The following is a 144179-nucleotide window of genomic DNA, read 5'->3' as shown; positions in this document are numbered from 1 at the left end:
GGGGGTGAGAAAGTTAATGACACCCCTATTGGACATGATATTATGATACAAAGGGCTTTGGCTGATAGGTTTGGGTGGATAACAGTGTGTTTTTCACAATTATATAGTAGAAGTATAGCTCACAATTGCACAGATAGAATGTTTAGTAAATGCAGTTTGGACATTAGTTGTAATGTGTTAAAATGTTGGTAGTATCCCACATTTTGGAGCATTGGAAGCTGGACTTTCCCAGTGGTGTGTTGGTTAGTCTGGGCATATGCCCTGGAGAACCATCGAGCTCATAAGAGGCTTCACAGTATCAAACTGCACCTCTACGTAGACCAGTATTATAGAACACACGTCAGAGGAGGGCGGCACAGTGAGATAGCAGATTAAGATCCAAAGGTGGGTGCAGGCTCGAAGGGTCTGATTCAGGGACCCTAAAGGTTTCAGAGGAAAAGGCAGGCGGGCAGCACTCCGTGGAAAAAGGTTTCTTTATTTCACAAGTGGATACAGAGACGTTTCGGCTGACTCTATGCAGCCATGCCAGCATGCTTGAGAATGACTGCATAGAGTCAGCCGAAACGTCGCTGTATCCACTTGTGAAATAAAGAAACCTTAGACCAGTATTATACATAACACGTGAAAGGTGGGGGGGGGGGGGGGGTCCTGATGGTGCATTAAGGGAACCCAGGAGCTTCAAGTTAATTATCTGCATATGGTTCCCCTCATTAACCTGCAATATCAGGGTTTCAAGCACCACCACTAACACAAAGCTTGTCCAAAACCAAGATGTTTAACCCCTTACATATTGCAGCCATCATCTAGCCCAGTGATGGGCAACCTTTTGAGCTTGGTGTGTCAAAATTCGCCCAAAAAACGAGCATAACTCGGGTGGTGTGTCACCTTGACAAAAAAACATAATTTTGTGATATTTATAGTTTAAATAACAAATATGTATAATTATTTAACTTCTAGGGTACTTTAACCGTAGGTTGTCTGATTGATCTTACCATGTACTGCCATACTACATTATGGCAGTATATGGGGATTTTCCACATCATCTATTACTATGTGCAAATCGCACATTGTAATAGATCGGTTACAATCAGACAGGTGTGGAAATGCTTAGTAACCTGTGAACTTTCAGTCATGAAAGTTCACAGGATATAGGGAGGGCACAGGCGCCGCTGTCTGCATCTCCCTCATGCCCTCTTGGCATGGAGAAGGTGTGAGGAGCAAAATAATCGCAATGTCTGGCGATTTGCAAGGCGTTGCGATTATTTCAGGGCTTGTACATCACAAAACTGACACACAAGCCCTGATGACTGTCTTCTGTCATACAGTGCACTGACCTTACTCACTGTATGATGGGAGTGGTTGTCCTCCCTTGCCCCTGCTGTGGAGATGGTCAGTGTAGAGGTGGCTGGGACATCACACAAGGCAGTAGCGATGTGACCTCTGACTGTGCTGCCATCTTCCCCCCACCACAACTATCAGGAGCTGCAGAGGAGCCTCCTGGGTGTATGGCCGGGTCACCTCTCCTGCTGTGCCCTGTGCTGATACCTGTGCTGACTGGAGACACTAGGCACAGCTCACACATGGGGAGGGGCCGGCACAGGGGAGGAGGAGGAGGGGGGAGTGCTGGAAGCTCAGTGCAATCTCTCAGCCTCCCGGCTACTGCACCTGGTCATGTAGGATGAAACTTAACTCTCAGGAGGTCGTGTGTCAGAGAAAATGGCTACACGTGTCATAGGTTAGCCATCACTGATCTAGCCAGTGCATCTAAGTGGTAAATCAGGGAGGGGGCTCCATCTATTACCCAATCCTAAGGCACCCAATCCTAAGGTGCTGATGACCTCACACAGCAGCCGGTGGATCATTTTATGACCCAAGGGCAGTCTTTAGCATATGCCAAAATGAAAAAGTTACAAAAAACAAGGATCCAGAACAGTCCAATAAGGGGTTACACTTGTGACCAAAAATTTTAGGATCTTCAAGCAATGAAAGATGGTCATAGGGGACAGTCGTCAACAAGCTACAGTAGGGGAGGCCTCTGCATATTCAAAGGGGAGTACCCCTTTAATTAAAATGTAACAGTCAATGACTTCTTAAAGGGATATGTCCCTCTCTAAATATATGAGCTGCAATGTTTTCCCCTGCCCCGGTGTTGAACTGTATAACATACCAGACTCCATCACCGCTGAGATTTTGGTACTTTCATCCACTTATGCAAATTGATTGAATGTAGCACAACACCATTAAGTGGTCTGCCGGGGACAGAGGTCGGAGGGCGACGCAGATTCTAAAAATAGCAGGAAGTACATTGTTGCCTAAATTGTTTCTTCTCTAAACATCCCCATCCTCAGCATCTGATTGCGAATTCCTCCGCGAAAAGATCGCCCTTCGGTTGAACAGGTCGGCCACATGCAAACAAATCTAATTTTAAGGAGGTTTTCTCCCGGACTTTGCTAAATATATCTGTATGCAAAAACAACATACAAAAAAAATAAATAAAAATAACAAAATAACAAAAACAAAAAAATCTCACGGAAAAGAGGAAATGGTTAAAATCGACGGCCCTCTGCAGATAAGCTCAGCGCAGGAAACAGTGGTCAGAATGAAGAAAAGTGGGTAATAAATTGCCGATTAAACTGACGTTGACCCGAACGAAAGGCAAAACACCGAGATAAACACGACATCAAAACAAATCTGTAAACACACACACAAAAAAAATAATAAAATAAATCCGGTGACGCAAGAATCTGGGATGGGAAAATAGAATGAAGCCAAGGATGTTAAAGGTGAAGTCCAAAGTAGTGACAAAGGGCTACAGGAGGGCGCATCTCATGGGCTCAGATCACTGCATAGTTATTAACCCTTAGAGGTCCATGAGACACTAGTACTCAATATGGCACATGGTAGCATATAGGCCCTTCTACAAACCCGGCCCAGGAACTGCAAGTTATTCCTCTAAGGTGTTTGACAGCGGAGGTGTGTATTATGAGGTTCTGCAGCAGCTGAGGTGTATATTATAATTTTCTGCACCAGCTGAGGTGTGTATTATGATGTTCTGCAGCAGCTGAGGTGTGTATTAGGATGTACTACTGCAGCTGGGGTGCATATTATAATTTTCTGCAGCGGCTGAGGTGTGTATTATGAGGTTCAGCAGCTGACAATGTGTGTATTATGATGAGGTGCATATTATAAGGTTCTGCAGCAGCTGAGGTGTGTTTTAGGATGTTCTGCAGGAGCTGAGGTGTGTATTAGGATGTTCTGAACCAGCAGAGGTGTGTATTATGATGTTCTACTTCAGCTGAGGTGTATATTATAATTCTCTGCACCAGCTGAGGTGTGTATTATGAGGTTCTGCAGCAGCTGAGGTGTGTATTAGGATGTTCTGCGGCAACTATGGTGCGTATTAGGATGTTTTGCTGCAGCTGAGGTGTGTATTATGAGGTTCTGCAGCAGCTGAGGTGTGTATTGTGATGTTCTGCTGCAGCTGAGGTGTGTATTAGGATGTTCTGCTGCAGCTGAGGGGTGTATTATGATGTTCTGCAGCAGCTGAGGTGTGTATTAGGATGTTCTGCTGCAGCTGAGGTGTGTATTAGGATGTACTACTGCAGCTGGGGTGCATATTATAATTTTCTGCAGCGGCTGAGGTGTGTATTATGAGGTTCAGCAGCTGACGATGTGTGTATTATGATGAGGTGCATATCATAAGGTTTTGCAGCAGCTGAGGTATGTATTATGATGTTTTGCAGCAGCTGAGATATGTGTTAGGATATTCTGCCGCAGCTGATGAGTGTATTATGATGTTCTGCAGCAGCTTAGGTTTGTATCATGATGCTCTGCAGCAGCTGGGGTAGGTATAACAAGGTTCTGCAGCAGCTGCGGTGTGTATGATGAGATGAGACAATGGATTTGTATCATATACAGAATATTACACCGATGTGATACCAGTCCCCCGAGCCGCTGTTTATTCAGGTGCCAGGAGCCTCCTCTTCACACTGATAACTTTACAGCTGCAAATATTGAGCGACTTTCCATTCCCTGAGACCCATTCACACCCCTGGATTTATTCCAGCGCAGGTTTACAGGACGTCTCACTTCTTTTTGTTCCCGTCTGTGATAAATCTGGACAATACAATGAAGACCAGCTGTAAAATGCAGCAAAATATTTGCTCTGCGGGGGGCTGAAGACATGACTGAGCCGGGGCAATAAACGAGGCTGAATAGACGTGAGCCCTGGACACCAGCGATGATGGCAGATAAGTGACCGCGCTCATTATTAGCAGCTCCGTTCCCATCAGTACAATGTATCCTGGAAAACACGTAACAGCACCTCAAGACGCGGCTGGAGGAGACAGGACATGAGTTATGGAGCGGTAACATGGAGAAAGGAGGCCAAACATAACCTATCCCTCAGATACACGGCGCTGAGAATGCTATACGTTCCCATTTCATACTTCCGATTATTATTTCCAATTACGTACAATGTATCATGATATCAATGGGAAATACGTGTTTGCTATCATCAGCCGATCGTTCTGATATGTTACACGACCTATACAGGATGATTTGGTCTGACACAATCATAGAAATGGGGGGGGGCGGGTTTAATGTATTAATTATATTTTATAATATTTCGGTTTTCAGCCTTTATCCACATAATATTTTTTTCCCAGAAAACCCCATCAATATCTTAAAACCTCATCCATCTTCAAAGGTTCTGTCATCTCCAGTGGACATTTCAAATACAGACGGTCCCCTACTTAAGGATACCCGACTTACAGACGACCCCTAGTTACAGACGGACCCCCTCTGCCCACTGTGACCTCTGGTGACCTCTCTGGATGCTATTACTATAGTCCCAGACTGCAATGATCAGCTGTAAGGAGTCTGTAAGCTTTATTGATAATCCTTGGTCCCATTACAGCAAAAAATTTGGAAACTCCAATTGTCACTGGGGCAAAAAAATATTTTGTCTGGATCTACAATTATAAAATATACATACAAATTCAACTTAAGTACAAACCCAAGGAACCTATCTTGTACGTAACCCGGGGACTTTCTGTACCTTAGAAATCTACAGCAGTTTTAGCTCCACCCCTTCATGGTCACGTGACCTAACAAACGAGCTCCCACAATGCACTGCTCTCAAACTGCTCAGTGAAATGAAGAGTAAACATGGAATTTTTTCTTGCAAAATCTATAAGAAATAAATATATCTGTACAAGTGTCCTCATTCCATACGGACGGGGATGGGATTACAGCTCTTGGAGCGGGGTCAGTTCTTATACATTCATATGTTCATGACGTCTTTATTTTTTGGTATTAAGTTATGCGGTCAATAAAAAGGGGATTAGAGGATGATCTACACATGTACATTAAATCCCTTCACAATGCGGGATCTCAGGAAGTGCAATCGGCCAAATCAACGCGGACATTTTAATAGCTAAAAATAAATTTATGGGTTGGACGAGCGTCAAGTTCAGCAACTAAATTGTGATATTTAAAGGAATACTCCACTAACTATTCCCTAACACTGTGTTTCTCTTTCTGATCTTCATCTTCTAAGAAATTAAACTTTCTTACTTTGTAAATTGTGAAAAATGTGTGGCTCCAGCTCTTAGGCAGAACTATTAGTCTCTATGGTAACAGACTACAAACAACCCCTATGTAGTCGGAATCTGTAGTTATTCTTCCTTCTTTTCTCCTTGGATTTCTAGGGCTAGTTTGAGACAAGGATGATGGACTTTTTTTAAGCCCTAACCATAAACAAATCTATCGATCTATTCCTGATCATCCTGACAGGTTCCCTTTACAGCTTCCTTTGCATGTTCTAGGATAGTTTCTACATTGCTATACATTGTGCTCCCCTAGTGGTAGCGGCAGGAACTTTTATCCTGGCAGTTTGCTGAAACGAGTCAGTGCTGGTAAAATGTGAGGGTAAAATTTGGACTGGACACTGATGTCTGGAGTACAAACTATTCATCTTTTATAGGGTTGAAACAGCCTTGTATCCGGAATGTTGAAATCATAGGGAAAAGGGTGCACCAGGACTTATGGCAGCAGATGCCCCAGACACAGTACTGCTACTACTCCTATCCTGTATATATAGGCACAGCACAGTACTACTACTCCTATCCTGTATATATGTGGACAGCACAGTACTACTACTCCTATATATATGGGGACAGCACAGTACTACTACTCCTATCCTGTATATATGGGGACAGCACAGTACTACTACTCCTCTCCTGTATATATGGGCACAGCACAGTACTACTACTCCTATCCTGTATATATGAGCACAGCACAGTACTACTCCTCCTATCCTGTATATATGGGCACAGCACAGTACTACTACTCCTATCCTGTATATATGGGCACAGCACAGTACTACTACTCCTATCATGTATATATGGGCACAGCACAGTACTACTACTCCTATCCTGTATATATGGGCACAGCACAGTAGTACTACTCCTATCCTGTATATATAGGCACAGCACAGAGTCCTACTACTCCTATCCTGTATATATAGGCACAGCACAGTACTACTACTCCTATCCTGTATATATGGACACAGCACAGTACTACTGCTCCTATCCTGTATATATGGGCACAGCACAGTACTACTACTCCTATCATGTATATATGGGCACAGCACAGTACTACTACTCCTATCCTGTATATATGGGCACAGCACAGTAGTACTACTCCTATCCTGTATATATAGGGACAGCACAGAGTCCTACTACTCCTATCCTGTATATATAGGCACAGCACAGTACTACTACTCCTATCCTGTATATATGGACACAGCACAGTACTACTGCTCCTATCCTGTATATATGGGCACAGCACAGTACTACTACTCCTATCCTGTATATATGGGCACAGCACAGTACTACTACTCCTATCCTGTATATATGGGCACAGCACAGTACTACTACTCCTATCCTGTATATATAGGCACAGCACAGAGTCCTACTACTCCTATCCTGTATATATAGGCACAGCACAGTACTACTACTCCTATCCTGTATATATAGGCACAGCACAGTACTACTACTCCTATCCTGTATATATAGGCACAGCACAGTACTACTACTCCTATCCTGTATATATAGGCACAGCACAGTACTACTACTCCTATCCTGTATATATAGGCACAGCACAGTACTACTACTCCTATCCTGTATATATAGGCACAGCACAGAGTCCTACTACTCCTATCCTGTATATATAGGCACAGCACAGTACTACTACTCCTATCCTGTATATATAGGCACAGCACAGTACTACTACTCCTATCCTGTATATATAGGCACAGCACAGTACTACTACTCCTATCCTGTATATATAGGCACAGCACAGTACTACTACTCCTATCCTGTATATATAGGCACAGCACAGTACTACTACTCCTATCCTGTATATATAGGCACAGCACAGTACTACTACTCCTATCCTGTATATATAGGCACAGCACAGTACTACTACTCCTATCCTGTATATATAGGCACAGCACAGTACTGCTACTCCCATCCTGCACATACAGACACATCAGTAAAAAAATCTGATGGACCTTGCAAAATCCATGTAAGATCCAGAGTTTCAGAAGAGACAAGCGCAGATGTTAGGAGAATAATCTCAAAAGGAAATCGGAAAATATAAACAAGAAACATCCAGGAAATATCTGTTACCCGTGCGGGGAGAAAAAACTATAAAAAATGACTTACATCTGCCTGGAGACAGGGGGATGCGAAATCAAATGTGAATGTAAAATGGGGGAAATCAGCGGAGGATTGAAATATTGGAATTTGTAGAGAATGTTATAAAATTCCCCAGTTATTTTGTCAGCATTTCTGATAATTAGATGAAATGGAACAGTTCTGGCAGAGGCGGCGCCGAGCTGCTGGGAGTATAAGATTCAGCCGCCGCAGCCATCCGCATACTTGTCATTGTTTCAGCAAATTACAGGCAAAATACATGTCAGATGATTAGGTTTCCTCTTCACCTCCAGCGCCGATTCACACCAGACGTCCCAGAGGTTCCGAGAGGTGCGGCAATTACACAACCCTGCCACACGGGGGTCACTGGGAGGATGATAGAGGGGGAGTGCGGACAGGTAGGAAGGAGGTCACAGTACAGGGATAATACACACAGTGATGTCACAGTACAGGGATAATACACACAGTGATGTCACAGTATAGGGATAATACACACAGTGATGTCACAGTACAGGGATAATACACACAGTGATGTCACAGTACAAGGATAATACACACAGTGATGTCACAGTACAGGGATAATACACACAGTGATGTCACAGTATAGGGATAATACACACAGTGATGTCACAGTACAGGGATAATACACACAGTGATGTCACAGTACAAGGATAATACACACAGCGATGTCACAGTACAGAGATAATACACACAGTGATGTCACAGTACAGGGGTAATGCACACAGTGATGTCACAGTACAGAGATAATACACACAGTGATGTCACAGTACAGGGATAATACACACAGTGATGTCACAGTACAGGGATAATACACACAGTGATGTCACAGTATAGGGATAATACACACAGTGATGTCACAGTATAGGGATAATACACACAGTGATGTCACAGTACAGGGATAATACACACAGTGATGTCACAGTACAAGGATAATACACACAGCGATGTCACAGTACAAGGATAATACACACAGCGATGTCACAGTACAAGGATAATACACACAGTGATGTCACAGTACAGGGATAATACACACAGTGATGTCACAGTATAGGGATAATACACACAGTGATGTCACAGTACAGGGATAATACACACAGTGATGTCACAGTACAAGGATAATACACACAGCGATGTCACAGTACAAGGATAATACACACAGCGATGTCACAGTACAGGGATAATACACACAGTGATGTCACAGTACAGAGGTAATACACACAGTGATGTCACAGTACAGGGATAATACACACAGTGATGTCACAGTACGGGGATAATACACACAGTGATGTCACAGTACAGAGATAATACACACAGTGATGTCACAGTACAGGGATAACACACACAGTGATGTCACAGTACAGGGATAATACACACAGTGATATCACAGTACAGGGATAATACACACAGTGATGTCACAGTACAGAGATAATATACACAGTGATGTCACAGTACAGGGATAATACACAGTGATGTCACAGTACGGGGATAATACACACAGTGATGTCACAGTACAGAGATAATACACACAGTGATGTCACAGTACAGGGATAATACACACAGTGATGTCACAGTACAGGGATAATACACACAGTGATATCACAGTACAGGGATAATACACACAGTGATGTCACAGTACAGAGATAATATACACAGTGATGTCACAGTACAGGGATAATACACACATTGATGTCACAGTACAGGGATAATACACACAGTGATGTCACAGTACAGAGATAATACACACAGTGATGTCACAGTACAGGGAAAATACACACAGTGATGTCACAGTACAGAGACAATACACACAGTAATGTCACAGTACAGGGATAATACACACAGTGATGTCACAGTATAGGAATAATACACACAGTGATGTCACAGTACAGAGATAATATACACAGCGATGTCACAGTACAGGGATAATACACACAGTGATGTCACAGTACAGGGATAATACACACAGTGATGTCACAGTACAGGGATAATACACACAGTGATGTCACAGTACAGAGATAATACACACAGTGATGTCACAGTACAGAGATAATACACACAGTGATGTCACAGTACAGGGATAATACACACAGTGATGTCACAGTACAGGGATAATACACCCAGTAATGTCACAGTACAGAGATAATACACAGTGATGTCACAGTACAGAGATAATACACAGTGATGTCACAATACAGGGATAATACACACAGTGATGTCACAGTACAGAGATAATACACACAGTGATGTCACACTACAGAGATAATACACACAGTGATGTCACAGTACAGAGATAATACTCACAGTGATGTCACAGTACAGAGATAATACACAGTGATGTCACAGTACAGAGATAATACACAGTGATGTCACAGTACAGGGATAATACACACAGTGATGTCACAGTACAGGGATAATACACACAGTGATGTCACACTACAGAGATAATACACACAGTGATGTCACAGTACAGAGATAATACTCACAGTGATGTCACAGTACAGAGATAATACACACAGTGATGTCACAGTACAGGGATAATACACACAGTGATGTCACACTACAGAGATAATACACACAGTGATGTAACAGTACAGAGATAATACACACAGTGATGTCACAGTACAGGGATAATACACACAGTGATGTCACAGTACAGGGATAATACACACATTGATGTCACAGTACAGAGATAATACACACATTGATGTCACAGTACAGAGATAATATACACAGTGATGTCACAGTACAGGGATAATACACACAGTGATGTCACAGTACAGGGATAATACACCCAGTAATGTCACAGTACAGAGATAATACACAGCGATGTCACAGTACAGAGATAATACACAGTGATGTCACAGTACAGGGATAATACACACAGTGATGTCACAGTACAGAGATAATACACCCAGTAATGTCACAGTACAGAGATAATACACAGCGATGTCACAGTACAGAGATAATACACACAGTGATGTCACAGTACAGAGATAATACACCCAGTAATGTCACAGTACAGAGATAATACACAGCGATGTCACAGTACAGAGATAATACACACAGTGATGTCACAGTACAGGGATAATACACACATTGATGTCACAGTACAGAGATAATACACACATTGATGTCACAGTACAGAGATAATATACACAGTGATGTCACAGTACAGGGATAATACACACAGTGATGTCACAGTACAGGGATAATACACACAGTGATGTCACAGTACAGAGATAATACACACAGTGATGTCACACTACAGAGATAATACACACAGTGATGTCACAGTACAGAGTTAATACTCACAGTGATGTCACAGTACAGAGATAATACACAGTGATGTCACAGTACAGGGATAATACACACAGTGATGTCACAGTACAGGGATAATACACACAGTGATGTCACACTACAGAGATAATACACACAGTGATGTCACAGTAATAGGGATAATACACACAGCGATGTCACAGTACAGGGATAATACACACAGTGATGTCACAGTACAGAGATAATACACACAGTGATGTCACAGTACAGAGATAATACACACAGTGATGTCACAGTACAGGGATAATACACACTGTGATGTCACAGTACAGGGATAATACACACAGTGATGTCACAGTACAGAGATAATACTCACAGTGATGTCACAGTACAGAGATAATACACACAGTGATGTCACAGTACAGGGATAACACACACAGTGATGTCACAGTACAGAGATAATACACACAGTGATATCACAGTACAGAGATAATACACACAGTGATGTCACAGTACAGGGATATACACACAGTGATGTCACAGTACAGGCATAATACACACAGTGATATCACAGTACAGAGATAATACACACAGTGATGTCACAGTAATAGGGATAATACACACAGTGATGTCACAGTACAGGGATAATACACACAGTGATGTCACAGTACAGAGATAATACACACAGTGATGTCACAGTACAGGGATAATACACACAGTGATGTCACAGTACAGGCATAATACACACAGTGATATCACAGTACAGAGATAATACACACAGTGATGTCACAGTACAGAGATAATACTCACAGTGATGTCACAGTACAGAGATAATACACACAGTGATGTCACAGTACAGAGATAATACACACAGTGATGTCACAGTACAGAGATAATACACACAGTGATTAGGTCATTATTGGGGCAGATTTATCAAGCTGTCTGAAAGTCAGAATTTTTCTAGTTGCCCATGGCAACCAATCATAGCTCCCCTTTAAAATATTCATGAGCACTGGTAAAATGAAAGCTGAGCTGTGATTGGTTGCCATGGGCAACTAGAAATATTCCGACTTTCAGACAGCTTGATAAATCTGCCCCATTATCTCTGAATTAATACACTATTCTCCACATAAAACATTGTTGATGGTTTGGGTGGCCATGGACTCCCTAGAAGGCTTGGGCCCTCTGAACCACCTGCATTACAATCCACTACTAGCCAGAAAAGTTGTGGGGGTGTCACAGGCTGTTACACTGTCTAGCCCTGATGTCCCCCCTTTTATCTCTTCACATGACTCATTACAGGCAAAAAGTGACTCTTGTCAGGTTGTTTGCATACGGCTTTGGAGGTGAAGATTTTTTTTCTTTTTGGAAGAAATAGTGGTTTTTAAACATAAAAGAGTTTGTGGTAAAAAGGCAATTTCATCCAAAACGTCAGGGAGCTGGTAGTTTACTGAGGAAAATGCTGAACACATGATCCCTTCAGGCCGTGGTCAAACGTTCAAGCGATCAGGCCGAGGCCCGTGAGACGTGTGACCTCGGCCTTACGGTTGTAGTTGAGGGTTATGTGCGGTCCTCTGTCTGTATGGAGGTTGGAGGACGCTACTCTAGATATTGGGGCTCATTTACTTACCCGGTCCAGTCGTGATCCCGCGATGCGTTGTCCAACGAGGATTCGGGTTCTGCCGGGATTCACTAAGATTGTGCGCCCGATATCCTGCATGTGTCAATTCCCCGCTCAGGTCCGCCGGAGTTCACCTTCTTCTTCCTGGTGCATGTGAGTGCTTGATCTTGCGACACAATTTGCTTTTTAAATTCCGCTGTTTTTCCGAATCCGTCGGGTTGTCCGATGGCCACGCCCCCCCCATTTCTGTCGCGTGAAAGCCGGCGCCGATACGCCACGATCCAACCGCGTGCGACGAAATCTCAGGGCAATTCAGGGCAAATCGGAAATATACAGGAAACCCACGAAAGTGCGGCGTTCAGACCCTTAGTAAATGAGCCCCAGTATCTGTGTGTTTCCCGTGCGGCGGAGCCTCCTGGTGCCTCATTCCGGTGATTCCTGCCTCCTCTGCTTCTCTCTTCATAAGGCCACACGATGGAAACCAGAGACGCAGGCGCCTGAGAGCGCAGCGAGGGCCAGACATCCTTGTAAGATGAAGTTATGCCGGACACATGGCTGCCGCCGCTCGCGTCTATCTTTGCCCTGTGAGGTGTTTTCTGACATCTAAGCTCTTGTCTCCAGGCTCAGGTTGGTGGCAGCTCATGAAGAAGACATCTCTAGACTCCACGACCTTGAGATCTGGTTTCAGGCAGCCGGTCATATGCTACAGATTCCTCAGACGCTGCCGCAAGCTACTGCGGATTGTTAGGAAGATGCTGAGATGTGCAGGGAGATGACTTAAAGGGAATGTCCACCCTATAACACCCTGTACTGATTCATTGCTTAATATATATGTATATAGAGGTCACAGCAACATCTATTCATGGAGCTCTGTTTCACTATATGAAATATGCTCATGAGCTCCCCCTGGTGGTGGCAGCAGGCACATCATTTTTTAAATTATCATTTAATTCTTTGGCTGTATGGAGGAATCTGTGTCAGAAATGAGGAGCGACATTGGGAATTCATGTTAGGTGTAGATATATAGAGGTGTGTGTAAGTAAATGTATATGTGTGTATGTGTAGCTATGTGTCTGTATGTGTGTATGCGTGTTAATGTGTATGATTGAGCATGTACGTACGTGTGTGTCTGTGTGTACGTCTATGTGTATAAATGTGTGTATATGTGCATTAATGTGTGTGTTTGTGTATGCATGTGTGTAAGTGTGTACATCTATGTGTATAAATGTGTGTATATGTCTACTAATGTGTGTGTTTGTATATGCATGTATGTGTATACGACTATGTGCATTAATGTGTGTGTTGGGTGTGTGCAGGCATGTGTATATATTTTTTGTATGTATGTACATGTGTGTGTGTATATGTGTATTGATGTGTGTTTGCGTGTACGTGTGTAAGTGTGTACGTCTATGTGTATAAATGTGTGTATATGTTTACTAATGTGTGTGTTTGTGTGTACATGTGTAAGTGTGTATGGCTATGTGTATAAATGTGTGTATATGTCTACTACTGTGTGTGTTTGTGTATGCATGTATGTGTGTGTGTGCAACTATGTGTATTAATGTGTGTGTTTGTGTGTGTGTAGGCGCATGTATATGAGTAGAGGAGTGCATAGGTATGTATGTGTATTAATGTGTGTGTATGTGTATGTATTTGCATGTGTGTATGTATGTTTGTGTATGTGTTCTTATATGTGTGTGGGTGTGTATGTGTATTAATATATGTATGCAGGCATGTCAATGTTTGGCATGTGGAGGTATTTGTCAGAAACTGTATTTCATGTATGCATAAGCTTGTGTGTGACGATGTGTATGTGTGTAGATGTATATGTTTGATGTGTATGTATAGGTGTATATTTTATGTGTAGGTATGTAGACGTGTGTAATTATGGTTGTTTTTTTAGGCTTATGTAAAACTCTTTTATACTAGAATGTTAGTCCCTGTCGCCCGCTGAGCTTATCATCAATGTACTAAATTAAAGAATGAATGTTTATAATGAATTGTGGCCGACAGAGATTTGGAAAGTTGTGAGAAACTGATATAGAAATGTAATATTTTTCGACTTATCATTAAACATAGGATTAGCTAGACTTACAAACATGGAATTCCCCTTTAACTTATTGATTATTATGCTCAAGGTAAACAGTATAAATCCATGTGCACATAGCTCCCCCTAGTGGGTGCTGCAAAAGTAAAGATGTGGAGCTCTGTATGAGGAAATCCCATCTCTAGCCTGTTCAGTGAATATATAAATTATTTTTATACATAGAGTGCTTCTGTTGTGTAAGTTTATAATACCAATATACACTTTATAGTGACTCCTGTACCTGCAAAAATCGCCATTTTCAGTTTTGGGGAAAATCTAACACATTTAGGTAATAATTAAATGTTATTATTTAACCTACAATCTTGCTTTGTACAACAGCGCCACCTAGTGTGCAGATTATAACACTGCAAAGTACATTACCACAAGCAAGGGTTTAGATTTTTTTTTGTTGCTTTTTATGTTTATTTTGGTTATTGAACATATGGCCGAAGTTATCCAACTATTAACAATAGAGGGACGTCTTCCATCGCTCATGTGCATTAGTCTGTCTGTCATTGCTATGGTTATTTCTGATGAGGTGCAGATTAAGAATAGACAATAATATTATGATTCTCCTATATATTTTAATGGGTTATTTATTTTTTTTGGACATTCATCTGAAAAAACTGCCTTAACAGCCACATTCAAGAAACAGTCACAATCTCTGCTCTCTGTCCAAGCAAGATCATTTAGGGGTTAAAAATACATACAACCCTAAAACTTCTCACAGCTGATTGTTGCATTGTATCCACATTGTAGACAATACTCTGTGAGCCAACACATCAGCAGATTTACTAGTTGCTCACAGTCAGACTAACCGGATCTGCTTCTATGAAGAGGTGAGAAGATGCCTGGACGGAGGAGCCGCTGTGGATATTGGGGCAGATTTACTTACCCGGTCCATTCGCGATCCAGCGGCGCGTTCTCTGTGGTGGATTCGGATCTTCCGGCGATTCACTAAGGCAGTTCCTCCGTTATGCACCTGGGGGCTATTAATCCACAGGCAAAATATGTCCTTGGGGGAGTAAATCTGGGAGAGTCCCTTGTTGAGAAGGACCTGGGGGTACTAGTAGATCATAAATTGAATAACAGCATGCAATGTCAATCAGCTGCCTCTAGAGCCAGTAGGAACTTGTCATGTATCAGCAGTGGTCTGGACTCTCAGGATAGGGATGTAATATTACCACTGTACAAGGAATTGGTTTGGCCTCACCTGGAATATGCTGTCCAGTTCTGGGCACCGGTCCATAAAAAGGATGCCCTGGAGCTGGAGAGGGTTCAACGTAGAGCCACAAAACTGATAAGGGGTATGGAGGGTCTCAGTTATGAGGAAAGATTAAAACAACTAGATTTATTTAGTCTGGAAAAGAGACGACTAAGGTGAGACATGATTGATATATATAAATGTGTGTGTGTGTGTCTGAAGGGTCTATACAAAAAAATATTGCATAATGTTGTTCCCTACTTTTAGTTAAAGGAACCCTACCATTTAAATTTGATGCATTATGAAGCAAACATACCTTAATACTGCTGTAGCTACACTGATGCAGGATCATATCTTGGTTAATCCCTGAGCTGAGTGGTTTTTCTGAAAAAACAATTATAACATTCAGGATCTTGGGAATCAGCATGGCTTCCTTGATCAACACTGAGCTTGTAATTACAAATGGAGGTTAGTCAAGCAAGACTAATCAACCTCAGCTGGTTCACTCATACACAGCAGTTGGGGGATGGTGCAGCAATTGATTATTCTGTCTGGCAGGGAGAATAGTGATTGCATCATCCTCTACTGCAGAGAAAAACTCACAGGCTAGGAGAAGCGCGGAAGCAAGCACTGAAGGAGTCATATAAGCAACAGCGCTTCATTATCATAATGTTATATCTGTTTTATCAGCAAAACCACTCAGCACAGGGATTAACCAAGATATGATCCTGCATCAGTGTAGCTACAGCAGTCTCAAGTTATGTTTGCTTCATAATGCATCAAATCAAATGGTAGGTTTCCTTTAAAAATTGTTTCTCTATAAAATCAACTTTGTTATCTTACCTGTCATACAGCCGGATCTAGAACAAGTTGGAGGGAGCATTTCCTGCTCGGCCAAGTCCAGTGGCTTCTCCCCTTGCCTTCTCACCCTTCAGCACTTCAGTGACCAGAGTGATGTCATCTAAGTGCCCTTGCCCACTAACATTTGTAAAATCTACCTCATGTATGTATCTGATCATATGAAATCCCAGCATGTTTCTACACCTCCCCATACTCCATGGAGGCTGCTGTGATTTTCATGATATGTACATGGGGTAGTCTGGGGTGCAACTGTGAGACCCTCCGAGACAACTCAGAGACCCTTTCCGTTCTTCACTAGCCCTTCTCCTCTTATCCTCCCCCATCCCTTTGGGTCTTTTGAACTACTGTTTGTGTTGCTGGCCCTACTCAAAAATTTCCCTGAATTTCCCTGAAATAAAAAATAGTGTAATACCTTTCTCCTTCTCCCTCTCATGGCTCTCGGGTTAGTAAAGTGAGTGGCAGTGATGATGTCATGGCATTGATGTTGGGGTTTTGCAGGCTTCCCACAGAAAAAAGCTTTTGCTCACTGACGCTACATGAGAGTTGTCAGTGACTACATAGGAATTGTGATCTAGTACCACACAGGTGACATGTCTTTCCCTTTGAGTCCCCAAGTGCACAACGACTTTACCCTGTTGTGACCATTCATTGCAGAATTTTCTGCCAGATTCCTTTCACTCCTTGCAGCAAATCTCCACACTGTGCCCCTAAAAATAATATAGTCAATTAAAGTATAAAGTCACCCAGATAACCATTATGTCCCACACTGTGCTCCTAAATAATATTTACCATTCAAATCACAACTAACCCCATTGTACCGCAGAATATAAAATATTTTCCACTAAAAAAACTACTTACTTTGCTGTGCTCCTGTCATACTGGCCACTGATATTAATGACTGAGCCCCCAGCACTGGTCTCTGACTACTAGAGCCAAGCAATGTACCCCCCCCCCCCCTCTTTGATGTGAAGCTTGTTACTGGAGATCGTGTACCCTGAGCAGACATTAGCAATCCTAAAAGTGCAGCCGCTGCGCTGCCATCTGCCACAGTCTATAAATTGCGGGCGATAATGTAAGCGTCCAGTTTTGGCGGTGACATTTATTACGCTGATGTTTTGGAACATTTCGTTTTTTGTACTCAGCTGCAGTTTGAAAGTAAAATATTATTCCAGGGTTTTGAATATCGGAGCCTCGCGTGCGCCTGTCATTGGGAAGTCTTCCTCCAGAGTAGACACACAGTCACTAAATTACAGCTGAGGACCACCGCGGCGCCATGACACTGAGTCTAATTTATAGAGAGGCAGATGAGCCAACATCAAAGGCTGCGCCTGTCACTAAGCCCAAAATTACGGTACATCATAAGGTTGGGCTGCGGTATCATTCAGACCCCCTTGGGCATTCGCACCCCCCAGTGATATTATGGTGAATCCAGAGTATCCGGTTGGGATGGGAGACTCATGTGTTAGCGGTTTGGCTGCTGTGCTGTGTTACCGTGTTGTCACTTGCGAGGTATAAAAGGGTCACATAGCTCCAGCTGTCATAACAGAGCGTGACCGGTCCGTGACGTCACTGCGCGCCCTCACGGATTAACCATTCAAACCTCAAAGCAAATAGAACATCTGCTGAGAGGGTGGATTAGTGATTTTTCATCAGAGAGATGTGATCTAGTCTGTATACACAGGGTGAGAGACCCCCACCCACTGCACCAATATTCTACATCTGCTAATGTGACCTCCAATGACCCATGTCACATGGAAGTTGTTGCATCAAGACCAAGTGCTCATTCACAAGGCTGCGTGCTTGCACGGACCGGATCCCGGATGAGAACAGGGCCAGGGTGAGCGCTCTTCACCCCTCCGCCCCCTCTATAGACAGACGTGCGGCCATGATGCAAATCTGCCAAACTATAGGACATGTCCTATATTTTGCGGAGCGGCCGCTATACTCGGTCTCGGTGCTGTGACACACCTTGTGCTCAACGTTCCGTGACCAGGAGCCATAGAAGTCTATAATCTGGTCAGTCATGGCCACCATGACCGTGTGAATGTACCCTTAGGTCGCTAACACACAGTGAAAGGTGTGGGAGGAAGTGTCATGGTTTGGGGAATGTTTTCTGCAGCAGGAACCTTCTTGAACAACAAGCGGTTCCTTCCTTGCGTTCTTTACTCAAGTAACTCAACATTGTTCTCTAATTGTATTCTCCAGTGTACTGAGGCTGATGGAGTTAATAGTAAGCTTCTATTTAACCCCAAGTGCTTTATTCCCATTATTACAGTTTAGTACTTCTCAATAATGTTCTATATGATCCTGCTGAGTAATAGAAGAGAGATAAATGTGTTTGAATGTTAGGGAGCAGATTCTCCTCACCTTTCTATGTGTAGTTTATGGGAGATATCACAGCAGCAAGTCTCCAGCCACAAGCTCTAGAATAACTTGAAATAACACAAAGAGACTGTAGAGGAGAAAACTGCTACTTCAGAATTTAGGTTATATAATGGCCAGATATAATGTTACAGCTTATAAACACATATATTGGGCACTCATACTCTTACACTTTTATCAAATTGTTTACATACTTGAATTTCCCTTAACATATTTTGTGAGTGAGCATGCTGGTGGGTCGACCCAAGTGGTGCCTGTAAATACAGTATGTAGATATCTCCTGAGCTCCCCCTAGTGGTGGTGTATATACAGTATGTAGTAATCTCATGAGCTCCTCCTAGTGGTGGCTGTATATACAGTATGTAGTAATCTCCTGAGTTCCCCCTAGTAGTGGTGGTATATACAGTATGTAGTAATCTCCTGAGCTCCCCCTAGTGGTGGCTGTATATACAGTATTTTGTAAAATCCTAAGCTTCCATTAGTGGTGGCTGTATATACAGTATGTAGTAATCTCCTGAGCTGATCCTAGTGGTGGCTGTATATACAGTATGTAGTAATCTCCTGAGCTCCCCCTAGTGGTGGTGTATATACAGTATGTAGTAATCTCATGAGCTCCTCCTAGTGGTGGCTGTATATACAGTATGTAGTAATCTGCTGAGCTCCTCCTAGTGGTGGCTGTATATACAGTATGTAGTAATCTCCTGAGCTCCCCCTAGTAGTGGCTGTATATACAGTATGTAGTAATCTCCTGAGCTCCCCCTACTGGTGGTGTATATACAGTATGTAGTAATCTCCTGAGCTCCTCCTAGTGGTGGCTGTATATACAGTATGTAGTAATCTCCTGAGCTCCCCCTAGTAGTGGCTGTATATACAGCAAGTAGTAATCTCCTGAGCTCCCCCTAGTAGTGGCTATCTTTACAGTATGTAGTAATCTCCTGAGCTCCCCATATTGGTGGCTGTATATACAGTATTTTGTAAAATCCTAAGCTTACATTAGTGGTGGCTGTATATACAGTATGTAGTAATCTCCTGAGCTGATCCTAGTGGTGGCTGTATATACAGTATGTAGTAATCTCCTGATCTCCCCCTAGTGGTGCTGTATATACAGTATGTAGTAATCTCATGAGCTCCCCCTAGTAGTGGCTGTATATACAGTATGTAGTAATCTCCTGAGCTCCCCCTACTGGTGGTGTATATACAGTATGTAGTAATCTCCTGAGCTCCCCCTAGTGGTGACCTATATACAGTATGTAGTAATCTCCTGAGCTCCTCCTAGTGGTGGCTGTATATACAGTATGTAGTAATCTCCTGAGCTCCCCCTAGTAGTGGCTGTATATACAGTAAGTAGTAATCTCCTGAGCTCCCCCTAGTAGTGGCTGTATATACAGTAAGTAGTAATCTCCTGAGCTCCCCCTAGCATCTTTACAGTATGTAGTAATCTCCTGAGCTCCCCATATTGGTGGCTGTATATACAGTATTTTGTAAAATACTAAGCTTCCATTAGTGGTGGCTGTATATACAGTATGTAGTCATCTCCTGAGCTCCCCCTAGTGGTGGTGTATATACAGTATGTAGTAATCTCCTGAGCTCCCCCTAGTGGTGACCTATATACAGTATGTAGTAATCTCCTGAGCTCCCCCTAGTGGTTGTGTATATACAGTATGTAGTAATCTCCCAAGTTCCACTAATGGTGGCTGCTTATATAGTATGTAGAACTTTCCTAAACAACCACATGTGGTGCCTGTATATACAATATGTAGTAATCTCTTGTGTTAGTGATGCCTGCATATATAGGATGTAGTAATCTCCTGAGCTCCAACAGTGGTAGTATAATCTACTATGTAGTAAATAATTATTTACTATGTAGTAATTATTATTTATGTAGTAATCTCCTGTGTTACTGAGCTCCCTCTAGTGGTGGTTTTATATACAGTTAGCTCCTGAGCTCCCTCTGGTGGGGACTTCAAACATTCTATTATTTGTGTTTTATTTCTATAAAAGGGGTTTGGAGCTCTTTATGAACCATGACAAAGATATATGAAAAAATATTAATCAAATATCAACATTTTTAAATTTATTTCTCAACATTTTAAATGTGGTCCAGTAAAATAGTTTGGATAAAATTTTACCGGAGTCTTGAATCCTCCTTGAAGAGTAGGAGATCAAATAGAATTATTGCCACTACAAAGAAAGCATAAGAAATGAATCATCTTCCTGCATGGAACTCAAAGCGCAGCATGAAGTCATATGAAGCTGAGCCAAAGAAACACACATAATGTGTATCATCACAGATCTTTTTGTGGTCGGAAAGTCCTAGCGATGACAAGGTGACTGTTCCTCCGTCTGACTTCAGAGACCCCCTGCTTACAATGGAAACATTATGTGTATACAGAAGCATTTGTGGTTATTAGTGTTATTTTCTAACAAACTGCCAAATAAAAAGGAGGAGGGAAAAAATTGAATTTAATTAATGAAAATTGTGCTTACACCTTAAAGGGATCTTCTGCTATAGATCCACTAAACAAAAGACTAATGATAGAGGATCATCCAGCTGGGACCATTGGTTATCTGTTAGGAAACTATTCAGTAAGCGTTTCGTTTCCCTGCATCACCCCTAAAGGTGAATTGAAGTATTACACAATGGGGCACATTTACTTACCCGGTCCCTGCGCGATCCCCGATCCGGACTGTCCGACGAGGATGAACTCTGCTGCGATGCATGAAGATCGTGCGTCCAATTTCCTGCATGTGTCGCTTCACCTTCACCTGGTGCATGTAAGTGCTTGACTTAAGACACAATTTTTAAGTTAAATCCCGTGGTTTGTCTGAATCCGTCGGATCGTCCAACAGCTGCCCCCCGATTTGTGTTGCATGAATTACCCCTTTTAGATCCCTATCCCAGCAGCGCAAAACAGAAATCGCCGGGATGTCCGACGAAAGTGCGGTCCGCGGGCCCTTGGTAAATGAGCCCCAATGTCCTTTCATATCAGTGATTTGTCAGTGTGTAATACAGAACATGACAAGTTCTCCAAAGCAAGGGAAGCTCTTACTACACTCACAAAAAGTAGCAGCGGATAGAAAGAAGAAACATGTGACAGCCGAATCTGACTACACAGAGTTGGCTTGTAGTCTCTTACAATGGAGACAAATAGATCTGATTGGCAGCTAGAGATTTTCATTGTTTGCCTTGTTGCTTCTTTTTTATTTTTTTAGATGCATTGGAACAAATAAATTGCAATCCTCATTCCTCCCAATCTCCCCAGATTCAATTAGACATTCTAAATTTTAGGTGTCATCCTACTTTCTCAGGGGGCAGTATACAGTATTGGGGGCCACAGCAAGAGAGTATTATACAGTGGATAGGTAACAATAGAAGAGAATATACATTGTGTGGAAGGTCACAGGAAGTAGGTTATAATGTAGTGTAAAGGAACACAAGGAAGGTTAAATTATAAGGTGTGGAGGGCCACAGAAAGGAGGGCATTAAACAATGTGGAAGGCACAAAAGATTTAGTATCACACTATTTTTTGGTGAGAATACTAGGGAGTTAAATGGGTTTTCCCACGAATACAAGTTAAACCCCTACCACAGGATAGGGACTAACTTGCTTATTGGTGGGGATCTCAGTGATGAAAGCCCCACAGCTCACGAAAACGATGGGTCCCACCGACCTCCGTCGGACCCCTCGTCGCTCCATGAGAGTAATGGATCAGATGGCCACGCATGACCACTCTGCTCCATTCATCTGTATAGAGATCGCCAAGCGCAAACCCCTTTAAGGATGTGGCTTAACATATGCAAATTTGGAGAGGTGAGCTGTATATGCGGATTGTATATACCTATTGGATTGCATTTGTCGAATTGCTAATTGAGCTACAGTCACAGGTCTGCAGATCTAGACACCTGCACAGACCTCTATCTGATAATTTGTATTCTAGGAAAAAATAAATAAAATCTGCCTTCCAATATTACAGAAGTTGTTCTGTGTTGTTATAGGATCGTCTGATGAACATTCACAAAGGGGTTTGGACAAACGGCTAGTGGAACCTATTTACCTATACAATCTACTATTCTCTTGCCCCATCACAGTCCATGAAGGTCTTTCAAAGATAACAATGTATCATTCAAGTTACAAAACTTTAATATAAGTCCCTTCCCAGTCCTTGATCACAAGGTATGTTGGTATGAGCCCCATCAACTCCCTATACCACCAGGGATGTCACTATTGACTCCTTCCCTGCTCCAGACCACTCTGGGAGGAAACGTAAACCCCTTTAATACTTGGACCTCAATTTATGCTAAGTCTTAGATATTGTATTTCCTATCCATAAGAGGGACTGATATTCCCAACTTTCCCTTCTGACAAAAAGTTTTTGCAGCATTTTATCAGCAAATTTTCAAATTTGGAAATAAGTATTTGCTTTCAGCACCCATAATAACCTCAAAGTTATTCTATTTTTATCATTGCCATAAATAGAGAACAGATGTAATAAATATCGACATTGGGTCATAGACTAAACAGTAAATAGCACTCACCTCAGATATATACACAGACAACTTCAAAGACTTTCTAAACATAGGTATATTGCAACAAATGTGTGCCACATTCACTTCAACATCATGTTAATTCATGAGTCTTGGATACAATAGATAGCTTCACTAACTAAGTGAAAATTTTACATAGTAAGCCTTTATAACAGCAATTATGTGTGGTGTAGTATATAGAGGATGTGTCAGCTCTCCTGTGTGGTGTAGTATATAGAGCAGTGGTGGCGAACCTATGGCACGGGTGCCAGAGATGGCACTCTGAGCCCTCTCTGTGGGCACCCAGGCCATCACCCAGCACAAAGGTCACCATTCAGGACTCCTCCTCCTGCAGTCACAGGGAGCCCAGAACGTGCCGTGTTCAGCACTATTTTAAAGTGACTTGAAGTACAGGAGGAGTGGACAGAGCTGGATTATCATTGAAGCCCCTTCTCAGGGACTGTGATTCATCCTGTTAGAGGGACCTTAGAGGGAATCTACAATAATAATCCACATTGCTCCATCTTTGTACTGTATTGGTGTCTTCGGGACGCCAATACGTTCGAGTCTGTGACAGAGCTGGGAGCAATAAGTTACTTTAAATTGGTATTTGGCACTTTGTGAAAAATATGTCGCTTTGGGTTGTAGTTTGGGCACTCAGTCTCCAAAAGGTTCGCCATCACTGATATAGAGGATGTGTCAGCTCTCCTGTGTGGTGTAGTATATAGAGGATGTGTCAGCTCTCCTGTGTGGTGCAGTATACAGAGGATGTGTCTCCTGTGTGGTGTAGTATATAGAGGATGTGTCTCCTGTGTGGTGTAGTATATAGAGGATGTGTCAGCTCTCCTGTGTGGTGCAGTATATAAAGGATGTGTCTCCTGTGTGGTGTAGTATTTTTAGGATGTGTTTCCTGTGTGGTGTAGTATATAGAGGATGTGTCTCCTGTGTGGTGTAGTATATGGAGGCTGTGTCTCCTGTGTGGTGTAGTATATAGAGGATGTGTCTCCTGTGTGGTGTAGTATATAGAGGATGTGTCAGCTCTCCTGTGTGGTGTAGTATATAGAGGATGTGTTAGCTCTCCTCCTGTGTGGTGTAGTATATAGAGGATGTGTCAGCTCTCCTGTGTGGTGTAGTTTATAGAGGATCTGTCAGCTCTCCTGTGTGGTGTAGTATATAGAGGATGTGTCAGCTCTCCTGTGTGGTGTAGTACATAGAGAATGTGTCAGCTCTCCTGTGTGGTGTAGTATATAGAGGATGTGTCAGCTCTCCTGTGTGGTGTAGTATATAGAGAATGTGTCAGCTCTCCTGTGTGGTGTAGTATATAGAGGATGTGTCAGCTCTCCTGTGTGGTGTAGTATATAGAGGAAGTGTTGTCTCTCCTCCTGTGTGGTGTAGTATATAGAGGATGTGTCTCCTGTGTGGTGTAGTATATAGAGGATGTGTCAGCTCTCCTCCTGTGTGGTGTAGTAGATAGAGGATGTGTCAGCTCTCCTGTGTGGTGCAGTATATAGAGGATGTGTCAGCTCTCCTGTGTGGTGTAGTATATAGAGGATGTGTAAGTTCTCCTGTGTGGTGCAGTATATAGAGGATGTGTCAGCTCTCCTGTGTGGTGTAGTATATAGAGGATGTGTCAGCTCTCCTGTGTGGTGCAGTATGTAGAGGATGTGTCAGCTCTCCTGTGTGGTGTAGTATATAGAGGATGTGTCAGCTCTCCTGTGTGGTGTAGTATATAGAGGATGTGTCGGCTCTCCTGTGTGGTGTAGTATACAGAGGATGTGTCGGCTCTCCTGTGTGGTGTAGTATATAGAGGATGTGTCTCCTGTGTGGTGTGGTATATAGAGGATGTGTCAGCTCTCCTGTGTGGTGTAGTATATAGAGGATGTGTCAGCTTTCCTGTGTGGTGTAGTATATAGTGGATGTGTCAGCTCTCCTGTGTGGTGTAGTATATAGAGGATGTGTCTCCTGTGTGGTGTAGTATATAGAGGATGTGTCAGCTCTCCTGTGTTGTGTAGTATATAGAGGATGTGTCAGCTTTCCTGTGTGGTGTAGTATATAGAGGATGTGCCAGCTCTCCTGTGTGGTGTATTATATAAAGGATGTGTCAGCTCTCCTGTGTGGTGTAGTATATAGAGGAAGTGTCAGCCCTCATATGTGGTGTAGTATATAGAGGATGTATCCGCTCTCCTCCTGTGTGGTGTAGTATATAGAGCATGTATCGGCTCTCCTCCTGTGTGATGTAGTATATAGAGGATGTATCGGCTCTCCTCCTGTGTGGTGTAGTATATAGAGGATATGTCAGCTCTCCTCCTGTGTTGTGTAGTATATAGAGGATGTGTCAGCTCTCCTGTCTGGTGTAGTATATAGAGGATGTGTCAGGTCTCCTTTGTGGTGTAGTATATAGAGGATGTGTCAGGTCTCCTGTGTGGTGTAGTATATAGAGGATGTGTCAGCTCTACTGTGTGGTGTAGGATATAGAGGATGTGTCTCCTGTGTGGTGTAGTATATAGCGGATGTGTCAGCTCTCCTCCTGTGTGGTGTAGTATATAGAGGATGTGTCATCTTTCCTGCGTGGTGTAGTATGTAGAGGATGTGTCGGCTCTCCTGTGTGGTGCAGCATATAGAGGATGTGTCAGCTCTCCTGTGTGGTGTAGTATATAGAGGATGTGTCAGCTCTCCTGTGTGGTGTAGTATTTAGAGGATGTGTCAGCTCTCCTGTGGGGTGTAGTATATAGAGGATGTGTCTCCTGTGTGGTGTAGTATATAGAGGATGTGTCAGCTCTCCTGTGTGGTGTAGTATATAGAAGATGTGTCAGCTGTCCTGTGTGGTGTAGTATATAGAGGATGTGTCGGCTCTCCTGTGTGGTGTAGTATATAGAGAATGTGTCTCCTGTGTGGTGTAGTATATAGAGGATGTGTCAGCTCTCCTGTCTGGTGTAGTATATAGAGGATGTGTCAGCTTTCCTGTGTGGTGTAGTATATAGAGGATGTGCCAGCTCTCCTGTGTGGTGTATTATATAAAGGATGTGTCAGCTCTCCTGTGTGGTGTATTATATAGAGGATGTGTCAGCCCTCATATGTGGTGTAGTATATAGAGGATGTATCCGCTCTCCTCCTGTGTGGTGTAGTATATAGAGCATGTATCGGCTCTCCTCCTGTGTGATGTAGTATATAGAGGATGTATCGGCTCTCCTCCTGTGTGGTGTAGTATATAGAGGATATGTCAGCTCTCCTCCTGTGTTGTGTAGTATATAGAGGATGTGTCAGCTCTCCTGTCTGGTGTAGTATATAGAGGATGTGTCAGGTCTCCTTTGTGGTGTAGTATATAGAGGATGTGTCAGGTCTCCTGTGTGGTGTAGTAAATAGAGGATGTGTCAGCTCTACTGTGTGATGTAGGATATAGAGGATGTGTCTCCTGTGTGGTGTAGTATATAGCGGATGTGTCAGCTCTCCTCCTGTGTGGTGTAGTATATAGAGGATGTGTCATCTTTCCTGCGTGGTGTAGTATATAGAGGATGTGTCAGCTCTCCTGTGTGGTGCAGCATATAGAGGATGTGTCAGCTCTCCTGTGTGGTGTAGTATATAGAGGATGTGTCAGCTCTCCTGTCTGGTGTAGTATATAGAGGATGTGTCAGCTCTCCTGTGGGGTGTAGTATATAGAGGATGTGTCTCCTGTGTGGTGTAGTATATAGAGGATGTGTCAGCTCTCCAGTGTGGTGTAGTATATAGAAGATGTGTCAGCTGTCCTGTGTGGTGTAGTATACAGAGGATGTGTCGGCTCTCCTGTGTGGTGTAGTATATAGAGGATGTGTCTCCTGTATGGTGTAGTATATAGAGGATGTGTCTCCTGTGTGGTGTAGTATATAGAGGATATGTCTCCTGTGTGATGTAGTATATAGAGGATGTTTCGGCTCTCCTCCTGTGTGGTGCAGTATATAGAGGATGTGTCAGGTCTCCTGTGTGGTGCAGAATATAGAGGATGTGTCAGCTCTCCTGTGTGGTGTAGTATATAGAGGATGTGTCAGCTCTCCTGTGTGGTGTAGTATATAGAGGATGTGTCAGCTCTCCTGTGTGGTGTAGTATATAGAGGATGTGTCAGCTCTCCTGTGGGGTGTAGTATATAGAGGATGTGTCTCCTGTGTGGTGTAGTATATAGAGGATGTGTCAGCTGTCCTGTGTGGTGTAGTATATAGAGGATGTGTCAGCTCTCCTCCTGTGTGGTGTAGTATATAGTGGATGTGTCATCTCTCCTGCGTGGTGTAGTATATAGAGGATGTGTCGGCTCTCCTGTGTGGTGCAGTATATAGAGGATGTGTCAGCTCTCCTGTGTGGTGTAGTATATAGAGGATGTGTCAGCTCTCCTGTGTGGTGTAGTACATAGAGGATGTGTCTCCTGTGTGGTGTAGTATATAGAGGATGTGTCTCCTGTGTGGTGTAGTATATAGAGGATGTGTCAGCTCTCCTGTGTGGTGTAGTATATAGAAGATGTGTCAGCTCTCCTGTGTGGTGTAGTATATAGAGGATGTGTCTCCTGTGTGGTGTAGTATATAGAGGATGTGTCTCCTGTGTGGTGTAGTACATAGAGAATGTGTCAGCTCTCCTGTGTGGTGTAGTATATAGAGGATGTGTCAGCTCTCCTGTGTGGTGTAGTATATAGAGAATGTGTCAGCTCTCCTGTGTGGTGTAGTATATAGAGGATGTGTCAGCTCTCCTGTGTGGTGTAGTATATAGAGGAAGTGTTGTCTCTCCTCCTGTGTGGTGTAGTATATAGAGGATGTGTCTCCTGTGTGGTGTAGTATATAGAGGATGTGTCAGCTCTCCTCCTGTGTGGTGTAGTATATAGAGGATGTGTCAGCTCTCCTGTGTGGTGCAGTATATAGAGGATGTGTCAGCTCTCCTGTGTGGTGTAGTATATAGAGGATGTGTAAGTTCTCCTGTGTGGTGCAGTATATAGAGGATGTTTCAGCTCTCCTGTGTGGTGTAGTATATAGAGGATGTGTCAGCTCTCCTGTGTGGTGCAGTATGTAGAGGATGTGTCAGCTCTCCTGTGTGGTGTAGTATATAGAGGATGTGTCGGCTCTCCTGTGTGGTGTAGTATATAGAGGATGTGTCTCCTGTGTGGTGTGGTATATAGAGGATGTGTCAGCTCTCCTGTGTGGTGTAGTATATAGTGGATGTGTCAGCTCTCCTGTGTGGTGTAGTATATAGAGGATGTGTCTCCTGTGTGGTGTAGTATATAGAGGATGTGTCAGCTCTCCTGTGTGGTGTAGTATATAGAGGATGTGTCAGCTTTCCTGTGTGGTGTAGTATATAGAGGATGTGCCAGCTCTCCTGTGTGGTGTATTATATAAAGGATGTGTCAGCTCTCCTGTGTGGTGTAGTATATAGAGGATATGTCAGCCCTCATATGTGGTGTAGTATATAGAGGATGTATCCGCTCTCCTCCTGTGTGGTGTAGTATATAGAGCATGTATCGGCTCTCCTCCTGTGTGATGTAGTATATAGAGGATGTATCGGCTCTCCTCCTGTGTGGTGTAGTATATAGAGGATATGTCAGCTCTCCTCCTGTGTTGTGTAGTATATAGAGGATGTGTCAGCTCTCCTGTCTGGTGTAGTATATAGAGGATGTGTCAGGTCTCCTTTGTGGTGTAGTATATAGAGGATGTGTCAGGTCTCCTGTGTGGTGTAGTATATAGAGGATGTGTCAGCTCTACTGTGTGGTGTAGGATATAGAGGATGTGTCTCCTGTGTGGTGTAGTATATAGCGGATGTGTCAGCTCTCCTCCTGTGTGGTGTAGTATATAGAGGATGTGTCATCTTTCCTGCGTGGTGTAGTATATAGAGGATGTGTCGGCTCTCCTGGGTGGTGCAGCATATAGAGGATGTGTCAGCTCTCCTGTGTGGTGTAGTATATAGAGGATGTGTCAGCTCTCCTGTGTGGTGTAGTATTTAGAGGATGTGTCAGCTCTCCTGTGGGGTGTAGTATATAGAGGATGTGTATCCTGTGTGGTGTAGTATATAGAGGATGTGTCAGCTCTCCTGTGTGGTGTAGTATATAGAAGATGTGTCAGCTGTCCTGTGTGGTGTAGTATATAGAGGATGTGTCGGCTCTCCTGTGTGGTGTAGTATATAGAGGATGTGTCTCCTGTGTGGTGTAGTATATAGAGGATGTGTCAGCTGTCCTGTGTGGTGTAGTATATAGAGGATGTGTCGGCTCTCCTGTGTGGTGTAGTATATAGTGGATGTGTCTCCTGTGTGGTGTGGTATATAGAGGATGTGTCTCCTGTGTGGTGTATTATATAGAGGATGTGTCAGCTCTCCTGTGTGGTGTATTATATAAAGGATGTGTCAGCTCTCCTGTGTGGTGTAGTATATAGAGGATGTATCCGCTCTCCTCCTGTGTGGTGTAGTATATAGAGCATGTATCGGCTCTCCTCCTGTGTGGTGTAGTATATAGAGGATGTATCGGCTCTCCTCCTGTGTGGTGTAGTATATAGAGGATATGTCAGCTCTCCTCCTGTGTTGTGTAGTATATAGAGGATGTGTCAGCTCTCCTGTCTGGTGTAGTATATAGAGGATGTGTCAGGTCTCCTTTGTGGTGTAGTATATAGAGGATGTGTCAGCTCTCCTGTGTGGTGTAGTATATAGAGGATGTGTCAGCTTTCCTGTGTGGTGTAGTATATAGAGGATGTGCCAGCTCTCCTGTGTGGTGTATTATATAAAGGATGTGTCAGCTCTCCTGTGTGGTGTAGTATATAGAGGATGTGTCAGCCCTCATATGTGGTGTAGTATATAGAGGATGTATCCGCTCTCCTCCTGTGTGGTGTAGTATATAGAGCATGTATCGGCTCTCCTCCTGTGTGATGTAGTATATAGAGGATGTATCGGCTCTCCTCCTGTGTGGTGTAGTATATAGAGGATGTGTCAGCTCTCCTGTCTGGTGTAGTATATAGAGGATGTGTCAGGTCTCCTTTGTGGTGTAGTATATAGAGGATGTGTCAGGTCTACTGTGTGATGTAGGATATAGAGTATGTGTCTCCTGTGTGGTGTAGTATATAGCGGATATGTCAGCTCTCCTCCTGTGTGGTGTAGTATATAGAGGATGTGTCATCTTTCCTGCGTGGTGTAGTATATAGAGGATGTGTCGGCTCTCCTGTGTGGTGCAGCATATAGAGGATGTGTCAGCTCTCCTGTGTGGTGTAGTATATAGAGGATGTGTCAGCTCTCCTGTGTGGTGTAGTATATAGAGGATGTGTCAGCTCTCCTGTGGGGTGTAGTATATAGAGTATGTGTCTCCTGTGTGGTGTAGTATATAGAGGATGTGTCAGCTCTCCTGTGTGGTGTAGTATATAGAAGATGTGTCAGCTGTCCTGTGTGGTGTAGTATACAGAGGATGTGTCGGCTCTCCTGTGTGGTGTAGTATATAGAGGATGTGTCTCCTGTATGGTGTAGTATATAGAGGATGTGTCTCCTGTGTGGTGTAGTATATAGAGGATATGTCTCCTGTGTGATGTAGTATATAGAGGATGTTTCGGCTCTCCTCCTGTGTGGTGCAGTATATAGAGGATGTGTCAGGTCTCCTGTGTGGTGCAGAATATAGAGGATGTGTCAGCTCTCCTGTGTGGTGTAGTATATAGAGGATGTGTCAGCTCTCCTGTGTGGTGTAGTATATAGAGGATGTGTCAGCTCTCCTGTGTGGTGTAGTATATAGAAGATGTGTAAGCTCTCCTGTGGGGTGTAGTATATAGAGGATGTGTCTCCTGTGTGGTGTAGTATATAGAGGATGTGTCAGCTGTCCTGTGTGGTGTAGTATATAGAGGATGTGTCAGCTCTCCTCCTGTGTGGTGTAGTATATAGTGGATGTGTCATCTCTCCTGCGTGGTGTAGTATATAGAGGATGTGTCGGCTCTCCTGTGTGGTGCAGTATATAGAGGATGTGTCAGCTCTCCTGTGTGGTGTAGTATATAGAGGATGTGTTAGCTCTCCTGTGTGGTGTAGTATATAGAGGATGTGTCTCCTGTGTGGTGTAGTATATAGAGGATGTGTCTCCTGTGTGGTTTAGTATATAGAGGATGTGTCAGCTCTCCTGTGTGGTGTAGTATATAGAAGATGTGTCAGCTCTCCTGTGTGGTGTAGTATATAGAGGATGTGTCTCCTGTGTGGTGTAGTATATAGAGGATGTGTCTCCTGTGTGGTGTAGTATAAAGAGGATGTGTCTCCTGTGTGGTGTAGTATATAGAGGATGTGTCAGCTCTCCTGTGTGGTGTAGTATATAGAGGATGTGTCTCCTGTGTGGTGTAGTATATAGAGGATGTGTCTCCTGTGTGATGTAGTATATAGAGGATGTGTCTCCTGTGTGGTGTAGTATATAGAGGATGTGTCTCCTGTGTGGTGTAGTATATAGAGGATGTGTCTCCTGTGTGGTGTAGTATATAGAGGATGTGTCTCCTGTGTGGTGTAGTATATAGAGGATGTGTCTCCTGTGTGGTGTAGTATATAGAGGATGTGTCTCCTGTATGGTGTAGTATATAGAGGATGTGTCTCCTGTGTGGTGTAGTATATAGAGGATATGTCTCCTGTGTGATGTAGTATATAGAGGATGTTTCGGCTCTCCTCCTGTGTGGTGCAGTATATAGAGGATGTGTCAGGTCTCCTGTGTGGTGCAGAATATAGAGAATGTGTCAGCTCTCCTGTGTGGTGTAGTATATAGAGGATGTGTCAGCTCTCCTGTGTGGTGTAGTATATAGAGGATGTGTCAGCTCTCCTGTGTGGTGTAGTATATAGAAGATGTGTCAGCTCTCCTGTGGGGTGTAGTATATAGAGGATGTGTCTCCTTTGTGGTGTAGTATATAGAGGATGTGTCAGCTGTCCTGTGTGGTGTAGTATATAGAGGATGTGTCAGCTCTCCTCCTGTGTGGTGTAGTATATAGTGGATGTGTCATCTCTCCTGCGTGGTGTAGTATATAGAGGATGTGTCGGCTCTCCTGTGTGGTGCAGTATATAGAGGATGTGTCAGCTCTCCTGTGTGGTGTAGTATATAGAGGATGTGTTAGCTCTCCTGTGTGGTGTAGTATATAGAGGATGTGTCTCCTGTGTGGTGTAGTATATAGAGGATGTGTCTCCTGTGTGGTTTAGTATATAGAGGATGTGTCAGCTCTCCTGTGTGGTGTAGTATATAGAAGATGTGTCAGCTCTCCTGTGTGGTGTAGTATATAGAGGATGTGTCTCCTGTGTGGTGTAGTATATAGAGGATGTGTCTCCTGTGTGGTGTAGTATAAAGAGGATGTGTCTCCTGTGTGGTGTAGTATATAGAGGATGTGTCAGCTCTCCTGTGTGGTGTAGTATATAGAGGATGTGTCTCCTGTGTGGTGTAGTATATAGAGGATGTGTCTCCTGTGTGATGTAGTATATAGAGGATGTGTCTCCTGTGTGGTGTAGTATATAGAGGATGTGTCTCCTGTGTGGTGTAGTATATAGAGGATGTGTCTCCTGTGTGGTGTAGTATATAGAGGATGTGTCTCCTGTGTGGTGTAGTATATAGAGGATGTGTCTCCTGTGTGGTGTAGTATATAGAGGATGTGTCTCCTGTGTGGTGTAGTATATAGAGGATATGTCTCCTGTGTGGTGTAGTATATAGAGGATGTGTCAGGTCTCCTGTGTGGTGTAGTATATAGAGGATGTGTCACCTCTCCTGTGTGGTGTAGTATATAGAGGATGTGTCAGGTCTCCTGTGTGGTGTAGTATATAGAGGATGTGTCACCTCTCCTGTGTGGTGTAGTATATAGAGGATGTGTCTCCTGTGTGGTGTAGTATAAAGAGGATTTGTCTCCTGTGTGATGTAGTATATAGAGGATGTGTCAGCTCTCCTATGTGGTGTAGTATATAGAGGATGTGTCAGCTCTCCTGTGTGGTGTAGTATATAGAGGATGTGTCTCCTGTGTGGTGTAGTATATAGAGGATGTGTCTCCTGTGTGGTGTAGTATATAGAGGATGTGTCTCCTGTGTGGTGTAGTATATAGAGGATATGTCTCCTGTGTGGTGTAGTATATAGAGGATGTGTCAGGTCTCCTGTGTGGTGTAGTATATAGAGGATGTGTCACCTCTCCTGTGTGGTGTAGTATATAGAGGATGTGTCTCCTGTGTGGTGTAGTATAAAGAGGATGTGTCTCCTGTGTGATGTAGTATATAGAGGATGTGTCAGCTCTCCTATGTGGTGTAGTACATAGAGGATGTGTCTCTTGTGTGGTGTAGTATATAGAGGATGTGTCTCCTGTGTGATGTAGTATATAGAGGATGTGTCGGCTCTCCTCCTGTGTGGTGTAGTATATAGAGGATGTGTCGGCTCTCCTGTGTGGTGTAGTATATAGAGGATGTGTCAGCTCTCCTGTGTGGTGTAGTATATAGAGGATGTGTCAGCTCTCCTGTGTGGTGTAGTATATAGAGGATGTGTCAGCTCTCCTGTGTGGTGTACAATCAAGGCCAAAATTTTTGAGAATGACACAAATATTATATTGTTACATGATCTGTTGCCCTCTGGTTTGTCAGATTTTTTTATCACATACAGAAATACAAGTGCAATCATATTATAAGTAACAAAAGCTTTTATTGGCCGTTAGAATGAGTTACTGCAGCAAGTCAGTATTTGCAGTGTTGCCCCTTCTTCTTCAGGACCTCTGCAATTCTCCCTGGCAGCTCTCAATCAACTTCTGCACCAAATCCGGACTGATAGCCGTCCAATCCTGCACAATCAATGCTTGCATTTTGTCACAATTTGTTGGTTTTTGTTTGTCCACCGTCTCATGATAATTGACCAAAAGTTCTCAATGGGATTAAGATCTGGGGAGTTTCCAGACCATGGACCCTGGACCTTGGACGGTTGGGAGAAGTTTCTCTTGGAGGACATTCTGGTCCCATTCTTTATTCATGGATGTGTTTTTAGGCAAGACTGTGAGAGAGCCGATTCCCTTGGCTGAGAAGCCGCCCCACACATGAATGGCTGCAGGAGGCTTTACAGTTGGCATGAGACAAGACTGGTGGTATCGCTCACCTTGTCTTCTCCCAACAAACTGTTTTCCAGATGTTCCAAACAATCAGAAAGGGGGTTCATCAGAGAAAATGACTTTACCCCAGTCCTCAGCAGTCCACTCCCTGTACCTTTTGCAGAATATCAGTCTATCCCTGATGGTTTTTCTGGAAAAGTGGCTTCTTTGCTGCCCTCCTGGACACCAGGCCTTGCTCCAAGAGTCTCCGCAGTCTCACAGTGCGTGCAGATGCCTCACACCTGCCTGCTGCCATTCTTGAGCTCTGCAATGGTGGGAGCCCCATCCCCAAGCTGAAACACTTGTAAGAGACGGTCCTGGCGCTTGCTGGTCCTTCTTGTGCACCCTGGAGCATTTTTGGTAACAATGGAACCTCTCTCCTTGAATTCCTTGATGATGCGATAGATTGGTGACTGAGGTGCAATCTTTCTAGCTGCGATACTCTTCCCTGTTAGGCCAGTTTTGTGCAGTACAATGATGACTGCACGTGTTTCTTTAGAGATAACCATGGTTAACAGAAGAGAAACAATGATGCCAAGCACCAGCCTTACCTAATCATGACAGATTGATCTCCAGCCCTGTCCTCATCAGCACCCACACCTGTGTTACTGGAGAAATCACTGAAACCTCCTTTTAAGGCAGGCCTGCAATGAAGTTGAATTGTGTTTTGGGGGAAAAAGTTCCTTTTTATAAGTCAAATATTGACTTTGCAATTAATCGCTGTTAGGCTGCATTCACACTACCGCAAGGGGAACGTATATACGGCCGACGTATATACGGCCGATATACATCCCCCATAGACGGCAATGGGCGCACGGCGCCCTACGGGAGCGGTACAGTGCCGCACAGGTGCGGCACCGTACTGCTCCATGCCCCGTGAAAAAATAGGACATGTCCTATTTTTTCAGGGCATACGGCGCCGTGCGCCATATATCCCTATGGAGAGGGGCGGGGGTGAGCAGCACTCTCCCCCTCCTCCTCTCCCCACGCGCTGCCGTGTGCCCGCCGTGCTACGGTACGGCGGGCACCGGTCGTGTGAATCCAGCCTTAAGCTGATGACTCTTTATAACATTCTGGAGTATATGCAAATTGCCATTATAAATCCTGATGCAGTAGACTTTGTAAAAATTCACATTTGTATCATTCTCAAAACTTTTGGCCATGACTGTAGAATAGAGAAAGATTATAACATTTTCTGAAGGTTCCACCAATCAGTAGAAAGTGCACAGGACTTTGCTGTAAATGACTACAGCACCGACGACAGGACATCACTAGTCTCCCACACTACTCTGGTGACATTATCTTGTCCTCTCCTGCATTTGTCTTGCGAGGTTGACCAATCTTCTTGGTGGCCTTGAATGAGTTTGTGATGTTGTAAAGCTTTCAGAAATCACAGACTTGTTATGGCCGATAGGGTCACCCCATTGTTAATTTAAGAGGTGAAAGACATTTGTGGAACAGGTTTCCCCCTTCAAAATCAAATTCACCCACTCAGCTCATGTCTTTCACTTGTTAAATGAACAAAACTGCACCTAAAACTCCCTCCAAACTGATTGTGCTGCAGTTGTAACCGCACCCTGAAAGTGTTGATCAGTGTCGTATCACTCCTATTGTTCCATATGACTGTTATTATTCTGTAGTGTAATATTATATTTGTATAGGTCCCCTATGATTTGTAAAGTGCTATGGAATTTGATGGCGCTATATAAAGAGTATTATTATTAATTACAATAATCTCATCTACATTTTTAATCTGTGGTTTAGAACATATACAATGTATGAAATAAGCTTCATGCAAAACTAGCAGCAGGAATTTCAATTTTAGCTGGTGACAGGTCCCATTAGCCTTTGCTGTGCTTATTTTAAGAATGCCTTGCAGTTGATTTTACATTACCTGGCTCCTAGCTAGCAGTGTGTGGTGAGTCCCGGGCAGGGGGGGGAGCTGCACCCTTTCCTGCCATTGACGCCACAATCTGGTGCTCTCACACTTTTAAAGTTGATGCTGCCCTCCCCCATGCGCAGTCAGAAAGCTGATAGGCTTGGGAGGAGCTATGATGTAACTTCCATCCGTCACAGAATGGGAGGAGCTATGACATAACTTCTCTTCATCACAGAATGGGAGGAGCTATGACGTCGCCGAGTGGGAGGAGCTATGACAGAACAGAGTGGGAGGAGCTACATCCGGGGATTCCCTTGACACACCTCCTCCCTCCTCCTCCACCCTCACAGTATTTCATCATAGAGTGGGAGGAGTCGCTTCCGGGCAAGCTCAATATGCGACACACCCCCTCGCTACTCCTCCACTCAGACATTGTTTCGTCATTAAGTGGGAGGAGTCAAGTATGGGCGGATTCGGCATGAGAAGGCAAAAAGCCCTTGGCGTAACCACACCGGATACGCCCACACTCCGCCCTCACCTCCACTCCAATGGGATGCTTTAGGATGCAGGTAGAGGCGGACGGAAGTGTTGTTTAAAGTCACCATGGATACACTTCAATCACCCTGTATGCTAGCGTTATTGCTGCATACTAACTAAATAAAGGCGTATTATGCTGTACATAATCATCACTTGATATGTAGGTATCCAAGTGCGCAGATTTGCGCGATCTAGTTGGTTTATAGCTGGCAAGGTAATTTAGACATTTAAGTGAAAAGAATTTTGTCTGGATAGCCTCTTTCCAGGAATCTATGACGTAGATCCCTGGCTTGCTTGAGGAATAGTTCTGTGTTCAATTCCTCCTGAGGCGTAGGTATTGCCCCTTGGGGATGCCACGCCTCAGGGGTAATGGGTGGCTACTCTCCCACCTTAAAAGGGAGTTGGTAGAGGTTGTTTTACGATAAACCTCGGTGCCCTCACTATTCTTAGAAACCAAAACATCCAAGAATGGGAGGCATTTTTCGGAACTTTCATGGGTAAAACTCAGCCCTATGGTGTTATCATTAAGCTGCCGTACAAATGTAGAAAAAGTGGCTTGTGAGCCCTACCAGATTACTAGGACATCATCTATGTACCTATACCAGGCATCCATGTTTAAAGTGCTCTGTGAGTTGGAGTCTGAGAAAACACAGGTTTCCTCCCACCAGCCCAGGAGCAGATTCACATAGGTTGGTGCACACGGCCAACCCATTGCGGTGCCCCTGAGCTGGTGGTAGAATTTGCCATTAAAGACAAAGAAGTTCCTTGTCAAACTAAATTCTAGAGCTTTCAAGATGAATGAATTGTGTCTTTCTTGTTGAGTTCCCCTTGATTTGAGAAAATGGGCTACTGCTCGTAAACCCATTTCATGAGGGATAGAAGAGTAAAGCGCTTCAACATCTATACTTCCTAATAGATGTTCTTTGTCAAGAGAGATGCCTTCCAATTTTGACAACAGATCTAAAGTGTCCCGAGTATTGGACGGAAGCGCTACCACAAATTCTCTCAAAACTTTGTCCAGGTAGATCCCAAGGTTTTGAGTAATGTTGCCTATCCCTGATACAATTGGACGTCCCCTTATGTACCTTCGGAAGGCTATAGAACGTATCAACTACCGGATTTTGGGGCAACAGAAATTCATACTCTGAGTTATCTATCAAGCCTTCAGATTTGGCTTGTAACAGGAGAGATTCCAGTTCTTTCAGGTATATCTCAGTCGGGTTGTTTAGAAGGATTTCATATGCTCCCCTATCCTTAAGCAGGTCAAGACACATTTCTTTGTAGTTAGATGGGCTTGGTTGTTATTGAAGGTTCTTTTTTCAGAACCTGGAGAGCCTGCATCTCTTCCTTACTGAAATTAAAGGGGGTATACTGTTTTTCCAACTGCCTAAGATCCTGTATGACCCTATTTAGAAACATGTCTCTACTGGTGAGACATCAGAGCTGGGAGGGAGTCAGGTACTTTTTAACTTACAGTCTGTAAAAGGGCCTCTACCACTGTGTACTGGATTGTTCTCGTTTACTAGACTAGTCAGTAATCTAATGTCTGGGAGAATGTCAGCAGGAACACCTAAATCAGAGCTTACTATTCTGTCCTGTTTAACAAAATGTTTGTGCCACTTGAGTTTCCTAGCAAATAAATGTAAGTCCTTTACCATTTCAAATAGTTCAAAATTGGAACTCGGTACCAAGGATAATCCTTTTTTAAGGACGCTCATGTGGACATCAGTTAGTTCAAACAAGGATAGGTTAATGACCTGAGTAGTTTCATTGTTGGTCATTGTAGGATTCTTTTGTACGGGGTTTGTCATTTCTGTGGGGCTTTCTGTTGGGGGCCTTGATTTCCTCTGACCCTCAACTGATATGGGTGATCTAAAAAATCACGATCAGGGTTACCTCTATTTCCCTCCTCTTCCTCTTCCCCTAGTTCTTGCTTTAGATTAATGGGTAGAGTCAGTATCCGAGTTGTCTGTCTCTGATGAAGAAATGTCAGTTTCCTGGACTTGCCTCCTACCTACTACAGTCGAATATACTTTATTTTCTTTGAAGTCAAGTAGGTCGCGGGTAAACTGTCTATGTTTTCGTTCCTTGATGTGGTATTGGAATTTCTCTATACTAGACTGTAAGAGGCTCTCTTTGTTCTTGAACTCGGGTTCTGTCTCAAATTTTTTTGTCAATTCAATCTGCTCTAGTAGACGTGTCTCTAATGTGCCTAAGATTTTTTTCTCTTGGTCAAGTAACAACCGCAGAGGTCGTAGAGAACTATTTGTAGCTTCTCTTTCCCATTTTGTCATCAAGGTGGGGGAACGACACCTTTGTGCTGGGGTAAGTGTTATTCGCAGTCCTCTGGGAACTATTTGGTTTTTGATATAGTTCTCCAGGGACTGGACCTCCCACCACAAAGTGACTTTTTCTTTATAGATTTTAGTTAGATGCAGCATTAAAAGTAGGGGTGTATCTTTTCTGTACAAACTTTTTGTCTGAAAAAACCTCCTTAGCTTCTGTTATCCAAACCAGCCATACCAATAGTCGAATCAGAAAATTCTAAATCCGAACAAGACAGAAAAAGGTTGCCTAGTTGGCTAACTCACTTTTCAAGTCAAGAAAAATACATCCATAAATCGGTAAGAAATCCAGCAGAATGTGAAGTCCTTCACATCATCAGTCACTGGTAACTCCTACATCAGTGGTGGCGAACCTATGGCACGGGTGCCAGAGGCGGCACCCGGGCCATCGCCCCAGCACACCAGACAGGACTCAAAGAATCTTCCTGCAGTTCCAAGCAACTTAAAAGATGCTGCTTTCAGTCAATTTTGATACTTACTTTGTTACTGAGTAGACAGGACAGAATTATCTCTCGAGGACCTTCTGCTGGCCCCACGATTTACTCTGTACAGAGGGAGACTGGAAAGAAGCTAAAATGATGAAAATTTTCCATCTTTCTACTGTGTTGGTGTCCTCCGGAGGCCAATATGATTGAAAATTGTTGAACAGGGAGAAATAAGTTACTGCTTTAATTGTTGGTTGGCACCTCTCGATAAATAAGGGGGGTTTTGGGTTGGAGTTTGGGCACTCAACTGCTAAAAGGTTCGCCATCACTGTCCTACATGATTAAACAGTACATTAACTGTAAATCTGTAGGAGTAATCTATAGAGTAGTCTGTGAATGTAAAATGGAGTAGGTGGGCAAAACAATCTGTGAGTTTAGGAGAAGAATTGGAGCACACCTAGGCTATATAGCTCATGGTAGGGACACGCCGCTTGCCCGCCATGTGAACTTAGTCCATAATGGTGATGCCAGTAAGATCTGTTTCCATGGCATCCAAGTAATCAATAGACCGGAAAGGGGGGGAAATTGGGACAAGCTAGTCCTACAGCAAGAAACAAAGTGGATATTTCTACTGGACACGGTGGCCCCGAAAGGTCTAAATGAGATGCTAAATTTTGGTTGCTTCATATAATTCTAGAGCAATTTTGAGTGGGGGGTTTCTTCTGCATGTACCCTCCGGACCAGTACCGCTCGACCAGGAGACAGCGCATCGAAGACTGGTGAGATCCAGCCTATTATTCCTTACTGTCCGGGTTAATGTTGGTCCGTGGTTTTGAGATGATGCACCATGTCATATGTTATATAGGAATGCACTAAGGCACGGTGAGGTATTACTGGGGACCGTGTCATATGCTATACAGGAATGCACTAAGGCACGGTGAGGTATTACTGGGGACCGTGTCATATGTTATACAGGAATGCACTAAGGCACGGTGAGGTATTACTGGGGACCGTGTCATATGTTATACAGGAATGTACTAAGGCACGGTGAGGTATTACTGGGGACCGTGTCATATGTTATACAGGAATGCACTAAGGCACGGTGAGGTATTACTGGGGACCGTGTCATATGTTATACAGGAATGTACTAAGGCACGGTGAGGTATTACTGGGGACCGTGTCATATGTTATACAGGAATGCACTAAGGCACGGTGAGGTATTACTGGGGACCGTGTCATATGTTATACAGGAATGCACTAAGGCACGGTGAGGTATTACTGGGGACCGTGTCATATGCTATACAGGAATGCACTAAGGCATGGTGAGGTATTACTGGGGACAGTGTCATATGTTATACAGGAATGCACTAAGGCACGGTGAGGTATTACTGGGGACCGTGTCATATGTTATACAGGAATGCACTAAGGCACGGTGAGGTATTACTGGGGACCGTGTCATATGCTATACAGGAATGCACTAAGGCACGGTGAGGTATTACTGGGGACCGTGTCATATGCTATACAGGAATGCACTAAGGCACGGTGAGGTATTACTGGGGACCGTGTCATATGCTATACAGGAATGCACTAAGGCACGGGGAGGTATTACTGGGGACCGTGTCATATGCTATACAGGAATGCACTAAGGCACGGTGAGGTATTACTGGGGACCGTGTCATATGCTATACAGGAATGCACTAAGGCATGGTGAGGTATTACTGGGGACCATGTCAGACGAGACTTATTGGAGGTCTGAACGAGCTCCTTTCTGATGTGTTTTTGCTGATTAGATGGTTGATGTGCATACTATTGTGGTTCACTGTGAACTTATTTTATCAGTAATTATTAAAAGTTACATTTTACTTATGGTACGGGTACATTCTGCTGGATTTCTTATGTTCTCTAGTAGCTCAATGAAGTCACCCAGGTTTGCCCTTTCAGTCCATGTGACCGGACGACTGACCTGTGATTATTACATATATTCATCCCAATGCAGTGGCAGTTCTCCGGCATTGTAGGGTTAACACGCACCTTATCTAGGTTACTTTTTATTGTACTAGTATTGTCCTTTATTGATATGTCAAGATGTTACAAAACAATTCATAAAGAAAAGAAAAAAAGGTTTACATTCACTTCATCAATAGGACATTGCTTAAAGGGACGGGATCCATCGATTTCTGGCCTTTTACCGAGAACCTTCCGGTCTATTGTAATGGTAACAGTAATAATTTCCTACAGGAATGGATATAAATAAGGTGATACATAATTCTGGTCACAACTATGCAGAAAAACAGAACACACGCACACGTCGCTCTATAGATAAGCAGCGTCAGGACAGGAAAAAAAATAAGTTTTTCTCCAGTTGGAAATTGAGGCTCAAACTCCATTTCAAATCTGCCTTGTTTTAATGCACATAAAAATGCGGCATCATACAAATCATTATCTGCAATCCAAAAGAACAGGAATTTGTAAAACAAAGTAGAAAACAAAACAAAAAAAAAAAAAAAAAAAACTTGCAAATGTAAAAAGAGTGCTTAAAACTAAAAAAGGTGAGGTTCCTCTGCCGATGGATGGAGGGTTACAGTTTTCTCATTGCGTCGTCAATGTCGGACATCTGTTCCTTCAGCTGATTCCACTGCTCCGGGTTCAGAGAGATTCCTGCAGGAAAGAACAGAACCAGAACGATCTATCAAAAGCAAGAGATTGGATCCCTCAAAAGGAACTCGTCACCAAGCTCCCAGCCCACTCAGGTAGGGGATGACTTTCTAGGATTCCCTCTTATGTGAAATCTCAGCTGTTTATATAAAAAAAAAAAAAAAAAAAAGTCATGCAAATTTGACTCTTCTCATCCAATATTCACATGCAACGAGTCAAGTTTAGTGGCTGCAAGGAGGAGAGTCACCTAAGATGCTCCCATCTTCTGTTATAGGACCTATACAAAAAGCTTTTGGTGCCATATTAAAGAGAAGAATTGCTTTCAGATCTATGTTTCAGTGTGCTACAGAATTGGAGATAAAGTTGAAAAAACTAGACAGGAAATAAATCTTTATATGCAGCTTATATTTCCCATTATGTCTTTAGTCGTCTATCTCTGGTTGGGACCCCTAAGATTTCATCTGAAAGACGATACCCTTATCTTTAATGACAGGGGTATCTGAAGCACAACAAACCCTGCAATCGATGACTCATCTCATGTAAAAATGAGGCGAAACTAGACATATTTTGGCAACTATGGGGAATTTAATTTTATTTTTACAGGTAAACAAATGAAATTTCACATAAAAGAGGGGATTCTGATATATCATAGCCTACCTGAATGGACTAGTAGTTTAATGGAGTAAATGCTGGTGACGAGGTCTTTTCAGGATATAGCTTAAAGGGCTATTCCAGGATTGTGTGATTGATCACCTTTCCTTAAACATGACATAAGGACCATTACCTTTCCTTCCAGGCTTCATATCTCCTTGGTTGTCCATAAAGTATTCTCTAATATCAATGAGAACTTTTCCTTTGAAGTCGCGAACGCTCACGTACCGCATTTTTCCAATCTTAAAAATAAAATACAGTATTTACAGACACTTGTGTAAAGTTTTAGAGAGGTTTTTAAAACAAATTTGGCACAATTATACAGGCAAGTCTCTACCCCAATACCTCCCAAGGCAGATTAATGATTGAATAGCCATCTTAATATGTGGTTTTTCAGCTGTTCACTGACCTGAGAATTAAGAGGCTTAAATGTCAATGTAACATTGAGGACCCATCACTGATTTTTGGGTAACAAGAACAGTGCTATGCAGAAACAAGCACTACTGTGCAAGTGTAAGGTCAAGGAACCCTCCAGTCACAGTTGATTCATTGAATAATGCATGGAGCAGGGCCTGAAGGAAGGAGCGCTACTCTAGGTTCTTCCAAGGTTTTAGGAATACAATGAAATAGAGTCCTGCTCCTCCCTTCAGACCCTGCATTATTCAATGCATTTGCTTTGACTGGAGTGTTCCTTTAAGGGGTTGTGAAGTCAAAAACATTGATCCTCAAACCTTCGGAAACTAGCTCCGCTGAGCTGCCCTATGCTATATAGTACAGGTGGTCCCCTACTTAAGAACACTTGACTTACATACGACCCCTAGTTACAAACGGACCTCTGGATATTGGTAATCTATTGTACTTTAGTCCAAGGCTACAATGATCAGCTGTAACAGTTATTAAATGTGTCTGTAATGAAGCTTTAGTGTCAATATTGATTCTTATGACAACCCAACATTTTTAAAATCCAATTGTCACAGAGACCAAAAAAGTTCTGGCTGGGATTACAATGATAAAATATACAGTTCCGACTTACATACAAACTCAACTTAAGAACAAACCTACAGACCCTATCTTGTAAGTAACCCATGGACTGCCTGTACTACAGAAATGAGTGCTCTGTAAGAGGTTTTAGAAATGAATGGCTATAATGGCTATAATTTAGCTACAATGATTTCTGCAGGCTAATGGGATGCTTGATTCCAATGATATTATTCACTATAGGGCAGATCAGAGGGTAGGCTGTGCCTTGTCCTATTTATCCCCAGTAATTTTAGAGTGGACCTCAAATATATTTAGACATCTTTGTAATGCACTGCGATAAGGCCTTTACATCTTAAAGAATATCTACCATTTGATGCATTATGAAGCAAACATACCTTGAGAACGCTGTAGCTACACTGATGCAGGATCATACCTTGGTTAATCCATGAGCTGAGTGGTTTTCCTGATAAAACCATTATAAAGTTATGATAATAAAGCTGTGTCACTCCTCAACACTTTTCCTAGAACATTAGTTACGCACTGCTCACAGAATGATGTAATCACTGTGTGGTGCCTGCCAGGCATAAGAATCAATTTCTGCACCATCCCCCAGCTGCTGTGTATGAGTGATCCAGCTCAGCTTGATTAGTCATGTCTTGACTAAACTCTGTCTTGAAGGTCATGGTCAAGGTCCTGAATGTTATAATTTTTTTTCAGCAACACACTCAACTCAGTGTGTAAACAAGAAAGGATTCTGCTTTAGGCTATATTCACACTGCCGTTGCCCGCCCGTACTGTACCGTACCGTAGCGGGCAACGGCAGTGCACGGGGAGAGGAGGAGGAGGTGAGCGCAGCTCACCCCCGCCCCTCTCCATAGGAAGTTATGGCGCACGGCTCCGTATTACGGGAAAAGATAGGACAGGTCCTATCTTTTTCCGGGGTACGGAGCGGTACGGTGCCGCACCGTACCGCTCCCGTAGGGCGCCGTGCGCCCATTGCCGTCTATGGAGGACGTATATCGGCCGTATATACGTCCTCCATACGGTCGTGTGAATGTAGCCTTAGGCTACATTCACACGGACGTATGAAAACAGCCGTACCGTACTTTTACGGATTACATACGGCCACATTCATTTCAATGGACAATACATCTGACCATTTATATTGCCGTTGTTAACTCCGTTCCGTACCGTACCGTATACTAGCCGTATAAAAATATAGAGCATGTCCTATTTTCTCCCGTATTTCAGTTCCGTATGCCCTAGAAGTCTATGGGGACGTATAAAATACGGGTTACATACGTGCTGCATACGGATGAAAAACTTCACGTATATACGGCCTGTAAATACGGGACTGGAGAAATCATACGGTTGTGTGAATGTAGCCTTAGTCTCTACATTACACCTCCTGTTTACCAGGTTTTCACGCAGAGTTCATTAAAAACAAAACAAAAAATGCACGTGTGCGATTTTGAGTGGCTGGGTAGGTCGGTCGTGCTACAGTGTATGATACACTTTACAATTAAATACAACCTCATCATACCAGACGGTCTATAGCAATAGGTATACACAGGGAAGATACCTGGAACATGTTATCCTCCTGGCGGCTGCTGCTGCTCTGTTTAGCAGAGGCAGATGCTTTAGAGCTTTCTCCTGACTTCTGCTTCTTTGCTGGCTTCTCCTTCTCTGGGGGTGGGGGCTGCTTTTTTCTTTTTGCCTTAGAATAAAAAGTATTTCCCATTGTCACACATTGCAAAAAAAATATACAAAATTGCGCAAGAAATTTTTTTTTTTCTACCCTTTCTGGCAAAAGATGAAACAGAGCACAGTCCTCCGTGATCTTTCCTTACACTGATAAATTACAGCAGCTCATGTTGAATGCAAGATTCTAGAGTCTCCATTCTATTGCATCACCCAGATATAATATAACCATTCTTTTTCGCCATGGGTGTATTAAAACAAATCTACCATGATAAACATGGGGGAAAAACAAACATTACAGTTACTCTGTAAGCCACAAAACTGGCACTCAGCTAAATAATTTTTCCCTTTGATGTCACAAAAATCAGGTTGATGGCCCAACATATCATTTGATTATATCTGGAAATGTATACTTTTTGGGTTGGAGCTCATAGAAGACGTGTAAATATGCAAGCAGACACTCACCTTTTGATCAACTTCACTATCAGATTCGCTCCCCGACGAGCTGGAGGACACTAGTTCCTTTGATTTTGGCATCCTTAAAAAAAAGAAAAGAACAAGACAACAGACATAAGCAAGTGTGGAGGGATTATCCGGAATGGTGGCTTTTTTTCTCCTCCTATGCCAACCTCCTGTTTTGTGGGCGTGGAAGGCTCTTGTGGCCTGAAGCATTTGGCTATCGCAGAATTGTATGCCAGGTAGGATCTGTAGTAGAATTCATCCGGGCGCTTTGTGTACTAGTATGTAGAGCACTCTAATTGCTGCACAATACGCCCCAGTCATGAGAAAATCTGCACAATGATGCCATTGGCTCTGCCAGGTGTTAAAAGGGCTTTCCCACAAACCAATTTAAGCCCTATCCACATGATAGTGTGTAACTTGCTGTTCTGTGGGGGTCTCGATCACGAGGGGTCCCAGGTACCTCAGTCAGACCCCTAGTCGCTCCTGGAGATGATTGGAGCAGAACGATCATGAGCGACGTTTGCTCCATTAATCTCCGGGAGCAACGAGGGGTCCGACTGAGGTATCTGGGACCCAGTCAGACCCTTCATTCTCGTGATCTGTGGGGATCACATCACCGAGACCCCCCATCAATCAGCAATTTAAAACCATCCTGTGGATAGGGCCTAACTTGGTTCATGGGAAAAACCCCCTTTAAACCCCACAAGACAATCTCAGATACCCCTAAAATTTTAGTGGTTGATAAAAATCTGTTCCTTCAAAAAGGGATGACATGTTCATGGTGCACATGACCACTGAGCCAGTTCCTGGGCCCAGCTACTATGCGTTGTTCACTCAGACATGACGTTGAGTGGACACGTGTGTCACTCAGGCTGCGTTCACATTGGGTTTTCAAACCTGACCCAACAAGAGAGGAGATTTGCCTAATTACATTGTGTTAACATTCCATTTAGAGAAAGCAGATGTTAACACAATGTGAACACTTGCATCACGTTAGCCTTACTTTTTGTAAACACAAACGTTAACAGTAACATAATTAGGCAATTACGTTTCAAAGCACAATGTGAACGCAGTCTAAAGGGGGGGTTGCAAAGAAACTCAGAAAACCCCACAGGGGCAGGAAAAAAAAGGGAAATTAAAGCTGTGCCAGGTCAGCCATCACAGGAGGGGTTATGAGAATCTTGTAAAACCCTTTAATATTTTTGCTACAAGAGACCATGCAACACCATTTTTGGAGAGGTGTCCATGAACTTAAAATATTGATTCTTTTAAAAAAAAAAAATAAAATTATGTCCCTCAGGAAACTCTTAAGACGACCATTTTTATATATATTTTTTAAAATTACTCCCCCCACCAAATAGAATGGGAGAGTCCTGTTACTGTTTAGTTCCATTCATTTTAATGGGAAAAACCATTCACCATACAGATGGAGGGGGGCGTCTCTATTACATCCTATTCTTTGTCCTTACTGGCCAGGCCCATATGGTCCATTACAGGGAGGGATTACAACCCCCATCACAGGGAAGGATCACAACCCCCATCATGCATTTCGCACAGATGACACCGAAACCCGTTATAACCAAGAACAACCAGCCCGTCCTTTCTGCACATCAGCGCCATTTTCTCCTCCAGCTCCGCTAATAACAGGGCAGCCGGTGACCGGAGAGACCACGGAGCCGCCATCGCTTGTCTACAGCCGGGGCTCTGCCGCTAAGGGCAGCATAACACCCGCTAGACAGCTTCCCGCCATTACAGAGCAGTGTCATAGCCGGACAATGAGGTCCGCACGCCCGCTCTACTCATCCCCACAGCCCGAACCCCCGCCCGGCCTCACACCCGCCACTGGCCGCACACCCCGCGCTCACCTGTCCGCACTCACAACCGAATTACTAGAATACCGTCTGCAACAGGAAGTGACGTCAGACCCCCGCCACACGAGGTGAAGAAAAATGAGACCTAGCTCGCCGGTGACGTCAGCACGCACGCATCTACGTAAGGAGCTCGTACCCGGCGGCCATGTTGTGGTTGGCAAATGCTATCGTTTCTCGTTTGCGGCGGTTCAGCCAATGAGTTGTTAAAACGAGTGTTATATCAACTAATCACATATGCAGAGCGCTTGTAATGTGTGACGTCACATGTTCATTACGTCACAAAAATAAAACAGTAGCAAAAGAAATTATAAAACAATCCTACTTACCAGGGCTGCCAAAAGGAATTTGCAGGTAAATTGTTTAGGTTCCCACACGCATTAGTTTCTTATATGTTTGTATGCAGCTAAGGAACTAGCAATATGTAAGAATGGGCCTCTCGCATATGTCACAACTAGAGATGAGCGAGCACTAAAATGCTTGAGTGCTCGTTACTCGAGTCGAACTTTTCCCGATGCTGGAGTGCTCGTCTCGAATAACGAGCCCCATTGAAGTCAATGGGAGACTTGAGCATTTTTCAAGGGGACCAAGGCTCTGCACAGGGAAGCTTGGCCAAACACCTGGGAACCTCAGAAAAGGATGGAAACACCACGGAAATGGACAGGAAACAGCAGGGGCAGCATGCATGGATGCCTCTGAGGCTGCTTAATCGCACCATTATGCCGAAATTATGGGCAACAGCATGGCCATGACAGAGTGACCGAATGAGGCTAGATAGCATCTAAAACATCCAATAATTGACCCTGACACTATAGGGCAGTGATGGCGAACCTTTTAGAGGCCGAGTGCCCAAAATGCAACTCAAACCCAACTTACTTATAGCAAAGTGCCAAGACAAAAATTAAAAAAAAAAAAACACATAGGTGTTTTATATAGGGACTTCTGTAATAAACGTTAAAAAATCCTGGCAGTGTACTGTTGTCCGCTGCTCGCCTAAAACTGTTGTATACTGTTCAGGGGAAGGATTGGGGCAGAGCTCAGGTACACCTGCAGCTGATAACCAGCATTATAGAGAGAATTGCCCCATTTTAATATTGATGTATTTTATTTATAGCTATGTCATATGTCACATATAGGGGTCTGCTGACCTTTATACGTGACCCCAATCCCAGTGGTGTAACAAGACACCAGTGGGCCCTGATAGATAGATAGATAGATAGATCATTTTTCTAGATACATAGATATGAGAGAGACAGAGAGATAGATATGAGAGAGAGAGATAGATAGATACATAGATACATAGATAGGAGATAGATAGATACATAGATAGATAGATAGATACATAGATAGATAGATACATAGATAGATAGATAGATACATAGATAGATAGATAGATACATAGATAGATAGATATATGATACATAATAGATAGATAGATAGATATGAGATAGATAGATGATAGATACATAGATAGATAGATAGATACGTATAGAAAGTCCAAGCGGCACTATCTTAATTGAAAAAATAGATAGATAGATAGATAGATATGAGAGAGACAGAGAGATAGATAGATATGAGGGTGCTGGAAAGATATGAATAGCTGCATGATGTAGTTTATATTTACATGATAGAAGGGGAGAATGAGCTGATGCTACACTTTATGTATGTCATTTATTACCTTTCTATACTGCAGCTACATGCAGCCCGGGCTCTGGTGATTCCTCTTCCCTCCTCTCCTCTCCTATTGGCTGGTCGGGTCAGGTGACCAGCCCTCTGTGTGAGTCCCGGCTTTAGCAGGGGGGGAAGGCAGAGCGATGACTGCCTTCCTGCCGATATTACTGTGCTCAGGGGTCCCAAAAGAGCACATTGAACAGTGCAGCCTGTATTTAAGGGCCAGATCCTTATGCCCCTGCCCAATTCTATTATGTGGGAGCAGCAGTATCATGCTGCTCTCTTCTCCCGGCAGTGGTTTCTATGGGAACCACAATAACATTCAGCGCTCCCGCGTGCCCACAGGAACAGCTCTGCGTGCCGCATGTGGCACGCGTGCCATAGGTTCGCCATCGCTGCTATAGGGAATGGCATGCAGAGGCAGCGTCAGGCTAGAGAGTGTCATGGCGACATACCCTAAATGGAATCAGGTTTCACCAAAGGAGGTGAAATGATTTCCTATGTGAACAAAAGGTTGACGGTATATTTAGTCGATAACACAGCATGGTGGCGACATAGTGACCAAGTTCCATAACATATCTGGTGAAACACCTGAAAAATGAGCCTGACACAGCTCGTTTGCTAAGGGGACGACATGTGGAGGCAGCCATGGAGACGACTTCCATGATTAAGAGCGACAGTATGGGGCATTCATATTGCGCTGCTATGATTGCAACTTCAGGTCTCCAGCATGGCGGCGACAGATGGGCCGAGTTCCATTATGTATCTGGTGAAACACCCGAAAATTCTGCCTGACACAGATCATTTGATAAAGGGATGCTGTGCTGTATTTCCTCTTGTGCTCCAGTGTCTGGGGTATAGAGAGTTGAAAGTTGCGCATGGAGACATTGGTGGACGCTGTGGAGGATCGTGGAGGCGAAATGGACAGGAAACAGCAGGGGCAGCATGCATGGATGCCTCTGAGGCTGCCTAATCTTGGGATGGAGCTGGCGGTCCGCTGCCAGGCGAGCTTTCGCCTGTCCAAGCCCCTGTCTCTCGGCTCCTCCCCACCCAAAATGGGCCTGGGGGCCAGAAGCGTTTACTTTGAAAAAATTATAATTTTCAAAGCAGGCCGGGTCGTTTGAATATTTCATCTAGGAATAATGGAATATCATAGTGGTTCTATTTTTTTATTTTTTTCGGAAATGGTTCCATAGTCGATAACACAGCATGGTGGCGACATAGTGACCAAGTTCCATAACGTATATGGTGAAACACCCGAAAAATGAGCCTGACACAGCTCTTTTGATAAGGGGACGACATGTGGAGGCAGCCATGGAGACGACTTCCATGATTAAGAGCGACAGTATGGGGCATCCATATTGCGCTGCTATGATTGCAACTTCAGGTCTCCAGCATGGCGGCAACAGATGGGCCGAGTTCCATTATGTATCTGGTGAAACACCCGAAAATTCTGCCTGACACAGCTCGTTTGATAACGGGACGATGTATGGAGGCAGTAAGGTAGTAGTAGATTAAAGGTGCTGCAGTTAAAACTATGTTAGTTGGATATTGGGATGGAGCTGGCGGTCCGCTGCCGGGCGAGCTTTCGCCTGTCCAAGCCCCTGCCTCTCGACTCCTCCCCACCCAAAATGGGCCTGGGGGCCAGAAGCGTTTACTTTAAAAAAAATTATAATTTTCAAAGCAGGCGGGGGCTACAAACAGCACTTCTAAGAACCTTTTGTATAAGATCAGGTGTAGTACTGTTCTTATAAGTAATTGGCCTGGTTATGGCAGGGGAGGGGAACGTAAACAGATGCGCAAGTAGTGCTGAAATAATATCGGTAAATGATAAAAGTTTGCCAGTATATTTTGTGGATTACACAGCAGGGTGGTGACAAAGTTAACAAGTTTGATGTGGAAGCCGTGAAAACAACCCAAAATTCTGCCTGATACAGCTTGTTTGCTAAGGGGACGATGTATGGAGGCAGCCATGGAGATGACGTGTGGAGGTAGCAATGGAGACAACGTGTGGAGGCAGTTATAAAGATGACGTGTGGAGGCTGCTATGGAGACAATTAGATTTGGATAGTGCCTGTATGTGGCAGTCCAAAAAAGTTTTCAAACCAGAGGACAGGGTAGGTGGCCCTCCAGAAAAATTAAATACATAGAGTACTATAGCTAGAGCCAGTTGGCCCTGGCAAAAAATATCCAGTTTCTTCTGCTTTAGTGTACCAAGAGGAGGAGAATGAGGAGGAGGAGTGCATACATTATTCAGGTTGAGCTGCTTTTACCTGGTGGAGAATGGAAATCCTGAGAAATCCAGGCTCTATTCATCTTGATAAGCGTCAGCCTGTCAGCGCTGTCAGTCGACAGGCGTATACGCTTATCAGTGATTAATTGCATTCATGCATTCTCACACTCCTTTCCTCTACAGGGATGAGAGTGGAAAGATTTTGCGTGTACCTTGGGTCCAGGAGAGTGAATACCCAGTAATCGGTGCTGGAATAAATTCTTTGAACGCGAGGGTCACGGGATAGGCAGCCTAGCATGAAATCTGCCATATGCGCCAGAGTCCCAACTCGCAAGAATTCACTCCCCTCACTGGCCTGACTGCCCATTTCCTCCTTCTCCAACTCCTCTTCTTCTGCCCGTACACGCTGAACAGTGAAGGACTGAGCAATGCTCCCCTCTTCTGTCTCGCCAACATTCTCCTTATCCTCCTCCACCTCCTCCGATACGCGCTGAGAAACAGACCTCAGGGTGCTTTGGCTATCAACAAGGGAATCTTCGTCCCCTGTCTCTTGTGACGAGCGCAAAGCTTCCGACTTCATGCTGATCAGAGAGTTTTTCAACAGGCCAAGCAGCGGGATGGTGAGGCTGATGATGGCGGCATCGCCACTGACCATCTGTGTTGACTCCTCAAAGTTACTCAGCACCTGACAGATATCAGACATCCACGTCCACTCCTCATTGTAGACTTGAGGAAGCTGACTGACCTGACTACCAGTTCTGGTGGAAGTTGACATCTGGCAGTCTACAATCACTCTGCGCTGCTGGTAAAATCTGGATAACATGGTTAATGTTGAATTCCACCTCGTGGGCACGTCGCACAACAGTCGGTTGGAGGCCCTGAGAGTGGCAGCATCTGTGCTGGACTTCCTGAAATGCGCACAGATGCGGCTCACCTTCGTGAGCAAATCAGACAGATTGAGGTATGTCTTGAGGAACCGCTGAACTATGAGATTTAACACATGGGCCAGGCAGGAAATTTAATGCCGAAAATTTAATGGGCCAGCACACCGCTAATTGGTGCACTGGCTTAACACCTCACCTTTAAGAATCCTGCCTCTTCCTGTGTCCCCTGCCGGATCTTTGTGCCTCATAGCCTTAGAGAAAGCTTCCAAGTGAGTATTCCTGCGTTCCTGTGTATTCCTGCGTTCCTGTGTATTCCTGCGTTCCTGTGTGTCCCCGCTCCTGAGTCCTGTGTTGCCGTGTTACCTAAGTTCCTCCGTGTTGCTGTGTTCCGTGTGCCTGTGTTTCCGTTCCCACCTGCCTGGACCTCCTGTTGCTGACCCCGGACTTGGACTTGACGTTGCATCTCTGCCGCCTGCCCTGACCCTGTGCCTGGACCTGACTACAAGATTGTCATCCGCTAAGGTACCTCGACCTCGGCTGCCACCGCGCGCTAGTCGCACCTGGGAACGACATAGTGGTATCCTGCCGCAGCAAGTCCAACCCGCCTTGCGGCGGGCTCTGGTGAATACCAGGTGCCGCTAGACTCCGGTCCCGGGTGTTGGCTAGTTCCATCTCCCACGGTGGTCCAGAGGATCAACTGTTCCTAACAGTAAGATCTGGCCATGGATCCCGCCGAGGTTCCGCTTCCCACTCGACCAAACTTTGCCGCCATAGTGGTCCAGCAATCCCGGGAGATTGCCGCTCAACGCGAACAGCTGGATCAAGTCACCACCCTGCTGCAACAGCTGCTAGCCGCCCAGCAACAGGTTCCCGTGTCTGCTCCCGTGGCTCCTGCAACCCCGGTCTGCCTTCCTGCTGCGGAACCACGACTACGGCTGTCTATGCCCCGCAAATTTGACGGAGACCCCAAACAGTGCAGGGGTTTTATTACTCAATGCTCTCTACAAATAGAACTCATGCCCTCGCAATTTGTCACGGAGCGTTCCAAGGTGGCATTCTTCGTCAGTCTTCTGTCTGGGAAAGAAGCCCTGGCCTGGGCCACTCCTCTTTGGGACAGAGGCGACCCGGTCACGGCTACTCTTGCGGCTTTTCTGGCGGAATTACGGGCCGTTTTTGAGGAACCAGCACGGGCTTCTTCTGCTGAGACTGCATTGTTGAACCTGTGCCAAGGCAACTCTGTGGGAGAGTATGCAGTTCAATTCCACACCCTGGCCTCTGAACTTGTCTGGAACGATGCAGCTCTCATCACCACCTTTAAGAAAGGACTCTCGCCGCAGGTCAAAGATGCGATGGCGGCTCGGGATCTACCGTCAACTCTGGGTGGTCTCATCACACTGGCCACTCGGATTGATGTCCGCTTTAAGGAACGTGCCGAGGAACTTCACTCTGAGCATCCTCGAGCTCAGGTAAGACATTTTCCTCGCCTAGCACCTGCCTTCCAAAGGCCGCTCCAGCCTCCGCCTGTATCGTCTGCTGAGGAACCCATGCAGGTGGACAGAATCCGGCTCTCTCTACAAGAGCGTTCCAGAAGACGACAGGAGAACCTTTGTCTGTATTGTGGCAATCCAGGGCACTTCATCGGGACTTGTCCTGTTCGCCCCCAACGTCCGGGAAACGCCAGCACCTAGGGCTCTTGGGAGAAGCGTCCCTAGGTGTCAGCCAAGCTTCTCCACACCTGATTATTCCTGTGTTCCTCAGCGTAGACACCGGCACCCAGATCCAAGTTTCTGCTTTCCGGGATTCAGGCTCTACAGCGAACTTTATGGCTGCAGCCCTGGTCTCCCGGCATCACTTCCCAGTGGTTCGTCTTGAGAAACCATTGTCCATTGCCTCAGTCAGTGGCCAGATTCTTTCCGTGCCCATCCGGTTTCACACAGAACCCCTGCTTCTGCAAGTTGGAGCCTTACATAAAGAAAGACTTTGTTTTTTTGTACTACCCCAAAGCACTTCCACCCTCCTGTTGGGGTTGACCTCTGCTGGACTGGTCTTCTGGGGAGATTCTCCGTAGGGGCCCAGCTTGTTCTTCTCATTGTATAGAGATCCCTCGTCCGCTTCCAGTCTGGAATTCCACCTTGTCTCCCAAGCCCCTGGAGGGGCTCCCCGCTCCATACTTGGATTTCGCAGATGTGTTCTCCAAAAAACAGGCTGAGACTCTTCCTCCACATCGTCCCTACGATTGCCCCATCGACTTGCTGCCCGGCTCTTCTCCTCCACAGGGTTGGGTGTACCCGCTCTCGGTACCCGAGACAGCCGCCATGTCTGAATATATTAAGGAAAATCTGCAAAAAGGTTTCATACGTAAATCCTCCTCTCCAGCTGGCACAGGTTTCTTTTTTGTCACCAAGAAAGATGTCTCTCTTCACCCCTGTATGACTATCGCGGTCTTAACAAAGTCACCGTTAAGAATCGCTACCCCTTGCTGCTGATCACAGAGTTGTTTGATCGTCTACGGGGCGCGAGAGTCTTTACCAAGTTGGATCTTCGTGGTGCCTAACAATCTTATTCGCATCAGGAAGGTTGACGAGTGGAAGACCGCCTTTAACACCCGTGATGGGCATTTTGAATATTTAGTTATGCCCTTTGGACTTTGTAATGCACCAGCCGTTTTCCAGGAATTTGTGAATGATATTTCCGGGACTTATTGTACAGTTGTGTTGTGGTTTACCTGGATGACATCCTCGTGTTTTCTGCTGATCTCGAGTCCCACCAGTCCCACGTACGGCAAGTGCTCAGTCACCTCAGGACTAACCCTCTCTATGCCAAACTGGAAATATGCCACTTTCATCAAAGGAGCCTTCCATTCCTTGGCTACATTATTTCCGACAGAGGCCTGCAGATGGATCCCGCTAAACTATCCGCAGTTCTTCAGTGGCCACGCCCAGTGGGACTGCGTGCTATCCAAAGATTCCTGGGCTTTGCTAATTATTATAGGCAATTCATTCCACATTTTTCATCCCTGGTAGCTCCACTGGTGGCGCTAACAAAGAAAGGTGTCAATTCTCGTCTCTGGCCTCCAGCGGCTGAGGAGGCCTTCACGAGATTGAAGAGAACCCGTCATGCAAAATAACCCCCCTAAACTAAATATATTTTTATAAACTGCCATTAGAGAGCATTACCTCTATCCCTTCATTGTTTCTCTACATGCCTGTAAACCTAAGCAATGAGGTCCTAAAGCTGTATGCAAATGACCTGTGAAATCTCCAATGAAGCATTAGCATATTCAAGCTGTCCACCTTATTCATGAGTGGGAGGCACAGCCACACCCCCAGTGCTTGACTGACAGCCTGTATAATGATGTGAGGCTGTATAATGATGTGCTTCCTGGTGCTGGTGGCCACGCCCTCTGCAGCCTGTGTGTGCATGTGTGTGTGTTTAGGAGAGATACAGCAGCTCCAGGCAGCCATGTTACAGCAGAACATGTCAGATTCATGTGTAGCTGATGTCTGTGTTTCTCACCTGTATATTAGGAGGATGCAGCATGTCAGCAGATGCAGCACACACACTAGCCATGCTTTACCAATCATTACACAGACGTGAGCAGGGGGAGGAGAGGGGAGGGGTAACAGGTGTGACATCACTGCCCATGTGACCAGCCTCATTTATATGATAAAGAATAGATAATTTTATAATGATTAATGTATGAAATGACTAGATAAGGCTGGGATGGGATCCTTGTGAGCTGCTCCAACAGGTAGAGGTGACAGGACAAGTGGCAGAGACCTGATGACAGGTGTCCTTTAAAGACTGTTTTTTCCTCTGCATCTGTTCTTACCAGACCTGATACCGAAAAGCCATTTTTTCTAGAAGTCAATGCCTCTTCCGTAGGAGCTGGAGCGGTTCTTACCCAGAAGGGGCCTAGGGGCCGAACTCTCTCCTGTGGCTTCTTCTCCAAAAATTTTTCCTCCGCAGAGAGGAATTATTCTATTGGGGATCGTGAGCTTCTGGCTATCAAGCTTGCCTTGGAGGAATGGCGACATCTGTTGGAGGGAGCTTGATTTCCAGTCAGCATTTTCACGGACCACAAGAACCTCCAGTACCTACAGACAGCTCAACGGTTGAACCCACGTCAAGCCCGGTGGTCCCTCTTCTTTTCCCGTTTTGACTTCCAAATCCATTTTCGCCCTGCCGAAAAAAAAACATCAAGGCTGACACCCTGTCACGTGCTTCCGATGTTATGGGGGAGGACTATGCTCCGAGACACATCATTCCTCCAGAGAGGCTTGTGCTGGCAACCGTTGACCTTCGGCAATTACCTCCCGGCAAGACTTATGTACGACCTGGGCTTCGAAAGAGGATCCTGACCTGGGGACATTCTTCTCGAGTGGCTGGGCACCCAGGGGTACAGCGATCTGTGGCCCTGGTTTCCCGTTTCTATTGGTGGCCTGATTTGGTCAAGGACGTTCGGGATTTTGTGCGGTCTTGTGCCTCTTGTGCTCGCAATAAGCCCTCATGACAAAAACCAGCTGGTCTTCTGTTGCCGTTACCCGTGCCTACCTGCCCGTGGTCTCACGTGGCTATGGACTTCATTACTGATCTGCCGCCATCATCTGGCAATATCGTTATCTGGGTGGTAACAGACCGCTTTTCTAAGATGTCCCATTTTGTCCCTCTGCCAGGTTTGCCTTCAGCCCCACATCTTGCCAGTTTCTTCTTCCAGCACGTCTTCCGGCTTCATGGCCTTCCCCGGCACATCGTTTCTGATCGAGGTGTTCAGTTCGTGTCCAAGTTCTGAAATTGGACTTTTCCTCTGCCTATCATCCTCAGTCCAACGGCCAAGTGGAGAGGGTGAATCAGACTTTGGGGTGCTATCTCCGCCACTTTGTGTCCGCCAGTCAGGACGACTGGGCTTCTCTTTTACCATGGGCGGAGTTTTCCTACAATTCCCTGGACTCCACTTCTGCTGGATCTGCTCCCTTCTTTATTAATTACGGACTGCATCCACGGCCTCCTCTTCCGTGACCTGTGTCTGCAGATATTCCTGCTGTGGAGGACTTGGTACAGGATCTAAAAGCCATCTGGGAACAAGTCTGTACCTCATTGCTCCAAACCTCTGCCAAGACCAAGCGTCAAGCGGACAAGAAACGGTCTTTCCCTTTCTTAGCTCCTGGTGACAGGGTTTGGTTATCCTCAAGGTATGTCCGACTGAAGATCCCTGGCTACAAATTGGGACCCCGGTTCTTGGGTCCATTTGAAATTCTCATTCGCATCAACCGGGTGGCCTACAAATTGCGGCTGCCTCCTAGCATGCGCATACCCAACTCCTTCCACGTTTCCCTCCTCAAGCCAGTCATCTTAAACCACTTTGCCCGACAAGTTCCTCTCCCTCACCACAAGCGGACTCTACTGATGTCTTCGAGGTGAAGGAGATCCTGGATACTAAGACAGTGAGAGGTAGGTGGTTGTTTCTGGTAGACTGGAAAGGATTTGGTCCTGAGGAGAGATCTTGGGAGCCAGAGGATAACATCCTGGACAAGAGACTGCTCCAACGTTTTCTCAGGCCCAAGAAGAGAGGGAGGCCTAGGGGGGGGTACTGTCACGGGTGCTCCCGTGATCCCTGTCTCGGATTGTGGGCGCATCCATGCTCCCCCGTGTGTCCCCGCTGCAGCCCGGTCTCATCACTCACCTCTCCCGGCTCCTGCTCTTCCCCGGACTGCCGTGCGCACACGTCTCTGCCGCTTAGGGCGCGCGCGCGGCTCCTGACAAAAATTTAAAGGGCCAGCGCACCGCTAATTAGGATCCTGTGTCCCCTGCCAGATCTTTGTGCCTCATAGCCTTAGAGAAAGCTTCCAAGCGAGTATTCCTGCGTTCCTGTGTATTCCTGCGTTCCTGTGTATTCCTGCGTTCCTGTGTGTCCCCGCTCCTGAGTCCTGTGTTTCCGTGTTACCTAAGTTCCTCTGTGTTGCTGTGTTCCGCGTGCCTGTGTTCCCGTTCCCACCTGCCTGGACCTCCTGTTGCTGACCCCGGACTTGGACTTGACGTTGCATCTCTGCTGCCTGCCCTGACCCTGTGCCTGGACCTGACTACGAGATTGTCATCCGCTAAGGTACCTCGACCTCGGCTGCCACCGCGGGCTAGTCGCCCCTGGGAACGACATAGTGATATCCTGCCGCAGCAAGTCCAACCCGCTTTGCGGCAGGCTCTGGTGAATACCAGGTGCCGCTAGACTCCGGTCCCGGGTGTTGGCTAGTTACATCTCCCGCGGTGGTCCAGAAGATCCACTGATCCTAACAAAAACCCATGCATTTTTTAATGGACTGCTTAAAAACGGACCGAAAACGGGTTCAAGACGCCACATGTGACCGCAGCCTACGTCAAACCTTTTACCATTCCCCTTACTCCACCTCCACACAGTTCCTTTGAGGATGATGCCAAACATGACGTTTTTGGTCGTTTTTAAGCATGCGTTTCAGTCCATTTAAAAAATGCATCCGTTTTTGACCGTTTACGATGCGTTTGGCTGCTTACAACCTGTTTATCTATTAAGATAATTGGGAAAAATGGACAGAAGCGGTCAAAAAACGAATGCGTTTTTTTTAACTGACTGAAAGCGCATGCTTAAAAACGCACTAAAAACGCCATGTGTGGCATCACCCTGATTCTTTATATAGTGCACACAGATTACGCAGCTCTGCACAGAGCTTGCCAAATCAGTCCCTGTCATCAATGGGGCGCACAATCTAATCAACCTAGCAGTATGTTTTGGAGTGTGGGAGGAAACTGGAGAACCCGGAGGAAACCCAGGCAAACACAGAGAGTGCAATCCCCGAAAACAGCAAACAGTCCGACAAAAGTGCGATCCGCAACCCTTAGTAAATGAGTCCCTATGCCTTTCCATACAGTAGCAGAAAGTGAAGGAAACCAAGCCCCTCCAGGTTTCCACAACTCCAAGAGATCTACTGTAGAACCCCTGGCTAGTTTTGACCATTATGTTTATATTGATGCCATTGGAGTGCCAAGGGGGGGTGGTCTAGATGAATTTAAGGCTTGAGATCAGGTGAAAACAGTATTTGAGTCCATAATCACCATTGTAACAGTAAACAAAAATGTGGACTGGATTAATTATAAATACTATAACCAACAGGGATGCCCTTTCTGGGTTGGCAGAACAGTTAGCCACTGCCTCCCGAATGACCCTCCAGAACACATTGGCCCTAGACATGATGCCGGCGCAGAAAGATGTAAGATGATTGGTGAAATATTGGTGACCTGTATTCCAGAGTCTTGTGTGCCTCTCAACCAAAACATCAGTCCCATAAAGTGTACCAAAGATAAGAGGTGATATGTAAGATATCACTCATCTAACTGACCAACAGAAGAGTTCGAGACACATGAGGGTGGGTGAGTCAGGTGTTAGGGAAAGAAGGTTAGAAAATGTATTAGGGGGGAGAAATTTTAAGGTTATGCTTAGTAGGCGCTTCTGTTCACAAAATCATTTGTTAACCTTGTGATCAGATACCTGTGTACAACTGCTGTGAAATTACTCTACTCTAAAGATAGCGGCTGTGTCCAAAGACTACTCCCAAAGATGGCGCCTGTGTCCAAAGACTACACCCAAAGATGGCGCCTGTGTCTGAAGACTACTCCCAAAGATGGCGCCTGTGTCCAAAGACTACTCCCAAAGATGGTGCCTGTGTCCAAAGACTACTCCCAAAGATGGCGCCTGTATCCAAAGACTACACCCAAAGATGGCGCCTGTGTCTGAAGACTACTCCCAAATATGGCACCTGTGTCCAAAGACTACTCCCAAGTATGGCACCTGTGTCCAAAGACTACTCCTAAAGATGGCGCCTGTGTCTGAAGACTACTCCTAAAGATGGCGCCTGTGTCTGAAGACTACTCCTAAAGATGGCGCCTGTGTCTGAAGACTACTCCTAAAGATGGCGCCTGTGTCTGAAGACTACTCCCAAATATGGCGCCTGTGTCTGAAGACTAATCCCAAAGATGGCATCTGTGTCTGAAGACTACTCCCAAAGATAGGGCCTGTGTCAAAAGACTACTCCTAAAGATGGTGTTAGCACCTGAGATAAGACTGGAATGTGCCCACCCTGAAGCCTTGGTTATTTCGGATCTTCCTACCATGAAGAGACAACAACGGGTACCCCTCTCTTGGTGGGGAAATGGACAAAAACACAATAAAACATGTTATTAAAAATTGTTGAATCTTTATTAATACAAAAAAAACACACAAAAATACCAGTGTAGTTACTGCTGGTGATGTATACAAATAATGTTATGTACAATAAAAACACAGTGGTTTGGCACAGATGAAAAACGGATAAACCTGGACAGGGGAGAGAGGTTATAGTGTACTAGAGCAGGTGAATAGGGAGCTGGGCAATGCAGTATATTGGGTATGTGATATATGTAGGCTATAAGGACAATAATTATTGTATAATATCCAATGTATTTGAACAAATTCAATTGTCCCTTGTTCTCAGCAGGTATCTAGATCCACTGTTACAATATACATATACACAGCTACCTGTCGGCCTTAGATAACTAATATGGTATATAGTTCACATTCTGAAAATATCTATATTGAACATGCACGGTGCACTTTATTCATCATGGTCTATGACAATGTAAGATATTTATCACCGGTATAAATTTTATCATATTTATGAAATCTGTGATACTGTTATGAGTTTATGGATGTGCATGCCATTCATCAGTCATATGCGTATATGTGTATCCTGCCATCCTGTGGTAACTAAATTGATGTGTAACATATGCAGTAACCAATATGGTATATAATACATGTCCACTATACATTTTGCTTAACTATGTTAACTCTGTATGTTAACCAAATTGGTGTGTAACACATGCAGCAACCAATATGGAATAATACATGTTCACTGTATATTTTGCTCTCCCATGTTAACCCTTTAAAATCATATGTAAATGCACTGTGCACTTTATATTAATAATACATGTTCAATGTATATTTTGCTCTCCCATGTTAACCCTTTAATATCATATGTAAATGCACTGTGCACCTTATATTTCAGTAGGTACCTATGGCAATTTATAGTATCCATCACTGTTTTATATAAAAAGAACACTGTTGGTATCATCACTGTTAAAAAAATTTTTAGCATTCTTCACTGGTTTAAATTTTTGTTTAATTTACGTAAACAGCAATATTTGGACATCCGTGTAATTTATTTTGGATGAATAGCGTTACTTATCAACTATATTGCACTATTGTTATATTTACAATTCATATACACCCTTGTCACTATTTAAATGCACTTCTTTTAACTGCAGTACCATAGCTAAACATCTTCATGTATGGGGCGCCTTTCACGCATGCGCCTTTAACTTGAAATCCTGCTCTGAACAGGTTCCGTGATCTTAGGTGACTGCACATCACGCCGGGCTGATCATGTTCCCGTGCTCTCGCGAGATCACAACACGTGACCCGGAAGCTTGCAGGCACGTGATCGCCCATTAACACTCTCATTGGCTCAAGTTTCTCTTATATTCCCCTGGTACTAAAGAGACGCCACCCCCCAGACGAAGGCTCCCCTAGAGCCGAAACGCGCGTCGGGGACGCGGTCCTAACCTGGCAGCGGTGCTTTGCAACATCCTTTACTGGTAAGAGCTGGCATACCTTTCTAGATAGCCCTTAAAGACACTATCATCCTCCTTTATATAGGAGTCTCTCTGCATCTACTCTACACATGTATCACATGGAGCTATCACATACCCAATATACTGCATTGCCCAGCTCCCTATTCACCTGCTCTAGTACACTATAACCTCTCTCCCCTGTCCAGGTTTATCCGTTTTTCATCTGTGCCAAACCACTGTGTTTTTATTGTACATAACATTATTTGTATACATCACCAGCAGTAACTACACTGGTATTTTTGTGTGTTTTTTTGTATTAATAAAGATTCAACAATTTTTAATAACATGTTTTATTGTGTTTTTGTCCATTTCCCCACCAAGAGAGGGGTACCCGTTGTTGTTTATGTAGCTTTGGACTAAACAATGCGTTATAAGAGCAGGCCACGCCACATAAATACTTTGGTTAGTCACTACATGTACCACATAACTTAGTGGAATCTGGTGGGCCCCCATCTCTGTATCCAACCTATTTTCTACCATGAAGAGACTCAGAACAAATCTGGCAACACCCTCTCTTGTTTCTATATGAGTTTGTGTACTTCCTTGAATAAAGCTGACCAAGAGGGAATTATACCGGAATACTTACTTCTGTCTGGTGTAGTCCTTATGCATGTACTTGGTATAAATCAATTTGGAAAGGAGCAACAACTCATATAAAAAAGGTGTTTCCTCATAAGGAGATTGTCCAACTGTGACAACATGGCAGGTCCTTTATCTCGGGGTGGGGGGGGTCATCAGCTCACAAATTTTTTTTTTTAAATTTGACCATATTTCCCGCTATCCCACCCCACCCTAGTGGCAAATAAGCCCCTGCTTGTGATGTCATCCTTGGTTTGGCGCTACACAGGATATTTTAATGCACATTATTTTATCATATATCACTGTGTATGTTTAGAAAAAGGGTCTGTGACCCAAAATGTGTTACCAAAAAGACAAGAAAAGACTAATGTTTTAAAGACTAAAAGTCATTTTTATTGTGAATAAGAGGAATGAGGTCCATGTTATAATCTTCATCTATCTTCAATTTAGTGTCCCCCAGGATTGAGTCCTCTGCTGGGGTTACACTAGAGTCCCTTTTGCTGTTGTGACATAACACGAGGCGCCGTCCTCCTGCCTTTTGTTTCTTTCGTTTTAGCATAAAAGGCTGAAGGTTCACCTCTTCTTCACGGAGAGAAGTTTAGAGTCACTTGCACATTGAATTCCAGGGCTTTTCGGATACCCTGGGCCAGCTATGCCATCACTTCTGCCGCCAGTAGTTAATAATTTAGTTGTAAGATATCATGAGCTTCCAACCACTGGGACTGTGGATGGAGAAGGAGAGTTAGGAAGAGGAGGCAGAGCTGGAGCAGTTAAAACACCAAAGGTAGAGAAAGATTCAGTTCACTCATATCCCGTATAAAATGCTGCAGGTGTGCAAGTAATTGGGCTTTGATTTTAGAGTGCTGAAATCTCAACCGCATCTAAAGCCACGGTCACACGTGGCGCGTTATGAACGGACACCTAGCGGTACGTGTGACTGCGGCCTAATAGGGAAGGTTAGGAAGGGTCTGCTCTGGTGTTTGTGTAGCGCCCGCCCTGTACCTGATGGTCCAGGAGATGTGCAGCCTCCCCCAGCTATAGGTGGTTGTTTGTTTATGTGGCCACAACCTCTGCACAATGTAGTCGTGCCAAGACAAGACAATTCTGTATTGGCAGACACTGGGTCACCTTCAGCAAAGCACCAAAAGTTAAGTCTCATATAACAGGGGTAAGTGTTAGGGTACAGCCTGCAGAGGAGGTTATCACACGTATCAGTGTAGACCTTTGTGAGAGCAGCCAACATGCACAGAGACCATGTAGCAATGGCGGCTGTCGGGCCACTTGTTGTATATAAGTGTCAGGTTGGAGGTTGAGAAAGAGAAAAACTCTCCAAGTGTCTAGGAAAAGTGTTGAGGAGAAGTGCAGCCATGAACTTACCTGATTTTGATGCTGCTGGATGAAGGAAATGGCCTTGACCAGACAGAGTCGGATCCTCCGTTTTTCCAGCAGGAACGCGTGGAGCAGGATGGTGGCCACGACTCCATGGAGGGCTAGCCGCACTGAGCAGGAGCTGGGGGAAGGTGGTGATGCTTGGGTCCGCTGGAGTAGTTACTGTTACAGCAGTGTCCGAGTATGTGGTCCACTCCGTGGCTTAACCCTTTCATGTATTGCAGGTGCACATGGAGATCACAAACTGACACCCCCTATTCTTTGGCACCAGCACCACAGCAGCACAGGAAGAATCTGAAGAACCTGCAGGACACAAGACCAGGGGATTGGGGTGAAATTAGTGGCTTGTGGTACCTGATATGGAGACCATCAACCACCAAGGAGGATTGTAGTCATATATTTACCGTGACGCTCTCTGTCCTGCTCTGCTGCTTCTGCTGCTGCAGAAAGATAAAAATATCAGTCATGTCACTGCACGGATACAGATAAGGGAGGAATATAGTGCCCAGAACAACTACCACCATCATCCCCATTCACCTTAACGTGCATTAACACAATGGCCCAGATTTATCATTAGTGACGCAAACTGCAGGTAGTGCATTTGCCACATTATTGAAGACTGGCACTCGGTAATAATCTGGTGCACCCTCCATGCATCAATCCCGTTCATACTAAGTGCAACAGTTTTTTGGTGCACTTAGTTTAATGGCCGTGCGCCCCAATTATTTCAGATTTGCAACATAAATGTGGGGCCCAATGCGAATCGGCACTGGAACGCCCCTTTATGTGCAAAGTTTTTGTGGTTGTTGCGGCGGACAGAGTGCAGCCATGACACAAAACTGGCACAAACACATCGTAAATACATGTGCAGGCAGTTTGCGCAAAATACGCCTGAAAACTGGGGCTGACAGTTTTATAAATCTGGGCCAATACTTGTCGCCACTAGGGAGAGCTCCTTGCATTTACTTTTGCTATACTCTGTTAGAGGAGTGATATACATCCCACTGCAGAGAGCGCCCCCTAGCGTCCTCTATAGGTAGAGAGACAGTAAGCTGCTACTCACGTCTGCTTCCTGCTGCCTCTGCTAAAACACTTTGGTGTCCACCACCTGCGTCTTGGCCTAAAGGAAAAATTAAGTAGATAAATCATCTGCATGTGACGAGTAATAAGTCTATAAAATAGTAAAAATTAAGATGGTACTAGGTCATGTCCTGTTGATGCTGAGAGGGGCAGAACTCAATGCAGAAAGTATATGCCCCCCCGTTGGGAAAGCAAAAAGGAACATCTATCATAGGGCAAAGTATAATATTGCCCCCAGAACTTGCTATATCTATCAGGAGGTTCCAGCTGCGGCGGTCTGACCTAGCATAGAATTGCGCCCTAGCCGGTGCCTGAACACTAGCCCATTGTGCCAGCCCATTGCATGGACCAGCACATCTCTGCCCAACTGGTGTCAAAGCTGGAGAAGTCTCCGCACTGTGCCGGAAATTATGACTAAGTCAAGGCTTGTACGCCTATTTTCAGACGTACAAGCTGTGAGAAATCCCCCTTAGTCCTCTTTACAGCACATACTTACTGGATAGACAGGTCGCTGTGTCCGGCCTTGTCCTCTTCTTCCTCCATTACTTCCTCAGGTTCCTCTTCCTCCTCGCTATGAGACAAAGAACATAAATGAAGTCTCTATTAATACATAAGTATAAATCTAGTTCATAGTGTCTGAATGGGGTAGAGGTCATGTGAAATGAAGTTTGTGACCCCCCACCCCTGTTCTCCAGCAGTGTCCCTGTATCCTCACCCGGGGTATAGACTTACATGGTATCCAGGGTATAAAATGGAACAATCTTCCTCCTCCTTCTCCTAAATAGAAAACACATCACTGCTTACTGGTGGTGCCAAAGCCACGAACCCAAAAACAGCCTCATATAAACCTCCTGTGACCTCCAATAAGAATTTACTTAAAGAAAACTAACTACAGTAAAGAATGAGCCCCTTGTATTTGGGGTCCTATACAGAATAAAAGTATCAGGTAATTACCGTTTCGGGGCTTTCGATCTTATCACTCGCCGCCACCACCTGTTTGGGGAATGTGATAAGATACATGATATACACATAAATACAGAATATTCTAATGCAAAGACACGATATGAAGAATTAATCCAGGCACCATATGTACTATAGGCCGGTCCCTCTTCGCATTCCCACAGGGGGAGTATTATGAGTGGTGCTTGATGTAGTGATTCCTGATAAATCTACCCCAATTAATTGTATCATTATATAGAACTGTGATATACTTACTCCAATGTCTCCTCATCCTTGTCCTCCTTCTCCTCGTCTTCCTCACTCTTATCCCAGATGTTTCCATTCTGTACGATCTCCACCTCCACCTTTCTGATGTTCATCCTCTCCACCATCTCCTTCAATTCCTCCTTCAACAGATCCAACTCCTTGATGTTAATCTCTTCCACCAATGTCTCCTCCACCTCTCCGATGTTCTTCTCCTCCATCTTCCACCACTCGTCCTCCATCTCCTCAGACTCCCTGCTGTTAAATGGCTCCACCAACGTCTCCTCCACCTCCCCGATGTTCATCTTCTGCTTTATCTGCATCAACTCCTCCTTCAACTTCTCCAACTCCTCCAACTCCTCTATGATGTTCTTCCTCTCCTCCATCTTCCACCACTCGTCCTCCATCTCCTCCACCACCGTCTCTTCCACCTCTCCGATGTTATTCCTCCTCTCCGCCATCTCCCACAACTCCTCCTCCAACTCATCCAACTCCCTGATGTTAAACTCCTCCACCAAAGTCTCCTCCATCACCTCGTCGTCCTCCATTCTATAAATAAATAAGACACTAAGTTTCATGGACACGATCATCTCTAAAGGCATTTGTGGACATAAGGGAATAAAAGTAAAAATTTACCAAAATCATCAACTTGTACCGGAACACAACCCAAGGCTACATTTATATGAAATATACCCCCTGGCCGTAGCATACGTCAGACGCACTGGAGAGGAGCAGAGGTGACCCACTCCCCTCTCCATAAAAAATAATAAGATAGAGTGTATTCTATCTTTTTGTGGGTATGGAACATGTTGTGTTCACCGGACCATTCCGTGCGATGTGTGAATGTAGCCTTATCCCAGAATCTACCAATATACAGCAGCTGTATACAGTGAACTCCCCCTAGTGGTGGCTGCTGGAAAACACTTTAACATTATGATATAAAACAGACCAGGACTCCCCATAGACCCCAGAGCAGTGACATCACCCCCTCTATAGTAGATACACCAATGCCCCCCTCATCCATCTACAGGGGCCCCATCTATCTATAGATCTCCTCCATAAGGAGCGTTATCACACATTCTATATTATAGCAAAGATAGACTTACCGCACAAATCGCTCAAAAATCACCAACCAGCACCAACTCTGTACAGGATGAGAAGTGAAGAAGTGGCCATTACTGAAGCGGAGGGGACATAAAAGAAGAGAATGAAGGACACAAAAAGAGCTGAGGACACAGCGGACTTACCTCAAACACCTACAAAAACCCTCAGAGGTGTGAAAGTTCCGCAGCTCTTTATATCCCGGGTGATGTCATAATGTAGAGGGAGGGGCCAACAGAACATTCCCTGACATCACAAGCAGCAGCAGATTGCTGGGTCCTGATTGGTTAATGCAGGCATTTCATATGCGTGATGTCATAATATGTGGGGGAGGAGCCAACATCACCACACCAATCCAATCCCTTATAGACTAAATTGATACAATCTAATTGATCTATATACAGTGTATTTGTAGTCTTATAATTCTCTGGATCTGGGGGTTTTTACTGACGACTCTGTAGGATCAGGGCGGTTGGTGTTGATGCTGTCCTAGGCACTCTCAGCACTTACGCCCCCTATAGGAGCTGTCAAGCTAATGCCTCTGCCCATAACCCCCAGCACGTTACTGGAAGAGATCAGCGCTGGACCCAGGGGGAGTCTTCAATGATCCACTGCTAGCATTATGTTCAAAAAAAGGTTCAGGCAGCGTTCACACAAGGCGTTTGCATTTTGTTTAGAAATACATTGGGAAAAATTCTTCATCACATGTAGTGACATGTTATTAGTGAACGAAGGCCGCTGCTGGACATGTTATTAGTGAGGGGAGGCCGCTGCTGGACATGTTATTAGTGAGGGGAGGCCAATGCTGGACACGTTGTTAGTGTGGGGAGGTCGCTGCTGGACATGTTGTTAGTGAGGGGAGGCCAATGCTGGACATGTTGTTAGTGAGGGGAGGCCAATGCTGGACATGTTATTAATGAGGGGAGGCCAATGCTGGACATGTTATAAGTGAGGGGAGGCCGCTGCTGGACATGTTATTAGTGAGGGGAGGCCAATGCTGGACACATTGGGGCAGATTTATCAAGCTGTCTGAAAGTCAGAATATTTCTAGTTGCCCATGGAAACCAATCACAGCTCCCTTTTAAAATATTCATGAGCACTAGTAAAATGAAAGCTGAACTGTGATTGGTTGCCATGGGCAACTAGAAATATTCTGACTTTCAGACAGCTTGATAAATCTGCTCCATTGTTTGTGAGGGTAGGCCGCTGCTGGACGTGTTGTTGGTGAGTGGAGGTAGCTGCTGGACATGTCATTAGTGAGGGGAGGCCACTGCTGGACATGTTATTAGTGAGGGGAGGCCACTGCTGGACATGTTATTAGTGAGGCGAGGTCGCTGCTGGACGTGTTGTTGGTGAGTGGAGGTCGCTGCTGGACATGTTATTAGTGAGGGGAGGCCAATGCTGGACACGTTGTTAGTGAGGCGAGGTCGCTGCTGGACATGTTATTAGTGAGGGGAGGCCAATGCTGGACACGTTGTTAGTGTGGGGAGGTCGCTGCTGGACATGTTATTAGTGAGGGGAGGCCAATGCTGGACACGTTAGTGTAGGGAGGTCGCTGCTGGACATATTATTAGTGAGGGGAGGCCAATGCTGGACACGTTGTTAGTGTGGGGAGGTCGCCGCTGGACATGTTGTTAGTGAGGGGAGGCCAATGCTGGACACGTTGTTAGTGAGGGGCGGTCGCTGCTGGACATGTTATTAGTGAGGGGGGGCCAATGCTGGACACGTTGTTAGTGAGGCGAGGTCGCTGCTGGACATGTTATTAGTGAGGGGAGGCCACTGCTGGACATGTTATTAGTGAGGGGAGGCCAATGCTGGACACGTTGTTAGTGTGGGGAGGTCGCTGCTGGACATGTTGTTAGTGAGGGGAGGCCAATGCTGGACACGTTGTTAGTGTGGGGAGGACGCTGCTGGATATGTTATTTGTGAGGGGAGGCCAATGCTGGACACGTTAGTGTAGGGAGGTCGCTGCTGGACATGCTATTGGTGAGGGGAGGCCAATGCTGGACACGTTGTTAGTGTGGGGAGGCCAATGCTGGACACGTTGTTAGTGTGGGGAGGTCGCTGCTGGACATGTTGTTAGTGAGGGGAGGCCAATGCTGGACACGTTGTTAGTGTGGGGAGGTCGCTGCTGGACATGTTATTAGTGAGGGGAGGCCAATGCTGGACACGTTGTTAGTGAGGCGAGGTCGCTGCTGGACATGTTATTAGTGAGGGGAGGCCACTGCTGGACATGTTATTAGTGAGGGGAGGCCAATGCTGGACACGTTGTTAGTGTGGGGATGTCGCTTCTGGACATGTTGTTAGTGAGGAGAGGCCAATGCTGGACACGTTGTTAGTGTGGGGAGGTCGCTGCTGGACATGTTATTAGTGAGGGGAGGCCAATGCTGGACACGTTGTTAGTGTAGGGAGGTCGCTGCTGGACATGTTATTAGTGAGGGGAGGCCAATGCTGGACACGTTGTTAGTGTGGGGAGGTCGCTGCTGGACATATTATTAGTGAGGGGAGGCCAATGCTGGACACGTTGTTAGTGTGGGGAGGTCGCTGCTGGACATGTTATTAGTGAGGGGAGGCCAATGCTGGACACGTTGTTAGTGAGATGTATTACAATGATGTGTTTGCAATTCAAATGCAAAATGCATGAAACGCATCTGTGTTCTGTAAGTATCAACATGTGTTCTGTCTTGTATTATTAATACTGATGACTAGCAATGTCACACACCACTCGCTGCTACTAAGGAAATGTATCTACATGTGATGAAGAATTTTTGTCTAAACAAAATGCAAACGCCTTGTATGAACGCTGCCTGAACCTTTTGTTAAACCTAATGCTAGCAATGGATCATTGAAGACTCCCCCTGGGTCCAGCGCTGATCTCTTCCAGTAACATGCTGGGGGTTATGGGCAGAGGCATATAGGGGGCGTAAGTGCTGAGAGTGCACCTTCACTAATAACATGTCCAGCAGCGACCTCCCCTCACTAAAGACATATACTATAGGGGCTGGCAGGCTATACACTACAGGGGGCTGGCTGGCTATATACTCCAGGGGCTGGCAGGCTATACACTACAGGGGGCTGGCTGGCTATATACTCCAGGGCCTGGCAGGCTATACACTACAGGGGGCAGGCTGGCTATAGACTACAGGGAGCTGGCTGGCTATACACTACAGGGGGCTGACAGGCTATACATTACAGTGGGCTGGCTGGCTATATACTACAGGGGGCTGGCTGGCTATATACTCCAGGGGCTGGCAGGCTATACACTACAGGGGGCTGGCTGGCTATATACTACAGGGGGCTGGCAGGCTATACACTACAGGGGGCAGGCAGGCTATACATTACAGTGGGCTGGCTGGCTATATACTACAGGGGGCTGGCAGGCTATACACTACAGGGGGCAGGCAAGCTATACACTACAGGGGGCAGGCAGGCTATACATTACAGTGGGCTGGCAGGCTATACACTACAGGGGGCAGGCAGGCTATACATTACAGTGGGCTGGCTGGCTATATACTACAGGGGGCTGGCAGGCTATACACTACAGGGGGCAGGCAAGCTATACACTACAGGGGGCAGGCAGGCTATACATTACAGTGGGCTGGCTGCCTATATACTACAGGGGCTGGCAGGCTATATACTACAGGGGGCTGTGACCAATGCATTTCCCACCCTCGGCTTATACTCGAGTCAATAGGTTTTCGGTGGTAAAACTAAGTACCTCGGCTTATACGGTAACTAGCATGCGCGTGGCCTATGTAGAACCTATTACAGGAACAAAAATTAACAAACTACAAAACTAGTTCTACCAGAAATGAAGTGTCTTATATTATGATTTTGCCTCCTATATTAAGATGTTTCCCTTTGAATATATTGTTGAAAAAAATGACAATTACCACATCTATAGTTACTTTGTGGAACAGCTCTAATAAGCCAATTTTTTCAGGGGAACAGGACCTATTTAGAGGAATTTTTCCTTAGTGCTGTCTGGCTTCCCTACTGTGGGTGGCTGAAGTTTTAGTGTATCCAAATGGGGTGCTGGGTGAAGGGCACTTATGTGCCTAAAGTTTGGATAAAGTGTGTTGAGATGAGGTTCTTACTTGTGTGTTTTCTGTTTTCGGTGGTCAGACCCACTGGAACGTATTTCTCCAAATCAGCTCCGCCAAACCATCCTGCTCCACCATTACTTTAGTGACATTAACCCTAAATGTTAAAAAAATCTAGGACCCATCACCCACCCACCTCGCAAATACAATGCTATGAATATAGACGGATGGGCGTGGCCGACCGGAAGCTGAATACAGTGCGGCTTCCATGCCCGTGTTTGTTTACATGGGGCACGGACCAGAGCAATAGCCCCGCGGGACACCCGGACCGCGCCAGGAGGTAAGTCCTATTTTATTTTTTTAAGCAGCCCCATCCCGGCCACATTTGTTTTTTAATAAAGTCTCAGACATCCCCTTTAATTCAAGGTTATGTACCATAAGGATCATGGATTATAAACCAAATATACTAACATGTTGGCGGGTGCCCCCTTTATCAGGATATGCTCTTTTTTTAACTTCTTATGCCCTCGATTTTTAAGATAATATGCTTTATAAGCTATGCAAATGAGCCTGAGGGGCTCCAGGCTCCATTAACTTCATAAAAAGGTAAAAGAAGATCAGATCCTGACAAAGGGGGCACACACTAACATGTAAGTGTAGTCGGTTTATAATACTGATGGTAGATGTCCTTTAAAGGGGTTGTCCACTTTCTGCACTAAATGCATATGCTTTTTGTAAGGGAAAAGTTATACAATTTTCCAATATATTTTCTGTATCAATTCCTCACAGTTTTCAAGATCTCTGCTTGCTGTCCTTCAATAGGAAGATTCCAGTTCATAGAAATGTGTCCGTGGTCACGTGACGTCACACAGGTGCACAAGCCGTTGTTATCACACGCCTCTGATTACTCTCTGTGATAATGGCTCGTACACCTGCGTGTCTAATACATGACCATGGACAGATTTCTATGCACTGGCAGTAAACATAGAAGCTTCTTGTAGAAGGACAGCAAGCAGAGATCTAGAAAACCGCAAGGAATTGACACAGAAAGTAGATTGTTGTAGAAAGGAAGTAAATTTTTTTTAACTTTTCATTAAACAAACTATATCAACTATTTGCTGAAAGGGGACAACCCCTTTAACACTGGTGATCGGTGCTAGGACCAGTTGTGGGGCAGCGAGTGAGCCCTCTCCTTACACCCACAGCCAATGTGTCACGTACACATACATCACACATTGGTAAGGGGTTAAGCCCACTAGCGCCATACACCTATAGTGGCTCTAATTGGTATTGCAGTATAACTTGATTTACACTGTGGCGCAAGTAGATCACATGACCGACAAAGGTCACGTCCTCGCCCTAAAGCCCCAAATCTTTCTATTATATAATTCCAGTGACTGTGGGCACTGCACCCTCTCAGCACAGAGGAGAATCCCCTATAACGTCGTCTATAATATAGCGGGCCCACAGCTTTCTTCCAGAATATTCCCAGCAGTCGCGCCACGTGACGCGCTGACGTCACTGGTTGGCAAAGCGAACGACGGCAGACTCGCTACTCGCACTGATTGCTATTAATCACGCCAGCCACAAGATGGCCGCCGCCCTCCGCGTCACGCAGCGCCGCTCAGCCCCCTCCTCCTTGTGGTTTGTGCGTCGGCTCCGGCAGACGTCAGTTCCTGTAGGAGAGGAGGCCGGAGACGGACGCGGGTGAGAGCGGACAGGTGGGTAATCTATGCGGTGGAGTCCGCGGCGCCGCCCGGTGTCCTGTGGGTGTGAGGTAAAAATTAGGCGGGAAGACGCAGTGTGGTCAGTGAAGTGTGAGGGATGCGGCGGCTCCGGGGGGTGTGGTGAAACCTCCGCAGAGGCCGCGGTGTCTGCCCCAGGAGGACGGACGTATGAGGGGGGGGGCAAGATGGCGCAGGGTAATGCCAGTCATCACCTCGTGTGTGCTATACAGGGTCACATGTCTCTGTATACACATCTGTATATATACATCATATAATACCAGTCATCACCTCGTGTGTGCTATACCGGGTCACAGGTCTCTGTATACACATCTGTATATATACATCATACAATGCCAGTCATCACCTCGTGTGTGCTATACCGGGTCACAGGTCTCTGTATACACATCTGTATATATACATCATATAATGCCAGTCATCTCCTCGTGTGTGCTATACAGGGTCACATGTCTCTGTATACACATCTGTATATATACATCATATAATGCCAGTCATCACCTCGTGTGTGCTATACCGGGTCACAGGTCTCTGTATACACATCTGTATATATACATCATACAATGCCAGTCATCACCTCGTGTGTGCTATACCGGGTCACAGGTCTCTGTATACACATCTGTATATATACATCATATAATGCCAGTCATCACCTCGTGTGTGCTATACTGGGTCACAGACATCTGTATATATACATCATATAATACCAGTCATCACCTCGTGTGTGCTATACCGGGTCACAGACATCTGTATATATACATCATATAATACCAGTCATCACCTCGTGTGTGCTATACCGGGTCACAGGTCTCTGTATACACATCTGTATATATACATCATATAATGCCAGACATCACCTCGTGTGTGCTATACCGGGTCACAGGTCTCTGTATACACATCTGTATATACATCATATAATACCAGTCATCACCTCGTGTGTACTATACTGGGTCACAGGTCTCTGTATACACATCTGTATATATACATCGTATAATGCCAGTCATCACCTCGTGTGTGCTATACCGGGTCACAGGTCTCTGTATACACATCTGTATATACATCATATAATACCAGTCATCACCTCGTGTGTACTATACTGGGTCACAGGTCTCTGTATACACATCTGTATATATACATCATATAATGCCAGTCATCACCTCGTGTGTGCTATACCGGGTCACATGTCTCTGTATACACATCTGTATATATACATCGTATAATGCCAGTCATCACCTCGTGTGTACTATACCGGGTCACAGGTCTCTGTATACACATCTGTATATACATCATATAATGCTAGTCATCACCTCGTGTGTACTATACTGGGTCACAGGTCTCTGTATACACATCTGTGTATATATACATCATATAATGCCAGTCATCACCTCGTGTGTACTATACTGGGTCACAGGTCTCTGTATACACATCTGTATATATACATCGTATAATGCCAGTCATCACCTCGTGTGTGCTATCCCGGGTCACAGGTCTCTGTATACACATCTGTATATACATCATATAATGCCAGTCATCACCTCGTGTGTACTATACTGGGTCACAGGTCTCTGTATACACATCTGTATATATACATCGTATAATGCCAGTCATCACCTCGTGTGTGCTATACCGGGTCACAGGTCTCTGTATACACATCTGTATATACATCATATAATGCCAGTCATCACCTCGTGTGTACTATACTGGGTCACAGGTCTCTGTATACACATCTGTATATATACATCGTATAATGCTAGTCATCACCTCGTGTGTGCTATACCGGGTCACAGGTCTCTGTATACACATCTGTATATATACATCATATAATGCCAGTCATCATCTTGTGTGTACTATACCGGGTCACAGGTCTCTGTATACACATCTGTATATACATCGTATAATGCCAGTCATCACCTCGTGTGTGCTATACCGGGTCACAGGTCTCTGTATACACATCTGTATATATACATCATATAATGCTAGTCATCACCTCGTGTGTACTATACTGGGTCACAGGTCTCTGTATACACATCTGTATATATACATCATATAATGCCAGTCATCACCTCGTGTGTACTATACTGGGTCACAGACATCTGTATATATACATCATATAATGCCAGTCATCACCTCGTGTGTGCTATACCAGGTCACAGGTCTCTGTATACACATCTGTATATATACATCGTATAATGCCAGTCATCACCTCGTGTGTGCTATCCCGGGTCACAGGTCTCTGTATACACATCTGTATATACATCATATAATGCCAGTCATCACCTCGTGTGTACTATACTGGGTCACAGGTCTCTGTATACACATCTGTATATATACATCGTATAATGCTAGTCATCACCTCGTGTGTGCTATACCGGGTCACAGGTCTCTGTATACACATCTGTATATATACATCATATAATGCCAGTCATCATCTTGTGTGTACTATACCGGGTCACAGGTCTCTGTATACACATCTGTATATACATCGTATAATGCCAGTCATCACCTCGTGTGTGCTATACCGGGTCACAGGTCTCTGTATACACATCTGTATATATACATCATATAATGCTAGTCATCACCTCGTGTGTACTATACTGGGTCACAGGTCTCTGTATACACATCTGTATATATACATCATATAATGCCAGTCATCACCTCGTGTGTACTATACTGGGTCACAGACATCTGTATATATACATCATATAATGCCAGTCATCACCTCGTGTGTGCTATACCAGGTCACAGGTCTCTGTATACACATCTGTATATATACATCATATAATGCCAGTCATCACCTCGTGTGTGCTATACTGGGTCACAGACATCTGTATATATACATCATATAATGCCAGTCATCACCTCGTGTGTGCTATACCGGGTCACAGGTCTCTGTATATACATCATATAACGCCAGTCATCTCCTCGTGTGTGCTATAACGGGTCACAGGTCTCTGTATACACATCTGTATATATACATCATATAATGCCAGTCATCACCTCGTGTGTACTATACAGGGTCACATGTCTCTGTATACACATCTGTATATATACATCATATAATGCCAGTCATCACCTCGTGTGTGCTATACCGGGTCACAGGTCTCTGTATACACATCTGTATATATACATCATATAATGCCAGTCATCACCTTGTGTGTACTATACTGTGTCACAGGTCTCTGTATACAGATCTATATATATATATATATCATATAATGTCAGACATCACCTCGTGTGTGTGTGTGTGCTATACCGGGTCACAGGTCTCTGTATACAGATCTGTATATCCCCTGACTGGGATGTCACTCTGCATCCATACTTATTGGCTGCTGCTCACACTCTAGCGCTTTCTGAGACCTAATGATAAAGTTTTGGGTCTGTAAGCACAGACAGGCTTCTGGCACCATCATATAGACCAGGGGTCAGGAACCTTTTTGGCTGAGAGAGCCATGAACACCACATATTTTAAAATGTAATTCTGTGAGAGCCGTACCATATGCACATGCCTTCCAGTAGATAAGTAGCCACAGCACATGTCCCCCAGTAGATAGGTAGCCCCAGTACATGGACCCAAGTAAATAGGTAGCCCCAGTAGGTACCCCAGTAGATAGCTAGCCACATCACATGGCTCCCAGTAACTAGGTAGCCACCGCACATACCCCCAGTAGATAGGTAGCCCCAGTACACGCCCCCAGTAGATAGGTAGCCACTTCACATGACACCCAGTAAATAGGTAGCCACAGCACATGCACCCAAATAGACAACTATCCCCAGCACATGCCCCCAAGTAGATAGGAAGCCACAGAACAGGCCCCCCCCAGTATATTGGTAATCACAGCACATGCCCCCCAGTAGATAGGTAGCATCATCACATGCCTGCTAGTGAATAGGTAGCCACATGCCCCCATTAGATAGTAGTCATAGCACATTACCCCAGTACTTAGATAGTCACAGCACATGCTCCCCAGTACATAGGTAGTCACAGCACATGCTCCCCAGTACATAGGTAGTCACAGCACATGCTCCCTATTAGTTAGGTAGTCACAGCACATGCCTAAGGTAGATAGGTAATCATAGCAAATGCCCCCAGTAGATCGGTAGCCCCATCACATGCCCCCAGGTCCCAGTAGATAGGTAGCTCTAGCACATGCCCACAGTAGATAGTTAGTCAGAGAAAAAAAGGGAATACTCACATATCTGCTCTCCCTTCAGTGGCTTCTCATCACTCCTGCGCTCTTCTCTTTGACCCAGGCGCCGCTGCCATCATTGCTTCGGCAATGGCGCCTTGGTCATAGGGAAGAGTGGATGATTCTCTACTCTATGATACAAGTGCTGTCATCTAAGCAATGGGGTGGCGATGGCACCTTGGTCAGACAAAGGACGCTGGCAGTGGTAACATCCCTCCCTGCATCCAGTGATCATCGCTGTGTGTGTCTTAGATTTGTCTGAGAGCCAGATGCTGCCATCAAAAGAGCCACATATGGCTCCCGAGCCATAGGTTCCCTACCCCTGATATAGACGCATATTGTGCTCTATACACACTAGATCCTTATGAGATAAATCTTATATACATATATTGTGCTTTCTGCACACTACATAACTATCTTTGAGCCTATAGCATAGGTCCGCCACCACTGCTATAGAGGCATATTGTGCTATATAGACACAAAGATCCTTAGGAGATAAATCTTATAGACTTATACGGTTCTCTATACACACTATAGATCCCTCTGAGATCATCCTATAGATGTATATTATACTCTATACATAGATCCTTCTGAGATCACCTTATATGTGTATATTGTGCTCTATACACACACTATAGATCCTTCTGATATCATCTTGTAGACATATATTGGGCCCTATACACACTATAGCTCCTAATAACATCGTACAGACGTATATTGTGCTCTATACACACTATAGATCTTTTTGATATCGACCTGTAGACATATTTTGGCCTCCATACACACTATAGCTCCTTCTGAGGCCACCCTAAAGACATACATTGGGTGCTGTTCGCACTCTAGCACAATGACCAGGCTTCTGAGGCTATCCTGCAGACATATATTAGGTCAGTACACGCTATACCTTATTCTGAGGCTAAACTGGACGCTGTACACACTATACATTATTCTGGAGCTATACTTGAGACCTAGATTGGGCGTTGTTCACACTATAGCACTATGGCTAGGTTTCTGAGGCTAGGCTGCAGACGTGTATTAGTTCTGTTATATATCCTGCAAACGTAATTGTTTCAACAGAGTCCGGTATATGTCTGCAGGATAGCCTCAGAAGCCAGGCTCTCACCGTGTCAGCAGAGCCTGATATGTTATAGCCAGGCTTCTGATACCGTCACCTATACATACCGTCACTCAATAATGCCATGGCCAGGCTTTCAAGACCCTCCTTAAGAGATATATTTGGGTGTGTTCACACAATAGTGCATAGACATGTATTGGGGTCTGTTGGGTTTCTGCTGTTCCTGTCAAAAAATATGAAATTAGCGTATATGTGCACTTGGCTTTTGGCTCTGTTCACACTGTATGATGTGGATCTTCCTTGCCCTGACCATGTTGCTAGTAAGCTGTCTGCTATTGACAAGTGGGCGGAGCCTGCAGCCTTTGAATGGAGCAGATAGATCTGCTGCAGGAACCAGAGACTTGGTCTCCGATTTCTTCAATGGAACCAGAAAACACTGCTCCCAAAAAAGTGTGCACAGAGTCTTGTGGTAATTTGAGACAAGTTCTGTGTGTGTGGTCTGGTTAATGCGGATAAGGTTGGGGGTTTGAAAACCCCCTTCCCCAGGGACGTGAGATTAGGGGTACGACACGTGACAACCCTGTCGATATGCTTCCATAGAAGAGCACAAATATGCCTCAATCGATAAATAAATCAGAATCTTTATTGTAATTTCAATCGACAGTATATTACAGCAAATACATAAATACTAAAAAAAAAAACATTAAAAAAAGCACATCTAAAAACAAACGCAAATACGGACAGTGTGGGAAAACTGGTGGGGTACACTATTACATGTATATACAACACTGGTGTTGGCCTAACACTATCCAGGCCAATGTAACATTATATATGACAGGTACTTCAATTGCAACATGCCCCATTCAGAAAATTTATATTGTACAATGTATTAACACATATTCAAACATATGTCACAAACACAAAAGTATTAACCAGTACCCTCCAGACGCCATGACAGCCCTACCAGTACACACTGTCCGACACCCCAACGCACGTTTCGCACCCTGTCGATATGCTGCCTGATGCAGAGCAGTGAGCATTGCTTCCACATCGCATTCAGTCTCTGTACTGCTCAGCCCATTCAAGTATACCGGGATGAGCTGCAATATCTAGCACAGCCACCATATTACACATGGCAGTGTGCCCCATGGGTTAGCTGCACAAGTATTTGGTCTGTCTTTGTTGTCCATATGTAATCCATTGCTGAGGCGTGTCCACAAAAATGGTCCATAATTTGTTTTTTGTGGCTCTGCGGACATGTGGGATTCCCGCTTCTCTAATGATGGACAAAAGAAAAACCGTGACGACGTAGGAGAAACAGTTGCCTCAATTAGACAAAAATTCTTGCTTTAAAAAAAATCTGAAAAACGTTCCCAGACAGCACAATAGCAGCGTAGTATGCACCGCCATTGATAGATACTGGTCAGCGTCGTAGCTTACATAAAGGTAAATACTAGGCCACGCGTTCCCCTAGCCGTCCGTTCATAACGCGCCTCGGCCCGAACGCACATGCGTTTCCAGGGAAACTCATTCGATCAGCTCATTGGTCGCATGCGTTTCCCTGGAAATGCATGTGCGTTCGTGTTGAGGACCGCCCCCTGTGCGCTAGCGTTGCGTTATGGACGGACGGCTACCAGAACGTGTGACTGCGGCCTTATACAATTCATTTGCTCCTTTTAGTTCAGAAAAGATGCCTGTCCCTATAAATATATCCAGAAAAAACTACAAATGGAAAATAAACAGAAAATCAACTTTTACAATTATGCTAATGAGTCTGAGGGACTCTGAGTGTATTCTTGTTACAATGAGAGGGGGAGACCTCTGATCATTGTAACTGGGAGTGACAAGACACCACTGAGGTGCTCTGGAAACACCCACCAGAGCCTTTATACTCATTTGCATAAATTAAAAAAAAAAACAAGGCCATGGATAACACTTCTGTGAATGGAGCTATGTGAAGTGTCTTTTCGATTTTTTTTTTTCTTTCATTGCTTCCATTTTTATGAATGTACAACTTTTTGCATGTGATGTTTCGTACATTTGGGTGCTATTTTCCGTTATGGATTTTCAACACCGAGAATAACCATTTTATAGTTTGATAGATCGGACATTTTGGGACGCAGCGATACCCACACTGTTGCAAATCTTCAGCAATGACAGGTCAAGTCATAGCAACTGCTCGCCACTCCCTGATGAAGTGACGTGGAGTGTCAATCATAACTAAGATGGTGGCCATGCGCCACCGCTTTTTACTACTGCCAGTGGCAATCCAAGGATTAACAGGTGGATGTTTGCTGCATATTGCAGGAAACACTGGGTCTGTATGAAGAGGGCTCAGCCTGGGACCCCTATTCATACATCCTTATTAGATCCATGACGTGTATATATATGTCATGGAGCTGGCCTGGGGAGAGATTTAAAAAAAACAAAAACAAATCTGTAACCTCTACAACGGAGGATGCAAGTATAGGTTTGTTTTTTTTAAAAAAAATCCCTCCACAGCCCGGCTCCTCATTTTTCAAAATAATTGGACAACCCCTATGTTATGCTATAAAAATTTGAATAAAAAGTGATCACAAGGTTGTACATTTCTCAATGTTATCAATGAAAACGGTAAAAACCACGCTTGATAAAGGGACAATTGTGTGTTTTCCTCCATTTCACTGCATGGGAATTTTTTCCCCCCAGCTTCCAATTAGATTGCATGGAGCATTAAAGGGGACTCCAAAAAGGACAATGATGACCTCTACACCAGCCCATGCAGAAATTCAGATGGCCTAAGCCTCTTGATGTATCCAGCAGTGCCGGAGGGGCAGGGCTTCTAATAAATCTTCCCCCGTGTGTCCTGCAGAGCACAAGCCCTCGTCCAGCACTGTAACAGAGTAATAAAAAGGTTCTGGCTTTTGGAAGAAGAGCAATAAGCTGAAACACAACAATTAAAAATGGTCTGTGCTGAGGATTAAGCAAGAGCAGAGAGTTATATACCCTCTATCCTGTCTCTTTCTATATCCCAGATGACCTCGCTGCCTTAACCCCTTCCGGGCGCGCACCGTAATAGTGTGGTGCGGGTGCATGGAGAAGGCTCATGAACAGAGCCTTCTTCATAGCCGGTAAGTCTTTGCTGCATATTGCGGCAAACACTCCTGGTAGCACCCGCAATTGGTGCATGGGCTTCACCATTTTGGTTGCTCCCCGTGACATCATCAGGGGGTGGTGATCGGTTGCCATGACAGCCTTGGGTCTTCCGAAGACCCAAGGCTGTCTCGTTTTAACCCATTCAATAGAATGCACATTTTAATGAATGAGGAAAATCCTCGTGGAACTGATATAAACAGTAAAAATCATAAACACATTAAGTATTGCTGCGTCTGAATATGCCTGATCAAAATATAATAACGGTTTTTCACTGCGTTCAACCCCGCAACGGGAAGTAGCGCCCAAAAATTGAAAATTGCACCTTTTCGCCATTTTGAAAAAAGTGATCAAAAGGTCGTACAGTCCTAAAAATGGTAGCATTGAAAAGTTGCAAAAAATGACACCATCCACAGCTCCGTACACCGAAGTAGGAAAAAGTTATTAGCGCAAAAAAAAAAAATTTGCAGGTTCTAATTTCTGTAACTGTATGAAAACGTAAAACCTATATAAATTTTGTTATCTCCATGAACGCACCGACCCAAAGAATAAAGTAGACATGTCAATTGGGGCGCATTGTGAAAGCCGTAAAACCAAAGCCAACAAGAAAACGGCGCAAATGTGTTTTTTCACCCTTTTCACTGCATTTGGAATTTTTTCCCGCTTCCCAGTACAGGGCATGGAATATTAAATTCCATCACTATGAAGTGCAATTTGTTACGCAGAAAACAAGCCGTCACACAGCTCTTTACATGGAAAAATAGAAAAAGTTAATTGTTAATGGGGAGTGAAAAATATAAATGAAAAAACAAAAAAGGGCAAGGTCGTAAGGGCTATGGTGGTCACATGAATCAAAACCAAACATAATAAACCAGGAATATGTACTTGTAGACTGTGGTAATCTTATATTTGTTATCCATGACCTACTTTTAAACCCCCCCCCCCCCCCCTTCACTGTAGGAGGTTACTTCAGGCAGAAGGAAGGGAAGTGAGGGGGAGACAGTGTAACAGGCTGTGAAGCTACCGCATGGAGGAGCTTTGGTAACACCCCCTCACCCCACCCTAGCATTTTTGGTGGATTAGCTTGATTTTAGAAGTAAGGAGGTCATTAATCACGTCTGTCATGGTTCCTGGGTCTTTTTGCTCTTATACAATTTTCATTTGCCAAAACATATTTTGGAGAAGGCTTGTTGTACATAAGCAATGATCAGTGGTACAACAAAGCGTTCTGCAACTTTCTTGTTTACACTGAATTTCTCACATTTTTAGGATTTCTTCTATCACTATAAATGCATTGCAGATGTAATGGAGAGTGATCATGTGACAGGTTCTGATTGTGTGGACGGAATATGAGCCAGGACCTTATAATCATTGAGTAAAGGGGAGACAGAGCATTCTAGAAAGCAATGGACACTTTCATGATGCAGTTTCTGGTCAGGCTCTGTTCACATGGACTTTTTGTTTCTAGCTTATTCTGTCCTCTCATTGTTACATAACAGAGAAACTTTTGTTTCAGTTCAACCACATTGAGTTGAATAGGACTTTCCGGCTAAATGTTTGACTTCAGGTGGCCTCTCGCTGTCTATTGTATAATGGTGGCCGAGTAATGACATGAAATACCAACAAAACGCATATGAGACCATGAGTAATGACATGACCTGGGAGTTATGAGACAGTTTAAAAAATGGAGACAGTTTAAAAATAATTTCTTAAAAATTTGAAAAATGTTATGATCTATTCATGATCTAAGGATTTAGGTCAGGGGTGAGCAACATTTATTGGTGTGAGGGTCATACTGCTCAACTATAAGGGACCACAGCAGTAGCAGACAAATGACTCCTCTCCTATCCTGGCTCTTCTTCTCCTACATGCACAGCTCTGCTCAATGTCCTCTGCTGGTTGTATGCTGCGGCATCCCGGAGCTCCTGGAGCTGGAGAGGACGCTGGAACAGTAAAGATGACAAGTACTTGCCACTTTGAGTCCTCACCTGTTCCTGGGACCGCTCTGCTCTGGGTCCTGACCTCGACACAGTCAGGAGTCGGCACACAGATTTGAGCGGCCGGGGAGGACCTGGGAGCAATCAGAACTTCAGCTTCAGTTGCACTCCCCACTGTAGTCGGTGGGTGTTGTTGCGGGCTGTCACTTCATGTCATGTGACCAAAGTGATATCATTTAAGGTCTTCCTAGCATTAAAAAAACATACCATCACACCATGCCTCCATGGAGGGTTGGGGGAGGAGTAGAAGTCCATGGAGGCGGCTGTGATTTCATGTGATCAGATACATACATGGGGTACATTTTGAAAATGTAAAAGGTACAAGACCCTTGATGACATCACCTTGGTCACATGACATGAACTACTTAATAGTAAGGAGGCATAAGGCATGGGAAGGAGTAAGTGGGAGCACCCTTAAGCCCTCTGATGCCAGGTAACAGTTTAACTAAGTAACTAGTTTATGTGAAAATGTAGTGACAGGTTCCCTTTAAGGATCGCACATTGTGCTGTTTCTAGAATGAGCAGATTGGATAGAGGCTACTGCTTCCTATTAATGGTTACACGTCTTCCTTTGTAATTCTTGAGACGCAGATGGTGAGATTTTCTTTTATTTTTTTTCTTGCAAACTAGATCACCAGGCCAGCATGTTGTTGTTGCTGAAGCAAGGGGAACACGTTTGCTAAAATAATTTTGGTTCTAGAAGCGCCAGGCCCTTCATAATGTGAATGTGGTCATAGCTTCTGTGCCAGTACACTCCTAAATAAAACCGGAACTGGGTTGTTGTTGTCAGGACATTTTTGGATTTCAATACTAAAGTGAATCGGATCTTGGGTTGGGATCGCTGTTGGTTAGTCAATGCAAATTCGATGGTTATACCCATCAATGATTTATGTAGAACAAGACATTAATATTCGATAGCTAATTCAGATCTGCATGCAACACGGCTCCGTCCTATGCACTGTGTATTTCTGTGAACCCTGGATAAGCTTTACAGGTCTGTAAAGAACCCAAAGTCCTGTCAGTATGAAACGGATCAAGGGACTTTGCAGTCCTTGATACTGCGCTTCGTAAAGGTGGGTTCTCCGCAGTCGGTCCTCCATGATCATTAATTTATCCAATATGCTGTGAATAGAGGATTATATATAACCTGATGCGGCCCCTTTCATTTTAAATCCCAAGCAATGGCCAATGTAAGAGCATTGACTACTGAAATAATATTTGTTTGAACTCAAACTCTTTGGAATATTAGCAATTAACCATGACACCAAGGCGGCACAGTGTTCTCCTGCTATGTATGTATTTTGCCTGTGTCTATAACCCCCCCCCCCGTATACGGCTTGTTAGCCCCAGCATCGATGACCTTGTGTGAAACGCGTGAGGGGAGGGGGCGCAGGCCGCTTAGCGTCTTGGCCAGTAATGAAGCCTGTATCCCTGATTGCATCATTAGCGATGTGACTGGCTTGTTTGTGCTCCGCTCGACTTGTCATTTGTTTTCACGCTGAGCATTTGGTTTCTTGATGGAGCCGGAGCTGTGTGACCTTCTTCTCCTCCTGTGATGAGGGAGAGCTGCTTCTCCACACTCCTCAGTGTCTCCATCAGCCCCGAGCAGTCAGTAATAAGACAGCGGATTAGGCTAAGCAGCTTTTGCATCTCTCCTCTGGAATTCCTCTCCAGTAATTGAATTTGTTCTTCTCCTTGCAGATTTTTTTTTTTGCACAGGACCCGCAACTTCTCACTCCCGCCCGTGTGAGTTATGACCAGGCTTTGAAATTTTTTTAGCTTGACAACAGAAAGAAGAACCCATGATTCCTATATGCCCTGTAGTCTCATTCACCTATGGTAAGCACTTCTTTATTTTTTCTTGTGTTTGTTCGTCTTGGCAATGCATACTGGATCTATGTACTGAATGCACAGCAATGGTTCATGTTTGGGACTGAAATGTTTGTTTCTTTGTTCATTTTGCAAAAGTTTATTATAGGCAAAGTTCACAACATTCAGCATTTTATCTAATATGTCACATAAGTGCCTGATGTTATGGGATCTGTATGCTTGGACCCTAATGCTCACAAGAACAGGAACCCAAAGACTTGTGTGTAAACAGTCAAGCGCTTCCCCATAGAAGAGTAGTGAGTAATGGGACTGGCTGAGTGCCGTACTCCATTTCTATCCACACACGATCACTTAAAGGGGTGTTTCCATTTCAGCAAATAAAGGTTATTGTTTGTGTATTGGAAAGTTACACAATTTTGCAATATACTTTCTGTATCAATTCCTTACAGATCTCTGCTTGCTGGAAGCAAGCTTCTATGTTTACTACAAGTGGATAGAAATCTGACCACGGTCACACAGGTGCACGGCTCTTTATAAATTACTGTCTGTGATACTAACGAGCCATGCACCTGTGTGACATAACATTACCATGGTCTGATTTCTGTCCACTGGAAGTAAACAGAAGATTCCTTTAGAACAACAGCAAGCAGAGATCTAGAGAACAGCGAAGAATTGATACATAAAGTGTATAGCAAAATTGCATAACTTTTTATCGTACAAACAATAACATTAATTTGCCGAAATGGTAATACCCCTTTTAAGGATAGAGAATAGATTTTTATGGGGGAACCCTTTTATAGAACACCTTATGTAGAGATTGTGCTCTACTATACACAATACAAGGAGTCACTGGGAAATATACATATATTGCCTTTTTATAGTCCATGCTTCATTAATAAAGTTAGCACGGTGTTAGACATTTGAAGTTGTCATACAAACATCTGCCCATGGAGTGCCCATCTGGTTCTCCATGTAGTTCTCAAACCCAAAGTACTTTGCAGAAGCTTTTGCAGAATGAATGAGATTTTACATATTGGTACGAGAAGAGGCAACATATAATTTATGTATCCGCTGATGTTCTCCTTCACTTACATTCTGGTGCACAGATGCCTTTAGCTTCAGAGATGCCGTACGGTGACCATGTATATTTATGTCATGGTTCCGGTTGCTCCTCTAGCATTTGTGGAATGTAAATTGTCACTTTCACAACTAGTTATTATATTATTGAACATCCTTTTGCTAAAATTGAAAAATGGCTTATAGTTATGTAAAGTACTGTATAATAAGTTTTGCCTTTTAGTTAGCAATTGGGAGACGTAATGCACCATCAGTAGATTTCTGTATGGCCCTATTAAAAGTACTTAAAGGCTATTACTAGGATAGGTTATCAATATCTCATTGGTGGGGGTCTAACACCTAGCACCCCAACAGGTCAGCTCATCTCTTCAACCCATAAATGGAGAATGGATACTGACTTCTCTTTGTGTAGTGGGAGCAGTAACCTGTCTAACTTTGTTCTTTACGATTTATTACCTCCTGGTGATTTTATCAATTACTAAATACCATTCAGTTCATTATGGCACCAATAGTTTGTGATGTTGTAATAGTAATGGACAACAAGTAGAAATTTTGTTTGCAGCTGTGGCCAAAATGCTGTTTAAGACCCAAATCAACCCCGTAGATCTGTACAAGACTTGTCAATTGTGCAAGTACCTTTATGGTAACGCATGTAGACGTAACTACCCATTTAGTTTTGCCCAAAATGCTGCGTCAGATTATAAAATGGTTTATCTTTACCTCGGTTAAGCTCATTGATCACTGCAGTTGTTTGTGGAAGATGGATCTGTTTCCCGGCTTTGCAGCTACTCTGTTTAAGTTTCTGCAAAGCAGAATCAAGGCCTTGGGTTTGTTGCTGTGTCACTTATTGAAGATAATAATAGAATAACCTGCAGGAAGCCGCAGGGTTCTCAATGTAAGGTTTAATGAGCTTAGATCTGGCTCTTTCCTGCATTGCTGCATATACGCTCCTGTTCTAAACGCCATTGTTATTGTCAGCGTGCATTATGTTGTTTATATGATGTAAATTTTTATTTTTTTTTTAATTTCCATATCAGTGCCCAGCCGGCTGGGTGAAGAAGCCAAAATGGCTACTGGCAACTACTTTGGATTTACCCATGGTGGTGCAGCTCAGTACAGGTAAGCTATTGCCTCATATCCTCATATTCTTGATGGTATTGAAATTGAGACACAAATGTGTTGGTGAATTTTTCATGCAAACTAGATCACCAGGCCAGCATATTGTTGCTGAAGCAAGGGGAACACGTTTGCTAAATTATGATTTGGTTCTAGAGGCACCAGGCCCGTCGTAATGTGAATGCGGTCACAGCTTCTGCGCCACCACATTGTAAAAATCCACACGCTTGAGCAAAAAATCTGCAGTATAAAGCATGGTGAAGTCGCAGCAGAAGTCAGCAAATTTATAATGCAGACGATGCATTTCACTGCTTCTACTATTGGACAGGATGGTTGTAATGGTATAAAAACAGTTGTTTTGATAGCTATGACACAAAGGGGAATCTGTCCACGTCTGAAATGCCATGTGCCACATTTATTGAGGGTTTTAAACCATTTTTGTCAGTTTTCTTATTTGTCTTAAAAAAGGGGGGGGGGGGGGCATTACCTCAGTAAAAGGGGACATGATCGTCCCAAAAAATAATGTAATATTGAGACACAGCAAATGAGGCCGACTAACAGGAGGTGTAAAATAAAACTTCCCAGTCTTGCACCAAATGAAAAATTCAGCATCAGACACAATGAAAAATCTGGCGCTGCAGAGAACTGTCTACCTCTTACTATGCACTGCTCTAATGACTGACTCATTCATACATCTCCCCTATTAAGTTCAGTTCAGATGACCATAGTCTTCCCAGACCATAGTCTTCAACACAGCCAGAACATGGCTCTATGAAAGAAGCACAGCATTGATGTGAATAAAGCTCTCAACGTGAGATAGAGAACTTACTACAATCTGCAACCCCAGCTGTATCACACTCGGCTCCTCCAACCCTCTCAAACTATGGATACCTGTTATATGTATTCAGAGTAGGGTGCCGAGGATGAGATATCAAGAAGGAAGCAACTTCCTCTGATGTCTTATAAAGTTTCAATTATTTCATTCTTGATATATTTCATGAAGGATGACATAAAAATTGAGCAGCTGACTGCTCTATTTGTGTGATCGATTGTAATCTCTCATCACAGCTCGTACTAATGTGCCACGTTGTGATGGCGCTGCTTACGACGCTCACTTCATTAATTTATCACAAATTAGCACTTTCTAGTCAGAGTGAGAAGTGTGGATTCAGTGGGAGCCAGGAACCGTCTGCCACCAGGTCTTATAACTGGGTGACGGAAGAAAATGTAAAGTCAGGACATGATACCTGAGCTTTGTTATTCACACCAGGGGATGTGCAATTTACAGAATGTCAGTAACAAAAGTCTCAGGGTGTTCTTGCCTTTCCTGCACAGTATCGATCATGTTACATGTCTTTCCTGTGTTACATCTTGTAGCCGCTGGCAGAGAAGGGCTGTACGTCTCTATATCATGTACACAACAATCTGTATTTCGTTACACTTGGCCGCCTCATTGTTGTCCCTGTTAGGTTCTTGGAATCCAGTCCTGTCGTTTTCCCCATTTTCCTATGAAACGTTTCTCATTGTTCGCTGTAGTTTTCATTAGTTGAGTTTGCAAGAAGTTACAGTCACATTGGTACTCTTGGTTCATTTGCTCGGGTTATGGCACAGCTGAGTTGGGTGTCACCATTTCTCCTCTCTGCTGGGGTGTTGGTTATTGAGACATTCATCATAGCCGTGACTGCTGCGGATGATGTGCTGCGTGTATAATGTTGTTGGTTGACACATACCCACTCCTGTGTTGTCATGATGGAAATTCAGTGATGGGTGTCCATCCATAGGGACCCCATGCATCATGAGAAAAAGGAACCAGTGGCTCCATTCTTTAAAGGGGTTGGTTCTTAAACTACTAATTACAGTATTTTTCGGACTATAAGGCGCACCGGAGTATAAGGCGCACCATCAATAAATGCCTGCTAAAATGTCTAGGTTCATATATAAGGCGCACCTGATTATAAGGATGAATGACCAGCAGGTGGCAGACCTGTGCACAGTTCAAGGCAGCTGTTGTCTGGAAGTACGGTTCATATATAAGGCGCACTGGACTATAAGGCGCACCTTTGATTTCTGAGAAAATCAAAGGATTTTTTTGTGCGCCTTATAGTCCGAAAAATACGGTACCTATTCATAGGATGAGTCATTAGTAGTTAATCATTGGGGTGGGAGACCTGGCATCCCTGACGATCAGCTGTTACATACACGGCTCTATCCATAATTTATTACCTTTCCAGTCACGCTGCAGTGACTGCTGTCTTTTACTTTTGAGAACTGCACCTGCATATGTCATTAGTAGTAGAGAAGCCTGTAAACCAGCTTTTAGGGGGGTCATTGTTCTCAGTTTTTGTGATTTTTTTTTTTTTTTTTTTCTTCCTTTTAATGGGACTGTATAAATCCTGTAAAGTTACAGTATAAAAATCTGTTGTGTCTAATGCATGATAAGTCTAGGATCTGTTCACATAAAGTTCATGCCAATAAAGCTCCCATCTCACACGATGAACAAGGTGTTAGTTTTGTTAGGAGTCTCCAAGTGATACCAATAAATTAGATGTGACCTGTGCATGATACTCTACCTCTGCAATAAGTGTGTCTGTGTTATCTTTACTGCACATTACACTTTTCTGATCTTGCATTTTCTCAACACTTCTTTCTTTTATGTTTTTCGCAGCCAGCAGCCAGCTTCAGGAGTTGCCTATTCCCATCCAACGACTGTGGGCAGTTACACTGTGCACCAGGCTCCCGTCGCTGCTCACACTGTTACCGCAGCCTATGCCCCGGCCGCTGCCACTGTGGCCGTAGCTCGACCCGCGCCGGTAGCTGTGGCCGCTGCTGCAACCGCTGCAGCTTATGGTGGTTACCCCACAGCTCACACAGCGACAGACTACGGTTACACACAGCGGCAGCAGGAAGCTCCACCGCCACCCCCTCCGGTGACTACACAGAACTACCAGGTACTAGAATAATCACTGCACAATGCCCATTCACCTTTAACTGAGCCTTTGTCTGATTCACTAGACTTTGCAAAAATGGTATGATCTGTATGTAAATGTCTAACATCTGTACAAATCTTCTCCTTCAGGATTCATATTCCTACGTAAGGTCCACAGCGCCAGCAGTAGCTTATGACAGCAAGCAGTACTACCAGCAGCCCACTGCGACTGCCGCAGCTGTAGCCGCTGCAGCCCAGCCCCAGCCATCTGTGGCAGAATCCTACTACCAGACAGGTAGGTCTTTTAATAGTTTCTTTTTGGGGAGTATCAATGATGAATCAATCAATTTGAAGTATATGTTGCTGATTGAAAAAATTAGGGAAGAGAGGGAGGGCAACATACTCATTAGATGGTCAGCCAAACCATAGTGTCATAATCAGCCAATATGTAGGGGGGGGGGGGGGGGTTTAGACTTAAAGAAGTTCCCTGCTGACATGGAATTGCCAATATCTAAATTCATAATTATTCTTGTGTGGTTTCTTTCTTAAACCCTTGGACCACAGGCAAAAGTGTCACTGTTGTGCACAGGGTTTATGTTTTGTGTGTCCCTGGACTTATTGAATGACATCCACTGCAAGCTCAGCATATTGTTTAGTTAAGTAAAATCAGAATGGCTCTGTATGGGGAAGAGATTATCTGCAATCTTTATAACCTGTAAAAAAAATTGTTTTGAGGCTTTTTTTTTGTGCAAATATTTACTTTTTATTTTAATTTATGATCCATTACCCAAAATCTTGCAACTAAACCACATTGTTTTCTGCAATACATCTTTTCTTCCTCCTGTGTACCAGCTCCTTTCGCCTTGTCTCTTCCAGTTGCTCCCAAGGCTGGCTACAGCCAGGGTGCTGCACAGTACACACAAGCGCAACAGACTCGTCAAGTGACAGCCATCAAGCCTGCCAACCCAAGTCCGGCTACAACTACCTTCTCTATATACCCTGTATCGTCCACTGTGCAACCCGTTGCTGCTGCAGCAACTGTGGTTCCCTCATACACTCAGAGCGCCACCTACAGCACAACTGCTGTCACATACTCTGGTAAGTATCCTTCTCTATTTTTGTATCTCCTCATATTGCAGATATTCCATAGGGTTTTCTCCCGATGACCAAATTCCTACGAGTGTTAGTATATGGAGCTGCTGTGGCACTCTGGCAAGTGCTGTGTGTGCACATAAGCTACTTTGTCAGAGTTCTGCTTACATACGCAGTTGTACCTAATCTTAAGGGCATTTGTCATTACCTGTGCATGTTATGTTTAGTATTAGTGTAGGGTTCCTAAATTTAGATTTTTACAATTTACCCAACAGGTACCACTTACTCCGGTTACGAAGCCGCAGTCTACTCGGCAGCATCATCCTACTATCAACAGCAGCAGCAGCAGCAACAGAAGCAAGCGGCGGCTGTAGCAGCAGCAGCAGCCACCGCGGCCTGGACCGGGACCAACTTTACAAAAAAGGCTCCGTTTCAAAATAAGCAACTTAAGATTAAGCAGCCACCTAAACCACCTCAAATCCATTACTGTGATGTCTGCAAGATTAGCTGTGCTGGACCTCAGGTGAACCTCAGATTAAGTTTTCCTCTTCCTGTAAAGTGGCTTTTCACCCATAATCTCTTGCTGTGTACATTGTAGCTATCACGCTCTACAAATGATTTACTTTAGATCAGCTCTAGAAAAGTACTTATTGTAAATTCTATACATTTTTGAAGCAGGTGGAAGCTCATTTGCAAACAAGATCACTAGCTCTGCAGCCAGTTGCAGAAGCGAGGGAACACGTTTGCTATAAAAACTGATGTAGAAACTGAAAAGGCAATAGAATTGATTCTGTTGCTGTGTAGATTTCTACACAACAGGTTTTGTCATGGCTCTTGTACTGTAGGCCCCTGCTGCAGGACTGTAGTTATTTACTCTTGTTGTTTGCTTTTAATGACAGACCTATAAGGAGCATTTGGAAGGGCAAAAGCACAAGAAAAAAGAAGCTGCCTTAAAAGCCTCCCAAAACACAACCAGCAGCAGCACAGCTATCCGGGGGACCCAGAACCAGCTCCGCTGTGAGCTTTGCGATGTCTCTTGCACAGGGGCAGATGCATACGCTGCCCACATCAGAGGTGCTAAACACCAGAAGGTACATTTATACTTTATAATTCAGCCCATACAACCCTATTAACGAGGGGTTCAAGTTCAACAGCCAGGGACCTTGCATCTAGTCTCACTTGTGGTCCTCTCCGCAGTAATGTTGACAATGTAGACATTGCTATCCCAATGCATAAGTAGTCAGTGGTGTCTGACACACTGTACTGCTGATCAGCTGTTTTAATCTGTGGTCATGTATAAAGATACAAAAATATTTTGCACTTAACGCTGCATTAGAGTATTTTATACTGTGTCCTTTCCTTTCCACATGGTGTATCTGAGCCTTGGCTATTGGATCAGCAAAGCACCATCTGCCACGGGAGATTCTGCTGTCTCTTAAATTTTCTGATGCTTCTAAAAAATCTTTAGCCTTTAAGTTCAACATTTTAAGCTAATCATGCTCAAGAAGTATGCTGAGATTTTTTTTATTTCACATAAACTATATGTGCTAAAATTATAATATAATATTAAATATTACAGTATATACAATGATATAATTTGGAAATGCTTGAAGCTCTGTCGTTTTATTTCCTTCAGGTTGTAAAGCTGCACACCAAGCTTGGCAAACCCATTCCGTCAACCGAACCAAATGTTGTGAACCAATCTGTCACTTCAGCAGCTGTCTCCAAGACCGCTTCCTCGTCTAACAGTACATCCAGCACTAACGGAGGCTCCTCTGTCACCACACCTGCTGCCAAACTGCTTACGTCCGCTTCTAGCGCATCTCTTGGCTCCTCGAGTGCAGGCAAAATGTCTACTCTCTCTTCTAACAGCATCGTGAAGAAAATAACCACACCAAAAATAACCTTTGTAGGCGAGTGCAAATCTTCTACTTTTTGTCTGTGTGAGAGTTTGGGGTGTCGGATGTTTTGGTTATCGGAGAATTATCATCGTTCTTACATTTCTGAAGCAGATGGAGGCTCCTTTGCAAACAAGATCACTAGCTCTGCAGCCAGTTGCAGAAGCGAGGGAACACGTTTGCTATAGAAAATAAAGTAGAAATGATCAAAAAAAGCTATAGAATTGATTCTATTGCTTTGTAGATTTCTGCAAAACAGGCTTTGTCATAGCTTTTGTAATGTTACTTGTTTGGTGGGCCAGTGCTGAGTCAGTGCTTTCCAATTATCTTCAATTGTTGAGAAAATTGGTGCATTGGTTTGGGGCTGAGCCTGTTTGTGTACCTGCGACTTCTGTGTTACCCAGCACAACTTATTTCACACAACTATTGACATATGCCATAGATATTAGTGATAGAAATAAGAAAATAGGTATGACTTAATGGACAGATGTATTTTTCTAACCTTATTTACTATGAACTGGTGCTCCAAGAGGCGCAGTTCTGCCCTCAGTGCACAGAGAAGCTTGTTTGGATAAAAATGATATATATATGTATATTTTTTTTTTTATAAACTACTACAAGCAGTCCCCGGGTCAAATACAAGATGGGTCTGTACTTAAGTTGAATCTGTATTTAAGTCGGAACTGTATATTTTATAGTTGTAGCTCCAGACAATTTTTTTTTTTTTGTCGCAGTGACAATTGAATTTTAAATATTTTGTGCTGTAATGGGAAGAAGGATTAAAAATAAAGCTTCATTACAGATACCTTACAGCTGATCATTGCAGCCTGCGACTAAATTAAAGCATCCAGAGAGGTCACCAGAGGTCACAGTGGGCAGAGAAGTCCGTCTGTAACTAGCTAACCGTGTGTCCTTAAGTAGGGGACTGCCTGTATTAATAAAGCAGGGAAAGTTTACGGAAAGATTAATATGGTCTCTACACGATACTGGTTTAACTTAATGGATGATCTTGGGTAGTGGAAATCTTTAAACCCCTCCTCCCCCCTATTTTAGGTCCTTCATATATTGATCATTTGTTGCTTTATCTCTCTCAAGGTGGGAACAAGTTACAGTCCACTGGAAACAAAAGCGATGATGGTAAAATGACGGATAACGTTAAGGTCGCACCGAATTCCAGCGCACAGTCACAAGAAGTGAAAATGGATCCAATGTCAGAGGCTGCTCACACCCTGGCCGCCCTGCAGAGCGACGTCCAGCCTGTCGGTCATGATTACGTTGAAGAGGTGTGTAGTCATATCCAATATACATTATTCTCTATATGTAATTGCATCGCTGTCAGTGATGTGGGGTTACTCCATACAAGACTACATGGTATGTTAGCAGTAGATCATTAAGCCTAGTTAATAAGACTCAACCAGGTTAAAGCAAGAGTAAAAGCACGATCCTCAGTCTTGAGAAAATGTCATTCTGATGGTTATTAGAGCGTTCAAAACACCATATTGTGTTGCTTTTTTCCTTCCTCCTGCTTCCCACACACATAGCTACTTTGCTTCTTGGCAGCTGTATCTTGGATCCCCCGCTCTCCTGATTTCCCAGTGAAACCAATTCAGTTATCTAATGTCAACAATATAAGGTCACAATCTGACACTTTTACCGCAGTCATTACCCTGGCATCTGAGGAGCTGAACAAAGACTGTTTTTATATTACAGATTAAATTCTATTTAAGTGTTGCCTTGCTTTAAAGGTACACTCCATCCAAGACTCAAAGGGAAACTGTCACCACATTGTTACAAATACAGCCAGTGGCAGGTTCCTATAGAGATTTTTAAAAAAATCTAAGTCGTAAGGTTCCCATATTCCCTATTAACAAAATTAACTTTTAGCTAAAAATTAGTTTTCCTCATATCCCCCATAAAATCAACTTTATGTAGTTTTATTTCCTCGCATCAGAGAAGGCATGTCCTGCTCGGTTGACCCCTTTCCATCTACTCCTCCCCATGCCATGTTCCTCCTCATATTCAGTACTTCATGTCATGTAACCAGGATGATGTTATTTAAGGTACTCCCCCCCCCCCCCCCTAAAATTTGCATTTGTATCTGACCACAGCCTCCATGAACTACTTCTCCTCCCCATCGTCCAACGAGGCTGCTGGGATTTCATATACAGATATCAGATACGTGCAAGGGGTAGTTGTGGCAAATTTTAGGGAGGAAAAGGGCCTTAGTTGACACAAGGCACCGTGTAAAACATTTTTTAGACCACATTCCATATAAGTAAACAGAGCTTTATATGTTTTTAGTTGAATATTGGCAGATGGACCTTTAGTTCCAGTTCCATACAGCAGCATGTCCGAGCAGTGAGACCTGGCAATCAGAAACAAGTAGGCAGGACAGTGCCTGAGATTTGAGGAGATACAGAGCTGTCGGTCAAAGTGAGAGGGCGTGGTACACTGACAGCCTGAGAGAAGTGAAGTCATATCCAGGATAAAATAGTCAAGTATGCCAATTTGCATATCATAAATAGCTGTAATTAAGGTTCAGTACCTCACTGGAAGATAATTTTACGTGATATGGGGAGGACTTGTAACCCTTCACGATCAAGCATTGTTTGTTTGGGGAGTAAACAATTCCTCCTAGCACTCTATTATGGTATTGAGTCTGTGCAGCAGTGATCTTTCTTTAAAGAGTGGCCATAATGCACTCCATTTACTGTACTTCTAAGGGACTTCTGGGATCAACCACCCTTTAAGGTGTCCTTGAAGGGTCCCAGTCTTTGTAGGGCACAGTTTGGGGAATTGATATCACCTTTTGTGAATATCACTGGGTATTTCAGTGGTCAGAAACCCCCAAATACAAAGTTGAATGTGGATTTTTCTGCAAGTAGATGACTCTGGTTTTACTGCATTGTTTTCTGGCATTTGTGGCAGCTCAGTCGAATGATTCTGGTTCCAACTCCAAGTAATTTGTACTTGCCATGCATGCCCCCTTATGTTGAGTCCTCTTTATTTAGCATTTCATCTTTATCCGAAATCACACTATGCATGCCTCGCCAATCTCGATCTGCTGAATTTATTTTGCAGGTCAGAAATGATGAAGGAAAAGTTATCCGATTCCACTGCAAGCTCTGTGAATGCAGCTTCAATGATCCCAATGCAAAAGAGATGCATCTCAAAGGAAGGAGGCACAGGCTGCAGTACAAGGTGAGCGGTGTAGGGGGACTATTTTTAGTTAATTTTCTGTTCTCGCCTTAAGGGTTTCTATGTATACAAACTATATTTGATATTTTCCTGAACAGAAAAAGGTCAATCCAGATTTGCAAGTGGAAGTGAAGCCCAGTATTCGAGCCAGGAAGATTCAGGAAGAGAAGATGCGCAAACAGATGCAGAAAGAAGAGTATTGGAGGAGGAGAGAAGAGGAAGAAAGGTGGAGGATGGAAATGAGGTGAGGAGAGGTTTCTACACGTATTGCGGTGTAGAAAATAAAGTGAAATGCGTGGTCACAGATTACACCATTTTTCAGTAAAATTAATGCACTCCATCCAATTCTTTTTAAAGGCGCTATGAAGAAGACATGTATTGGAGGCGTATGGAGGAAGAACAGCATCACTGGGATGACCGGCGTAGAGGCCCCGACGGTGGCTACCATCATGGGCCACCAGGGCCACCGGGATTATTGGGTGTGAGACCAGGAATGCCACCACAACCTCAAGGGCCAGCTGTGAGTTTTGTTTGTACTCCCAGGGGATCAAGGGCCCCATCTCAATTGGGCTTTGGGGCACAGGGTGCGTTCACACGTGGCAGTAACGCATCAGACCAGCTGAGAAGAGTAGATTTTCCTGATTACATTGCTGAGATTAAGATTGTGTTTACAAAACACATGCGTTATCATAGTTTACAAAATATAGATGTGTTAATGCATGCATTTTGTAAACGCAATGTTAACAGCTATGTAATCAGGTAAATCTCCTCTTCTCAGCTGTTCTGATGCCTTTGACGATGCATGTGTCACTGCCACTTGTGAACGCACCCACAACTAGAAAGCATTTGCTGTGGGTCTCTTCATGATGCTTAATTGGTGCAAGCTGCAGTAAAAACTTCAGTGACCAGCATACTATTGCGTCTCTATGGCTTAAAGGGTTTGTCCACTTTCAGCAAATAAGTGATATGATTTGTGTAAGGAAAAGTTAAACAATTTTCCAGTATACTTTCTGTATCAATAGTCACAAAGTTTAGTATCACATGGCTCTGATTACTCTCTGTAATACTAACGGCTTGTGCACCTCTGTGACCTCGCAAGGCAATGGACAGATTTTTATCCACTGGACCATAGAAGCTTTTTATAGGAGGACAGCAAGCAGAGATCTAGAAAATTGTTAGGAAGTGATATAGAAAATATATAGGAACAATGTATAACTTTTCATTACACAAACAATATCAATTATTTGCTGAAAGTGGACAATCACTTAAAAGAGAGCAGTGCCCAAAAAGATATGTATGTAGATAGATATGTATGTATGTGTATCCAGTAATATTACATTAATGATTTCTAATGTATTTTCTTTTCCTGCAAACTAGATCACTGGCTCTGCATTATGTTGCAGCTGCAAGGGAACCATGTTTGCAAAAGTAAAGTTTATTGCAGAGGGTATATATAACAGCCTTAAAGTTCTTTCTTTTTGGATTTACTATACCATCTTCAACAAAATTGTTCATTTCAATTGCTAAAGCCAGATGATCTATAGAATGACCTCATATTAAGTTTTTATTTCTATTGCTGACTGACCCCTTTCAATGCTTATACAGCCATTGCGCAGACCAGACTCTTCTGATGACAGATACGTCATGACCAAGCATGCTGCAATCTACCCCACTGAGGAAGAACTGCAGGCTGTACAAAAGATAGTGTCCCTTACTGAACGAGCCCTTAAACTGGTATCTGACTCCATGGCTGACCAGGACAAGAGTAAGGGGAAAGAGACTGAGGAGAAGAAAGACCCCACCAAGGAGAGGTAAGCATTCACACATTAAAAAACAAGTGACTTCCGTTTCCTGCAAACTAGATCGGCTCTGGATGATGCACCTGCAAAGGAACCACATTTGCAAAAAAATTTTTTTTTTGCAGAGGGTGTATATATTGGTCCTTTTGGTTTTATAATACCTTTTTATATTTATGCAAGTTTCACTATAAACTGAAATATATCAGTTCCACTGAAATATATCTGAGTAGAGATGTTTGTTTTTCTCTTTCAGGGCTCTGAAAGGTGTTTTGCGTGTTGGCGTTTTGGCTAAAGGATTGCTGTTACGTGGGGATAGAAACGTCAGTCTAGTTCTGCTCTGCGCTGAGAAGCCGACAAGGACGTTGCTGACACGCATTGCTGAAAACCTTCCTAAACAGCTGTCTGTAAGTGGTGGTGTGAGAAGTGATTTATCCTGAAGGAGACTAAAGGCGCGTTCACACCATGCGTCGTGTCGCATTGTGCGTTGCGTTTTTGACGCATTCCACTGACTTCAGCCTTGATTACATGCTAAGACTACATTGCGTTTTAGCAGATGCAGTGGAAATGCAATGTAACCTTGGCATGTAATAAAGGCTGAAGCCAGTGGAATGCGGCAAAAACGCAACGCGCAATGCATTGTGTGAATGCGCCCTGAGGCATTGCAAGAAAAATATATCATAAATCATGTAGCCGTATGTGGCCTCATTATCTGCTGTGGACTATTGAGAGCAGAAGGAATCCTCAACCTTTATCATAGTCTGGGACAGGGCCTAACTTGCTGATCAGTGGGGGTCTCTGTGCTGAGACCCCCACAGATTGCGAAAAGGAGGGGTCTGTTGGACCCTCGTTTCTCAGTCACACTAATGGAGCAGATGGCTGCCCATGACAGTTCTGCTCCATTAATCTCTATGGAGCTGACAGAGATCGGTCTCATCTCTGAGACCCCCACTGATCAGCAAGTTAGGCCCTAACTTGGATAGGATAGGGCCCAACTTTAGTTTGTTGGAAAAACCCCTTTGAAGTGCCCTCTGGTAACTACATTGTAATTCAGTATTGATATGTCACCTTCTATATGGCTGCAGATTCCCATACAGCGTCTGCACTCTTGCACGAAGGCTTTAGTTTCAGATTCTTATGTGATCTTTTTCCTCCTGTAGGTAATAAGCCCAGAGATGTATGAGGTGGCCTGTTCTATTCCCGAGGCGGCCATTATTCTGAATTCTTGTGTGGAACCTAAAATGCAGGTCACCATTACTCTGACCTCTCCCGTCATAAGAGAAGAAAGCATGAGGGATGGAGGTTGGAAAAAACTTAACCACATTATTCTCTTGACAGCTACATTTCTTGATTGTCTATTTATTTATGGGACGATGTATCTTAGTAGAGACCAGCGCACACACGGTGTCATCTCTGCTCATGTGAGATGCGGAGGGCTAGTGTTTCAATGCATGAGATGGTGGGAGGGGGATATTTTGTTATGTCTTAGTTTTGTTTCATTTAGGTATTTTATATATTTAGAAGTGGGGCGGCTTATATCCTAATTTGATACATATCTTTGGAGTAATGTTAGATGTGCATCTTTGCTATGACATGATGTGACACCAGTGTAGCTGTCCCTGGTATATTATGTAACACTCCTGAGACCTCCACAGGCTGCGAAGCCAGAAGCCGCATGGTCAGTGTCTGCAGTATGTCGGGTCTGTTGCTATGTAGGTCAGATAGAATGACAATTTGTTTCCTTAGTCGGTGGTTAGGCAACTGCTCAAGTGTCCTAAATCCCAAATCTAATGCATCACCTTTTCTATCACCATAGACACAGACATTGCGCCCATATTGCTGTAGGGTAAAGTCAACTTCTGACGGAATTGCTGTAGGTTTAATCCACAACTAGGCAAGTTAGTAACATTGTCTTGTGTGGATGTAACCGTAAACTGCACATAGACATTGGAGTAAAGCCTGCTTCAGTCATCACCGCTGGAACATAGTGCAAAGTTACCAGGGGCTTTTGATAAGACAGATACATGAAAACTAAAATTTTCCCTTAGAGCACCATTAAGTCCAGGGTGGTCAGCTCCAATACGTAGCAGACCTTTGACAGAGCCATCAGCCATATTGCCAACATTTTGCACCCTGCATGGGTTATTTATGGAACGGACTGCAGAATCTAAGACTATGACCCGGCAGTGCAGCAACTGCACGCCGCCCAACCCCTGGTTACCCACGTCTATGGATAGCTGAGTGACTTTGCAGGGAAGACTTGAGGAATACCTGCAAAATCGCTGGGCCATTGCATGGGTAGGCAGGGATTTGGCCATGTGCATTTGCCGCACTGGAGTTAGTCTGGATCTGAGTCTGCTCCAATCCTACCGATGGTGGTGATTCTGCACCATGTGGTATATACAGCTTATGAAGGTTGTATATACATGGAGCGTGAATGGGTTAAAGGAGTCAAAAGAATAGTTATTATTGTTCTTGTTAGTGTTGACTGATCAGTAGATTTTGATCCTGCAGACTTTACTCTTATGTCTATGGCATTTATCTGCAGAAAGTACATGAGCTCTGGAACCTTGCAGACCATCATGACATCTGTGTTATCCGACTGCATGCTTTAGAGAGAGAAAAAAATTCTAACAAGAAGGAAACAAAGCCGTCGTTTGTCTGACCTAGCGTTTATTCAGGTGTTGGCGCCATACTAAATTTTTTCGTGGGAGGTTTCCTGAAAGCCACCGTCCTACAACCTGAACAATCCCCTTTGTACCTTTCTGCATCGCTCTGTCACCTAATCTCAGGAAGGCTTTTGTCTGATTGCCCAGAACTCGGCTAGCGAGTCGTTTCTGCATGCGTTCGCTCCCACTTTGTACGGTATTACAGACACTTGCATATGACTTGATATTGAACCGAATTAACCCTCACTGCTGCGCCTATTCCCAGCAGCTGGGACATTTTGTGTGTGTTCTTCCATCCTTAAAGCTTTTTTTTTCCCCCCTTCTATAAAGCCTTGTAGCAGAGAATTGGTCCTGCCAGGAATTGCTGCCAAGACATCGGAAGGATTTTTGACCAAGGTTTTCTTAGCTCAGTGTCACACCAGCCTCGTGTAATAGTAGGAGGGGGGGTTTGGTTGCATAGTGCAGACATCTGCTGCTTCTCCCTCTCCCTCATTCCTCTGAATTGTTAAAGCCGTGTTCACACTATTTTCACGAGAACTGTACGAATCGCAAGCCAAAGAATTGCATCCTGTCCCCCTGAAGACGGAGCTGGCAGAAATCTGAGGTTTAAGCGCACTCAATACCATCTTGAATTGCTTGAACTTCTGTTTTCTCCCCAACACGAGCATGAAATAGTGTGGGCACAGCAATCTTCTTCAATGATTAACCTCTTATGACAAGGGCCGTTTAGCAATGCAGTAAAGTGGCGTATGTTCTCCAAATGATAATCAAATGATTTGCAAATGTAACATCACCATTGTCCTAATAAGAACCTGACATAGGAGCTGACCATAGACGGGACGGTTAGGTTTTCTGGCCATGAGCATGTCCTCTCGGGCTATTGGAGGAGGCTTGTCTATATCTATGGAGGCTGGTACTAAGAAGACACCAGATTCACCCAGCTACTCCCCCTAGGGGTAAATTACCTCACCTGCATGGGTTGCCCAAAATTGTTTTGCCTCCATGATCCTGAATAACGGGGCCATTTATCATTCCATAGTGGCAGAATTTGCAGATCATCTTATTATATTTTGGAAGACGGAGCAAATGTATTGTGTCTAGTTTCCTTTTTTTCTCTTTTCTGTAAATTGAGCCTATAAGGGGTTGATCGAACCAATGTCTAAAGGGATGCAGAAATCCACACTACAAAGGTGGTGCCCATATACAACGCTTCGAGGGGGGGGTCCAGGAAACCGGAGCTGTGCTGGATTTCTGCATCCTCCCTGTCTTGTGATCTCTATTCTAGTGCATTGTGAACAACCATCCTTCCTGGAAAACTGACCATTGCAGGTGTATTCTTCCCAAAAAAAGAGACTCTGCACCTAGACTTGTATAGCAGCGATGTGAAATCTAGTCACATGTATTTGTACATATATATAGTTCATTGGCTTCTACTATTATTGTGTCTATTCATGTCACCACTAGGGTGCGTCTGTAATACGTTCTCCTCTGAATGGCTTGTGTGACACTGTAGCTACATAAAAGGATGTGTCTTGCTCACCTGGTCAAACACCCGTCCCTCACTGCACTTTTGCCAATTCAATTCATTTTAGATGTAACCTCGGTTATGGTGAAAGACCCACCGGACGTCTTGGACAGGCAAAAATGCCTTGACGCTCTGGCTGCTCTACGCCACGCTAAGTGGTTTCAGGTTCGCAACATCATTTTACTTTCTTCTTGTAGCCTTATGAGAGAATAGAACGATCAATGTTTTTTGGTTTTTTTTTTTTTCTTTAATTTGTTGCACTTTGTCCGTGATAATGTTATAGACTATTAACTATTTGAAGAAAAACTTTTTAAAAAAAAAAAATTAAATGACCAGAAAAATGTGGAAAGATGATCCTTTTAATGTTGACGACTCTTACATCTTTTTACTTTTTTTATTATTATTATTATTTTACAAATTTTTTTTCCCCGCCTTCATTCTCTTTTTTTTTTTTGTGTATTTTCTTTTTTTCTGGTCATCGAGTAGTCATTACCTAAAGACTGACTCATATATATTCAGCGTTCCCTTCCCCCTCCACCAACACCTACTCCCTCCCCCCCCCCCCCCCCCCAATCATAAACTGTGTTGTGAATCTGTAATATTCCATAAGGCTGCATAGTATCTTTTGCTTAACCAATACGATACGTGTTAACTGCTTTCTGTTTAGCTCTAAAATCCTGTTCTTCCGGCCCAGCGTAGGAAGTGAAAGGTACCGCGAACCCGTTTGGTATTGTCACTTTGTGCATTGTGCAAAGTCACAACTCTGCACCAAACTGATTCTGGCAACCTTCCAGTCCCTACCTGTGTTTTTTTTTTTGTTTTTTTTTGTTCTTTGTATTTTTTATTTTTTTATTTCCTTTTTTTAAAATTTCTTCCATGTTTTATTTTCTTGCATATGTAATTAAATTCCTTTTTTTTGTTGTCTACAAGGCTTACAAGTTGCATTTACAGGAAATGAGTTTTTTTTTTTTCTTACAATTTTTATGTGTCTGAAATGCCATCTAGGTCGGTGGCTCATTCATTTGTGCTTCCGATACGATGGTGTTTTATTCACCCCCCTTTTTTTTTTTGAGTTGCTGCTATTTTTGATGATGTGAGTAATTTGCTTTTGTTGTCGCACACAAGGCTAGAGCTAACGGACTGCAGTCCTGCGTCATTATCATCCGCATCCTGCGAGACCTGTGCCAGCGGGTGCCCACATGGTCTGATTTTCCAAGCTGGGTATGTATAATGCTCTCTGTTCTGTTGGTTAATTAACCGGTCCGGCGTTACAAAGATCATATACAGGCGGTCCCTTACTTAAGGACACCCAACTTTATTGACGACCTCTATTTAAAGACAGACCTTTTCTGCCCCCTGTGACCTCTGGGTTCTTTAGTTTAGTCCCAGACTGTAATGATCAGCTGTAAAATGTCTGTTGTTAAGTATTATTGATAATCCTTGATCCCATTACAGCAAAAAAAATAAATAAATAAAAATTCAATTGTCTCTGTACCTTCAGACAAATTATTTTTGGTCCCAATGATAAAATATACAGTTCCAACTTGTATACAAATTCAAGTTAAGGACAAACCTACGGAACCTCTACATAATCTACGGAATCTTCTATGTAACCCGGGGTCTCCCTGTACTCTCCTCTCTCAGGTGATGGGAGTATATGCTGTAAGAGAAGATTTTTAAGTTGCATTATGACTAGAAACTGTTAATCTAATCTAATCCTGCTACGCGTTAACCTCTTTATCACAAAAGTGTTTCTTCAAATTTCTACCTACGAATCCTAGGGCTGTTTGTAAGTAGCAGATAGCCCTTGGATTGTTTTGTGTTTTTAAGTATCACTTTGATTCACATCAGAAATTCAAACACACAAAAAATGTATAGAAGGGGATTATCCAGTTCCAACAGAAGCCCGGCAGCCCTGTGGTTCCTGCCGTTTCTGTTTGGGGCAATCCAATGGAGGTCAAATGTCGTCATCATAATAATCTACAGTTTTTCACAGGCTTCTACAGCAACAATCTGATGCAGAGAGGACTCATATCAATCTTAATCTGTTTTCCAGGCCTTGGAGTTGTTGGTGGAGAAGGCGATCAGCAGCTCTTCAGGCCCCCAAAGCCCTGGTGATGCATTGCGGAGGGTCTTTGAGTGCATTTCTTCTGGTATTATTTTAAAGGGTGAGTGATAAAGTGTTAAAGAATCCGAGGTGACATAATGGATGAAAACTACTGTGACTTGCGACCCAACAGTGGTTTTCATTGCATTTGTAATGTCATTCATTTGCCATATCCTTGCGTTAGCCCCACTACCGCTGTGTTCCTTGAATGGTTGTCTATGCTTTAAAAAAAAAAAAAAAAAAAAAAAGCGGACAAAACTTCTATCATAAAGAAGTTGGCTTTGTAGCAGATTAGAGGAATGAATTCTCATCCCTAATGTTGGAATTAAATCAAGGGATCGATAGATATGTAAAAGATGATGAAAGAATGATGAAAAATATGTAAGCTTATTGTCAAAATTGGCTTAGTAGAGGTTTTAACCCGGGCCATTCAAGCGGACTCACTTCCGCATGGACTGATACGCATTCTCCCGGATTGGTGAGATCTTGATAGAATGTGTTGGTGAATTTTTCATGCAAACTAGATCACCAGGCCAGCATATTGTTGCTGAAGCAAGGGGGAACACGTTTGCTAAATTATGATTTGGTTCTAGAGGCACCAGGCCCGTCGTAATGTGAATGCGGTCACAGCTTCTGCGCCACCACATTGTAAAAATCCACACACTAGAGCGAAAAGATCGGCAGTATAAAGCATGGTGAAGGCGCAGCAGAAGTCAGCAAACTTATAATGCAGAAGATGCATTTCACTGCTTCTACTATTGGACAGGATGGTTGTAATGGTATAAAAAGAGTTGTTTTGATAACTAACTATAACACAAAGGGGAATCTATCTACGCCTGAAATGCCATGTGCCACATTTATTGAGGGTTTTAAACCATTTTAGTCAGTCTTCTGACTTGTCTGAAAAGGGGTCATTACCTCAGTAAAAGGGGGAAGTGATCGTCCCAAAAAATAATTCAATATTGAGCCGCAGCAAACAAGGCCTTGCAGCGCTGGGGTCCTGGGTTCAAGTCCCAGGGTCAACATCTTCAAAGAGTTTGTATGTTCTCTCCATGTTTGCATGGGTTTCCTCCAGGTCCTCCGGTTTCCTCCCACACTGCAACAAGACAATGGTAGGATGATTAGATTGTGAGCCCCATTGGGGACAGGGACTGATGTGACAAGTTCTGTGCAGCGCTGCGTAATCTGTGAGCGCTATATAAATAAAAGAATTATTAATTATCTACCTATTATATTGCATATGTATGTTTTATATGATCAAATGTATGGTTTGAGTTATTAGTAGTAGTATATGTACTATCTACTTCTATACTGTAGGGGTACTGCTCGATATTTTTCAATCTGTGCCGAGTACCACACTGTGACGCTTGGTGTGTTTATAGTATGAACCTGACCCCAGAGCTCTGTATGTTTTGTCTTTGTGTAAGCTGTTTAGTGATGAATATGACCCCAGTGGTTATTTTTAGAATTATGTAGTAAAGTTATGTTTTATTAAAAAAAATTCCTTTGGGAACTTCTTGGTTTTAGCTTACCAGATGTATCACAAACCTTCCCTTCTCTTGTCACAGCAGAATGTTTGTGACAAGGAAGATGAATAGAGGCATGTGAAATGTATACAGCAAAACACCAGTACTAACATGAGCAGACAGCATCACATATCTGAGCTGGTAGAATAAATATTCAACTTTAGTGCTGCATTTTAACGTATTTACCCATTTATTTTTGCCAGGTGGGCCCGGTTTACTTGACCCATGTGAAAAAGAACCATATGACACTTTAGCTACTATGACGGACCAGCAGCGGGAGGATATAACTTCAAGTGCACAGGTAACTTTCTTTTTCTTCCTGTGTCACCTGTTAGAAGGGGATTCCAGGATATAGAGTACCGGTCCGGGACCTAGGTCATCATCATCAGATAAATCAACTAAAAGTATTAGGTAGCAGCCACAGATGTAGGGGGCTGTACAGCGTTAACAATTCAGTGTAAACTGAATATAACATGTTGTAAAGCAGGATGAAGTGAGCAGATTTTAGTGTCTTATCTGCAGGCAGCATGTTATAGAACAGGAGGAGCTGAGCAGATTGTACATGGTGTCCTATCTGCAGGCAGCATGTTATAGAGCAGGAGGAGCTGAGCAGATTGTACATAGTGTCCTATCTGCAGGCAGCATGTTATAGAGCAGGAGGAGCTGAGCAGATTGTACATAGTGTCCTATCTGCAGGCAGCATGTTATAGAGCAGGAGGAGGTGAGAAGATTGTACAGTGTCCTATCTGCAGGCAGCATGTTATAGAGCAGGAGGAGCTGAGCTATGTAGAGTATGCTATGTAGCTATGTTCTCTTCAGAGTTTGCTGTATATGTCATATTTGTTTCCCTCTAGTATTTTTACCAGTGTGCCTTTATGACTATTTGTTCTCCTTCTGCAGTTTGCACTGCGCCTGCTCGCCTTCAGACAAATCCACAAAGTGCTGGGAATGGATCCCGTGTCTCCAATGAACCAGCGCTTCAACATTCACAGCAACCGTAAGAGAAGGCGAGACAGCGATGGAGTGGACAGCTTCGAGGCCGAAGGGAAGAAAGATAAAAAGGATTACGACAACTTCTAAAGAAAAACCTTCTAGATGGGAGCTTGCGGGTGTCAGTCTCCTGGAGGATTACCTTTCCACTGAGAGAGCTGTCTCATCCCGTCTGCCGCAGGGTTACGTGCCCTGACGCTAAACACTCGCCCCATCTTGTTGTTACCTTGCTCCAGACACTGATGTTTCATCTCTGGATTTGTTAATAGGTTAAATATTTGTATAGTTGTTAAAATTTGAAGATTTCCTCTCCCCTGCCTCCATGATGATGATCCTGTGTGCGCTCTAACACCCGCTCCTCAGCACCTGGATGCGTTCCACGGTTTCCATCCTCCGCATTGGGTGACGTCTCTCTATAGGCAGTAGTTGTATTTAATTTCCAGCCGTGTTTTTAAGGTTTTTCTTCTTTGCATTGTAATCGGAATAGTCGGCAGGGGGGAGGAGGCCTCCTTTAGTTGTAAGTTACACGAATAGATATGGCATGAGCCCTCACTAATTTCTTATTTTTATTATTTTTCTCCTATTTGTTCTTGTAAATTAAATACTCATGGATGTTATTGTGTGAAAACTAAAAACACATTCATATTTTTTTTTTTCGTTTTGCAATTTTCAGCACTCGGAAGTAAAGCGTCTCTGGAAATTTTGTGGCATTTGTCTTAATGGGTTAAATATATATATATATATATACCTGTTTGCGTTTTAAGTTGGGCTAGGGATCGTGTGAAGCCTAATCTATAACCATACCACACTCGGCGCTATCGCATTGCATGAGGTTTTATTTATTTTATTTTTTAAGTTTGGCTTTTATAACATTAGGTCTGTTCTTTTTTTTTTTTTTTTGCAAATTAATGTGAACAGGGTTCCCATTGCTTCGTCATGTTATACAGAAGCAGCACATAGTAGGATAATGAATAGGTTGAGAGGTTGTGTGTTTCCAGAACTAAAAGTTATGGAACTACGACTCCCTGCATGCTGGGTACGATGGAGGTTGTTGTTTTCCTGCAGCTATGTCATCACATGGTGGCTGTATATGGAGATGATAGAAAAGGTGGGTTCCCCATCAGGGTATAGACTACGACAACTTCTATAGTAAGGCCTGACAGTCAGAATCCCCTGGACAGAAGATGACCTGGTTAGGAGATTTCAGCAGTTCTCGCGTATAATAGTTTGTCGTTCTGCCTGGACTGAAACAGATATTGAAATATTCCCTTATTGAGTAATAGACTTATCTGATATGGTAAGGAAGTCATAGGTAACGCGCGCCAGGTCCTTTAGTAAACTTGCCTCATGATCTTCAATATTAGCTACAGCGATGTATAACCCCCCTGCTCTGAAATCTCGCACCCCTGCTGTGTGATTCCAGGTCAGTGCATTTGTAAGACCCTACAGGTTAAAGGGAGCTGAAAGAATCCCTTTAACAGTTCCTAAAATGCTGCAGAGGATCTGTTGGCATTTAGTGGACTGGTCATGGCCGTTTTCTAAGCGCAACTAGTCTCCGTATTAGAAAAGTCCTAATAAAAGGCGGTGACAGTCTCCAGTGCACCCGGGCTCAGCAATCACTAAGTGATTGGGATCTGTGCAGCCACATGACAGCTCAGAGGCTGCAGACACCACACGTGTCAGGGCTCTTCTCTCTTTCCAGTCTGAGGTCTGTGTCCATTGTGATTAAACCTCTTTATTTTGCACGATATGGATTCCCTTATTGCGGTTGTGTGAATCGCATCTCACTCTGCTATTCCCAGAAGATCAGATTTACTAGGGACATGATGAAGCAGACACTCCAATGCTTCCAGGCTTTATCCTTCACGGCCATGAGGAGCATTATGTGTCGCACGCTGTTATCAGTGTCTGTCCTTACCCTTCATACTGTCTGAGTATCTGGTGGTTTAACTCTTGACTGACGGTTGTCACACCTGACCTCTTCATAAACATAGCAAATAGAGGGAGACGCTTATATCCACAATATCTGTCTAATCTTCCAGTCGCTTGTAGTATGTGAACTCTGATCAGTCTGCCGGTCATATTTCCCTGAATGACTTGTGGTATCCATCATGTCTGATACGCTGCCAGGGGGTAGTGTTCAATCTGGGTAATATGGCTGGTATACAGTGAATATCCTCATGTGATGGCAGGCTTAGTGCAGCATGTACGGACAGCTTTAGGTTAAGGGGAATCGTAGATAATCCTGAACTCTGATCACCCATATCACATACGGGAGGGTAGTGTCACATACAGCACTGGTTATATTCACAAAGGCGGAAGAGATGAAGTGTAAGACCGATATGAGCCACAGTGTAATAACCTGTGATATGGCACAACATGCAGGACAGGCGGCTCATAGTAGTGCAGGTGGCAATGCACGCAGCCATGTGCACTACTGAAGGCTTATTTCAGACAACACTATATATGAGTTGTTACATGTCCTCAGATGATCATGTATGAGCCAGGGACCACTGCTATAGTTTCTTACCTGACTGTGGCTATGATGCTGTTAGTTTAGTTCAGACGAGCGGCGGACAGGCCAGGAGACGTCGTCTGGATTCACTATATTATTTAAGTAATTGGGTTGTAATGCTGTGATGTTGTAGGAATGAAATGGGCCCCTGTCATCAGACCACAAATGAGGTACAAGTGTACTTAAAGGGGTTTTCCCACAAACTAAAGTTAGGCCCTATCCACGTTATAGGGCCTAACTTGCTGATCAGTGGGGGTCTCAGTGCTGAGACCCCACAGATCGCGAAAATGAGGAGTACATTAGATTAATGGAGCAGATGGCCACACATGACCATTCTGCTCCATTAATCTCTATGGAGCTGACGCAAGTTGCCGAGCACTGCGCTCACTGATCTCCATCAGCTCCATAGAGATTAATGGAGCAGAACGGTCATGTGCGGCCGTCTGCTCCAATAATCTGACGGACCCCTTTTTTTTTTTTTTTTGCCATCTGTGGGGGTCTCAACACTGATAAGGAAGTTAAGTCCTACCCCATGGTAAGGGCCTAACTTTAGTTCATGGAGAAACTCCTTTAATAAGAGAATCTCCTTACTAGAAGTAATCGTGCCCAAGCTATGGCTGTCAAATTGTGGCTAAAGTAATGACTCCCATCATGTCCCGTCCGCCACAGGCTAATGAGTACAATGGGGGGGTACAACCACTCGGTAGCCACAGATTAGTGATCACTGGACCAGTGTAGTCTGTATCCTGGAGGGGCTCGTACCTTCTGTCAGTCCCGCCTGTCACCTTTATCCCAGCACTGTGTGACCTGCGGTATTTTGAGGGCTGCATCAGGGTTCGGTGGGGTCTGCATCGTTGTGCGGGTGGCGTCTTGCTGTTCGTGTGACCTCTGCCAGTAACACCATTTGTTGTCAGCAATGCTGTGAAATAAATTTGGAAGTGGACAATAACGAGTTCACCCTTTGTGTGCACGCTTCTCATTTCTTGCGGAGCCTTTAGGATGATGTAAGCAGTCGGGGGTCCCACAGACACTGGATGGGGTGGTACTACATGTGGCTGCTAAGGCCCCACCTTCAATCACTTACATTACAGGTTCTACAAGTTGTTCACATCCTTAGTGAGAAACTGAAATGTGATTTTAAAGATGTTTGTCCTTAAAGGGGTTGTCCGGGATCACCGGTTGTACACACAGAATAGGAGAGGCATAAAGTACACAGAACATCCGATACCCACAGATCCAGCTGTTTGCAAACAGGACACAATATCCTTATCACATGACCAATGCCACCGATACCGGCCTAAGCTGCGCTCACAAGATCCACATGATGTCTCTTAGCTGCTGACTCTGTTCGCAAACCCCTGCAGGAGCCACACACCGGATCTGGGGATATAAGCTTTTTATTTTTCAGCCTCCTGACCAGCAGGACTCACTATGTTACAGGGTCACTGCCTTTAAATGGAGAGATTGGGGCTCATTTACTAAGGGTCCGAGCGCCGCACTTTTGTCGGGTTTCCTAAATATTTCCGATTTGCGCCGTATTGCCCTGGGATTTTGGTGCGCGCTATCAGATTGTGTCGCATCTGCGCCGGCTTGTACACGACAAATCGGGGGCGTGGCGGTTGGGCAACCCGATGGATTCGGAAAAAAACGCGGAATTAAAAAAAAAGAATTTGTGACGCAAGATCAGCACTAACATGCACCGGGACGAAGAAGCAGCGACACCTGCTGGATATTGAGTGCACGGACCTTTAGTGAATCCCGACAGACCCGAATCGGCATTGGACAACGCACCGCGGGATTGCGACTGGTCCGGGTAAGTAAATGTGCCCCATTGTGTCCAGTCTAGACAATGCTCTGTGAGCTAAACACATCAGCTGTACACATCGCTCTGCTGGTTTGTAACACTATCAGTCAGGCAGTTTAGCTCACAGAGCATTGTCTAGACTGGATACAATTGTCTCCACTTCACAGCAGCAGACAGCATGTATCAGTCTGGTGTTCTGACTACTTCACAGTGAACAAAAGCCAACTTCACAATATTTGTGTATCAACTCTGTAGCACATGCATTTTGGGGGATGCTGTGAATGAAGTAAGAAAGTGCTGGAGGTTTAACCTCCCTTGATGGTGTAAGGGGTACAAAATGTGTATGCCCTGTACCCTGCCCTTACACCACCCCTTCCGCACTCCCCCCGAGTGTAATGCCCCTTTACTTTGTCATCCCCCACTTGACAACCCCAATGTATCATAGCCCAATACAAATTGATCTTTTCCCTAAGTGACCACAAGGAGGCAGTATTGTGTAACCTTGGAAATTTCGGGAAGGTCAGGTAACTGTAAATATATTAAACTGGGAAAATAACATTTCCACCAATGTAGAGGAGAATGTAGTGGATACAATGAAGGAAAGATGTCATAATATCAGGTGCTCTTGGGTCATAACTTCATCCAGGGGTTTTCCAGGAAAATAATTTATAATTATTCTGCCTCAAATTGGATCCAGCCACCTTCCCAGGCTACTCTGACTCCAATACCAGCACTCCTGGCCCCGCCTCCAAAGCACTTGCACAACTGGGTCACACATCACACTAGTGACTGGCTTAGGAGTATCCCCTAAAGTTTTCTGTGGTGCCAGGAATGTAAAACCTTAATTTTTTACAACACTTTAAACCACTGGTGGTCTAGGATAGAGTAAGGGTTAATGAATGCTTCCTTGGTGGCCTAGGCAGTAGAGGGGGCATTGCTTCCCTGGTGGATTAGAATATTGGAGGGGTCACTGATTCCCTGCTGGTCTAGAATAGTGGAGGGGTCACTGATTCCCTGCTGGTCTAGAATAGTGGAGGCGTTACTGCTTCCCAGTTGGTATAGAATAGTTGAGTGGTAACTGCTCCTTGCAGGCCTAAGAGGAATGTGGAGGGGTTACTGCTTCCCTGCTGGCCTATGAGGATAATAGAGGAGGTTACTGCTTCCCTGCTGGTCTAGGATAGTAAAGGGGGTTACTGCTTTTCTGGTGGTCTAGGAAAGTGGAGGGGTCACTTATTCCCTGTTGGTCTAGAATAGTGAAGGGGTTGCTGATTCCCTGCTGGTCTAGGGTAGTGGAGGGGTTACTGCTTCCCTGCTGGCCTGTGAGGATAATAGAGGATGTTACTGCTTCCCTGCTGGTATAGGATAGTGGAGGAGTCACTTATTCCCTGGTGGTCTAGGATAGTGTAAGGAGGTTATCGTTCCATTCATTATGGCACTGGTGGAAGTAGCAGACTTCTGAACTCGGCTGTTTTTAATAACAGAGCAGCAACAGTATGTGGGGTACAACAGAGCCCCTTTTCATGATCCGCGGGGGGGGGGGTCCCTCCATGGGGACAGGGGAAATCTTGATGCGGCTGTACAACTCCTCTAATGCAATTCTATATGGCCTTGGAGTCCGGCTGTGACCTCATCAGGGATTTCTCTTTTCTACTGATTTCTATTTCTTCTCTACGTAACTTTTTATCTTTATGTAACACGTGACGTTCCTGTGTTCATCCATGTGATCCCGATCCCTGCGGAGCGTCTAATTATAATCATGTGACCCTTTCACACGATCCTGCGCTGATCCCTCATATCCCAGGATTGTCACAGATTCCACAACAGGATGTTCTCATCCCAGTTCCCACCGATGGAAGATCCGAAAAGAGTCATGAGGAGCCGGGAGTCCCTAATGTCCTGAAAATGCAGGCAAAGCCTCATCCATGAAGCCTTAGAAAGTCTGTGCGCCAAAGTAAACCTCCTCCTGTCCTCCGCTTCTCTCCTGTGGGTTTTGTATCACGTTGCTGGAGGACTTTGCAGGTGACAACCTCTGGGGGAGCTATAAAGATAGACCTAAATTGTTACACTCAAAAATGCATCATAATTGATAGTTGCAGTTTTTTACCTTCTAGGGGGCGCTGTTTCTTCAATCTATCAGTGTAGTTAGTTATTTATAACTTTGTGCATGACCCAGGAGGCTCCTAGAGGAAGTCACCGCGTGTTTTACATATTTTCTGCTCTATCTATATCAACTCTCACTCATAGACAAGAAAATAAACATATGAGATGTGGAGGGATGGGGGAGGGAGGGCTCCCAAAACTGTGTCTTAAAGGGACGACTCTCTATTAACCTTGTTCAGACATCAGATTGGGATCCCTGCTCCCCGATCCCCACTAAAAGGCATATGGTTGACAAGGGTCTGGTACAGAGTTCTGTCTGTAAGGTCGTTGACTGTAAAGAGAAATGTGCAAAAGTTCTAGGCAGGGGTGACTACAATAGGCACAGTAAAACACTTTCAAAAATAGAAGTGTAAATTGTATATTTTTATCATTATATAAACTGAATGAAGGAAAGGAAATCTAAATCAGATCAAAACTTCTGGGTGCACATGCACCTTGATTTTCAATAGGTTAGATAGGGAGTTTGTTCCATATATAATAAGCACAGAATGAACTCAACAGGGAGATTGTTCCTGGCATCTTGGAAAACTGAGCACAAAAGGGGCTCAGTAGGGAGGTTGTTCCAGACATCTTGGAAAATTCAACTCAGAAGGGACTTAAGATAAAGATTGTTCCAGACATCTCTGAGAACTGAGCACAGAATAAACTAAACAGGGACATTTTCCAAAAGAACTAAGAATAGAAGGATCTCAGCAGGGAGGTTGTTCCAGACATCTTGGAGAATCGAACACAAAAGGGACTCGAGATGAAGATTGTTCCAGACATCTCTGAGCACAGAATGAACTACACAGGGACATTGTTCCAAAAGAACTAAGAATAGAGGGAACTCAGCGGGGAGGTTGTTCCAGACGTTAAAATGAATTAAGCACAGAAGGGACTCTGCTCAGGGGCGTAACTCGAGGAGGTGCAGATGGTGCGGTGGCAACAGGGCCCGAAGAGGCTTAGGGGGCCCATAAGGTGTCACTTTCCCATATTAGAAGACTGATACTATAAACCATACTTTATGGTCAGGGGGCCCGGCACAGACTTCGCACTGGGGCCCATCAGCTTCAAGTTACACCACAGACTCTGCTGGTAGGTTGTTTTAGATATGGTGGAGATGTTGTCGATTTGTGGGGGGTTGTTCTGCTGCAGAATAAATGTAGAGGCTCCCTGCTAGTATTGCCTGATTTCCCCAACTATTAGGCTGAGTTCACACGTACAGTTTTTCAGAGTTTTTCAAAAAGAGAAGAAGAATTTTCTATCAATAATATGTTCTTAACCATTATGATCCACATGTGATTTTGGCTTCAAAAACTGCATCCGAGAAACTGAACGTGTGAACGCAGCCTCAGTCCAGTGAAAGTGTCTTCCATAACCTTGTCTTTGTAGCAGAGCTGAGCTCAGTTTACTAGTAAAGCCTCGTACTACACAATGTAGCTGCTTCAGTTTATGACTTACTTCCATCCTACACGTATGATGATGATCATCGCCTGTTTGGTATAACTGATTGATTAGTGGTTAGCATTACAGCCTTGCAGCGCTGGGGTCCTGGGTTCATGTTCCAGGGTCAACATCTGCAAAGAGTTTGTATTTCTCTCTGTGTTCGCGTGGGTTTCCTCCGGGTCCTCCGGTTTCCTCCCACACTCCAAAACATACTGGTAGGATGATTAGATTGTGAGCCCCATTGGGGACAGGGACTATTGTGACAAGCTCTGTGCAGCGCTGTGTAATCTGTGTGCGCTATATAAATAAAGAATTATTATTATTAGTCTCTGCTACAAAGATGAGGTTGTGGAAGACCGCTCCATGTCATGTGACTACAATCTTAGGGTGTGCGAGTCTAACTAGAACCGACTATTAAACTAATTTACATTTCTCTTTTCTTCCTTCACTTTACATTTTGCTAATTAGATAAAATTAACTATTAACACGTCTGTTTATGAGACCGTTCACACTGCGCAGCATCTTCCCGCATCCACCTAACTCTGTGCCATAAACAAGTCATCATACATATAACAAGTACATATAGAAAGGTTTCCACTTCTCCTTTCTCTATAATTGCTTCTCCTAAACTTCCTTTTTACCTGTAATTAACTTCCCCAGCAAGTGCTCTCATTGTATCCAGGACGTAGATGGGGGATGTTTAGGTTTTTGTGATAGTATATGCCTTCTAGCTGTTGCAAAACTACAACTCCAAGCATGCAATGACGTAGCAAAGTCTATAAGATTGGGCGGCACGGTGGTTAGCATTACAGCCTTGCAGCGCTGGGGACCTGGGATAATGTTCAGGGGTCAACACCTGCAAAGAATTTGTATGTTCTCTCTGTGTTTGCATGGCTTTCCACCGGGTCCTCCGGTTTCCTCCCACACTCCAAAACATACTGGTAGGTTGATTGTATTGTAAGCCCCATTGGGGACAGGGACTGATTTGGCAAGCTATGTGCAGCGCTGCGCTATATAAAGGAATTAAACCCCATTACAATGTAACATGTGGTGGCACACCGCTCCCTGCATCGCTTTAATACACCCCTGCTGATGGTCAGTCAAGGATACAAGTTTTGGGGGCTTTCAATGCAAATCTGGGGAGGCAATAGAAACTGGTGGCAGAGTGAGACAACCCCTTTAATAAGTTTCTACCTGTAGCAGTCATGTAACAAGACTGTACACACCTACAGAAGCTCGATCAGTGCCCTGAGAGGTATTATTACATGATGCAACTGCTGCGCCATGACTCATGGGTGATGCTGGGCACAACATGTACAGTATACAGAGACAGAAGGATCCTTAACCCCTACACAACCACAGCAACTTTATATACAGTATATACGTGCAATTGAGAATTGCAGTGGGTGTTGTTGCAAGTTCCAGTGCACCCTATATTGCTTAGGGTGCGTTCACCTACCACACCAGGTACCCCTCTACTGCACCTGATACCCATTGATTGCACCAGGTACCCTTCTACTACACAAAGTGCCCTTCTACTACAGCAGGTACTAATCTACTGCACCAGGTACTAATCTACTGCACCAGGTACCCTTCTACTACACCAATTTCTGCATCAGGTACCCTTCTATAATGTAAGGTACCCATCTAGCGCACCAGATACCCTTCTACGATGTCAGGTGCCATCCTACTGCAGCAGGTAGCAATCAACTGTACCAGGCACCCATCTACTGCACCAGTTACTTGTCTACTAAACCAGATACCCATCAACTGCACCAGTTACCTTTCTGCTACACCAGCTACCAATCTAGTGCACCGTTACCCATCTGCTATACAAGGTACCAATCTACGGCACCAGGTTCCCATCTACGGCACCATGTACCTTTATGCTACATCAGGTATCCGTCTACTGTGCTAGGTACTCATCTACTACACTAGATACCCTTCAACTAAACCAGCTACACATCTAATGCACTAGTTACTCTTCTACTACACCAGATAACCATCTACTGCCCCATGTATCCTTCTACTACATCAGGTGCCAATCTACTACACCAAATTCCCTTCTATTAGGTCAGGTAACCTTCTACTACAACTGGCACCCATCTCTCCTGCACCAGATACCCTTATACTATAATAGGTAACCATCTACTATCTACATAATCTAATAACCCATTTACTACACCTTTTACTGCACCTGGCACCCATCTACTGCACCACTCACATCTCTGCTACACCAGGTACCCGTCTACTGCACCAGTCACTTATGTGCTGCACCAGGTACCGGTATTATATATTACATACACAAGGTGATGTTGTACGGGCCCTGGGCCTGACCCCAGACATCACCCACCATCCAGGACTGTCAGGAGGGATGAGAGAATCTGAAGGATAAGGATGTGCTGCACCTTCAGCCTAAAAAAATAACAAAATAATAATAATAGTAAAAAGTAAAACATAAAATCCTTTCCCTAGAATAAATATAGATATATATTTACCAGGTGTCGCCACATTCCAAGATTCCTGATTCATCAAAAACAGACATAATTATCGCATGCGGTGAGGTCACCAATTTTTCGTCACCTACATAAATATTTATAGAAAGTGATGAAAAGATTGTACACAAAATGGTAATGAAATGACACCTTACACATCTCCATACAACAAAGTATGAAAAAGTTGTGAAAATATGGAACAATTTTCTAGTTATATATTTATAATTTGGGTTAATACATAATATAATCTGTATACATGTGGCTCCTCATCGCTTTGTAATTCTGTAATATCACTTTAAGAGAAGCCCCGCCCTCTCCCTCCAACCAATCACGAGTCACATCCTGACTGCTCTGAGAAACCAGCAACCGCCGTTGACTGACAGATTCGACGCCCAATTAGGTTGTGAGGCTGCAGTGAGCGCCGCTGGGCCCCGCCCCCGTGGCTGTAGAGCGGAGCGGTGGGTGTGGTCAGTGTATCCGCCTGAGTGCAGCGCACAGCGGGGACATGCTGGGGCTGGGGGCCGGAGCCGCCGCCAAGTCACCCAAGACACCGTCATTCGTGTCCTACCTGACCCCGGAGGTGAGTGCCCGGTGCCGCCTACACCCGGGGACGTGCCCTCCCCCTCCATGTCTGACACCTACTGCTGACAACTGGTGTCTAACCCTCATCTCCTGTGCCGTCTCCTTACCCACTGCTCCACCTACTGACATGGGAAACCAGTCCTATCTCCTTACCCACTGCTCCACTGACATAGGAAGCCAGTGCCACTGTGCCATCTCCTTACATTGGAAGCCAGTGTCACTGTGCCATCTCCTTACCCACTACTCCACCTCCTGACATTGGAAGCCAGTGCCACTGTGCCATCTCTTACCCACTCCTCCACTTCCTGACATAGGAAACCAGTGCCACTGCTGCATCTCCTTACCCACTACTCCACCTCCTGACATTGGAAGCCAGTGCCACTGTGCCATCTCCTTACCCACTACTCCACCTCCTGACATTGGAAGCCAGTACCACTGTGCCATCTCTTACCCACTACTCCACTTCCTGACATAGGAAACCAGTGCTACTGCTGCATCTCCTTACCCACTACTCCACCTCCTGACATTGGAAGCCAGTGCCACTGTGTCATCTCCTTACCCACTACTCCACCTCCTGACATTGGAAGCCAGTGCCACGGTGCCATCTTACTCACTACTCCACCTCCTGCCACAGGAAACCAGCACCACTGTGCCATCTCCTTCCCCACTACTCCACCTCCTGATATAGGAAACCAGTGCCACTGTGCCATCTTCTTCCCCACTACTCCACCTCCTGATATAGGAAGCCAGTGCCACTGTGCCATCTCCTTACCCACTACTCCACCTCCTGACTTAGGAAACCAGCGGCACTGTTCCATCTCTTTACCCACTACTCCGCCTTCTGATATAGGAAACCAGTGCCACTGTGCCATCTTACCCATTACTCCACCTCCTGATATAGGAAACCAGTGCCACTGTGCCATCTCCTTACCCACTACTCCACCTTCTGATATAGGAAACCGGTGTCACTTTGCCATCTTACCCACTACTCCACCTCCTGACCTAGGAAACCAGTGCCACTGTGCCATTTCCTTGCCCACTACTCCACCTCCTGATATAGGAAACCAGTGCCACTGTGCCATTTCCTTACCCATTACACCATCTTCTAATATTGGTGATCAGTGCGACCATAACATCTCCTTATCCACCTCATTATCACTGTACCACTTTCTTACCCACTACACCACATTGTGAAATTGGTGATGATTGCAACTGTGCCATCATTTTATCAAACTTATCTCCATAGCGGTCTCATCACCTACTTACACTAGTATTTAGTGGCATTGTTACAACTTCTTACCCACCACACCACCTCCTGAATCACAACACTTCCTTACATGAACGACCACTGCCACTATGCTACCCCCTGGCACTAGAGATCAGCACTATGTACCAGTATGCCCACTATGCCACCTTTTGATATAGGTGATCATTACCACTGTATCATCTCCCTGTCTCAGCAACTTATGGAATTGGTGTTCAGTGCCACTGTGCTATTTCCTTTTCCACCACACCACCCCCTGGCATGGGTATTCAGTGCCACTGTGTCATCTGCCTACACCTCACACCATCTTTTGATATTGTCGAGGACTGTGCCATCTCCTGTCTCACCACTTTGTGATCAGTGTCCCTGTGCCTCCCTTTACTACGTACACCAATTTCTGACACCAAGTCACCCAAGACACTGTGATTGGTGTCCTACCTGACCTGGAGGTGAGTGCCCGGTGCCACCTATGCCCTCCCCCTCCATGTCTAATATCTACTGCTGACAACTGGTGTCCAACCCTCATCTCCTGTGCCGTCTCCTTACCCACTGCTCCACCTACTGACATAGGAAACCAGTCCTATCTCCTTACTCACTGCTCCACCTACTGACATGGTGTACTCACTACACCAATTTCTGACATTAGTGGCCACTGCAACTATACCATCTCCTGAATCTGTGCTGCCGAGACATCTCTTTACCCACCGCTCCACCTGCTGACATAGTGATCATTGCCACTGTACCATCTCCTTTGCCCTCTGCACCACCTCCTGACATTGGTGTTCATTGATACTGTGCCATCTCCTTACCCACCTCACCACCACCTGACGTTGGTGATTATTACCACTGTGTCATCTCCTTACCCACCTCACCACCACCTGACGTTGGTGATTATTACCACTGTGTCATCTCCTTGCCCACCGCACCACCTCCTGACATTGGTGATCATTACCACTGCGCCATCTCCTTACCCACCTCACCACCACCTGACATTGGTGATTATTACCACTGTGTCATCTCCTTACCCACTGCACCACCACCTGACATTGGTGATTATTACCACTGTGCCATCTCCTTACCCACCGCACCACCACCTGACATTGGTGATTATTACCACTGTGTCATCTCCTTACCCACCGCACCACCTCCTGACATTGGTGATCATTACCACTGTACCATTTCCTTACCCACCGCACCACCTCCTGACACTGTTGTCCGCTCCGTGTGACGCTTATCTATGGTGCGCTGCACGCAGACCTTGTGCCGCTGCTCTCAGTTGTGACTCTTCAATGCGAGAAGATAAAATGTAACATCCGGATACACTGATACATTGTTATATAACAGTCACAATCTGAAGCTGGGGAAGGTGGGGGGGGGTCCAAAATTTGCTTTGACAGGTTTCTTTTCAAGTCCCCCCTGTGGAAGCTGTGATGGCAGACATATTAGTGATCACCCAACTTTCCCTGATCCGGATATGAAAGCGACATTGTTTTGTTTTTGGTTATTTTTGGTACAAAGTAGAAGTTTTGTTTCAGTTGTGAAACTTTCTCCTCACTTGATCTCCTGGTAGGACCTGTCGGCCAAGTTTAAGGAGCCGGGTGTGGTGATGGGAGGAGGTGCAGGGGGGCAGCTCTGAGTTCCGTGAAGGTTCTGACTTCCTGACCTATGCCTGGGGTCATGATGGGCACTTTTTAGCGGGGTCCCGGCCGCGCCCCTCGGAGGGTCTGACACCACTTTCTCTGCCCTCCCTCTTCTGGGGTGAAACTTTTTAAAAAAGTTTGTATTTGATGAATTGGGATAAACCACGCCCATTTTGTAAAAGTGGAAATCCCAAAAAGTTGCAGTATCCTAATTTCCTGTTGGGTCTAGCGCAGGACATGACATCTGAGACGTCTCGTGTAGCTCTATCCTGGACTTTGCCCCCGAAACCCTTGAAGAAATGCCAGACGTCTTCTATGTAATTATTTACCTTGGGGGGAAAAACCCAGGGGGGGCATTTATAGAATTGGGGGCAAAGGCTGAATGTTATAGCGGGAACCACTTCGACTCATTTAGTGGATTTTACAAGCAAATGAACAGCGCCGCACTATGTATAGTGGCCATGATGTGTTACTGCAGCCTCCATTCACTTACAAAGAAACTGAGGTGTAATTCCTAGTCATGGCCACTATACAAGCAGTGGTGCTAACTACATTCAGCTCTGTACACTGTGTTAGTCCGGGGGGTCTGAAAGCTGTCAGACCCTCCACCAGTCTCTCTCGCCCGTGGACTCTTTTTCTCATCCTATAAAGCTGCTGCTTGCTATGGAGACTCTATTTGCTGTAGTATCTCACCAGAAGCACGTGGCACGCGTGGCATTTGTCTCTGCTCACCTTGGCATCATCAGTAGTTCGCACATAGAGTGATTTGATCATAAGTTAGTGCCGGCACAGCTGCCCCAGATGACCATTTCTGAATTTTTGGGTTGCGAGAATAACGGAAATCGCAGCATTGATTATCCATCGTGCCTGCTCTGTACCATCCTAAGCTGGCGCTGCCACCTGTGGGTGGTACTTTGCCTGCCAGGTGTTCATGCTGCTGCCATCCCAATGCAAAGATCATACAAACATCAAAACCTCTGCAGCAGAAATACTGACGGGGCCCTGGACAATATTAGGTGACTAGATGCGCCGGATTATCAGGTGACTACCTCTAGTCTGGATTTTAAGTAAATCTGTAGGATTTATGAATTTGTATAAGCCGCACTATGGCGCGGGCATGCATGGGTTAAGCAGGGCTGTTGATGCTATTATTGGCCGTGCCCTCGGGCTCCTGTGACTATTAATGATCTCACCGTGCTCTTACATCTCAGCGGAGACTGGCGAGAAAGCAGGCGGTGAGGAGGCGGGCATGATGGCGGCTGACCACACTCGCCAGTGTGTGAGGTCTGTGCCAACCACAATGCCACAAGCACAGGGTCAGACAGGGGGGGTCTTAAGTGTAGTCTGGGGGTTAGACCCTACCAGCCTCCAAAATAGTTTGTCTTCTACTGTATGGGGTCCAGATTTGGTAAATAACGTGAGCCCAGTGGAAGATCCTTTGATTCCCTGGTTGGCCGGTACGGCGCTGCGCGAGTGCCTGGAGGGCCTTACTCTTCAATACAATTTTACTGAAACGTGGATTTACTGTGGGATAAATATTCACCCCCTGGCTTCATCACAAGAAGAAATTACTTAAAGGGATATTCCAGGACAAGTATATGGGTGACCAATTCTTAGGATCGGAGGATCGTTCTGACACTCAGGGCCACCATCAATCGTCTGCGGAGACTGCATCTGATATATTAGCACTGCATACTCTTCCCTCCTTATCAAGCACAGCGCCGTACACTGCATAGTGGCAAGGCTTGGTATTGCAGCTCCACCACAATTACTTGAATGTGATTCAGGTGACACCAGGTCATGTGACTGATGGATGTCTGATATTGATTACCTATCCTATAACACATTGATCCTGGGAAACAACTCGCAACTTGTCATCATCTGCATATTCTATTGATCCCCTTTAGTTTCCTTATGAGATGAGCAGCAGTGGACTGAGCAGACGTGGTCATACGTTTACTTATCCTGTCTGTCTTGAGATGTTGTGATAGTTAGAAGGACTCGGTGCTGCCCCCTCTTGGTAAGGCACAAATCTGGGACATTGTGTGACCGTCTCCATCACTTCAGTATCCTGCAGATCTTGTTCTGTAGCTTCTGTCCTGGTGTCATTGTAGTTGTTGTCCCTGTTCTGAGGATAATTGTCGGCTTTGATGTTGGAATTATAACTTGTCTGACGCCCCGGAGCAGCTTCTCCGCACCCTGCAGTATGTGGAGTATGGCGGATATTTTGGGACAGCTTTAAAGATGTTCTCCGACACCTTCTACGATCTCTTCTGGTTAGTGTCCTTCTGCTGGGGGTCCAGTGATCGGCTGTGATCTGTGTGTAAGCTTGTAGTAAGTGCTCAGGTACCCTGCACTGCCCCCGCAGGTGGAAGAAAGTATAACAAAGTGTCTATTCACACCAATGGGTTGTCTTGGAAAGGCAGGAACGGACAGATCCTCCAGGGACCATTCTGGCCAAGAGATGAGGATCCTAAACATTCCTTAGGGCATTTGATAGACCCTCCCAGTTGTCATATAGATGGATAGCACTGCCTTTGTGTAGTGGCAGCCGCTTATCAGATGGGAGCTACTTTGTTTCTTTTATTTACCATCTCGTGACGCCAAGGACATTATTAGCCCTGGAATCCAAGGACTGAACCTGATAAGGACCGAGTGCTGTAACTTTACTGATCTGAACCTCAGTCGTGCGAATGGAAACTTACGCTGCCGGTTTAGAGGGGGATTGACCCAAAGTTTTATCCTCTGCACAGTGTGGAGTATAACTTGCTGAGTGATATCCGAGTTACCCATTGATCATTAGTCCAGAGCTTATACTTGTAAAATATGGTAATATATTTTGCTTTTCAATATCTCTGCTTCTGTCAGTGAATGGAAACAATCATTGATTCGTTTTTTTTTTCCCCCCAGGAGATTGATGTTAAAGAGAAGGTAGAACAAGCGGTGAAGGTCGACGATGTCCTGCTATTACCGGGTAACTCTTAACCTTTTATGTTTCATGAAATTATGAGATATTATTTAATGCAGATTTTCTGCTGATCTGTACTGTATAGACTGAGACAGCATAAACAGCGTCATCTCAGTGTCGTTAATCTGCTGAGGAATTATTAACCACCTGATTGTACTGCCAGAAATGAATAAAGCAGATATGATAGTATGATGGTTATATAGGCTTTGATTGGTAAGATGTGTAATGAAATGAAGAAAGGAGCCTGAATCTCCCTGGAGTCATTCATCTGTTCTGTATAGACTGAGATATAATAAGCAGAGTCATCTCTGTATCCCTAATATGCATGGGAGTTATTGATTATTGTGCCGAGGAGATTGATAAAACAGGGGGATAACACTCATTGCACAGATAAGACTGAGCTCTTGCCTTTACTATATAGGCTGAGACAGAATAAGCAAAGTAATCTCATTATCAGACTTTATAGACTTTGATCCTTAAAGTGCATAGGAATTATTGACCAGCTGATTATACTGCTGGAGATGAATAAGGCAGATGATAGTTATAGACTTTGATTGGTAAGACGTGTAATAAAATGAAGAAAGGTTCCTAAATCTCCCTGGCTTAACTTATCTGTACTGTATAGACTGAGACAGAATAAGCAGAGTCACCTCATTTTTCCATTTTGTTTATGGGAGTTATTGATCTCCTCGGCAATATAATAAGGCAGGAAGATAATACTCTATACACAGATAAGACAGAGCTCTCACCTTTACTATGTAGCCTTAGACATCATAAGCAGAGTAATCTCATTGTCTCTAATGTGCACTGTACTTCTTAATTTTAGTGTTGAGGAAATGATTAAGGCAGTGGATAACACTCTATAAGTAGATAGGATAGATCTCTTGTGTTTAGTGTATAGACTTTGACATGATAAGTAGAGTCATTTCAGTATCCCTAATGTGCATACGAGTTATTGATTATGCTGCTGAGGAAATGAATAAGGCAGTAGGATAACACTATATAGATAAGATAAATTGTTTGCTTTAGTGCATAGACTGAGACAGATGAGCAGAGTTATCTCATTATCCTTAATGTGCATAGGAATTATGTACCATATTATCGCTGCTGGAGATGGATGAGGCAGATATATGATAGTTGTAGTGTTTGATTGGTAAGAGGTGTAATGAAAGGTTCCTGAATGCAGGTTGTACCGGGGGTGATATGATGATATCAGCATTGATTTCATGAAGAATTTTCCTGTATTCTCCATCTGTAGTCACTGGAGACTGTTACCCTCTGCATCTCTATGATGTTGCTTGTAGATTCCCCATTTGTCCAACAGAGAAACACAGATCTAGGGATCGGTAGTCTGGGATGTGAAAAACATGGCTTCTTTCTTCCGTGAACAGCGCCACCCCTGACCATGGGTAGTGCCTGGTATTGCAGCATAGCGGCATTCATTTCTATATAGCTGACCTTCAACACCAGCGCCAAACATGGTCTGGTGTGGCACTCTATGGAAGGAAACCTCCATGTTTTCAAAATGCATAACAACCCCTTTAATATGATCACCAGTTATCTCCGCCCGATCCCTCTATTTTCAGATTTTGGGTAATGTCAGTGACACCTCTATACTTTGGGAATGAAGATTTGTGTAAAAGCCGAGTTTCCTAAACAGTGTGCATGTCTTGGCTGAACTGAACTCGCAGAATCGTGGTGGTAGTTATCACTTGACAGCAGCTCTTCCTTCCCTTACCACAGCATCAGGGTGGAACTCACAGCAGCAGAAGTCACATAGATTAAGAGACCACGTGCGATGGTGTGAATTGGCTGTTATGGTCTCAGTTAATTAGGACAGAACCGGAGCTACAACTATTGGCTTCACGAAGCGGCACTTATCTGACATGACACCAGATGCAAGAGACGTCTTATTGTGTGCAGCTTGTTGCGGCTCTGCTCTTTCTTGCTCTGTTATTCCATTCTCTGTGCCTCCCGGGTTATTTCCTCAGGAGGAAGCGCTTGCCTGGAGTAAGTCCTGTGATGTCACCTGTTTTGAAAGGAAGGAAATGGCTGGAAATAAACTTATTATGTGGGAGCAGAACATCCCTCAGTTACATTGCTTCCTCTGTCAGTGTAATAGCCGCTCACTCTCCTGATGAAAGAAACATCTGCTTCCACGCTGTGGGGCATACGTACATATGGTCTTCAATTTTTCTGTGTATTTATATAAAAACTTTATAAATAATTCTCCCTCAAACTACCTTTATATAATAAATAAAAATATTATGCCTTCCTGCAGCCACCACTAGGGGGAGCTCTGTGAGTTTTGAACTATACATTGCTATAAAAATCTACGCACTGATCTCTCCCTGTGGGAAAACCTTGTGACTGTATAGGGAAGGAGAAGAAGCAGTTTACAGTCAATCAGGATTTATATTCCGAAAAATTACCTTTTTAAAGGACTTTCCTTGGGTTATTATTATTGACGTCCATGACCGAACAAAATTGATTTAACTGGTCTTAAGTTTTAGATCAGCGGGTGTCTGATCTCCAGCTTGTTTATACAGGCAGAAAGGGCGCCGTACTTATAATGTGGCAGTGCCTGGTATTGCAGTTCAATTTCATTCATTTAAAGATGTTGAGATTCAGAAGCGGATATGGGTCTGATATCCGATGGTACCGGACCGACAGTTGGTAACATTATTTGGTGTGTACCAGGATTCTGTGATCGGTGATGATCTGTTTCTGTGCTGATAACAGTTTGTTGCGATCTCGTTCTGTAGGTGAGATGCTCCTCTGTGAGGCCAGCAATATATTGAAGATCTCGCAGGATGAGACCTCCCAGAGAGGAGTCTACGGGAGACTGGTCTGCACAAACTTCAAGATCACCTTCCTGTGCGAGGAGGGCGCCGAGGATAACGTAAGTCTCGATTTTTTTGCGGCCTTGTCAGCTGGGCGTCGGCCTTGTCAGCTGGGCGTCGGCCTTGTCAGCTGGGCGTCGGCCTTGTCAGCTGGGCGTCGGGGCACAATTTCATAAAAATTAAGAATTTCTCCCATTCCATATGAGTCGACCAAAGTTTCTCTTAAATTTTCTAGGTTCCAGAATTCAAGAACAAGATTGTGGGTGAGAATGACATCACCCTGCAGTGTGTGGACCAGCTCTACGCAGGTAACGTACAATCGCTGTCACTTTTTTGTTTTTCTGTTATTGTGCCGTTTCCTCTTTTTTTTCATTATTTTTAGCCCCCGGGCATCTGAGGTTTCCTTTACGTTCTCTGCACATGTTCATTTGTCTTTATACTGTACAGGCAGTCCCCAGGTTACGTACAAGATAGGGTCTGTAGGTTTGTTCTTAAGTTGAATTTGTATGTAAGTCGGAACTGTATATTTTAAAATTGTAACCACCAGCCAAATTTTTTTTGGTCTCTGTCACAATTGGATTTTAAAAATGTTGGGTTGTCATAAGAACCAGGAGTAACAATAAAGATTTATTACAGACGCCTTTAATAACTGTTACAGTTGATCATTGTATCCTGGGGCTAAAATACAGAAAGTTACCAGAGGTCCATTTGTAACTAGGGGTCGTCTGTAAGTCGGCTGTTCTTAAGTAGGGGACCGCCTGTGTATAATTTACTATGAAGAGCCTGAGCCATGATGATGCTCAGCTGAGCCCAGTGTATGGAGGATGATGGGAGTAGTTGTTTATTCGGCAAGGTCGCTCTATTACCGCTACAGATTTCTGTATTGTTCAATCTGCGGCTAAAACAAACCATTAGGATTCTTGTAGAATGAGGAAAATTAATTATTAACCGTAGAAAGTTGATAGAAATGTCACAGCGTAACCCTTTATCTGCTGAATGAGGGTTAATCTCTATCCGTTTATTGATCTGTCTGGGATGTATAACATATAAGGAGCGACCTGGTGGAAGACTCGTCCTTCAGTGATATCAGATGAGATAGCGCCCCCTGCTGTGCTCTGGCGGACAAGGTGTCTGTGAGCTCCTGGATTTCTATCTCTGCTCTTCTTCTATCGCAGTGTATGATGATAAGAAGAAGGTCCTGATAACGGGGGCGCCGCTGAAGAAGTACCCCGAGAGGCTGGTCATCTACTGCCGAGACTTCCGAGTGTTTCACTTCTGTCTCAGCTTCGCCAAGGAGGATGAAGTGAACCGGGTATTCACATAGTCATGGTTTCTAATATACCAGATCCCAGATATAAGGTTATAGCTGCAAAAAATGGGCCTCTTATACGGAGGGGGAGGAGAAACCTGCCAGGCCCTTTCCTACATATAAGGGAGGAGGGGAAGCCTGCTGGGATGTTTCCCAAATATAAGGGGGGAAGTTCTGCCAGGCCCCTTCCCAGATATAAAGGGGGGAAGTCCCGCTGGGTCGCTTCCAAGATATAATTGATGGGCGGCACTGTCCTGATACATGGAGGTAGGTGCCTTCCCTACCCCCTTACCCCTCTTTTGCCAATTTCAAGACCTCCTCTTGATGTTGTTAAATATTTACTGGTTTTTAATCTTTCAGATTGTCAATGGGATCATTCACCACACGCTGAGTCCTAAACGCCTGAAGCTCATCTTCCTTTTCTCATACACAGAAGCCGCCCCCTGTTACAAAGGTGAGAACTGATGTCCTGATATTCCCGAAAACCAGATTTTGCCACCATAGCGATAAGTAGAGCTGCAACGGCTCTCCACCAGTCTGTCACTTATCCCTCTTCCTGTGAATAGAGATGTCATGCTACAAATTTAAAATTAATATGTTATCAGATCACATCAAACTGTATCTATAGTATATAGTACACGGGGGGGGGGGGGTCCTGCGGATTTGGCTGCACTGTGCACACGGGGGGTCCTGCGGATTTGGCTGCACTGTGCACACGGGGGGTCCTGCGGATTTGGCTGCACTGTGCACATGGGGTCCTGCGGATTTGGCTGCACTGTGCACACGGGGTCCTGCGGATTTGGCTGCACTGTGCACACGGGGGGTCCTGCGGATTTGGCTGCACTGTGCACATGGGGTCCTGCGGATTTGGCTGCACTGTGCACACGGGGTCCTGCGGATTTGGCTGCACTGTGCACACGGGGTCCTGCGGATTTGGCCGCACTGTGCACACGGGGGTCATATGCGGATTTGGCCGCACTGTGCACATGGGGGCCCTGCACGTTTGGCCACTCTGTCATTGATGGCATTTCTTTTCAATTTTAGCCACAAGTGCCAAGGATCTAACTGTACTATTCGACAAGCAGAAGCAATGGCAGACGGAGCTGGAACGCACCAAGGGAACCTGGGCAAATAGAGTCTTATCCATCAATGAAGCGTACAAGGTCTCAGATAGGTAAGTACCTGCTCATGGCATGTGTCCGTGTAGGAAAGTGAAGTTTTATCTTGCCATTTATGTTGATTTTTAGTGGAATCTGCAGTCAGTTTAGCAGTAATGTTGGGGATGAGACCAACCTAATACTTTGTGTTGAGAAAATGTGGGTGCGACAGGAGTGTGTGACTCTGAGCCTGGGTGAGGGAACGATCACCCCAACATCAGGGGTGTAATTCAAGAGGATAATGTAGCCAACTACTCTATTATATGCTGCAAGGATTCAGTACTTGACAGGGGCATTGTCTGGGTCTTCATGGGAGACCCTTATTTTGTTTTTTAAAGTAAAATGATATCAATCACCTATCCATAAATGGGTTATTGATATAATTTTAATGGAAACCACCTTTAAGGGTCAGTGTTGAAAGCTTTGGGATGTTCTGCACCTTTCATCCGTCACTTTTCCTTCCCGTTTTCTCAGGTTACCTCCGTATTTTGTTGTTCCCATGGCGCTGCAGGAGGAGAGCGTGTACAGGTTCCAGGGGCGAGGGATTCCGGTGAGTATCCGTCTGCTCTGCGCTCATACACTGTACACCAGCCATGTACTCGGCTGAGCATGCATGTGTTATCCCCAGGTAGGACAGAACGAGCCCCTTTAGCACATAATTTAGCACCTTCTTTACTTAAGACTTCCCCTGAAACACATCCTATACATGTCAGCCGGCTCTACATAGGATAAGTTATTAATATTAGATTATTGGGGGGTCGGTGAACTGATGGTGGACCCTCAGCTGAGTCCGGTAGCCTCCGAACAGCTTAATAATAACTAAGACTGAATACCCCTCAGTTCCTTGTGCCGTAGCAAGTTCCTGGACATTGCTGGGTTTGGGGTTGACTGTGTCTTTATCTTTTCTTAATAGTTCTGGTGCTGGTCCAGTCAGAATGGGGGAGCCCTATATAAAATGTCATCCCTCCCTAAAGAAGTGGACGATTTTGCCATTCAGGAGCAGAGATCCTTCCTGGACAGGTCTGTCGTGTCTCTGTCTTTCTCTGATCAAAGATGCTTCTTCCTCGAATCCTAAATATTTAGTTTATTTTTGTGCTGTCCCTGCAGCGTAGAGAAGACCCTTCACAGACCGCCCTTGGAGGAAGTAAGAATCGAGGATTTATCTGTCACTCTCCCGTCCCTTTCCGAAATCCAAGTGGCCTATGTGCGATTCAAGCAGCTCTTTTTAATAGGTAAAAATAAATTGTAGTGACCCTGTATGTATAAAATATCAACACCAAATGGAGTTATAAAAGACACCTGAATCACAAAAAGATTACTTTTATTCTTACATAGAAGTAAGATGGTTACTGTAATGGGAGACGATACGCTAGTTTCTTGTCCTGTGTGAGAAATGATACTCCAGTCTCCTTTCCTGAATGGGAGATGATACTCCAGTCTCCTTTCCTGTATGGGAGACGATACTCCAGTGTCCTGTCATATATGGGAGATGATACTCCAATCTCCTGTCAGATATGGGAAATGATACTCCAGTCTCCCGTCCTATGTGGGAGACGATACTCCAGTGTCCTGTTTTGGGAGACGACACGCTAGTCCTTGCCACTTTTTGCCATTTTTACATCTGTAAATATTTGAATAAAAAATGATCAAACGGTAATAAAGTTCCCAAGTTGATAAAAATTAAAACACTGGCACATACCGATTAAAAAAAAAAAACCTTATATAAGTCCGTACACGAGTTATACAAAGTTACACAAGTGTACAAAAGTTATTGGCCTCAGAATTGTTTTGTACAAAAGAGTTCCAGTTTTTTTTTTTTTTTTCTAACATCTACTAAAACCTAATAAAACCCCATAAAAATTTGGTGTCCCTGTAATCGTACCACATCCAAAGAATAAAGGGAAGGTGTCATTTGGAGCACACAAAGAAAGCAATAAAAGCAGAACCCACTACAAAACGCCACAAATGTGTGTTTTATTTTTTTTGTCAATTTCACCGCACTTGGATTTTTTTTCCAGTATGTTGCGTGGAATATTAAATGGTGCCATTAATATTTACAGTTTGTCCTGCAGATTACAAGCCCATATACATCTCTGTAAACAGAAAAATAAAAAAGTTAAAAAATAGAAATGCAATAAACAAAAAAAGGGGGTTATAAATCAGAATTTGGGATTTTTTTATTAGTAAATTATTACTAATTATACAATTTTGATGTTTAATTTTTTTTTCATATTTTTTTCTTTTTCTTTTTTATCTATTCTTAAGATAATTGCACTGACTTCTGGGACACGGACTCTAAGTGGTTTTCATTGCTGAACACAAGCAATTGGCTTGAAATTGTAAGGTAAAATTATTTATGGCTTTTTTTTCCCCCCATTTACTTTCTGTAGCAATTCCTCATATTTTTTGAGATCTCTGCTTGATGTTATTTAAAGGGGGCCTATAATAATACTAATAATAATAATTCTTTATTTATATAGCGCACACAGATTACGCAGCGCTGCACAAAGCGTGACAAATTGGTCCCTGTCCCCAATGGGGCTCACAACCTAATCAACCTACCAGTATGTTTTGGAGTGTGGGAGGAAACCGGAGGACCCGGGGGAAACCCACACAAACACGGAGAGAACATGCAAACTCTTTGCAGATGTTGACCTGGGTGGGACTAGAACCCAGGACTTCAGTGCTGCAAGGCCTTTGATAGGTCCTGCCGCTTCCAATGCTCCGCTCCTCCCGCAACTGTAGTTTCCTGCAGCAATCATGTGCTCATGTACAGCCAATCACTGACCTCATGGCTACTGATTGCTTGCAGCAATGAATACTAAACCAATAAAGATAAACGGCTACGGGATGTACCAGAGCGCGGCACTAGATATCTCTGTTTTGTATCCACGTTCACCAACTAAAGGGAGTCTACCAGCATCAAATAAAGCTGCAGCCAGTGTTATGTATTGTCCCTGGTGAGATGTGTAATCAGACCTCAGTGTATGTTGTTAGTAGAAGCAGGACTGTGATATATGGATTTATATTCCGGGATTGTAGCTTGACTTGGTGCATCTTCTGTGTGAGATCTCGTGGTGCTTTCCCTCTGCTGTAGTAAGCATCTGGTTGGATATTACAGCAAATAGGAGGGGCAGGGGCGGGGCAGTTTGAATGCAAATAATGCAGTGAGAGGGACAGCATTCTGGTAAGGACCGGGAGAGGACTTACTGTCTGGTGAGGCTGAAATTTGAAGAGACACTGAAGTGTCAGTCAAAAGTAGGGGGCGGCCTGGATATAGCATGACTCTTCTCTTCAGATATGACTCTTTGTCTGCTCATTTGCATATCAAAGACATGGCTGTAATTAAAGTACAGTGCCCCAGTGTCAGATTATATAAGGTGATATGTGGTGGAGTGTTAACCCTTTACCAGAGGGGTAAAATTTTGGTCTTCTTTGATTTTTCCCAACATTTTCACTGTGTTGTTCTGTTTATTTTGCTCGTTTATAGACAGTGCCTTAAGAAATCAATCGAAGTCATTGAATATTTGGAAAACCAGAAAATTAATGTTGTCCTTAAAGGTAAAGCGAGGTTGTTAACCCCTTCTGCTGCATCTCTTTCATCCATTGTGCTTTTTAGTTTTGATTACTTTTGACTCTTTTCTGATCTTTTCCTGCAGAGGACACGGCCTCCGACCTCTGCTGTGTCATCTCCAGTCTGGTGCAGGTCATGATGGATCCATATTACCGCACCCGATACGGCTTCCAGAGCCTTATCCAGAAGGAGTGGGTGATGGGAGGACATAATTTTCTGGATAGACTGAACCATCTTCGCTCAAATGACGGAGAGGTAAGGTTAATCCGATTCTGTAGAGCACAGAATTGGGGTTCTGGAGGGTGTTGATACCTAGAGGCAGTCTCATAGACTGTAAGCTCTTGTGTCACCCCTCATCCTCATAGACTGTAAGCTCTTGTGTCACCCCCTCATCCTCATAGACTGTAAGCTCATGTGTCACCCCCTCATCCTCATAGACTGTAAGCTCTTGTGTCACCTCCTCATCCTCATAGACTGTAAGCTCTTGTGTCACTCCTCATCCTCATAGACTGTAAGCTCTTGTGTCACCCCCTCATCCTCATAGACTGTAAGCTCTTGTGTAACCCCCTCATCCTCATAGACTGTAAGCTCTTGTGTCACCCCCTCATCCTCATAGACTGTAAGCTCTTGTGTAACCCCCTCATCCTCATAGACTGTAAGCTCTTGTGTCACTCCTCATCCTCATAGACTGTAAGCTCTTGTGTCACCCCCTCATCCTCATAGACTGTAAGCTCTTGTGTAACCCCCTCATCCTCATAGACTGTAAGCTCTTGTGTCACCCCCTCATCCTCATAGACTGTAAGCTCTTGTGTAACCCCCTCATCCTCATAGACTGTAAGCTCTTGTCACTCCTCATCCTCATAGACTGTAAGCTCTTGTGTCACCCCCTCATCCTCATAGACTGTAAGCTCTTGTGTCACCCCCTCATCCTCATAGACTGTAAGCTCTTGTGTCACCCCTCATCCTCATAGACTGTAAGCTCTTGTGATCAGGGCCCTCCCTCCTACTGTTCCATATGACTGTTTGTACTCTGTAATGTAATATTATATTTGTACATGTCCCCTATGATGTGTAAAGCTACGGAATATGATGGCGCTATATATACAAGATTACTATAATCTCGAAGTCTAAATCGCCAAACTCCATATATATAATAAATATAAATATACAAGCTACAAGCAGAAGGGCAGATGAGCAGGAGAGGGGTGGTGGTGGTCTTTGTATTTCTGGCACCACAGACCCCTAACCTCCCCCCCCCCCCCAAGGCCCCAGTATATATAACGTATTCTTCCTTCTCCGCAGGCTCCCGTCTTCTTGCTCTTCTTGGACTGTGTTTGGCAGCTGCTCCACCAGTACCCACTCGCCTTTGATTTTTCGGAGACGTATCTGACGGTCCTGTCGGACAGCATATACATTCCCATCTTCAGCACTTTCTTCTTCAATTCACCCCATCAAAAGGAGGCACATAAGCGGGTAAGTGCGCGGCAAGCTGACATTTCTGATTTAGTGTAGATCCGGGCACATCACACTACAGCTGCTATATGTTAGGGGGCTGCTACACCGCCACATTTGTATTATACTGGATCTCATGAGTAAGTCATGTGAAAATGAGCAGAGAAGAGTCATATTTTGCCTGAGACAAGTCATGTATGGAGGCTGGAGTGGGGGTATTCATTTCAGTTGCCTTGATCTTTAGTTTTATAGCACCTGCTAGTGTCATATTAAGAATAAGAATCTCATCTTTCTGGTTGCAGGATTCTGGTTCTATGGCCTACAAAAGAGAGAAATAGACAATTAAAGAAATGGCGTGAACTACATCTTTATCTGCAGCTCACATTTGCAACAATGTCTTTAGCTACCTGTATCTCCAAATCTGTAGATTTAAAAAAAAACTGCCTGATACAATTTGAAAGTCTCATCAAAATCATGTTTCCAGGTGCTACAGAACTGAAGATAGGGGTGTCTGAAGTGATACTCCCCCTTCAGCCTCTAAACTTGACTTGCCTCCAGAAAAATGTGTCTTTTTTTCTGCTCATTGTCACATGACTTTGGGGAAGATTTTTTTTTTATATATAGTTAAACTCCTTCTCTAAAGCACACTTCAGATGCCCCTGTCTTCGGTTCTGTTGTACCTAGAAACATGCTTCTGGTGACATATTAAAGATGGATCCAATTCCCACTTCTTTCTTCAACCGGCTGTATTTCTGGCTCTGTAGATCACAGAACCACAAGCTTATCTTTTAATAAGCTTCTAAATATTATAGCATGGGAGATAGGGACTTCTGAAGTGTTGGTCTGCTCCTTTAGATCACAAAACAACAATGTGGTCTGAAAGATGAGATTCTTATCTTTAATATGGCACCAGCATCATGGATCTAGGACTAAGGCTACATTCACACACATGTAAGGGGGACGTATATACGGACGACGTATGTACGGCTGATATACGTCCCCTGTACACTTCTATGGGCTCACGGCCCTAAACGGGAGCGGTGCGGTGCAGCACACGTGCGGCACCGTACCGCTCTGTAGCCCGGGAAAAGATAGGACATGCCGTGCTCTGTATCTTCCTATGGAGAGGGGCGGGGGTGAGCAGCGCTCATCCCCTGCTCCTCCTACTCTCCACAGCGCCGATGTATGCCCAACGTACTACGGTAAGGAGTGAGGGCCCTGATCACAAGAGCTTACAGTCTATGAGGATGAGGGGTGACACAAGAGCTTACAGTCTATGAGGATGAGGGGGTGACACAAGAGCTTACAGTCTGAGGATGAGGGGGTGACACAAGAGCTTACAGTCTATGAGGATGAGGAGGTAACACAGGAGCTTACAGTCTATGAGGATGAGGGGGTGACACGAGCTTACAGTCTATGAGGATGAGGGGGTGACACAAGAGCTTACAGTCTATGAGGGGTTGACACGAGCTTACAGTCTGAGGATGAGGGGTGACACAAGAGCTTACAGTCTATGAGGATGAGGGGGTGACACAAGAGCTTACAGTCTATGAGGATGAGGGGTAACACAAGAGCTTACAGTCTATGAGGATGACGGTGACACAAGAGCTTACAGTCTATGAGGATGAGGAGGTGACACAAGAGCTTACAGTCGATGAGGGGTGACACAAGAGCTTACAGTCTATGAGGATGAGGGGGAGACACAAGAGGTTACAGTCTATGAGGATGAGGGGGTGACACAAGAGCTTAGTCTATGAGGATGAGGAGGTGACACAAGAGCTTACAGTCTATGAGGATGAGGGGGTGACACAAGAGCTTACAGTCTATGAGGATGAGGGGGTGACACAAGAGCTTACAGTCTATGAGGATGAGGGGGTGACACAAGAGCTTACAGTCTATGAGGATGAGGGGGTGACACAAGAGCTTACAGTCTATGAGGATGAGGGGTTACACAAGAGCTTACAGTCTATGAGGATGAGGGGGTGACACAAGAGCTTACAGTCTATGAGGATGAGGGGGTGACACAAGAGCTTACAGTCTATGAAGATGAGGGGGTGACACAAGAGCTTACAGTCTATGAGGATGAGGGGTTACACAAGAGCTTACAGTCTATGAGGATGAGGGGGTGACACAAGAGCTTACAGTCTATGAGGATGAGGGGGTGACACAAGAGCTAACAGTCTATGAAGATGAGGGAGTGACACAAGTGCTTACAGTCTATGAGGATGAGGGGGTGACACAAGTGCTTACAATTTAGGAACTGATGAGTATGAACTGATCCTGTGCACATTCCCCTCCCCCATACGATCCTGTACCTGGACATATTTTCCAGTAGCAGAGTGGTCCATGGTCAGCGCATCGCCTGCAGTTATGATAGAAGGAGTCGAGCCGCTCACAAGGGGCCCATTATTCAGCCGCCAGGAGCAATCTAGTCATTACGGCCAAGTTTGCTTAAGCCGCGACCTGTTTCCTACTGCAGGAATTTGCAAATTCTCTTCTTTTTTTTTGGCAGGTTGAGGACGGCAGACAAAGCAGGTCTTTGAGTTTTTACTCCGTCTGGGATTGGTCGGTGCAGTTTGAAGTGAAAGCGCTGACTTTTCTGAACAATCCCCTGTACGTGGAGAAGTCCAAGCAAGAGAAAATCCGCAAAGGAGTGCGCTCCAAGGCGAGTGTGACGTGTGGTGGAAGGCTCGTTATTTCTCCTTCTCCACGTTTTATCCCTGGTCATGTGATGTCACACAGGTGCACAGCTCGTTTTATCCCTGGTCATGTGATGTCACACAGATGCACCTGTGATATCACATGACCATGGATATGAGTTGTGCACCTGTGTGACATCGCATGATCATGGAGCTTTCTTTAGCCACAGGAAGTAAACAATGAAAATAAATATGGAATGACAGCAAGCAGAGATCTAGAAAACCCAGAGAAATTGATACAGAAAGTATATTGGAAAATTGTTGAACACTTCATTACACAAGCAGACTAGAAGACGTGATTACTGGAGCCCTTTACTTTCTCCCTGCGGATTAGAGTTACAACAGTCAATAGATGAATAAAATACCTTTAACCCTTTCACGACCCGTGACGTAATAGCACTTCACGAGTAGTATGGCAGTATATGGTAGGATCAATCGGGCAACCTAGGGTTAAAAGTACCCCAGGGCAGTGATGGCGAACCTTTTAGAGACTGAGTGCCCAAACTACAACCGAAAGCCACATATTTTCGTACATATTGGCATCCTGAATACAGCAATACAGTAGCAAGATCGAGAAATTTGGATTATCATTGTAGCTTCCTTAACAGGATGAATCGCAGGCCCTGAGAAGGGGCTTCAATTATAATACAGCTCTATCCACTCCTCCTCCTGTAAAGTCACTTTAAAATAGTGCTGAACAGGACAAGTTCTGGGCTGCCTGTGACTGCCGGAGTAGTCCTGAATGTTGACCTTTGTGCTGGGTGATTGCCTGGGTGCCCACAGAGAGGGCTCAGAGTGCCACCTCTGGCACCCGTACCATAGGTTCGCCACCACTGCCCTAGGGAGTCTTAAAAATAGTAAAAGTAAAAATTAAAAAAAAAAAAATTATAATTAAAAAACCTAAAAATTCAACCCCCCCCTTTCCCTAGAACTGATATAAATAAACAGTGAAAACCACAAATCCATTAGGTATCGCCGCGTCCGAAAATGCCATATCTATCAAAATATAATAACGTTTTTTTTCACTACATTTAACCTCGTAACAGAAAATAGTTGAAAATGGCACTTTTATTCCATTTTGAAAAATATAGGAAAAATCTATCAGAAGTCGCAAAAAATGACACCACCCACAGCTCTGTACACTGAAATATGAAAAAGTTATTAGCGCCAGAAGATGGCGAAATTTTAAAAAATTATAAAAATTCTACATTCGTTTTTAATTTTTGTAAATGTAGTTAAACATTATAAAACCTATACAAATTTGTTATCCCCATGATCGCACCGACCCAAAGAATAAAGTAGACCTGTACTGTACGCACAGTGAAAGCCGTAAAATCCAAGCCCACAAGAAAACGGCACAAATGCGTTTTTTCACCATTTTCACAGCAATTTTTTCCCCACTTCCCAGTACACAGCGTGGAATAATTAATACCATCACTGTGCAGTGCAATTTGTAATGCAGAAAACAAGCAGTCACACAGCTCTGTACGTGTAAAAATAAAAAAGTTGTAGATTTTTGATTGTGGGGAGTGAAAAATGGAAATGAAAAAACAAAAAAAAAAGGCAAGGTCCTTAAAGGGTTAAAGGGAACCTGTCACCACATTTCTCAAATACAGCTAGTGACATGTTCCCAAAGAGCCCTATTCGCTAAATACCACTGTTCTTTTAGCTAAAAATTGTATCCCTCACATCCCCTTAGTCTTTGTAATCTAACCTGGCATCCTTTCAGAGCTAGAGCACGTCAAGGGGGTGTGGCCGCATCGGCAGCTTCTCCCCATACCTTCTCAGCATTCAGCATTTAATGTCAAGTGTTCAGGGTGATGTCATCTAAGGTCCAATACCTTTTACATTTGAAAACTGTACCTCATGTATTTATCTGATCACATGAAATCACAGCATCTTCCATGGATGATGGGGAGAAGTAGAAGTCCATGTTGGTGTTTGTCTTCATTGAAGAGAAGAGAATGTAGTTAGTACATCTGGTAACTATGATATTTTGTGTTTCTACAGCATCAGCGACAGCTATCTCTGCCTCTTACCCAGTCCAAATCTTCAAACAAGAGAGGATTCTTCAAGGAAGAACCAGGTCCCTTTATAAAAAGTCTCCTCGGTAAAAGAATTAGCAAATTAATAAGCGCTTCTGACGAAATTCCTGATAACTACCGGGTCTTCTATGAGAACTGGCACCGGAAGCCAATAGACTTCCATGGCTTGATCCTGCCGCACATCGAGGGGCCCGATATCTGCATCTGGGCCCAGCGACACTTGCGTTGGATCCCGGAAGCTCAGGTTCTCGGTGGAGGGAACGTGGCTTCCATGCAACGGGTGTTGGAGCTCATGGATGAAATTCAGAGCCTGAAGAATGAATTAATCGAGAGGCCGATGTTCTCCCACCAAGTCTCCAAGGAGAATGACGTGGACAGCCGACGCAAGAAGTCAGTGCGGCGCTCCTCGCTCTACCCCTTTGCTCAGTTCCATATAAACTGTGTAAGACCCTCTATATCCACCACAACATGGCGGAGCTGGGAAGCAGAGGACGAACTGGTCAACCGGGATGACGAGGACATAGATCTGGGCACTATATGATGGATGTTTTTCTGTTCTATTACTGGCAGCTGTCCACGTGCTGTTGACCAAATGTATAATTTATTTCTATAGATTTTGTATTATTACAGCCATTCCTAGTTTTAGGTTATTAACCTAGAGGCTTGCTTACAAAGCGAGCAAGATGTAAGCGTTCACAAGGAACAAGCTACAAATCTTTCTTGAAGAAAGAAAATGCAAAAAAAGCAAAACATAATCTAAGGGACCAAACAGACCGACCCATCACAAATATTTATAATGAAATATTTTCGGCTTCTATCTGCTCGTGATACTATCCCATAGTGAAGTCATCAATATAAAGCTGGAAAATCCCTTTTATGTCAAGTTTGGAGGAAATAAGGATTTCTGTAGTACTTTACTTCCTCCCTGCTGAAGGAGTGGATAGATAGTGGTGGATAGATAGTGGTGGATATATAGTTAAGCAAAATATTTTAGCTACACTATTACAATTTGTGTGTGTTTAAAGAGGAAACCTGCTCCTGTGATCACAGCAGCCTCGGCTAGAATCATAACGGGTAATAAGGGAAAAAGAAGTATAAAATACTGTAAATAAGCTGGAAAGATAATTAATTTAGGGGACCAAACACATTCCCATCACAAATATTCACAATAAAAGACAGGATTTCCCTTTTAAAGTGGTTAACCAACTTCTATCTGCTTGTAATACAATTCTACACTGTAGTCATCAATGTAAATAAGATGGAAAATCCCTTAAATATTTGGAGGAGATTTGGATTACTGTAGTACTTTGTACCTGATGACATCAGCTGAGTGGATACATAGTGATGGCTATATAGCTTAAAATACAATTATTTTAGCCATAGAAATACAATCTGCTTAAATGTGAAAATTTAACCTCCTGTAATCACAGCAGCCTCAGCTGAAATGAGAAGTATAAAATGCTATAAATCTGCTGGGAGGATATCTTGATTAATATAGTGCTTTACTTTCTCCCTGCCAACCTAGGCTGCTTGAGTGGATAGATAGTGATGGCTATATTGCTAAGATGACCAAACTATTTTAGCCAGAGTATTACAAGCTGTTTATATATCAAAACTTGCCTAAAGGGGTAAAAAAGAGGAGTATAAAATACTGTAAGTATATAATAAGCTGAAAAATTCCTTCAATGTCAAGTATGGAGGAGATAAAGATTATTGTAGTCCTTTGCTTCCTGCTGATATAAGCTGCAAGAGTGGATAGATCATGATGATTATAATGGCTATATGGTTAAGATATAAGTAAACCTGCTTCTGTGATCAAAGCAGCCTTGGCTAGAGTCAAAAGTTGTATAATGGGATAAGAAAGAGGAGTATAATATACTTTAAATAATCTGGAAATCCCTTTCATTTCAAGTTTGGAAGTGATATGGGTTACTGTAGCCCTTTACTTCCTCCCTACTGATATCAGCTGCAGGAGAGGATAATAACTTAAATATTTTAGCTAGAGATTTAAAACTGTTTATATATGAAGAGGAAACCTGCTCCTGTGATCTCAGCAGCCACAGCTAGGGTAAAAACTTGTGTAATAAGCTAAGAAAGAGGAACATATTGTAAGGATGAAAAATCCCTCTAATGTCAAGTATGGAAGGGATATGGATTACTGTAGTCATTTACTTCCTCCTTGCTGATGTCAGCTGCAGGAGTGCATAGAAAGTAATGGCTATGTACGGTAGCTAAAATAACGAAAATATTTTAGCCCGAGCCTTACAAGCTGCTCCTGTGATTACAGCAGCCTTGGCTGGAGTCAAAACTTGGGAAAACTTGAGAGAGGAATAATAAAATACTGTAAAAAATATGGAAAATCCCTTTGTTTTGGAGGAGGTGAAGATTAATGTAATACTTTACTTCCTCCCTGCTGATGTCAGCTGCAGGATTGGATGATATAAATATTTTAGCCAGAGCATTACAAGCTGCTCCTGTGATTACAGCAGCCTTTACTAGCGACAAAACTTGTGAAATAAGGTGTGAGAGAGTAATAAAATACTGTAAATAATATAGAAAATCCCTTTAATGTCATATTTTGGAGGAGGTGAAGATTAATGTAATACTTTACTTCCTCCCTGCTGACGTCAACTGCAGGATTGGATTATATGAATATTTTAGCCATAGCATTACAAGCTGTTTGTATATGAAGAGGAGATCTGTTCCTGTGATCACAGCAGCCTCTGCTAGAGTAAAAACATGTGTAGTAAGGCAAGAGACTTAGTTATGAGTACTAAATGTTGTATAATATGATCTTGTAGATACCATGACGGGGTGGCATCTCCACTCGATCTGACTCAATTCTTAAAAAAATATAGAAATGTATAAGTACACTGTGTAATGTAGGGTAGCAGCCGGAGGTGGCGTATGTGACGATCAGGAATTTTGTGGTTTTGTATCTTTTTGCAGACCTTTTATATTCCATAATTTATAATAATACAACAGGCACAAATCTGAGGCTGTCGTCATTCTGCTTTGGGTTACAGGGTTCGGGAACCGTCCACATCTTACCTTATACTTCAGTGTACTGATCATTCCGCCGCTAGTTGTCCAAAATCAACTGTAAGCATAAAAACAAACAAAAAAAGTTATAAAAAAAAATCAATAAACACCAGGACATGAGATGTCACAAAAGCTAAAAAAAAAAAAAAAAGTTTTATTTTCACTGCATATACTGTAATAATTTTGTATCCAGATGTATCTGGGTTTTATCAATGACCTTTATTATTTTGTGCACTGGAACAGTAGGTAAACCAGCAGTCCTATGTAAAACCGACACGTGGCAATGTGCCGGACGACAATCTCAGCTCTGCTACATAATAAAGCTGGTGTTCACTGAAAGGAGGCTAAATGCCAAAAACTTGTACTAGTAAAAAGATTATTTTTTTTTTTATACCAAAATGTTAGTAGATGTTGCCTCCCAGCATGCTTTGCTACAGTAGTTTATTAGATAAGCAATGCATTGTGGGAGATGCAGAGAGAGGGTGTTAGTTGCTTACTGCTGGTCTACTGTATGAGACGCTTGTACGTTTTGGAAAAAAAATTACCTCATTTGCTTTATGGAGAAAGGATGTATTATATTGCTATTTTGTAATTAAACATTTTATCTATAGAAGTTTTTGGTTTATTGTTTTTATTAAGGATTTTAATTAACTTTGAGTCACAATGCTGATTGGGGGGTTGGGATGGGAAAGGTAAGTGATTTTATTTTGGTTTAATATACATGTTAGGGGGAGGAGAAGGAGAGGTGCAACAATATGAGGGGGAAGAGTAGAGGGGCCACAATGTGAGGAGGAAGAGGAGAAGGGGCCACAATGTGAGGAGGAAGAGGAGAAGGGGCCACAATGTGAGGAGGAAGAGGAGAAGGGGCCACAATGTGAGGAGGAAGAGGAGAAGGGGCCACAATGTGAGGAGGAAGAGGAGAAGGGGCCACAATGTGAGGAGGAGGAAGAGGAGAGGGGGCCACAATGTGAGGAGGAAGAGGAGAAGGGGCCACAATGTGAGGAGGAAGAGGAGAAGGGGCCACAATGTGAGGAGGAAGAGAAGGGGCCACAATGTGAGGAGGAAGAGGAGAAGGGGCCACAATGTGAGGAAGAGGAGAGGGGCCACAATGTGAGGAGGGGGAGCCGCAATGTGAGGAGGAGGAAGAGGAGAGGGGCCACAATGTGAGGAGGGGGAGCCGCAATGTGAGGAGGAGGAAGAGGAGAGGGGCCA

The 144179-nt window shown here is 44.1% G+C and overlaps 4 protein-coding genes and 6 non-coding genes across 15 annotated transcripts; 8 read left to right on the top strand and 2 right to left on the bottom strand.

The window, feature by feature from the left end:
* Nucleotides 1-41957: 41957 nt before the first annotated feature.
* Nucleotides 41958-48388, bottom strand: SUB1 (SUB1 regulator of transcription). Of its 2 annotated transcripts, none has more exons than XM_072134393.1 (5): nt 48232-48388; nt 46370-46442; nt 45786-45920; nt 43356-43464; nt 41958-42574 (listed from the first exon to the last, which is right to left on the bottom strand). In XM_072134393.1, the coding sequence occupies exons 2-5, from the start codon at nt 46439-46441 to the stop codon at nt 42495-42497; spliced, it is 396 nt and encodes a 131-aa protein (XP_071990494.1). In that variant the 5' UTR covers nt 46442; nt 48232-48388; the 3' UTR covers nt 41958-42494. The 2 variants fall into 2 exon arrangements, with proteins under 2 accessions (XP_071990494.1, XP_071990503.1); XM_072134402.1 differs by lacking the exon at nt 48232-48388 and adding an exon at nt 47786-47810.
* Nucleotides 48389-63659: 15271 nt separating this feature from the next.
* On the bottom strand, nt 63660-72553 carry LOC140117538 (uncharacterized). 3 transcript variants are annotated; one of them, XM_072134363.1, is made up of 11 exons: nt 72165-72553; nt 68214-68346; nt 68073-68110; nt 66979-67515; nt 66718-66756; nt 66496-66540; nt 66260-66334; nt 65747-65803; nt 65088-65123; nt 64672-64986; nt 63660-64016 (listed from the first exon to the last, which is right to left on the bottom strand). In XM_072134363.1, the coding sequence occupies exons 4-10, from the start codon at nt 67512-67514 to the stop codon at nt 64938-64940; spliced, it is 837 nt and encodes a 278-aa protein (XP_071990464.1). In that variant the 5' UTR covers nt 67515; nt 68073-68110; nt 68214-68346; nt 72165-72553; the 3' UTR covers nt 63660-64016; nt 64672-64937. The 3 variants fall into 3 exon arrangements, with proteins under 3 accessions (XP_071990464.1, XP_071990480.1, XP_071990472.1); XM_072134379.1 differs by having other exon boundaries at nt 65088-65120; XM_072134371.1 differs by lacking the exon at nt 72165-72553 and having other exon boundaries at nt 68214-68622.
* A 1165-nt stretch (nt 72554-73718) lies between these two features.
* Nucleotides 73719-110796, top strand: ZFR (zinc finger RNA binding protein). Of its 3 annotated transcripts, none has more exons than XM_072134337.1 (21): nt 73721-73831; nt 85945-86082; nt 88188-88269; nt 90932-91214; nt 91343-91487; nt 92045-92290; nt 92560-92807; nt 93184-93375; nt 93921-94197; nt 95278-95465; nt 97264-97383; nt 97479-97624; nt 97738-97900; nt 98986-99191; nt 99433-99583; nt 100337-100478; nt 103438-103535; nt 104496-104591; nt 105427-105538; nt 107207-107304; nt 107904-110796. In XM_072134337.1, exons 2-21 carry the CDS (start codon nt 86046-86048, stop codon nt 108081-108083), a joined length of 3210 nt encoding a protein of 1069 aa, XP_071990438.1. In that variant the 5' UTR covers nt 73721-73831; nt 85945-86045; the 3' UTR covers nt 108084-110796. The 3 variants fall into 3 exon arrangements, 2 of the variants coding, with proteins under 2 accessions (XP_071990438.1, XP_071990447.1); XM_072134346.1 differs by having other exon boundaries at nt 73723-73831; nt 92069-92290; XR_011853034.1 differs by lacking the exons at nt 103438-103535; nt 107207-107304; nt 107904-110796 and having other exon boundaries at nt 73719-73831; nt 105427-105445.
* On the top strand, nt 84863-84999 carry LOC140087715 (small nucleolar RNA SNORA66). Its single transcript, XR_011850028.1, has one exon. It is a non-coding gene; the product is annotated as a small nucleolar RNA SNORA66 (small nucleolar RNA).
* LOC140087748 (small nucleolar RNA SNORA66) lies at nt 88344-88478 on the top strand. The gene has a single exon (XR_011850030.1). It is a non-coding gene; the product is annotated as a small nucleolar RNA SNORA66 (small nucleolar RNA).
* LOC140087737 (small nucleolar RNA SNORA66) lies at nt 92975-93105 on the top strand. The gene has a single exon (XR_011850029.1). It is a non-coding gene; the product is annotated as a small nucleolar RNA SNORA66 (small nucleolar RNA).
* Nucleotides 94309-94443, top strand: LOC140087704 (small nucleolar RNA SNORA66). Its single transcript, XR_011850027.1, has one exon. It is a non-coding gene; the product is annotated as a small nucleolar RNA SNORA66 (small nucleolar RNA).
* Nucleotides 98747-98889, top strand: LOC140087693 (small nucleolar RNA SNORA66). Its single transcript, XR_011850025.1, has one exon. It is a non-coding gene; the product is annotated as a small nucleolar RNA SNORA66 (small nucleolar RNA).
* On the top strand, nt 105991-106126 carry LOC140087760 (small nucleolar RNA SNORA66). The gene has a single exon (XR_011850031.1). It is a non-coding gene; the product is annotated as a small nucleolar RNA SNORA66 (small nucleolar RNA).
* A 7998-nt stretch (nt 110797-118794) lies between the features above and the next one.
* MTMR12 (myotubularin related protein 12) lies at nt 118795-143580 on the top strand. Its single transcript, XM_072134324.1, has 16 exons — nt 118795-118972; nt 124789-124852; nt 127612-127748; nt 127925-127997; nt 128865-129001; nt 129359-129452; nt 130043-130172; nt 130630-130705; nt 131069-131175; nt 131263-131387; nt 132421-132499; nt 133646-133716; nt 133815-133984; nt 135032-135202; nt 137694-137846; nt 139891-143580. Exons 1-16 carry the CDS (start codon nt 118898-118900, stop codon nt 140464-140466), a joined length of 2238 nt encoding a protein of 745 aa, XP_071990425.1. The 5' UTR covers nt 118795-118897; the 3' UTR covers nt 140467-143580.
* Nucleotides 143581-144179: the final 599 nt, after the last annotated feature.

This window comes from Engystomops pustulosus, chromosome 1, assembly GCF_040894005.1.
Source record: "Engystomops pustulosus chromosome 1, aEngPut4.maternal, whole genome shotgun sequence".
Lineage (NCBI taxonomy): Eukaryota > Metazoa > Chordata > Amphibia > Anura > Leptodactylidae > Engystomops > Engystomops pustulosus.
Note: the sequence above shows the minus strand (reverse complement) of the source record. Positions and strands in the feature narration are given on the sequence as shown.

Bases quoted from the DNA above. Each gene is read 5' to 3' on its own strand.
- SUB1 (XM_072134393.1), bottom strand. From the start codon at position 46,441: ATGCCAAAATCAAAGGAACTAGTGTCCTCCAGCTCGTCGGGGAGCGAA. The intron at 43,465-45,785 runs GTATCTTCCCTG...TTTATTTTTAAG, and splicing joins AGGAGGATAACATGTTCCAG to ATTGGAAAAATGCGGTACGT. The intron at 42,575-43,355 runs GTAATGGTCCTT...TCTTTCCTGCAG, and splicing joins TATGAAGCCTGGAAGGAAAG to GAATCTCTCTGAACCCGGAG.
- LOC140117538 (XM_072134363.1), bottom strand. From the start codon at position 67,514: ATGGAGGACGACGAGGTGATGGAGGAGACTTTGGTGGAGGAGTTTAAC. The intron at 66,335-66,495 runs GTAAGTCTATAC...TTTGTCTCATAG, and splicing joins TTTTATACCCTGGATACCAT to CGAGGAGGAAGAGGAACCTG. The intron at 65,804-66,259 runs GTAAGTATGTGC...TTTTTCCTTTAG, and splicing joins CACAGCGACCTGTCTATCCA to GCCAAGACGCAGGTGGTGGA.
- ZFR (XM_072134337.1), top strand. From the start codon at position 86,046: ATGATTCCTATATGCCCTGTAGTCTCATTCACCTATG. The intron at 91,488-92,044 runs GTAGGTCTTTTA...CCTGTGTACCAG, and splicing joins AGAATCCTACTACCAGACAG to CTCCTTTCGCCTTGTCTCTT. The intron at 97,901-98,985 runs GTGAGTTTTGTT...ATGCTTATACAG, and splicing joins CACAACCTCAAGGGCCAGCT to CCATTGCGCAGACCAGACTC.
- MTMR12 (XM_072134324.1), top strand. From the start codon at position 118,898: ATGCTGGGGCTGGGGGCCGGAGCCGCCGCCAAGTCACCCAAGACACCG. The intron at 130,173-130,629 runs GTAAGTACCTGC...CCGTTTTCTCAG, and splicing joins GCGTACAAGGTCTCAGATAG to GTTACCTCCGTATTTTGTTG. The intron at 135,203-137,693 runs GTAAGTGCGCGG...TTTTTTTGGCAG, and splicing joins AAAAGGAGGCACATAAGCGG to GTTGAGGACGGCAGACAAAG.